We start from the raw sequence: 124,793 nt of genomic DNA, 5'->3' as shown, positions 1-124,793 counted from the left end.
CTCTCCAGGTACTCCAGCTTTACTCAAAGGTGTAAATGTGAGTGTCTGCCCAGGATGTATGCCGCCTCTCGCCCTGTGGCAGCTGAGATAGGCTCCATCAACCCTGCAGCCCTGAACTGGATAAGCAGAAGAAAATCAATGGATAGACGGTGCTTTATTGAGACATTTAAACCTAGAGTAAGTCATGAGAACATAACTGTTAGAGAGTGTTCTCATGAACAGAGAGAAAGTTTGTCTGTATCCCTCTCGCCAAATACACACAGAGTGGCGCAGGCAGCAGTCACTTCACTCCATTAAATGAGACCCGCTCATCGAGATGGTCCCCAGCAAAACACTCTCCAACTCTGAAGTGGTGCAGACAAAAAACTGTTGAGACAGAGAGATGAAAATAGAGAGATTTTACACATTCTTATTAATATATCCAAAATAAGCATTTAATGATTTCCTATTTTTCAGCCTGTGGGCACATCTACTCCATAGGAATCATTCACCATAAACAATTTCAGAGTTAAATGATAAGAGATATTGGTCTAACAGAGGCATAGGAATGGTACAAGTGCAGTAAATCTGGTGATTTTTAAAGTAATTCTTAAATTTATCAAGTATCAAAACAGTCTCAGCAGTCGGGTGATTAAGGAGACTGCAACCAAGATCATTTTGGTATTTTTAGCAGCTGATAAAGCACAATGTGGTGGGATTACCAGCTTTTAGTTCTAGGACCACAGACTTCTTCAAATCTAATCTTCATTTTATGTTAATAGCAGGCTTGCACAGTTTTATTGCATGGAACTTGGATTGTTGTAAACTCTCTCCACTACAGACAGACACACCTGCCAAAGCAGTCAGAGTCACCTTTGTGATTGTTCCTGCTGCAATGGTTTTCATTCTCCAGCGCCACTTTTTGCCATAATGAAACGGACACGTGGACAGACACAACCACAGAGTGAAAACATTACTAGCTACACTGTGTTAGGTAAATATTACATCTTCTTACCCTAGATGACAATACTTCCAATGAAAAGCTACAAATCCATTAATAAATGTAAAACTGTGAGATCTAAGCCAATGTCATGATGACCCTGACCCTAAGTTCATGGTAGTCAGTCATCGTTTTAAGTGACAGACATCAAGTAAAGTCAGGGTTAGGGTCACTAATGATGATTTCGATTCGAAAAGGTTAAAAGGATGTGGCGCTGGTGTGCCCTCTTCTTCAGGTGCCAACCCGGGGATTGGACCACACCTGCACATTTTCACAACAATCCAAGGTTACATTTAAATGCCTGTCAAAGTGCTCAAAACTCCCTCTGTTGTAGTCCTGCCAAAGGACATTTCCCAAACACAAGGAGAGATGCAGAAAGACTCACAAGGCGAAAACAATACCAGCAACACTTTCATAGCTAGTTAACAGAAAACCTGTTTGTGATTTTCCCATCAAAACCAGCATTAACAGACAGTTAGTCATAATCTGTCAGTCATCTCATTAGGCTGACTCTTTACACAGGTAAGAAAGATGCAATCAGCACAATCGTGATCACTTAAAGTAAAACACAGGGAAACGCTAATGGCCCACTGAATCCAGCAAAACTGTAGGTTGCCTCAAAATGGAAATGTAAAAAGATGTAAAAATGATTGTGAATCAACCACAGCTTGCTTTGTGAGGCTTCCCACCTAACATCAGCTTGCTGAGGTGGGAGAAAAGGTTAACTGTTTGGATTTTGCGGAGGAGCTGAATCGGAGCGTATTTGAGCTGGCGGTTCTCACACATTGACCGTGAGACTCAGGAAACTTCAGAGAGTACTTTTCATGCTCCCTCACATCACACATGAATGCAGGCTGTTCAGTAGGTTATATGTTATGTAATTGCTGAGTTGTGTGATGCTTAGTGCCACCTAGAGGTAATTTTAATAGACCAAGTTGCAGAAAAATACTTTAAATTAAGGCTAATTGGTCATTTTAAATAAGCGTGGCTGCAGTGTTTCATCCCTTTCTGCTTGTGAGAGAAGTGAAGAAAGCAAAAATGATGTTTACACTGATGTTTAAGTATTTCTTGAACCCATTCTTCATTAATTAATGAAGGTTGGCAACTGGCGTGACTGCTTATGTTTGTTGTTACAGTCTATCACAGCCGCATGTTTATGAGGTAAAGTCTGGAGCCAATGACTCAACTCACAAGTTCCAGTCAGGTCTGTGCTGCCTTTCATAAGTCCCTAGAAACCAGTGACCCAGACTGGCTCAGGTGTCAGGTGGCATTCATCACCGGCTCCTCCCTCTCATTCATCCCCCCCCCCCCCAGGAGGCATATCCATGTCAGCCTGCTGCACAGGTACACCACTGTCACAGGATGACTGAGCTGCAGCAGACTGCTCTCCTGCTCTGTCCTTCCTTAAGGTAGACAGCAAGCTACACCATGTACTACATAATATTATTCTAACCTGCAGGTTTATACCAGCTTAGATTTGACTGTTTATGTGCAATCTGAATGTTTATACATCAACCTGCAACCTTGCATCAACCTGAACAACAGGTTGATACAAACTGCCCCAGGCAATCAGTTGTGTCTTTATCTTTTCCTTCCTTATATATTCTCCATTTTATTCACACACATCTGCAGAGGTGCAAACAGAAGAACATGAGAGCTTTCTTTCACCTCCTTGCTTCCAAGTCTCTTTTTAACATCGATTCAATGCCCTTCATTAAAAATTTATGGCTGCCAAAGCTTTAAGAATAAAACCTAATTCTTCTCTTTGAGTGTCAGTTTGTGTGTGTGTATGTGGTGTGTGTGCACGCCCGTGTGTGTGTGTGTGGTTGCCACATATCCAGCTCCACCCATAACTCTGCACCAGCACTGGTATCAGGAAATTCAAAGTGTGTGCAAACAGAGTCTGCACACAAAGCGAATCCAAATGAGCAAAAACACATAAATGAGCCATGCACTAAAGACATTTCAATTCAGCTGCTCACTAATGTCTCTCTATTGTATGTGTTTGTTGCTGTGAGGCTTGCGTGGCTCTTCTTTTGGCTTTACTTGGCATGAACTAGACTAGGCATTTAGGATTTTTACAGCCTGGGTGTGAAAATGTTCTCAAAATGAAGTGAGTTTCTGAGAGCTGCAAAAACAAGTCTGCTTAGGTCTCAAACCCATCTGTCACTACTTTCCTATTACAAAAGCAGATTTTCACTTTTGGACTTGGTTCCAGCAAAACTATTTTTAGAAGTATTTTTGCAGAAAGCTTCGGTAAGAACAAGGTGACCTGACATGCAACAAAGTTTCCCAGCAAGTATCAAACAGTGTGTTTGAAACATGTGATTCGGCATATAGATTCCATTTGTAGTCACCTCTATAATGATTTGTACTTGTTTTGCAGGCACAGGACCTGGGCACCTTGCAGTCACTGAGTTGACCATGAACTCTTCTGTATACCAAAGTACTCTAAAGATAAATGTGAGACATATATCTGACAGCTAAAGCTTTGCCAAAAGGTCGGTGACGGGACAATGATCCCAAGCACATCAACAAATCTTCAACAGAATGGCTGAAATAGAAAAGAATAAAGGTGGCACATTGATCCAGGCACATTCCAGACCTCAGCCTAATTGTTGCTGTGGCAAGACTTTAAGAGAGTTGTGCACAAACGAATGCCAAACTTAAATGAACTGTAGCAACAGAAAAAAGAGCAGGAAAATATCATCCACAGTGAAATGAGAGACAGGAACCACTTATTTCAAGTTGTTTCAAGTTATTGTTGAGAAAAAGCGGTTCTACAAGCTACTCTGTCATAGCATGCACTTACCGTCTCACATGAATGCATAGAATCCTAAGAAAACTTTCTTTCTCATGGGAGAGTTTATTCAAAATGCCAAACCATTACTTCCATTTTCAGCTCATTTAGTTGAACTTAGTTTGTCCTCACAGCACGTTTGACCACACAAATACTGACTTATTCATTAGGATGATTTTTTTTAGGGGGGGTCAACATTTGGTAGCTTCTTTTCTCATTTTTTAAATGTATTTTTTTATTTATGGAAATTATTGCTTTCACTTTTGTATAAGTCCACTTTGCACCAACTTGCACAAGTGCATGCTTTAACATGTCACATGACATGCCTCTAGCCTGCAGGGTGCAAAGCAGAGGGGGTGTTGCAGGGCCACGCCCGTGCTTGAGTCCATGATCGGCTCTGCACTTTGGTCTTTGTTTATTCTGTGAAGTCTTATATCGACAGCGCAGCTTGACACATACTTGACATCAAGCGTGCGAACTGCAACAACATTTGGTGTCAGTTAATTTAAACGTAATCAAACTTCATACGTCTTACTTTTAATCTGCACTTTAACCTACCATGGAAAGCACTGATTTATGAAATGCAGATCAAACGAAATTCAGATCAGATTAAATTACACTGATTTCCTAATTGCATATCCTAATCGTTGCTCCAAACATTGTACTTGTGTACTTTTATAACACTATTTCAGTGTGATGCAGGTTCTAACTAGAAAATGAAATCTAGTCACAAAGACAATTTTCTTCATGTTCATCATTTCTAGTAATAACTCGGAGAGCTGAGAACAATAGTCAGCCAGCAGACACACCCTGAACTCTGACAATTATCAACATTGCTCATCGCCACTTTTAATCCTTTATCGTGTTGACCGAAAACTTTCCCTTGGCACACACAGGGATGCACACTCACTCACATACACTGGAACACTGAAGATGGGACAAGATGAGACAGCCCCTCAGACAGTAAAAAAAAAAAGCAAACCAAAAACAATTAACATTCTCCTGTTAGAGGGAGTCAGTCAGAAGGTATGAGCTGTTTGTACATGCTGTGTTGGCACGCCAAGCAGAGATGGTTGTGTCTGTAAAACCCTTGAAACCAACCATACATGGGTGTGGTCCTGGGTGTGGAGTATGTCCTCCACTGGGCGCTTCCCAGAGCTTGCCCGAAGGTGTTACAGGGCGTTGAATATATTAATATTAATCTGAAAAGTTGCAACGGCTCAAGGATGAGTCAAGCTTTACTCAGTTAATTTTTGTTACTTGAAATACCCTCTTCTTTTGAGTTATGTAAAAAAAAAAAATAGCAATCACGGATCTGATAAAGCCAGTTTATATAAGCTCTGCACTGCATTTAACACCAAGTAGTTGCATTTGAAATAATGCATTAAGTGTAAAACTAAAATCGTCACCTTCTCTTGGCTGCTGTCCTTACGGGTTGGCTCACTGGACCATCTCCCTCCATTTCACCCTACCCCTAGCATCCTCTTCTTTCACACCAACCCTCTGCATGTCCTCCTTCATTGCATCCATGAATCGTCTCTGTGGTCTATTCTGTACAAGTCCAAACCATTGAGCTCAGCCGCCTGTCTTTTTGTCAGTAGAGACCACCATAGCAGGTCTCACTAACACCTTGTAAACCTTCCCTTTCACTCTAGCTGTTATCCTTCTGTCACCAATCAAGTGTAAACTAAACAGATATACAGACTGCATACAAAAATGGATGTAGCTTTACGATTGTTATGTCCTGATGATCACTGGAAATAAAGTCAATTAAAACAGTGTCCTCAGAATAAATGCTCACATATGTGTCTGGAGGCATTTTAAAGAGGTCTGCTGACTTCCAGAAAGACTTCCGTGTGTAGAATACATTTTTTCAAGCATAAAAGTTGACATTTTGGGTTTTGCTTGGTTATTTTTTTGAAAATGCCCTGCTGTTATCAGCCAATACTATCAGACTTGGTTAGCATAAACTGAACAGGTGTAGCATTCATAACTGCCACCTAGTACTAAGTAAGAAGACAGGTAAAAATACTACAGGATATAATTTGTGGACAGGCTGTACCTCACAGACCACAGTGTCAACTAAACTGAGTTGGTGAGCCAGCAGCACAGTAGCAATACAAGCTCTGGAGATTTGGTCTCAGGACTTGTCAGAATTTCTTTTAACTGATTGTTACTAAAAGTGGATAAACTCTGTTAGTTAATTCACTCAAGACGCAGAAAGTATTTATGTATTAGAATCATCAACACTGGTAGACGACCTGCTTCCAAAAGAAAACAAGTTTGCTGTTGGTGCACTGCAAATGCATATTTAATAGCTCAGCATGCACACAGAAAATGTGAGGCTTTACCTGTCTTCCACAAACAAATCCACCAATTTCCACTGAAATTAAATTCTATAAAATTATATTAAAAAAATAATAAGGGTTGGGCTGCCCAGCCCTTATTTTATTTGATAATTTTATGCAATAGGCAGCTGCTTTGAGTTTAAACACGTGTGCCCAACCCTTAAACTCAAAGCAGACTCATCACTTACATAAGGATGAATGGAAACATAGAAGAGCATCTGTCTCCTTTCCTGTTAGATGGCCCCCCTTACTCACTTTCAAATTTCTAACTTTGGCATTTGTGGCCCTTGATGTTTACCAGAGATTGTTTTCTGTAAAATTAACCATGCCGTAAATATCTCAAATATTTCAATGTTTCAGTTAAAAAACAAACAACCAACATTTTAAATAATGGAATTCAGCAGCAAAATACAGCTGATATTTAGGCTCATCATACTGTGGAAAATACATGTTGCATTGCCCCAGGACCTAAAGGTGAATGTTGGGTTGTGGAGAGGTTAAAAGAGCAGCAATGCAGGGAAGGAGCAACACTGACAGTGAAAGGGACAGATAGGAAACTCTGAGAAATTGGAAGGTTGAAATATGAAGTTTATGAAGTGAGAGTTGGGATTCTTTTCAGCTTGAATGTTCTGAACTAGATGAGGTCCCACCAGGAGAATAAAGATCAGTGGAGTTGTTATGGTTTTAAAAATGACAACATGAATAAGTTTCTCAGGTCAGACTAATTACTGAAAACGAAGTGTCTGCTCTTTGAACTTATTCAGATCTAAGCATCTTTATTCTTTTTTTAATGTTTGAGCTGTACTGACTCATTTTCTAGGATTACACCTTTTTTAACATGCTTCTACATATTTTGGCTACCGTAGAAACTTTATATGCAAGCCTTGTCCTGTCTCCAGAAATATGGAATGAAAGGAGATAGGAGAAGGTGGAAATTCTCACCACACCTCAGAAACATGCCCTAAAATGATTTCACTGATTCACCCAGAGGACAAAAAAGGATCAAACGCTCACACAAAACAAATGTGGAGAATTTAGTGGCTGACTTACAGAATCTTACATGCCTTTCTTTTTTAAGAAAATTACGATGGTCACGCACACCTGGGGTTCTATGATTTATCATTATCAGTCAGGACTTCTTTTCTCTCTTTTCCTTTATCCTCAACCACAGAGGTGAGGCTGAGGACAGTGTTTCCTGAGCCTGGTTCTGTAGATGGTGTTCCTTTTTTTTAATATTGCCACTATTGTTGGGCGACTGTGGCTCAGGGGGTTGGGAAGTGTATCTGTAACCGGAAGGTCACCGGTTCGATCCCCGGGCTCTCTGCCCTGGTCGTTGTGTCCTTGGGCAAGACACTTTACCCTGCCACCTACTGGTGTGGGCAAGAGGGGCCGATGGCGTGATATGGCAGCCTCGTTTCTGTCACCCTGCCCCAGGGCAGCTGTGGCTACAACCGTAGCTGCCTCCACCAGTGTGTGAATGTGAGAGTGAATGAATAGTGGCATTGTGAAGCGCTTTGGGTGCCTTGAAAAGCGCTATATAAATCCAATCCATTATTAAAGAAAATCTAGTTTTAGATTATATTATTGATAGATTACTGTTCTTGTGAATTAGACCTGCACAAATAAAGTTAATTCACACTAAATAAGTGAGAAATTAGCTTTCAGGGCTGAAAAGGGTTAGCGTTAAAGATAGGGGAAGGGTAGTGCAGGAATGTCGTTTTGGCAAATCTGTGTTTATGTGCAGGCAAAGGCCTGCTCTTGAATGTCATTCGCCAAAGGGAATAACAAAGTTAAGGTGGGACTTCTTTCTTTTTTTTCCCAGAGAAAATGTTAGACCAGTTTATTACCTTTGAGTCACCCACAGAAAGGCAAGCACACATAAGCCCTGGGAGTTGTAAGACCATCCTGGTGTGTCATTGGTTCCCAAAAATTCTTTTCCACTCTATCATCAGCACCAAGTCTGCAATTAGACTTGAGCTAATGGAAAACAAGTCTTTGTAATAAATCATACCAGCAAACAAACACTACTGTTCGCAATCGCTTGCACTTTCCCTCCTGTTTGCTCGTACATAACTCACAATCCCACTCATTTCCAAACACATACATGCTACATTCCGCAAAGGTTGCTGAGTTTATAAGTTAGTGTAGGGAGACTCTCCTCAGGCTGTAGGGTGCCGGTCCATATCACCAGTATTTATGCTTGCAGACAGCCTTAGGTCAAAGTCATTAGGATGTTCTTTCCTATGAGTGAGCTCCTTATGCACAAAGACATATTTCTGAAACATGATTGTTGTGGCTCAAAAACCGCAAACCCACTAAGTGGCTCTCTCTTCATTGTTGGTATTTCTGGTTTTGAAGAGTTTTTTGCTCATCATTTCTTTCTCATACTAAATTTTCCTTAATGCATAAGATTTGTGCTGCTGGCTAGGCCTCCCTTTAAACGACTGTGATCTGGACAACCTTAATTTAATCAGGGGAAACTGAATCTGAGGAAAGAGCACTTTTATTTTAGTGTCTTGTGACTAGATTACAGAAACACACACATATATATGAAGTCTATAAAGTGACACTGTGTCGTTACATTAGCACAAAAGCAATGCAAAGGCATTAAGAAAAACAAGAGCATTCAGTATGTAAAACATCTTTAAACAGAAATTTTAAATGTTTCAAGGTAACACAAAACCTGTGGTGACCCAGGACAGTTGTTAGGCCTGCTTCATGTGTCAGGTACAAAATTATTAAATACAATTTCCAAAATAATGAATTTAAAGTAAAGCAGTTTAGCCAGATGAATAGACAATAGAATAGAAAGCCTTTGCTGCTATTAGATTACACAGAAAACAATTAAATCAGGCGTGCTACACTTGATTGCATTAAAACACACAGTAACTTTGCACAAATTCTATGTAAAAATTAGATAAGTTTATAAACTAAGAAATATATGCAAAAAGTCTCAAAAAACAAAATAGGCATCTGCAGAGCTACAAAAACATATTATAGTGTTTATTCTATTAAAAAAAAGGGAGAGGAATGCTTTAACACTCTTGATTAGTTTATAAATTAAAGTCTATGATTTAAGAAATTTCTTTGCAGTTATTCACAATTTTCCACTTTGCTAACACATTTAAAGCCAAGGCAGGTCACACCGCCTACTTTTGAACAAAGACTGTACATTAGTGAAGAAGAAAAAAACGTGAGCAATGAGAGCAATTTGTATCTCTGCTGAAACTCCACAGCAAAGAGTTCAAAAGGCTTAAGCTGAGCTGGTGAGTCATTTTGAAAGAAAAGAAACTTACAAAACCAAAGTAAGCAGCTTTGTGGAGCACTGGCGATTGTGCAGATAGACTGGGACTCAAAGTGACCTGTAATTCACTGTGAATGCATCTTTAAAATGGGGAAATGTGGGTATCGCTTGAAAAATAAAATATTAGTATATTACCAATAACAGCAAATAAGTGACTTGTTGGGAAAAGAAGTACATTAATTGGAAGGTGGTCCGACTGTGATTATGGACATCCCAAATTTAGTGTTACTGTCGTTACTGAGTGGCTGCTAAACCTGTTTTTCCAGTGAGTCCCACCCATTGCCTGCAGGCAGTTGTGTGAGCAATGTTAAAGTGTGTGTGAGAAAGAGAGAGTTTCTTCTCAGTTGAGGACGCAGACTGAAAGCAGATGGGAGGGGCATGGAAAGACTTAAAGACACCTGTGGAGAAGAGGAGTGAGCGATACCTCGGCAGCTGTTTTAATTTAAATTTCAAAAGATGCATCACCTGGTGTACTGGATGTATTATCTGTACTTTAAGCAGTTTGTCTTTAAGGCCTTTGATTATTACAGCCATTACTTTACTAGTTTCTGCTTAATACTACAGATGTTGTTAAACTAGGAATGTAACTAAAAGCAGTTGTTTTTATATCCTAGGCACATCTGTCAAGGGAAAACCATACTTAAAAAAATAAAAATCTAAGCACTGATCGCATTAGTATATAATCTAGTCATTTTACTGAATCATGTATGTTGAGCATATTGTATATACAATACTTTTTTTTTTCAAATAATTAGTGTGTACATTTGAGCTATCCTGGCAAATACAAGCATTTCCTTCTTCTGCTTTATAATTGTGAGGATGCAATCGACTTCATTCCTTAACTAGAACTGCCACCATGAGTAATCCATCAACTTGACACTAACTAACAAGTTGTAAGTTTCAAGTTTCCAATTTGGGATGATCTCTAACTTGCTCTCATAATCAGTCACTTTAAAAATAACCCCACTTTACTAAAGCACACACATAACCTGACTTTTCAGAAACATCGTTATTTTAAAAAAGAAAGAACTGCATCACTTTCCAAATGCTGATCGCCTTCTGTTCAAATGCTATCTTCTGATCCGCTTTCTTAAACTGTGCTTTTAAAACTGTCTCTGTTTGCCAAATGCTCCTCTCAGACTCTGATTTCCATAACATAGCCATGCTTTCCAAAAACGAGCTGTCTTTATTGAAGCAAAAATAAAAATGTCATAATGTTTCAAAACGTCCTGCATTTGCGAGGTGTTCAAACCTGTGGACCTTAGGGTCACACACACACACACACACACACACACACACACACACACACACACACACACACACACACACACACACACACACACACACACAGTCTCCAGCTGAGTAGACAGGGGAGTGGCAGAAAGAGAGATAGAGAAAGAAAAAAGTTTTTGGCTGACAGACAGAGAGGTGTGGTCACAAGGCTCCAAAAGCGGTCCCGTCCTGCTCTCGGTTTGCAGTCTGCACCGGAGGGACCAGGGCGGACAGAGTGGAGAGAGAGAGAGAGAGAGAGAGGGCGGCAACCTGTCAGGTTGTTTCCGTCCACTTAGTTTCGTCCAGTAACTTCTGTGGAGCCGCCGAGGCTGCAGTTCTCTGGTCACCATGTCAGCGTACGGGTCTCAGCAGGCCCTGAACATGCTCCGCAGGGCCAACTCCAGGGGAGAGTTGACTGGAGAATCCACCTACCAGTACGCACGGAGCGACGGCTTCCACGGAGGGGGTAACGGATACGACCAGTACGGACACGACGGACACAAAACCTTCACCTATTCAAAGTCCGTGAAGGGAGGTGGGATGGCTAGCGGAATGGCGAGCAGCATGAGAGCCGGAACCACGAGAGGAATGACGTGGCGTGGGGCCAGCATGGGAGGGGGGGCGATGAGCGGCGCCGGCGGGGGCGCGATCAGCGGAATGGGGTATGAATTTAAACTCTATCTTCCACAAGTTTTGCGTTTCTTTTTGCACCTGTGGCCAATGTGTGAACTGCAGCGCACGATAGATTATTAACCGTGACAGCCTGTGTTGTTTTTTTGGGCCCTGCAAACACTAAAAACACCCGATACTCACTGGCCTTTAAAAAAGCGAACAAAGCAATTCAATGCACATCAGCCCGCAAGAGTATAATTACAGGGAAATGTTCTTGTTCTGCAAAGTAACAGCATTTCCACTTGTTTTGTAACACTGAAGTAAAGCTGGTGGTAATTGTGTATAAAACAAAATAAAGTGATGTTTAACTCAGATTGGTTTGCAGAGTCACGTCAGTGACATAACTGATCATACGCACTGATAATGCGCAGTGATACACGTCGTGATGCTGACATACAGCTGTTGTCTTTGGCACGTCTTTTCAATTGTTCCTCAGCTTCTGCTCTGCACAGGAGCAAACCTCCCCGGGGAGAAACGAGATTTACAGTCCGCGTTAAATTGCCGCCTCCCTCTGCTGCTTCACAGACCCACGGACACGCGTGTCGCTTTAACACATGCGACTCTATCAGCAGCACAAGGATTGTGTTTCTGACCCCGCACTTTGAGGAACGGGCAGATTTATTTAATTCGCAAACATAAGTTGTGAGTCAGAGCAACTTCGTTTATGGCTTTGATAGTTTTATATCAGGGAGTGATGTTTGAGATAAGGTACTCATGTAAGCCCTGTGATTAAGGGAAAAGTGCCTGGGGCAGCTTATGGCAAATATAAGTACATTTATTACATTGTTTATTATAGCTGGTAGCACTTTTTTCTGGATGGTAAGTAAAACAAGAAATACAAGTGTAGAGATGACAGAGATATTACAGGTGTTATTTGGAAACAGTGCTCTCATTCATAGCTAGTTAAATAAGCCAATGTCAGCTTAGATTTTTAGGGCAATAGTTATGATATGTGTGATAACACAAGTATATCAAAACTGGTCAATAAAATTGATAATAGAGATACATAGAGTGGGTCTTTATGCATATTTTAGAATGAGGTCAACATTGTAGTTTGTATGTGTGTCTGTGAAAACCAGAGCAGGTTTCAGGAAAAGTGTATTTTGTAGAAATTTGGATGCTTATCTGAGTTTCAGCTCAGACTGTACAAAACATTTTGCTCATATACAGCCAGCATAAATAGTTTAGTACCTCAGAATTGAAAACACGTACTATAAGCAGCAGTGATAGCTGGTTATCTGGGGTGATAGCTTTTTCTGTCTCTATATCTCCTTGTTTCTAGGAAACAGAGAGATCTCTATCATAACAACACTTATTTTTCTAAATTTTTAGATTTGTGGCTGCTGCCACAGCTCGTGTGTTTGAGCCCATATACCAAAGGCCCCACTAAAGATCTGTGTTCAAGTCTGCTCCAGACTTTTCCCCTCACTTTCCTGCGTGCCTGCAGTGCTTTCCTATCAAATTAAACCTAAAACAATATTAAAAGAAAATTGTAATGTTTATAATAGCAGTGAAAAGAGTTTCTTTGGCACATTGTGTATGAATGTTGACTATACATACCAGCTGTTGAGCCCGTACTGATGTAATCCGTTGCAGTGTATTTTTTTAGCTAATGTATTTGAAAAATCTAGCCATAACCATGACCATATCTTTTCAGTTTGTGGATTATGATGATATATGCAAAAGGAGACACTGCTTTGTTTTAGGGGAACACACGGTGAAAAAAACTGGGAACCGCTGCGGTAACTGGGAATATTTTGGTAATAGTTAAAGCTGAAGATCTTAATGTTAATGAGTTTACTTCGCTGCCCTCCACAGTGGCTCTACACTTACTTCTATCAACCAGAAGGCCGCTATCCTGCAGAGCCAGTGCAACGAGTACCTGCAGAAAGCCGAGTACTACATTCAAGCTGTGAGTTGTGTTTTCTTTTCTTATTTGTGTTACTTATTGTGCTTTTACTGCTAGAAGTGCAGATAAAAGTCAGTTAGCCCAGTCAGGAGGGTTTTTATTTCACATGAAGAGTGTAGTGTTGTAGCCTGTCCTCTGAGGCAAAAAGAAACAGAAAGAATGACAGAAACGTTGTGCGGCTGTAATTGGAGTAGCTGGATGTGTAGGCTTTTGGTGTACGGTCAGAATCTGTGAGAGACACCAGATAGATAATGTTTCATTTTTGTTTAACTCCCTGTTGGATGTGATTTTTAGAACTGGCCCCTTGAGCAGTATTGCAACTGTCAGTCCACTTTAAATTTACACCCTTCCTTAGTTTAGCTGTTAAGCAACCTATCATGAATTATTTATGTTACTGTGAAGTTCATCGCAAGTGCAAAACTCACCTTAAAATTTGTGGGCGTGTGATTTATCGTCTTGTTGACTACTTATATCGGCAGACTATCACAACCGCTTTGTCCTTGTCATAAATCATCTTCTTCCGTGGGTTGTAAAAGTTGTTTTTCTGAAGTTTTGACATTTTTTGGCACTTCTAAATGGAAATAATTCAATCTAAAGCACAACAAGGACAAAAGACATCTATACTCCAAATGTGCCCATTCAGTTTTCTGGATTTGTACACCTCCTTGTGTCTGTGTATTGCAGGGTGGAAACCCGAGTGAGGCCGAGTACTTCATGGGGATGGCCAAAGAGGCCATTCAAAATCTGAAGAGCTGCGGGGCCGACCTGAGGCAGATGGGACAGCCTAATGAGAACGTAATGAGAAGGTAAGGAAGGCCAGATTTCTCTCTCTGTCTTAATCATCTCAGTTTTCTTTTACTAGAACAGTGCCCATCCGAGGTCAGTGTTACCCATGATTTTGACACTGAAATGTAACTGTCTCTTGAATGCGTCACATGCAGGTAATTAAGTAATTCAGTTGCTGTTCAAAAGGATAGTGAATGTATCTCAAGCTTTAAACTTAGTCCAAATTTCCTCAGGCAGTCAGTAATTAATCTCCCATTTTTAAAGCAGATGGGATGAATGTTTGTTGACCGGACAGATGGATGGACAAACAGAGATTTCATGAATTTTTATAAAAATATATTCTTTGTATAGCATATGCTGTTCATTCCAAGTCTCATCTTTTTCTGTTTTCTAATCCATAGTGTGGAGATGTACAATAGCCAGCTGAAGGGGGTCCACATGGCCATCTCAGGCACCACGCAGAGAAGGAAGAGCACCAAGGGGGGCTCCGTTGGCTGGGAGGAACCCGGAAGGAGCTATCATGATGCTATGGGCTGGATTGCACAGCAAAAGGCGTGTATAGACACACCCAACTTAATACCTAACGTGCACCTGCAGCTGCTTTTGAAGATCAGTCTTCTGACATTCATGAGCCCTTTAAGGAATCCTGGGTTAAGGTGTCTTGGTAAAGCTTGAGGGGCATTACTACAGTGTGCATTAAACTGTGCATTACCTGCAGTAGATGGTGGTCAAGCACCCGAACTTGGGGGAGTCGAGAAGAATATACTTTATTAGCTAAGAAATCTACTAAAAATCAATATTCGGTGAAATTTAGGCAACATTTACATTTCAAAAGATTTGTTGGAGGCTTGTTTTTTTCTTTTACATTTTTGACAGGGTTTTTTGCGCATTTATTTCAGTCTTAAATACCCTAAAATTGTTGCATTTTGATCACCTGATTTCGGTTAACACCAGCCTTCATTTTTTCAGATTAAGAGAAGTTGATGTAATTTGTCACATTAGTAAGTCAGAGACGTTTGTTACACACAACAGATAATCAGCTCATTTCATATCATAGCACATTTAAACACAACAGAAGTTAAAATGCTCCACAGTATATTTCATATATTATAGTTCTTTAAACACACTAAAAATGTGAACAACTACATTAAAATAATTAAAATTGTTAAACAGTTCAAGAAAAAGTATTTTTTATGTTTAACTGGAGAAACAGAGCCTTTACACAAAAGAAATCTTTGTGAAATAAACCTAAAGTGAAAGAAAGACCTACTTCTTCAACAACAAAAGTGACATTAATGCCCACTAACTAGATGGTTAAGTGCCGTGTCACTTTATGACAGTGTAATAAAAGGTGTCGGTAAACCAAATGACAGATCTCGCTGAACCATGATCGCTATGATAACACAACATTCACAGCATTTAACACAGAGCATAGAGAAGAATGCTCTGCTATGTTGGTGTAGACACAGTATTAAGGGTGGTTGTGGTTAAGTACAAATAGAAGCTAAAAGGAGCTATTGTTTTACACTCAGTGCTAAATCATTTCTTTCTGAGTGGATTGCTGATCTTTGACCCCAAGTGGTGCATGAATTTACCAGCAAATTGCTGGTTTAACTTGTATCTCTGCCGCCACCTGCTGGTGACATGAAGTGCCTGTGTCTGAAGTCTTCTCTAAAACTCGATCTACTCCGTGCAGCGTCTGATTGAAACAGCTTCATGGGGAGACGATCCTGCAGCCATCGAGCAGCAGCTCATGAGCCACCAGAGGTTTCACAGCTCCATCCAGAGGAGCGTCGAGTTCGATCGAGCCAGAGATGACCTGGTGGGTTCAGTCAGCAGGTTCAGTATCAATGCTGTGATGATGAGACGATGCTGAGATTCACTGTTGCTTCAAACAGAAGCGCCGTTGATCTATTGTTTGGGATATTTAAAGTCACAAAACTAAACCAGTGTTAAAGAAGATCACAGGGTAAAGAGATAAATAACCTAAACAAATAAAAATGATCCGCTATTGGTCAGATAGCGATTTGTTATTATTAGTATCTGTTTTGATTATTAGCATTTGCAAATATTGACACATCACTTTATTTTGAAACACATAATTTGACTCATTCTCTTCCCCCAGATGAAGACAGGAGACAAAGCCAATCTTAAGGCTCTGGATCAGGAATGGGACAATCTCCAGGTGAAGAAACTAAATATTATCTCTGTGTAGTGTATTTCCCTGTTAATCGCTAGAGATTTGTATTAAATTGATTCACTTTAACCCTGTTTAACCCTGCTAGAAAAAGTCCCATGATCGGACCCAGCAGCTGCGAGAGTTCCAGCAGATCATTCAGGAAATATCCAAAGAGATCATGTGGGTGAATGAGAAGGAGGAAGAGGAACTGATGTTTGACTGGGGAGACAAGAACATCGACCAGTATATCCCCAGAAAGCAGGAGAGCTACTCGGTTAGTCAAACATCGGATCACAAGGGAACAAATATAGAGCTGGATTCAGTAGATGCTGCAAAAAATCCACTTTTTAATTTCCAATTTTACGAGCTTCATTTTAGGCAATAAACATTCTTGGCAATTCCTTGAGCCTAAATGGCGCTGATGTCTTTTATGTAGTAATCTGCATCTCATAAGGGAGCAATCATCTGTGGTAGATTGGATTTTGGCAGCTGCGATTAGTCATCCACTTACAGCGAAGCCACAGAACTTCCCTCTTGCTGCATCCTGATGTTTTTCCTGTGTCCCTGTGAATATCCACCTCTTCTTATATAACAGAAACTGATGAGTGCCCTGGAGGTAAAAGAAAAGGATCTGAATAGGCTGAAGGCCAAAGTGGACAACCTCCTGAAGAATGACCACCCTGCATCGGACAAGATCGAGGTCTGGAGCGATCAGAAGTAGAAATCTCAGTCCAAAAACAACTAGTTATAAACCTGCAAGTAAAAGCTTGGCTTTTTTTCCAGTGTTTGTGTGCTTGTGCATTCTCTTCAGGCTTATAGTGACACCCTGCAGACTCAGTGGAGCTGGCTCCTTCAAATAACAAAATGCATCGACACTCACCTGAAGGAGAATTTAGCGTACAGCCAGGTAACTTAAAGCTACTCTAATAAACATGAACCTGCAGGAGTCAGTCACACTGACGGACACTGTGAATAAGAGTGCATGTAAAAGATGCACCATGACACCTCTGATTTCTTGTTGCTACATTAGCATTTTGATTCGCTTTCAGCTTTTCAGTTGTTATGTACACATAAAAATTGCTTGTTTACTTATCATAATGAGACTGGGAAACTACAATTAACTTCATGCTAGATTTCACTCAGTATTTCACAAATTGGGCTTGTTTTCTCCTGAAACTCACATCACATATGCTTACACACGTGTGCATTTAGTTTTTCAAGGAGGCCAACGAGACGTACAGTGCTCTGCAGAAGGAACACGAGACGGTTCGTAAGAATTTCATCTGCGACAAGAACACTTCTCTGGAGACCCTGCAGGAGCTCCTCAGAAACCTGGAGGTACGACAGCGTCATTACAGCAGTAACTCATCAGCTAGGCATCAGGAGCTTGATCGCGTGTGTTTAGACGTTTAGCATAGCGAGATAAAACTGATTAGACTGAACATACAGTAGATCTTTGATGTAGGATGAGTAGGGATGGGTATCGTTTAGGTTTTATCCGATACCGGTGCCAAATCGGTACTTTTGAAACGGTGCCGGTGCTCAAACGGTGCTCAAACCGGTGCTTAAAGAATGGAGAACACAAAATTGGTCCAAAAACCTCTCATGCTCAGCTGGTTTTTGTAAAAAGATAACAATGTTAGCCTTTTCTGCAGCTATAGGGCATATATGGTATCACTCTTGGCTGGAAGCAGTGCTTAATCAATGGAAAAAACACAAACTTTGTCCTAAACCTCTCATGTTTAACTGTTTTCCACTTTTTCTTTGGTCATTTTAGCCTTTTTGTCCAGGGTGAAGGGAGCATCTGCCATCAAACAAGAAGACAGCCGCATGTAGCTATGATGATATTTGCTAGTTCAGCTTACATGCATTAATGTAATAACGTGGTTAGCCTACTCAACGTAAATTACACACGAACAACATTTAGCTACTCACGCAGAGAAGAACGGCTGCTGCTGCATCATCATCCGTCATCATTTCTGCTACACTGGCAGGGCTAGGGGCCAGGACTCTCCTCTTCGGGGTTTTGGGGGATGTTGCATAACAGGCAACCCACCCGCAGTAGATGCGCTCGGTGTGAGGTCTCGCAGCAAGCTATCAAATACGGCGCATTTCTGGGCTATGCGTCGCCAGGTGTTTCATCAGATTCGAGGTGTTACCTTCTTTGACAGTATCACAGTATCACCTTAAAGCACTTGTTGCAGGCTGCTGAGTTTGCATATTTTGCTGTGAAGTACAACCAGACTTTTGACCGCTTCGCCTTGGACATTTTTAATCTGTAGCTCTGCTCTAAAAGAACGTACGTACCTGGGCCCGCCTACTATCCTCGGAAACGTAAAATGATTGGCTAGAAGTGTATCACAGCTCAGGAAAAAAAAGCACCGAAATAAAGCACCGAAATGTGCGCTGCTTTTCGGTCTGGTTACTACCGTTTATGTCAGAACCGGTGCCATCATGGTACCGGACACCGGTACCCATCCCTAAGGATGAGCTTTTGAAAATTTCATGTCTCAGGCACTACAGTAAACAACAACACAAATCCTGAAATATATAAAGTCAGTGGATTATTTAGCCAGATAATTCAGTTCAGTTCATTTTTATTTCAAACATTTCAAACATTCACAATCATTACAAAATATCATTCCATCATTTGTTTGAAAAGGAGTAGGCTGAAGTATTTACTTATTTGTCCCTACCCCCTCAAGTTTTACCTCTCATTCATTTAATTTTTTTTTGTCTTAAATAACAAACAACATATGAAACATATGAAGTAAAACAAAACAAAACAAAACATACATAAATCAAAAACAAGAAATTAGCAAGCCCCACCACAGTATAGTTTCTTACATATGAAAAATACAGAATGTGTATATTTGCAGATACACGAGTTATGGAAAAACAAACAAACCAAAACAAAACCCCCAAAAAGGAACCACAACACCATTACCAGCATCTCCATAATTCATCAGGAGAGGTTGCTCGGAATAAACTGAATGTAAAAAAAGTTTTCTTTGAATTTAACGTTTTACTTATTGTACTTATGTTATAAAATCACATAGAACATTTACACATAATTAAAAAATGGGCAGGATTTTGGACAAATTAGTTTTGAGTGTACCACCTAATAGTGAAGCAACTCCAATACCATTGGATAATACCTTCGAATGACCAAATGTTTCTTTTACTCATTCTGGACCAGAACCCCAGTTTTTACAGTCCAGGAGAAACATGCATCTTAGCCCTCAAACTTTTGCCAAACAATAGAAAGTACTATTTTGGTTGTTGGCATCTTGTTACAGACATGCTCGAATTCAGCCCATTCTTTTAAAAGAAACATTATTTGTACTGTAAAGGCAGACTGCATACCTAGTAGTTATGGCATTAGTTACAAAAATGGAAACAGAACTCTCAAAAAAAACCAAACCAGTTCTGGATTGCAGGTCATATGTTTCATACAGGACAGGCCATTCTGTGCGACTTCATTATTTACAGAGAGACAAAAATGTTGGCGAATTAGAAAAGTAAAGCAGTTGTTAATGGCTAAACAGTGGCAGGTTGACTGAAACCTTTTTTGTCTTCAGAGGGAAAAGGAGAAGATTGTGGAAAATAGGAGGCAGGTTAAACACCTGGTCAGCAAGTCCAAGGAGATCGTGAGACTGAAACCCAGAAACCCTGAAGAGAAGAACACCAGCGGCGTCATTGTCAAGGCTCTGTGCGACTTCAAGCAGGACCAGGTCAGTTTTCAGATGTCAAAGTTAAACACATATTGGTATTTTTATTTTTTACTTTACGTTGCACCGACATTCTCTCTTTCTTTTATTCTAACTTGTGTTTCATGTGTTTTATGTGTTTTATGTGACCTTTGGGCTCACAGAAGGTGATCCTTAAGGGCAATGAGGCTATCCTAAAGGACAACAACCAGCGCAGTAAGTGGCTGGTGACTGGCCCGGGGGGTCTGGATATGTTGGTGCCCTCTGTGTGCCTGATTGTACCGCCACCTAATCCAATCAGCATCAGTCTCGCCAACAAGTAAGAAACAAAAAATGCTTTGATTTGGACATTTACTGTTAAAGGTGATTGTATAACTCTTGCTCTGGCTGGAAAGATAATCCTGAAACCTTTAAATTTCACCTCTGTGTCGTGCAAAGAAACGAGCAGTACTACGAAGCAATCCTGTCAATCTGGAGCCAGCTTTATATCAACGTCAAGAGTCTCATCTCCTGGCAGTACTGCGTCATGGATATCCAACGCATCAACTCCCTCACCATCTCCATGGTAAGGACCGACGAGGTGTTGGAAGTCGGCCTCTGCTGTCTGTAAAAAAAATATTTAGTCATACGTCAAAGTCAAACTTTTGCTCTCTTGCAAGGTATCAAAGGAGAAAACAAATGGTCATAATAAAAGTTGTGACATGGTGTTAATTAACGTTTAATTATTTGGTTTTAAAGGTGGGTTTTTGCTTTTACAGTTTGTTCTAAGCCAACAGCTGTAGTCTTCCATTTAATATGGGCTTAAAAAGTGTGTAAACGTCTCTCATTCTGAGCCACCTCCAGATGCTGGGAAACAGCTCCCATAGTTGCACACTTTGGAGTGCTGCATAACTCTGTGGCATTCAAACAGACATTTAAGCATCTCTCGAAACCCGCTGCTTCAAACCAAAGTCCCTTTTGCAACTTTTCACTGCTCCAGTTTGTACTTTGTGTTAAAAAAACACACACAATCATTTTACTGCACTGTTATTCTTATAACACTTGATGATTTATTGGTGGAAAATTAATTTATAAACATAGCCTTAGAACTTAGAAACTATGTTTCTTACAAGTGTGGTGAGTATCGTCAACATAAAGAAGGTACCAAAGATTTAAAATAGCATGTCACATTTGACCTCTGACCTCTCCTTCTCGGTGAAAAGATCTGTTTGGGTCCAAATTAAACTTAATGTTTCTGTGTCTGTTCAGTTGGCCAAGATGCGCCCAGAGGAGTACCGGAAAATGATCAAGAGCATGGAGACTCACTATGATGAGTTTATAGTGAACAGTGTAAATTCCCAGATGTTTGCTGATGAGGACAAGAGGAGCATAGAGAACCAGGTCAATGATGCCCAGACCCACTATGAACAGCTAGTGGTGCAGATACCTACTTACAGTAAGTGTTTGTAGTAATGATCACCTCGCAAGTACACGTTCTGTTTATTCTGTACATTTCTATTCAGTCTCATATATCAGATGGACCTCTTGCGCTCATTTTCAGCTCCATATGTTTATTCTTGCACTTCTTGGCTTTTGTTTTTTTAGCCGGATGTCTCTTAGACTTGTATATAAACATTGCTCAAATTCAATATTTTTAGTACGTATTTCAGTATATTACAGTAAAGTACAGTATACAGTATGCATTTGAGTCTGTGTGCTTCATAATGGAATAATTGAATTGAATAAGTGAATCTAGGGAACTTTTGAAAAGACTTTTATCTATTTTTTAAAAATCGTTTTGTCCACAGTTGTCCAGCAGGAACAATTACAGCAAACATCTGGGCAACAACACCAGCTGATTATATTACAGCAGCAGCAAGTACAAGCTGCTGCTGCAGAAGACGCAAGGAGGCTTGAAGAAGAGGCCAGGATGCGCCAAGAAGAGGCCTGGAGGCTTGAAGAAGAGGCCAGGATGCGCCAAGAGGAGGCCAGGAGGCTTGAAGAAGAAAGACGGAGAGCAGAGCTCAGAAGACAGGCCGAGAAGAAAGCGGAGGCAAAGAAAGAGGTGGTGAAGAAGGAAGTGATAAAAGTGACCAAGACGGACGCAGGAAAGAGGAAGGTATCCACATCATCATCATCATCATCTCACAGCTTATTAGAGCTGCACTCGCTCAGATTGAGGCTGGAGGCCGCTGAAGACATGCTGAGTCAGCACATCCATGTCTGCTTCGGAGACAACGGCGTGCAGGACTGTAGCCTCAAGATCTCTCAGTTAGAGGTGAAAGCATAAAATATAAGAATAACAGAAATGCATGTAGAATGAAAACAAAAACGACCCTGTATTTATCGCGACACATATATGTGCATCTTTCAGACTGTGCAGCGTGATGTGGACTCGATGCGTGCTGAGTACTTACTTTTGAAGGAGCGCATTCTAAACGAGCTGGAAAGCGTGAATGATTCAGACAAAGCTCAGTTCCTCCGCAGCGAGATTGGAGTGATTAACCAAAGACTGGGCAGCCTGGAGAGCAGCTCATCAGCTTATGTTCAGCGGTACATAACACAAGGCAAAACCTCAAAACGATGGCGTAAAGCTTAGTGTGTTCTTCTGATTAATTTAAAAGCACAGTTAATAACTGTGCACTGTAAGATCAATTATTATCTGCAAAAAAATATACTTTTACATACAGATAATCTACATTATGACAAACACACATATGCCTTGCATATTTGCATATTTGATTATTCCATATGCTTGTTTTAGGCTACGAGCTCTAAGGGACATGCTGGAGAGTGTGGCACGAGCCGAGGACATTGTGAAAGTTTATGAAGCAAGAATGACAGAAAAGGAGACCACTTCTCTGTCTCCTGAGGAAGTGGAGGAATATATGTCAACTCTGAAGGTATTTTTGCAAGATAATGGTGTTTTCCTACTCTTTGATAATAGCAGACAAATCATTTGTGAATACTGCCCTATTTTTCTTATATCCTTTGTGCTGTGACATATGCTTTAATTCCACTTATCAGGCTGATTTTTATTATACGGTGGATGCAGTCGTATGATTGATGTTGTGTCGTGTGTCGATGTGCAGAACATCAAAGCAGAGCTGGATCAGAAGAAAGGTATTCTAAATGCTATGGAGGCAGAGTTGTCCAAGGCGAGCCACTGGAACGGCCAGGTGGGCGGATCCTCCCACAGGTGTGACCTGATGCTAACAAAATACACAGAAGATGTGAACATGCTGTCAGACCGCTGGAGACGAATCCAATTACAGCTCGATACGAGGTATGCTGCTCTGTCAGTTTTTAATAATAACTGACTGTTAATGTGAAATTGAAGACTTTACAGTCATGCAGTAAATAACTCATTCCATATTCAACCATATGTATATGAGGCTGCTTGTACACATGTGAATCTATTTTTAAAACATCTTATTCACATACACATATGTCAATTTGTGATTGGCAGAAAATGATCGAGCAAAGCACAAAACATTTGTTGCTTCGGTATTTTAAATGTAATAAAAAAACAATATTAATCTGTAAACTTGGCATGACAGCGTTTGAGTAAAAGTGACATAACTCACTTATGCTGGTCGTCTCTTCCACTTGCTCAGAATGCAGGACCTTCGATCATATCTGCCTCAGCTGCAACACTACAAGCAAACCAGCACTTCCATTCTTGAATGGATTGAAGCCACTCGCAGAAAACAGGTGGCTCTACAGGCCACCAAAATAGAAAATGTTCAAGCACTGGAAGACCTCATTAACAACCAGAAGGTAATATGCTGAACTTTTGCTATTATTAGAGCTACTTCCAATAATTTTCTGTGAAGGCATCAGATACCTGACATCTGTACTTTGTGGGTTTCTCTAGGCTCTGAATGCAGAAATCAAGGTGAGGAGGGAGACAGTAGATAGTGTGCTGAAGGACAATGAAGCCTGTGTGAACGCTATCAAGGTAAGTAGGTCAATAATCGAGTGCATTTGGCCTCAGATTCATTAAAAGATCAACTTCCTCTATTTATTTATTCATTTTTATTTTTAACAGGACTATGAAACAGACCTTGCAGCTTACACCTCTGGTTTAGAAACTTTGCTCAACATCCCAGTGAAGAGGACAATGCTGAAGTCGCCGTCAGTGGATCTCAATCATGAAGTAATGCAACTGTAGTAAAAACATTAGACATGTAGTAAACCATTAGTACATGACATGTTTTTTCTTGTAGGTTAGAGTTGATTTTTCTGATGTTTTATTAAAATTAAATTTGTCTCTGTTCCAGGCTACCCAACTGCAGACTCGATATATGGAGTTGCTTACCCTTTCTGACGACTACTACAGATTCCTAGGAGATTTGCTCAGAAACATGGAGGAGCTCAAGGTACGGATCTCCAATGCTGAACATCCAAAAATATCTTGTTGGATGTAATCATGGTTTTCTTTCTTTTTTCTTCTTCTTTTTCTTTCTTTCTGTTTATGACATCTTGTCATCAAACTGCCCAGGGATTATGAATGAGAATTTGGGGTAAATCTGTCACCTAATCTTTGATATAACGTTAAAGTTAAAGGAACTCCTTTATACCTTCCAGCAAACCATTGTTGTTAATAACATCACCTGCAGTCAGCATTGTGTTGCTCCCATTTACATGCGTCTTTTGCTCATGAACTCGGTGTATTAATATCCATCAGCTAACAGAGTATTAAGACACACATTGCATGCAATGCGATGTTACTGACTGTCCAAGAACTGACAGACTACAGATGCTATATACATGAGTTTCAGTATAAAGAGAGTAAAGTTCACTTAGATATGACCAATGCCAAGGACATATGTTGCGACTAAGTTGCAGCTAGTCATAATAAGCAACCTACTATCCACTATGTTGGATATTAGTATCCTATGGAAAGCAAATTTTTTTCTCACATAGGACTATAGACTGGTAGCCTACTCCCAGGCAGACCATTTGGTAAGGAAAAATGTGTATTCCCATTCAAGTACTAACCAGGCACAATGCTACTTAGCTTCTGAGATCAGATGGTATCAATCTAGAGAAAAATATATCTTTCACAGCTGGACATTGTGCTAAAGGTGCAGTTTAGTGTTAGTAAGTTATGGTTGCAAACTAAGATAATAACAGTGTAGCTATGGATGACTGTAGTAATCTGTTAGTGAACAAAGCAATTACAGGGAGGTTTTGTTGAGATAAACCACATACCTCATTTGTGACTAATTTCACTTTGTAAGTACAAGCAACCTCCATGGACAGATTATTAGTTATTTAAGAACCGTTTTGTAGTCTCAAGATGAGTCTTTTCATTGTCACTAACTCACAACCACACGTCTTATGATTGATAACCTGTTAGCCAAGTGTGTGGTTTCATATGGATAACCTTCTATAGTATGATCAAGATTTTTAAAAAAGCAGTTTTTTGTTCAATAAGACCTAAAATACAGAAAAGTTGGTGGAAAACGCAAGAGACATGAGATAACTATAGTTTTTTTAAATTCAATTAATTATAATGGCAAATGAAACTCTACAATAACACAGAAAAACCCAACGATCCGATGAGATGACAACATCTCGCCCCCTCCCCCACTCCCCATAAACAAGCATTTGGTGACAGTGGGAAGGAAAAACTCCCTTTTAACAGGAAGGCATAGGTATCTGTCAGAACTGGTTGGGGGTTTTGGATTTGCCTCAAACTGAATGGAATGTTTCTTCATGGCAACACGATATGAATGTGGTGTTAATAGGGTTGTGCTAAGCAAATGTTATGCTGGATACTTGTTAACCACAACACAAGTGGGTAAAAAATAATAATGAAAGTTTAATTTATCATTTTTAAAAACACATTTGTATTCATCTTTTCTTTGTCTTTCCTTCAGATTCGTAACACAAGGATTGACCTGTTAGAAGAAGAACTTCGCCTTCTGAGAGACGATATGAGAGACCGCAACGCCAAGAACAAATCACTGGAAGATGCTCTTGCTCAGTACCAACGGGAGCTGAACCAGTCAAAAGAACAGTTGCTGTCAATGGAGGAGGTGAAACAAACTGCATCGTTGCAGTGCAGTGCCACCAAGGAGAACCTAGATAACACACAGAGCCAGCTGGCAGGCCTCAGAGATCAGGTGGAACGTCTCAACTACTTGCTGGATGAAGAAAAGAGGAAGAGGAAGCTAGCAGAAGAGCGCTACACTCAGCAGCAAGAAGAGTATGAAGCAGTGCTGAGAAAGAGGCAGAACGAGCTGGAGACAGTCAGTTGGTCCAAGGTGGAGGTGGAGAAGACTTTGTCAAATAAAGAGCTTGAGATTGAACAGCTCCGGCGACAGCTTGCTGACGAGACAGCAAGGTTCATGGAGCTGCAGAAGGAGATATCAAAGGTAAGGAGCCAATACAGTACGGAGATCAATAACTTAAAGCTCAGCTACGAATCTCAGATCCACGTCAGCCATGCAGACATGCAAAGGCTGGCAGCTGAGAGGGACGAGGATACAGTGGAGCTCCAGCTGCAGTATGACAGGATGGAGGCAGAGAGGAGGAATCTCGAGGAGGAGCTACGGAGACTCCGAATATCTATCAGCCAGGTTGAGGAACAAAGGAAGGCAGCAGATGAGGAAGCTCACACTCAGCGGGCTGTAATCATCGAGGAAGGCCGCAAGAGAAGAGAATTGGAAAGTCAGGTGGAACTGTTGATGAGGCAGAGAGACGAGCAAAGTAGCCAGTATAGAGCAGAGCTGGCTGAGGTTAGGAAGGACCTGCAGGAGACGAGTGACCGACTGGCTTATGTCACACACAGTCTAGAGGAGGAGACCCGCAGAAGACAAACTGCGGAAGAAGGTCAGGGTGTGCTTGAACAGACTCTGTCCCAGCTGCAAGTGAAGCTAACTAATTCATCAGTGGCTGTAACCCAGGGGCGGGAGTACAAGGAGGAGCTTCAGAAACTGCGATTGGAGCTGGAGAGAGAAAGCAGGGAGCGAAGCAGAGTTGAGCAAAATATGAGAAGCTTACAGGGACGCATCAAGGACCTCCAAGCTGTAAGAGATGGACTTGAGAGCCAGGTGGAGAATTTGCGGCAAGCTAACCAAGAAGAAGTAGCCAGAAGAAGGCAGATCGAGTCAGAGCTAGAGAAGACCAATATGACCCTGGCAGAACACAGCAGCACTATCGTTGCACTACGCCAAAGCCAAGAACAAGCCAGCAATTCTGAAAAGAGAGGTGAAGAAGAGCGTCTTCAGTTGCAGGAGGAGCTAGAGAAAAGCTTGAGACAGAACAAGACCTCTGCAGAGCACATCACACAGCTGAGCTCTGACCTGAAAGCCCTTCAGCAGCAGCTGCTTGAGGAGCAGCTCAAAGTCAAAGAGGCAAACCTCAGGAATGAAGGTCTTTATAAATCTATAGAGGAGAAAAGCAAGATACTGAATGCGAACTCAGTTGAGCTTCAAAGGCTGAAGGAGCTGACAGAAGCTCAGACCAAAGAGAGGCTGAGACTGGATGAGGAGCTAAGGACAACACGACATGAGAAAGATGAACTCTTGAGGGCCAAACAGGGAAGTGATGATGAGCTCTCCTCGCAGATTACTGCGCTGGAGCTGCAGCTACAGGCCAGTGAGCGCAGTAATTTAGACTACCGCAACCTGGTCTCCGAGCTCTCCTCTGAGAGGGAGAAACTCAAAGTGGAGACTGAGAAAATACAAACGCAGGCCACCGAGGTACATGGAAGTTTGGTGCTTAGTCCTGGACTGTTCTCGTCTTTCCAAATCAGAGTCTTCACCACTTGAAGCATTCAAGTAGCAACTGTAGCTCTAGCTAGTCTGAAGCAAACCCTTTCCTTGCATGCTGGAGTGCCTCTTGTAGATGCAACTCTGATTTGAACACATACTGTCTGTATGTGTTTGAATAAACTTGCATGTGTATAAACTCGCATGCAAACATAATCTGTGCCTCTCTACCTGACAGCCTTCCTATTCCACTGTCTCCCTGTACACACTGTGGAAAGATGGGGAGTTAAGGGTTAGAGTTAGTGCAGTTCGCTTGCTTTTTTGGGGTCACTTTATTTGCCCAGAATGATCAGCACCATCACTGCCGCTGGTTTCCTGGTCTACTAGATTCTGATCATTGTTTCTTATATTTTTAGTACATCTTAATGGGCTTAAAGACACCTTTTGCAATCTTGTAAAACAGCACTGGCATGACTTCAGAAATTTACAGTTTCCAAAAATGCTTATGACAACTCCTCTTGCAAACTAAAATCAGGTGATCACGATTGGCCCACATCTATTGGTTTTATGTATCTGTGCTGTTTTGCAAATCAGTCTTGCTTTCTGGTCGTTAAATAGAATTAGCCATTTTTTGTTATATCACTAGTATAGCAAACCAAATGGCAGAACAGGCACAGACTTGCTTTTTATATTTCAACTTTTAACACTATTGCCAGCTGTTTTTCTTTTACAAAAATGTAAAAAGGTTTGAGTTGTAACGACAACAAAAAACTTTTTTGAGAAAATGCTTTTATTGTTTCTAAATAAGCTGTGCACCCAAATATTCTTTCCGCAGAAAGAATTCTTGCACTGTGAAAGATTGAAAAGAGCAAGAATGTGCACTGTCCTCAATAACCACTGATTGTATACAAAAAATGAAAAAGAAATAAATGAGGTTCCTCATCTATACTGTTAATATATGAGTATTTTTGAGTTGAGTAACTTCTCGTCTCTTTTCTCTCTCTTTATTTCCTGCAGATAAGAGCCACCATGCAATCCCTTCAGTCCCAGTATAATGAAATTGTAACCGAGAGAGACACTCTGTTGCTGAAATTGCAGTTGTCAGAAAAGGACAAAGACCACATCTTAAGACTAGAGGAGGAACTCAGCCGCATTAAACTGTCCTTAGAATCTGAGTATCGCAATAAGCAGCGTCTACAGGAGGAGAACGAAAGAGTGAAGAGGGATTTAAGTCACTGGAAGGACCAGTGTGATAGCAAACATGGCCTGATTAGGCAGTATGAGACAGACAAGGATATTTCGGAGAGGGAAAAGAAATCTTTGAAAAGTGAGATAGAAAGGCTGATGAGAGAGTTACGTGAGCTTGAAGAGTCATATAAAATTAAACTGTCAGCCACCCAGAAAGAATTACATGAGGTCACCATTGTCAGAAAGAACATAGAAACTGAACTGAAGACTGCCAGAGAACCCCCAACCTTGGATCCTTCCACTCTGATTTTTGATGGAGTCCGTAAGACAGTGACAGCAGACCAGTTGCTCAATTGTGGTGTTTTGGATAAACAAACATGTAACCAGCTGGTGAAGGGACATAGGACTGTCCCTGAAGTGTCTGTTGACAAAAAAGTCAATTTAAAAGGTACAGGCCCAATAGCCGGGGTGGTAGTTGAAGGTCTAAAAGGTCCAGGCTCCATTTCTGGACCTCAGTTTGCAAAACTGACTTTCACTGAAGCCAAGAATGAAAATCTCCTCCCAGCAGATGCCATCAATTTGCTTCTGGATGCTCAAGCCGCTACAGGACACATCATTGACCCCAGAACTAATCAAAAGTTGACAGTTGAAGAAGCATGTAATCATGGTGTGATTGATGATAAGGACAGAGAGAGGTTGCTAGCAGCAGAAGCTGCAGCTGTAGGATATAATGGACCTGGGACAAATAAACCTCTTTCAGTATTTCAGGCCATGAAGATGGGACTAATTGACAGAAACACAACACTGCGTCTTTTACAAGCTCAGGAGTCTGTGGGGGGCATTCTAGATCCAGTACTCAGTGTGTTCCTTCCCAAAGACACAGCCATTGAGCGTGGCCTAATTGATGACAACTTATGCCGTGCTTTGAGTCAAAGACCTGAGCTCTACCTGGACCCAGAAAACGAGGACGGTGTAAGTTATATGTCAATGAAGAGAAGATGTAAGGTAGAACCACACACGGGCCTTCTTCTTCTTCCTGTCACTGAGAAGATAGATCCCTCCAAACTTATTTTTGATGGTGTTCGAAAACCTGTCACAGCCAAGCAGCTGCTGGATTGCAGTGTCCTGGACAAGCCAACATTTAAAGATCTAGAAAAGGGGAAGAAAACCATCCCAGAAGTGTCTGTTGATAAAAATGTCAATCTGAAGGGGACTGGGCCAATTGCTGGGGTGGTAGCTGGGAAGCAAGGCAAAATGTCCTTGTCAGAAGCCAAGAGACAAATGTTGCTACCTGAGGATACTGCAGATTTGCTACTGGAAGCGCAGGCTGCAACTGGTCATATAATTGACCCTCAAACAAATCAGAAGTTGACTGTAGAAGAGGCATGCACCAGAGGAGTAGTGGATATAAGAGATAGAGACAAATTATTGGCAGCTGAGGCCGCTGCTGTTGGCTACAAGGATCCTAAAGTTGCCAAGCCTCTCTCAGTGTTTGAGGCCATGAAGAAAGGATTGATTGACAATAAGACTGCACTGCGTCTACTGCAGGCCCAAGAATCAGTGGGAGGAATTCTAGATCCCAATCTCAGTGTGTTCCTGCCTAAAGACACAGCTATTAAGCACAACCTTTTAGATGAAAACCTTCGTCATGCTCTGAAACAAGATCCTGAATGTTACATTGACCCGGAAACTGAGCATGATGCCAGCTATGAGACTTTGAAAAAAAGATGCAAGATAGAGCCTCATACTGGTCTGCTACTTTTGCCAGTCTCAGAGAAACTAGATCCTACTAAACTGGTCTTTGATGGTGTACGTAAACCAGTAACAGCAAAGGACTTGCTTGATTGTGGGGTGCTGGACAAACCAACATTTAACCAACTACTGAAGGGGGAGAAGACTGTCCCAGAGGTGTCTGCAGACAAGAAGATCTCTCTAAAGGGGACAGGAGTGATTGCTGGTGTGGTGGCTGGACCTTTAGGGAAACTGTCTTTATCAGAGGCCAAGAAACAGATGCTCATGCCCTTAGACAGTGTAGATTTACTACTGGAGGCCCAGGCAGCGACAGGTCACATCATTGATCCCATATCCAATCAGAAGCTGACAGTAGAAGAGGCATGTGCAAGAGGAGTGGTGGACAGTAGTGATCGAGACAAACTCTTGGCAGCAGAGGCTGCTGCTGTTGGCTACAGAGACCCTTACACAACCAAGCCTCTTTCAGTGTTTGAGGCGATGAAGAAGGGAATAATTGACAAAAAAACAGGACTACGTCTGCTGCAGGCCCAGGAATCTGCAGGTGGGATTCTAGATCCAAACCTTAGCGTGTTCCTTCCGAGAGACACAGCTATAAAGCGTAACCTTGTGGATCAGGAACTCTGTCGTGCATTAAATCAGAACCCCGATTGTTACCTTGATCCAGACACAGAACGTGATGCCAGCTATGGGGCTTTAAAGAGAAGATGCAAATCAGAGCCTCACACAGGCCTGATACTTTTACCAGTCACTGAGAGGAAGGACCCTTCCAAACTCATGTTTGATGGTGTCCGCAAACCAATCTCAGCACAGCAGTTGCTTGATTGTGGGGTTCTTGACAGGGAAACATTTAACCAGCTAGTAAAAGGACAGAAGACTGTCCCTGAGGTCTCCGTGGATAAAAAGATCTTTCTAAAAGGGACTGGTTCAATTGCTGGTGTAATAGCTGGGCCTTCAGGGAAGATTTCTTTAGCAGAAGCCAAGAAACAGATGATCATGCCCCCAGATAGTGCAGATTTACTTCTGGAAGCCCAGGCTGCTACAGGTTACATTATTGAGCCTACATCAAATCAGAAGTTGACAGTAGAGGAGGCATGTGCAAGGGGAGTAGTGGACAGTAAAGATCGAGAGAAACTCTTGGCAGCAGAGGCTGCTGCTGTTGGCTACAGAGACCCTTACACAACCAAGCCTCTTTCAGTGTTTGAGGCGATGAAGAAGGGAATAATTGACAAAAAAAACAGGACTACGTCTGCTGCAAGCCCAGGAATCTGCAGGTGGGATTCTAGATCCAAACCTTAGCGTGTTCCTTCCGGAGACACAGCTATAAAGCGTAACCTTGTGGATCAGGATCTGTCGTGCATTAAATCAGAACCCCGATTGTTACCTTGATCCAGACACAGAACGTGATGCAGCTATGGGGCTTTAAAGAGAAGATGCAAATCAGAGCCTCACACAGGCCTGATACTTTTACCAGTCACTGAGAGGAAGGACCCTTCCAAACTCATGTTTGATGGTGTCCAAACCAATCTCAGCACAGCAGTTGCTTGATTGTGGGGTTCTTGACAGGGAAACATTTAACCAGCTAGTAAAAGGACAGAAGACTGTCCCTGAGGTCTCCGTGAAGCAAAACAGATGATCATGTCCCCCAGATAGTGCAGATTTACTTCTGGAAGCCCAGCTGCTACAAGGTTACATTATTGAGCCTACATCAAATCAGAAGTTGACAGTAGAGGAGGCATGTGCAAGGGGAGTAGTGGACAGTAAAGATCGAGAGAAACTCTTGGCAGCAGAGGCTGCTGCTGTTGGCTACAGAGACCCTTACACAACCAAGCCTCTTTCAGTGTTTGAGGCGATGAAGAAGGGAATAATTGACAAAAAAACAGGACTACGTCTGCTGCAAGCCCAGGAATCTGCAGGTGGCATTCTAGATCCAGCCCTTAGCGTGTTTCTACCTAGAGACACAGCTATAAAGCGTAATCTTCTGGATCAAGATCTGCTTCGTGCATTAAACCTGAACCCCGATTGTTACCTTGATCCAGACACAGAACGTGATGTCAGCTATGGGGCTTTAAAGAGAAGATGCAAATCAGAGCCTCACACAGGCCTGATACTTTTACCAGTCACTGAGAGGAAGGACCCTTCCAAACTAATGTTTGATGGTGTTCGCAAACCAGTCTCAGCACAGCAGTTGCTTGATTGTGGGGTCCTGGACAAATCAACATTTGACCAACTACTGAAGGGAAAGAAAACAGTCCCAGAAGTCTCTGTGGATAAGAAAGTCTTTCTAAAAGGGACTGGATCCATTGCTGGTGTGGCAGTTGGGCCTTCAAGGAAAATGTCCTTTACAGAGGCAAAGAAAATGAAAATTCTGTCATCTGATAGTGCTGACATGCTACTGGAAGCTCAGGCTGCCACAGGTCACATCATTGACCTCAGAACTAACCAGAAACTAACAGTCAAAGAAGCATGTGCCAGAGGAGTAGTGGATAAAGAGGATGAATCAAAATTGTTTGCAGCGGAAGCTGCTGCTATAGGCTACAAAGACCTTACTACTGGCAAACTTCTGTCAGCTGGCCAGGCCATGAAGAAGGGATTAATTGACAAGGACACAGCTCTGCGTGTGCTTCAAGCTCAAGAGTCTGTAGGGGGTATATTGGACCCTGACCTCAGTATATTCCTACCCAAAAACATTGCACTAAATAGGAATCTCATAGATCAGGATCTATACCATGCCTTAAGTCAGGGTCCTGACTGTTATCTGGACCCAGACACCAAGCAAGGAACTCCTTATGTATCCCTGAAGAAAAAATGTAAAGCTGATCCAAGCACAGGTCTTTTGCTTCTCCCTGAACCTAAAAAGCCAGCAACTGTCCAGGGGCTTAGAGGCCAGGTGTCTGTTGTGGATCTAGTGGATGCAAACTTGCTGCAGCGGTCTGATATTGACAAGTTGAATCAAGGTAGCTTGACTAGCCAAGAGGTTGAAGAGCGTCTACGCTCCTATCTGAGAGGTTCCACCTGCATAGCAGGAGTTTATGATCAGGCCAGTGATAAAGTACTGACAATTTATCAGGCAATGAAAGATGGACTGTTGAAATCTGGGACCACTCTTGAACTGCTTGAAGCTCAGGCTGCCTCAGGTTTTATAGTTGATCCTGTGAACAATCTCTATCTAACTGTTAGTGAAGCCTACAATAGAAGACTGTTTGGGCCAGAGTTTAAAGATAACCTGCTAGCGGCAGAAAGGGCTGTGACTGGTTACAGACTGCCTGGTACAGACAAGACTATCTCTCTCTTTCAGGCCATTGAGAAAGGTCTAGTGGAGAAAGGCCATGGCATTCGTCTACTAGAGGCCCAAATTGCCAGTGGTGGTATCATTGATCCGGAACACAGTCATCGTATTGATGTGAATGTAGCCTACAAAAGAGGCTACCTGGATGACGGAATGATTAAGATCCTCTCTGATCAGAATGCTGATACTAAAGGTTTCTTTGACCCTAACACGGAAGAAAACCTAACCTACACGGAGCTTAAGAACCGCTGTATCCCAGATAAGAAGACCGGCCTCATGCTTTTGCCTATAATCGACAAGAAAAGTCAAGAGTCAACACAGAAGAACACTCTGAGGAAGAGGAGAGTATTGATCGTGGACCCAGACACCAATAAAGAGATGACAGTCCGAGAAGCATATGACAAAGGGCTTATTGACTACGAGACCTTCCTGGAGCTGTCCGACCAAGAGTGTGAATGGGAAGAGGTCACTATTACTGCTCCAGATGGTTCTGTAAAGTTTCTTATTAATGACAAGAAAACTGGAAGACAGTATGACATTACAGAACTGCTTGAAAAGCGATTAATTGATGAATCAGTTGTAGCTCAGTATCGTGCACGAGCCATCACCATTAATGAATTCGCTGATATCATCACCAGAAAGACCAAACATAGCTCATCGTTTGGACAACCAGCTGCCTTGGGCACATCTTCAGTGAAATCATCATCATCATCATCAACAACTTCAAGAACACCTTTGGGAATATCTTCAGTAACATCATCATCAACAACTACAAAAACATCTTCATCATCAAATTTAAGAACATCAGAAGGCTCAGTTCCCTCTTTGTCGACATCATCCTCACGATCATCCTCACTGGTGTCAAGACCCTTATCTCCCACTCTCGCTAAAATGACCACAACAAAGACGACCACTGTCACAGAGCGAAGCGCCAGCAGTGTTTCGCAAGATTCACCTGATTTCCATAAACACATGTCCAGTGTATCTTTCACTCTGTCCTCTCCTGTTGAAATAGTGGGTGAACAAGAACCTATTGGTGCCATTTTTGACACAGACAACGTAGAGAAGATATCTGTCACAGAGGCGTTAAATCGTGATCTAGTGGATTCCATCACTACCCAGAGACTGCTTGAGGCCCAGGCGTGCACTGGAGGAATTGTTGATCCTGCAAGTGGCAGAAGGGTCAGCATCCAAGAGGCATGTCGTATGGGCATAATAACTGAAGACATGGCCACTAAACTTAAGCCTGCTCAAAAAGCCTATATTGGCTTTGAAGATGTAAAAATGAAGAGAAAAATGTCAGTTCCTGAGGCAGTTAAGGAGATGTGGCTGCCATATGAAGCAGGACAGAGATTCATGGAGTTCCAAGTTGTAACAGGAGGTCTGTATGACCCAGAAATGGGTGGTAGAAGAACCATAGAAGATGCCTTGAAAATGGGTTGGCTGGATGGGAGAGCAGGCCAGAAGCTCCAAGATACGAAATACCACACAAAGAACCTAACATGCCCCAAAAGTAAACTTAAAATCTCTTACAAAGAGGCTCTGGATAACTGCCTGACAGAGGAAAGCACTGGCGTTAAAATGCTCCAGGCGTCGTCTGTGTCTTCGAGAGGCATCAGTAGTCCATACAATGTTGCCTCTGCCCCAGGATCCACCACAGGCTCCCGGAGTGGCTCACGACGAAGCTCCCGCAGGAACAGTTTAGACTTAGGCTCTCCCATATCCTCATCAGTCAGTCGCTACAGTATTTCCAGCTTCAACTCCTTCCAAACCAAAAGCTAAATTGATAAAAGAAAAGCAGAGTTTGTACTTTTCTTGCACACAAATCAGAATTTGTCAAAACTATTTTCAGTGTTTTGGAAAAAAGTTGTGGAAAAAATGAGTGTTCTGTGTGAGGAGAAAATTTATATTTAGCAGTCTGAATTGTTAAATGTTCGCATATTTTTAGAGTAAGCTTTGGTGTTGATGTGCTTAAAAATCTATAGTTCAAATTATACAGAAAAACTGCAAGATGTTTGTTTGTTTGTTTGTTTTTTAATGGACAAAAGTATTAATGGTTTCTAAAATAAGGTGTGTGGATTAATAATATAGTTCATGTCATTTAATTTTTTTTTCAAAAATTAATGAAAATATCACTTTGTATGCTTTGCATTTGAAAAATGATAGAATAGGGTTTACAGTTATTTGACATGTTGTGTGTTTGGTTTACAGGGAGGGATTTATAGTTGGGTTGCATTGGCTTAACTGCTGTTTTTCATCATTTTCATAAAGTCATCTTTTATTCATTCATTCATTGGTTTCTTGCCCAGTAGTGCTTCCACTTTTGTAACGTTTTTTTTTTCAGTATCTTAAAATAAAAACTTGAGTTTTTTGCTCATTCCTGACTGTTCTTATTTGTGTTCATCTAAAATACCCTTTGTTGCTGCCATGTAAGATATGTTTGTTCATTTTATTTGGTTATTTGGTTTTTGTTTGATTTTCAATTCGCAGCACAATACATTTGTGCTGTGGTAATTTCATCTATATAAAATGCTAAATGAAAGATTAAAAATTATAGATATTTGTATTTTATTGCTTCAGCCTTGGCATTATCACAAGTAATCAAATGCATTTTTCAGATTAAGGTTTGATTTGAAAGAAATAAAACTGAGCAACTGGTGTTAGGGCACCCAAAACAGTTAACACAGGCAATAACATGGTAGATGCATAAAGTAGAATAGTATGATAGAATCTGACAAAACAAAATAGCTCGAAAAGGCAAAAATGTCTCAGAAAAGTTCAATAAAATAAAATGAATATAGGAAGTCTAAAAAGTAGCAATCTAAATAGTATTCTAAGTGGGTTATGAAAGCTGTGACACACCTTTCCCTTAAAGAAAGAAGCTTGTTGATTTTTCTTTATTAGTTATTTGTTTATAAATAATGTAGTATAAATAACCTGCAAGATAAAGATCAAGAAATGCAAGGCAAGCAGAGTTGAAAGTGCAATCGTATATGAGGCGTAGCATGGTAATCTATATTTTCAAAATAAAAATATTTTTCATATTTGGAACGTTGCTACGGAATTTATTTTGATAGTATCACCCGGAAGGGTTTTCATAACAACATTGTATGGCATCCGGAGGAGGTTGTCAATTTATCTGTAGATTTTTTATCTGTTTAAATTGTTCTTATCACTGGTTGTGATGGCCACTTTAATACTTTTTAGTAGTCTCTCAGAGAATTTTTACTTTAGAGTAGTTATGCTTTTAGCTGGTTATCTGTTCCTAAGCTAACACTAGCTTGTTTGCTGACGTTATGTAGCAAACAGCTGTGGGGCAGCTGTCTGAGGGTCGCGGGAGCCCGAAACGCTTTGAAACGTCAAGGCAGGAGTCTTTGTGTTCACTGTGTTTGTGTTCCAGCAAACTGCAGGGAGTCGTAATTAACTTTTTTAGTCAGCCAAATTAAAAACATTTTTCTGTTTTCCCCCAAGCTGCACGTCTGGACGAGAAACTTTGTCTTATGTCCATGCAGGCTAAAACAGGCTAATACTTAAAGTTTGCTTTTCTTTAGTTTGAAATGCACATGTTTAACTGTCCAGGCGGCACCATGGCTGACGACCCACAGAGAAATTTTCGCTCTGCATACTACGAGAAAGTGGGTTTCAGAGGAGTGGAGGAGAAGAAGTCCCTGGAGATACTACTCAAAGACAATCCTCTGGGTGGGTAACGGAAAAATTATCGCTCGTGCTAGCATAGGTAGCATAAGTGTAAAGTCTCTTGCTAGCTAAGCGTCCGCACTACCATGACAATAACAATATACCTGTAAGCCAATGCTATGCTATAATATAATCTTACGAACACTTTATTAAAGACACCTGTTCAGCTACTATTACCGCAAATATCTCATAAGCCAATCACGTGATAGCAACTGAATGCATTTAGGCATGTAAACATAATCAAGATTACCTGCCGAAGTTCAAACTGAGTCTTGCAAAATGAAGAAAGGTGGTTTAAGTGATTTTTGAATGCGGCATGGTTGTTTGCATCATCTGATTTGTCATCATCGGAGTGGCACAGGCCACTCAGGGGTTTGCAGAGAAAATATGCACTGTGCAGCAGTTCTCTTGGTGAAAATGCCTTGTTGATGGCAGAAGTCAGAGGAGGATTGCCAGGCTGCTTGAGCTGATAGGGAGGCAACAGTAGCTTAAAGAACCACCCATTGGAACTAGTTATGCAGAAGTGCCAATATGAATGCACGGCATGTAAAACTTAGGAGCAGATTGGCTTCAGCAGCAGAAGGTGCCACTCCTGTCAATTGATAACAGAAAACGGAGACTCTAATCGTCATGGGCTGATTGGAATTGAACAGTAGAAAACATTGTCTAATCTGATAAGTCTTGATTTCTGCTGCAGCATTCAAATGGTAGACGGATGAATGGTTAAAATATGGTGCACATAACATGAAAGCATGCATCTTGCCATGTGTCAGTGGCTCAGGCTGGTGGTTGGTTGTTGATGGTGGTTGATGGTGTGTAATGGCTTGAGATATATGTTCTTCGCACACTTTGGGTCCCTTACTAACAACTGAGGAACGTTTAAATGAAGGGCACCTTCTTGGTCATGTTGCAGGTTTCCAAGGAGGAAAAACATTCCAGTGTTAACATTTTCCTCTTTTACTGCCACAGATCTCAAACTTGAATGAATAATTGAGCAGGATTGTTTTCCTGAGTCATACACTGTAAAATGGAGTACATCTTTCTCCTTCTCCCTCTCCCTTATCTTTCCAGCTTGGCTTCTCGTGTCTTTTGTATAGTCTCGCTTATTCTCTAACCCTAAGAGAGTCTCCCAGACTTGTTCTCTAAAAACCTAAAGAAGAATTATGGATTTGGTCCCTTAACGAAACTGACAACTCCTGGGCCTGGGAGAGCCCAATTGTCCTGTGGAGACGTTTGCTGCCGGGTACTCGATGGTTGGTTGCATCATGTGTCTGACGACGCTCTCGATGGAGGACATTGAACGACATCTACCAATTTGGAACCACAATAGCAGAGTTCTGGCTGATTGGAGCTGGCTCGGGCCTGGCTTATTGAAGAACAAGAAGCGGCTACAGCTGTTCAAAATCCCACAAGGCTGGTTGTAAAATTGGAAGCTGTTTGTTTCGCTAACCAAAACAACTACCATCTTTATCTCATGCGGCACCCCCTGGCGCCAGCTGGATGCTCAAGGCAAAAGCTGATGGAAATAAAAAAATTCTCCCTTAGATAACAAGACTGTGTTGTGACTGCCTCCCCCCTCATTCAAGACCACCTGTGTCGACCTAAGATTGCTGACTTTTGCCTAACTGACTGAAGGGACACTTTCTCTTGGCTGAACACGGAACACACACACGCACATGCACACATATGCATGTACAATGACACATTTTTCATGGTTTTTTTTTGGTCTGGAAAAAGCCAGACCAAAAAAATAAATAAATGTATTTTTATATATATATTTTTTCAATTTCCCTTTTTTTAAACTTCATACCTGAAGAGTTTTGCTCTCTTACAGATTTAGAAAAGCTAAGCACCTTCAGTCAGAGGTTCCCCCTTCCTTCCATGTACAGGATTCATGTGTGGAAGGTACTGCTGGGTAAGAATCACATGCGATCAGGTGTTCACCCTGTCACCCTCTTCAGTTGTGCAGATTTGACTAGATGGGTAGAAACAAAAAATACAGGAGAGAATCACTTAGCTATTGTACTGCACTAGTCTTTAAAGATTTTTTTTAAAAACTATATTTAAAATATTCATTTTCAGTAATTGTGATTTGCAGTATAGACATATGCAGCCATATGCAAGGCTAAGAGCTGCATGTAAACACATGTTTCGTTTACTTCTATTTCTCTTGTTTGGAACTTATTTATGCTAAATAGGTTAATCTGTCCAACACAACTGAACACTGCACTCCTTTTTTAAAATTAACTCAGTTTTGTTAAATGTGTATGTATACATTTCTTAACTAGAAGTCATCTGTGCCTGCAGGCATCCTACCTCCACACAGTGACTCTCATGCTCTGGTTGGGGGCTACAGGAAGGAGCAGTATCAGGATATCCTGGAAGCTCTGGAAGTGATGAGATACATCAACTCCTCCACACCCTCCACCCATGTTTACTTGCGGATGTTCCAACTGGAGAGCCAGACCCTCCCGCGATGCTCTGAGACTTCACCCCCGGTAAAAAATAAAGTATATCAGTCCATAATAAGCGAAAAGGATGTAAATTTGTGTTTTGTCACATATTTCTTTCTTGTAACAGTGAAGAAATAATTCTCACACTGTTCGAAAGCCTGTTTGTTTCCCCTTAAATGGTGCCACATTTGTAAAGAAAATGCATTTGTGGGTTGAGCAGCAGAATTTAAGATCAAACAAAAGATCATAGCAACAAAAAGTACATCAAGCAAGAATTCACAAGACAAAATAAGCAATTGAAATTATAATGTCATGCTTATAACATCTAAAAATTGGAAAATAAAAAAATGTGATGATATCAAACTACAGAAACAAAAGTCTGGATAGTGACTAAAACAACTGCCCAAGAACAGTCACAGGTATCACAGATGGTTTATTTAACTGTTTTTTTTTTGTTTGTTTTTTGTTTGGGTGTGTGGGGAGATGTTAACACGCGGCGTCTTGGTTTTGCAGTGAACAGGGCCAATCTACAGGGGTGGCATGGTGTGGTATGTGCCACCCTAAAATAATCTTTTGCCACCCTAGTTTTGCTTATGACAATGCTGTTGATTAAAATAAGCTAGCATTAACAATTTGAACTTAGCTACAGTTAACATTGAATCTAAATTCTAAAACTGAATTTATCCCCTCTGGTAACTTTTTCCTACTAGGTTTTTATGGGGAGCTTTTTGTGTGTAATTTTTAGATCGGTTGTGTTAATACAGTATGTCAATGAAAAAATAGCTGTAAATTCAGACATGTGAGATTGAAAATAATGATACTAACCAAGGCATTGTCAATAGTATTACACACATTGTGTGTCACACACATTCCCTGAGTAGATACCCCTAAAACCTATGCCTATTTTTATCTTCTTCTCCTGTCCTTAAACAAACTGAATGTAAGTCTACATGCTGCCAATGGAGAGATGCCAAAGTGTGTTTTGTTAATCTTGTAACAGTGACAATAAAGATTCTGTTCTATTCAATGAAAGTGTTGTTGTATAGCTGTTTGATCGTTAAGAAACAATGACCACATAAAAAGTACAGATTTTATTTTAAGTGTTTTTCTCTGGGTCTGTGTTGTTGATATGTTTTCTTTTGTTTTTTTCTTCTTCACCAGGATGAAGAGAATGAAGACTTCCTCTCCATCAGCCGAGCCATGGAAGAGATTGTAGATGATCCTGTTGACTGCTACTGGCTCGTCAAGTGTTTTGTCAACCAGTACCATACAAAGTTTGGAGACTCAGTACCTCACCTTGTAAGTGTTTAATGTTTAGTTTTCATCATTTCACACACTGTACACCATCCCGAGATGTGCCAAGTTTCCAGCTACTAGCTCTTTGTGAAGCACCTTTTTGGTGCAAAAATACTATAAGCCTGTCAAACTGTTTGACATTGTTAATAGATTAACTAAAAGAACGGGAATAAATTGGCGTTAGTGCAGCTTTTTTAGATACGTTTTGTGATAAAGGTACATATGCAGACACTGCGTCGCTCACAGACACACCACAAGAAGATTGTTGAAAAACGACAAAGCAAAAACGATAACAACATAAGCCTCATTAAATGGTTACATGAAGGTGTTCAGTAGTCAAATGAAGTAACCCAGGCGTTAGCTATCTAAGTGAGCCCATTCAAAGTAAAGGGACAGTCTTGGTAACATATGGCCAGGTGTGCTGTCAGCACAGCAGCATATTTTACAAAACATAGTTTAAATTGGAAAAATATGAAGAGCTTTAATGCACAATGCAGGTGATACAATAAATCTAAATCCCTAATCCTGCTTCATAGTACAGGCCTCAGATGTTGACCAGAAAAAAGACAATGGTTAGAAAACATTCTTCAATTAAACGAAATCATTTTCTGGATAGTTTTGGTCACAGAAAGGATAAATTGCAGTAAGAATTGAGGACAAATGATGAGAACTAGGTGATGAAAGTGTGTTTATGTAATTTCTTTTCCTGTACGTCAGTTTTTAATGAGCAGTGTGAATAAAAGACTGCTCATCTTTGTGAAGTTTAATAATGTTGGAGATAATGCTGCACTGATAATGTTGTTATAAATAACCCTCGCAGCTGTGTGCATACAGACAGCTGTTCTGCTGAGTCTAATGAGTTTTTTTAAAGGCTGCTTACTTTCTATTTAAGGCGAACTGTCAAAGTAGAGCTGAGGCCCATGCACGTGTGCTCCGTTTCACACAGTTGAGGATTTTAAAACAGTGACAGCTGTACTTACATGCAGTGTTGGGGAGTAACAGAATACATGTAACGCCTTTACGTATTTAAAATACAAAATATGAGTAACTGTATTCCGTTACAGTTACCGTTTAAAAAGGTGATATTCAGAATACAGTTGAAATAAAGGGATTACACGGCGGTCTTTTCCTGTTTCATATGTTGGGCTATATCCTCTCTATTTTTGGTAATTCCACGCTGGTGGAAACTCAAACAAAACACCCATTAAGAGGCTCTAATGCCTGTGTCTCAATCTCGCGGCTCACGTCTACTTGCAGCCCACATAATGACGTGATGAAATATTGTTAAAAATTATTGTTCAAAAAATTATTCAATATGAAGGCAATAGACAGAGTGTTGCAGGCATAGGCCTAAAGAATGTAGCCTCATGGGCAGTGTAGCCCAGTTGTAAGTAAGCTATTAAGAGTCGACTGTAGACTCGCCTCTCTCTGTCTCTCAATAGCAAAGTTGGCCTAGACAACAAAGTAAAGCTAGTTTTCGGCTACGAGCCCGACACGAACCCGACGTATTAGCCAGAGGTCCCTTTACTACGGTTCGGAGCTGTGGACCTGTTTTATATCCGCGCGATTAGTTTTCTATACGAGATCGCTGCAAAAAGTGCAGCCTTACCTAATGTCCACCTACTGTTACTCATTTATATTAAGATTTAAACATCTAGTTGTTATTGGTATGGCGAGTAACCTTCAGTAATAGTAATAAATCACACAGCAATAGTACATTCATGTAGTTGTAAAAAGCATGATAATATATTAAGTAATCCAAAGTATTCAGAATATATTACTCTCATTGAGTAACGTAATGGAATACGTTACAAAATACATTTTGGGGCATGTATTCTGTAATCATGTAATCTGTAGTGGAATACATACACCTTCCCAACACTGCTTATATGTTTATAAATTTGTGAATCTACATATTTTGATGTATTTTTGACAGAACGCTGAGACACTGAGTGAGAGTGTATCTTGGTGTAACTTCAATTTGTACAATCTGTATAATGCATAATGGTAAAGTTCTCATGATCCAACAATCTGAATCACAAAGATCTTAAAATAAAGACTTTGTTATTTTCCTCCTGGGGTAGCCAAAGAGCCTGGAGCATTATCTGAGTCAGGAGGAACCTCGACTGCTAAACCATCTGAAGAACAGCGGAGCCCTGCATCAGCTACCCTACAACCTCTGGTTCAGATGCTGCTTTGCTGGCTGCTTGCCTGAATCCAGTCTGCAAAGGTCAGTTAACTGTTCACTCCAGAAGCTGCTCATTTCACCATCTTTGGATTGAGCCAACAAAACAAGGGTAGCTGCATTCTCATAAGCTAAAGGGCATTCTTGCATTTCTTTAGCATGGAGTCATGGCAGCATGGCAGAAAACCTTTATATAGGGTTCCACATTGTGTCTTACTCAGAAGGCTGCCAGCCATCTTTTCTTCATCAACCAAAGTCACAATTTACAAAGAATGGCATGGCTCAACAAGCCGTGTAGCAACAGCTGACTCTACCCAAAAGTCCATCTACAGGAACTGTTGAGTTTGTCGATTTCAGTGTTAATGAATAAGCAAAAATTGTCAGCATAAAGGTGCATGAAAGCTGCACTTTGTCCGGATTGTCTTAACTGTTTGTCAAAGCGCTCTGTTACTGTGTCATAGAGGTCACCTGAAGGCCAATTCATGGTTTCCACATTCTCAAGGGTTTGTGGAGTGTAGCCGAAAATTTACTTCCAGCATAAAATGGATTTTTGTGTTGAGGACAGATTACACAGATTTTGGAGGTACTTTCTTATTTATATACAATTTATTTACAGACCCAGAGAATAATGAAACACATCGAACAAATTCCATAGCTCTTGGCTCACCTTGGGAATATCCTACAGCCTTAATTAGTAAATGTGAAGTGACAGCCAGTCTTTTTAAAGCATGTGAAGTATTAAAAAAAAATTCTAGTAATTGTATTAAATTTATGTTTATCAAACTTTAACTTTAAGTGTGCTCTAGGACGTGCTGGGTAGTATGTTGGCTCTTTTATTGGTCTGATTGTGGTCTTCCCTTGTCTTTAGGGTGTGGGACAAGGTGATCAGTGGCTCGTGTAAGATCCTGGTATTTGTGGCCCTGGAGATCCTGCTCAGCTACAAAATTATTTTGATGGGCATCAACCGGCCAGAGGGCATGGTCAAATTCTTGTGCAATGTAAGTATAAGAGACAACTGTGTCTCACAGTATGGGTCCAACAATACCTGGATTCTGATAAACAATAAACACTCCAGCCTTGGTTTTTGAGTTAGTACAGTAAATCAGATGCAGATACAGCAGTTACAGTTGGCAGGATTTGTAGGCTTTTTTCTGATGATATAATTTTGGATGAAATAACATTAAGATAAAAAGAATGTACAGGCGATTAGTTGTTCCTAGTTAATATTGTGCTAGCCTAATTTGGCCTCAATTAACATGCCCAAAATCTGCAAATTCATTTTTGGATAATTAACCAACATGTTTTAAATACACAAGTGAGTTTGATTGATGTGCACTAATACAATTTAGTTTTTTTTTTTAATATCTTACTTCATAAATATGCAGTTCTGCAAGTGTGTGTTGCTAACTTCCAGCTCTGTGATCCATTATTTCTGTAAAACAAAACAAACAAACAAGCAAACTGTCCACTGGAGTCAATGGAGATGATCGGACTCTTACCAGTCGGGTGCTCTGATTCGACCCATTCAAGCAGACGTTGCAGGTTCTGGTTGTGACTGAATGACACTTAGAATGTATAGAATGAGTGAACACATTTTTTTTAATAAATCTTTTTCCTTGTGCTGTAGTTCAGATAGGTGAGAGACATCAACTGGTGCACTGCCAAAACACCTGCTGCAGTGTCAGAATGTAGATGTAAGACTAAACTGATAGCACTTGTTTGGGTCACTGGGTGTATTCAACTGAACGAGTCTCATGGTGAACTGGACGTCCTTGACCTAACAGGACAGATAGATGTACAGTTGGACCCCTACGTTGTAGCTTTTCAAATCCAGACACATATTCTCTCCTAGCATGTGCTTTGTATGATATTTCCCTTCAATCTCTCTTCCAGATACCGCAGGAGAACACAGATGCCATTGTCACTAAAGCCATTGATTTGTGGCATAAGTACTCCGGCACCCTGATCCATGCTATATAGCAACACGGAGCCAGACAAGGAAAATATCTGGAACCAGAAGTAATCTTCTTTCCTGAAATCCACCTGGACTCGCAATGCTTCACTAAGACACTGCGGCACTCGCCGTCCACGGGGCTTTGTCTCTGCGTAACTGAACTGAACTGAAAACTCATCATGGCTGCTTTTGATAAACCATGGGGACCCTTTTCATACTGTTGATTTTCCAGGTTTCCCCTGCGACTCTGGCAAACCATTCTGGTGAAAGAGACTTGAGTTGGTGGTGGGTTGGGGGAAAAAAACCAGACGAGGCTGTAACTTATTATTTTTTTAATAAGTTTCTTTCTTTAAGAAACTGCATACATCATAGAAGACTCACAATAAATTAATACCCACATGCAGGTCTTTCTGCTTTACAAAAGAACATTTGAAAATCCTTTTAATTTATGTACATCCTCTTAGAATTCTGAGAAGAGTTTTCTCAAAACATTTTTTAAACGCGTACAAGTGACAGTAATATTACTGACTCTTGCATACGCACACACTCAGATACACAATCATAACCCACGCAGCTTGTTCTCACCAATAACATGGTAAAAACCTCCAATTCATGGACCCAATCTTAAGTGTAAACCATTAAAAAGGGAGAGGAAAAAAAAGGCAAATCGTAAGGTGGCAGGATTGACACGTTTCGTACCAAAAAGGCTCATGTCAGACAATAAAAGGTGAAATGCAAACACAGTCCTTCTTGTAATTCAGCAGAGAGCTCAGTAACATTTTACTGTGTCTACAGATAATATTCTGTATCAAATAAACAAGGTTATTTGGCAACTTTGAAATCCCTGTAAACACGCCTGTAGGCACAGTGACACAGTGGGTTACTGAACTCTTGATACTCGTCACTCCAGAATTCTCCATTCAAGGTGACGGCTTTCACAACAGGTCAAGTTGCTTTGGTTTAAAATGGGAATCTGAAGTTTGAAAAGTGTTTGAACACTCGAACGCAGCCCACAACTAGATTGATGTAAAAGAGAGAATCTGACATTATTGCTCAGCGGATTGATGTGAAAGTGTTTGGAGACAGGAATTTCCTTTTGTTGTAGAGAGCACTCTTGGACTTTGATTAGAATTTTAGGGCAATTTGGCTTAAGCTTCAGCTGCCTGCAATAGTACACACTTGTGGAATGTTTTCATGCCTCTGGCAAAGAGAAATGATTACTGAGATGTCATACGTGGAGTAAAATCAAGCTAACACAAGCATACTCAAAGGAAAAATTCTGCCCGATGAAAATATGGTACAGGCATGAAAACAGTGAGAGTGAAATAAAGACCCTGTGTTTCATCTTTTACCGTCCCCATCCTGTAAAATTGGCACAGATTCTGTGTTGGACCTCCAGGAGCCTTGTTTAAAAAAAAAAGAAAAAAGAAGTGCTGCAAAGTAAAGATATCACCACCTCTTCATCATAAAAAAAATACAATTAAAAGCTTTTGAATATCAAGAAGTCACCAAAATCTCCACAGAGGGGAGACAGTCATTGATCCGTCCATCTCAGTGTTTTTCTCCCGTTTCCTGTAATGGCTCAAACTTGTGTGATGAAGCCAGTTCGAAGTTGATGTTGGAAATCTGTAGCAGTCTGAACACTTGAGACTTTAAGGGATTTTAAAAACATGGCTGAGGTCTCTGAGCCGACTTACGGCCTGTGAAACCTGTAGGAAGAAACCAGGAAGAGAAAATGAGCATGTTTGAAGAAATGTTCTTTATTCTGACACAATGAAATTATCTAAAAGGAGACAAAGCAGTCAGAACATCCTCATCTGACCTCCAGCATCAACGAGGCCTTTTCTTCCAGAGCACTGCTGCTCACTGGATATTTTCGCTTTCTCAGACCATTCTGTGTAAACTACAGAGATGATTGTGCAGGAAAATCCCTGAAAATCTGAACTACTCGTAGCAGCCTGTCTGGCACCAACCATTTAAAGTTATTTAAACTACTTCATTCATGAGCCTGGAAGTTCAATCTTCAACGTCCTTTGTCCAACGTATCCACTATCCCTCCTATAAAGATGTCAAAACCATCTCAGCTGCAGAGTAATTTGTCGATATCCTGCTAGGTAATCCTGCTAGGTAGACTAAAATTCAAAGCTAGGTTCTACCCCTAGGTGCAGATAACTAAAAAAGAATTTATATAAATGGCCGAAGGAAGACTCAAGGGATTTGGCTGATCGTACCCCGGGTTCAGATTGTAAGCGACGAGACTCATTCAGGATGTTTGATGGCTATGACAGCTGCAGCGAGGAGTCCACCAGTAGCGCTGGGTCAGATGACCGTGAGGATGAGGTGGCACCTTCCATCCCTGCCAGTCCGCCCATCAAGAACGTTGGACAAGTCTACACCTACCCTGATGGAAAGGCTGGAATGGCTTTTTACTCCAAAACCAAGAGTTTGTACAGTTTCCCCTGTTCTAGGGAGTTATTCTTCAAATTTGTAAGAAGCTAGCATCTTGGCAAGACTCCAGGCCAAACCAGCAACAAAAAAGGCCAACATGGTGAAGGCCCCTGTCAACTTTTTCAAGCATGGCCCCATGGGAAGCCTTGCCTCCAATTTTGTCTCCAAGAAACTCAGCTTGAGCTTTCCCTCTGATATGCTCGCTTCTAATCCTGTCCAGTCTGGCCACTCCCAAAGAAAACCTCAACATATTTAACTCTGACACCTCCAACTCAGCCTCCTGTCTTTTTTGTCAGCGCCACCATCTCCAAACCACACATCATAGCAGATCTCACAGTGTGTAAGAGCACAGCTCCCCCTCTTTTCTGCCATTGCTCTCGAAAACTGAGAGTAGGGGAGACAAAAGAAGAAGCCAAAAAACCCAAATGACGAATTAGAATTTTTCACTGAGCAAATATTTGACAGGATACCCTGAAAGGAAAACCTTCACTTCCAGTCAGCCTATATTTTTAATGGCAACACCAGATTTTAGCACCTGTGACTTCAGCATGATTCTACCAGTATGTTAACACCTCTGCTGGTTTACTTGCAAAGTAGGAGATATTGCATTTGCGTCAAAAAAACAAAAACAAAACAACAACTAGGAAAGTAATTTGAAGATTTCACACTTGGCTGCTCATAATTATGGGCTTAACAATCTGGAGGCAGCGCAGCATGGTACAGCTACAGCTGACAACGTGAGGCTTTAGCTGATAAAGGCTGAGGCAGCTATAAAAGTGTAATCACACTTCTTAAAACTACTGCTGTCCATAGCAGAACTCCACCATGACCTTTACTTTGGCACCTTCCCCAACACACCTCATTTAACAAAAAAGCAAAACAAAGAGTGCTTTGCAGTTTCGTAAGGCAGCTCATTAGCTGTTCTGTGCAACTTTTCCATACCTGGTCAAATGACGGCTCGACTCATGCACCTCCATCTCTGTGCTTTTAAACTCATTTAGTTCCTTTCTAATGGCAGCCTGAACAAAGAAACACACACTTAGATAAAGCACACTAGTACAGATTACTTGAATCCAGTCTTTGTGAGAAATGAACCTTATCTGTAGCTGTTAGCCGAGTCCACGGCTTGTCTGCTCTCCTGTCGTAGTCCTGAGCCTCGGCGACCTCCACGTAGTCACTGAAGCGGATGAGGATCTTCGCCTCTCTCAGCTCCTCGACTGTGGGTCTCTGGCTGAGCTGAAAGGTGGATGAACAGATGGGTGCTGTCCAATCAGCATTAAGTAACTTGTGCTCCTCAGTACAGTTAACTTTGTCTTTTGTACAGTTTTGTACAATTTTATAAAAAACTTCCCCTTTTTTTAATACCAGACCTTACATCCTTACATTCTTACGAACCAGGAGGGTAAGTGGCAGCCAGGTGCTGCTAATCAGGTGCACCCGATTAATTATCAGTAAGTGTAAGGATGTCTACAAACGCAGAAGTTTTTGTAGTTTGCTGGTCTGGACTTTCAGGTGTGTACAGACAAGGACAAAATGATTAGCCCCAACTTACAGATTTCAATTTTTTGATGTGCTTTACCTTTATAATTCTTAAAACACATAAAATCATTAAAACTGCGGGTTGCTGTCCAATTTACACACAGTATAAAAACTTCAGCCAGAGTTTGAGCTGTAACTTGGGAAAGCATCATGCATCAAACGAAATCAGTTTACATGAGAAAAAAATGTCTATGGTTACTAAGGAGCAGATAGACATACAATGTTATCACAGTGTCAAGAACTGGAGTGAGAAATTTATTGAAATTCAAAGCCACAGAGCACATAGCAAGCCTGGCAGAGGTAGGAAGTGAACGACTTTAAAGACTCTGGAAAGAAAACTAGTGAGAGATCTGCCTGATCCTCAGAACAACTGCCAACAAGTGACCAACTTAGCCAAGTGAGGAACTGTTGATACTTCAGTGCGTCTGGAACTGGGAGTCTAGTCAAGGAATCATGAGGAAAGAAGGATATATGAAGATTTTCAAAGAAAACCTCAAACAGCAGCAAAACTGGATCTGCACCAGTGCTTTGTTTTCCAACACAACAACCCAAAATACATGTCACTCCTGTGAAGATCTACCTCCAGAAGACTGAAATGAAAATTACTGACTGGCCTGCACAAAGCCCCGACTTGAATCTCATTGAAAATCTGTGTGGTGAACTGAAGACCAACAAATCTGGAGGAGCTTGAGAGATTCACCAAAGAAGAATGACCTGGGATTGCTCAGAAGATGTGTGAGACTTGTTGAAAACTACAACTCAGTTCAATTTTATTTATATTCACCAAATCACAACAAATGTTGCCTCAAGGTGCTTTACATTGTCGAGGAAAGACCCTACAATAATACAAAGAAAACAGAAAACCTCAACAATCATGCAGCCCCCTGTAAGCAAGTGCCTTGGCTACAGTGGGAAGGAAAAACTCCCTTTTAAGAGGAAGAAATCTCCAGCAGAAACAGGCTAAGGGAAGGAGTGGCCATCTGCCACAGCAGGTTGTGGTCAGGAGAGGAAGACATGACAAAGATGATTAAATGATTAAACACAGAGTGGTGTACAACCACGTAGTGAGTGAATGACTGTAGGCTGTTTTTAAAAGGATACACAGCTGATTGTTAGCATCAGCTAATAACTTTCAAATTCACCCCCAGCTCAGACGGTGAAATACTTAGATACATTGTAAAAAAACCCAGGAGCTACATCTCAGACTCTACAGGCCTCAATTAGCATGATAATGCTAAAATGTATGTCAGAAGAAAAAGCCTGAACGAGTATGGCTTGTTTGGAAGGATTGCTGGGAGAAAACCTCTCCTCTCTTTAAAAGAACTTGTGGAACAATGGAAGTAGAGATGTTTGGAGAAAAGCAAACACATCATATCAGCACACACCAACAGACCAGAACTTCAGTCCATGGCGGTCACACTAAAACAAACACACAGATTTATGTGCTCGATAATCAGAATGACTGTTGCTGTATGGTGGATCATCAGATATACTCTAATTTGACGTTTACTGTGTCAGGTGTTCTTTATTATTCAGTAACATGTGACTGCGATGGAGACGATCTAAGACACACACAAAAACTACTTCTCAAAGGGGTGCAGTCTGAAGAGCGGTAGGTTAGTCTCCAAGGCAACCATGTTCATATTTCTAGTTGGGGTTATGAACCATCTCAGCACTGATTGATCAAAGACACGCTGTCCACATCTTCTTTGCCTTTACCTTTCTCGACAGATGCCTCTTGATCTCCCTCTTCTCCTCCTGCTCCTCCAGATCATTTCGAGCTGCAGGAAACCGCACAGAAAGCACACACACTCACACACAAATCATTTTTATCTGTAGTTTTTTTTTCTCTTTTTCCTTCATGTTATGCAAAGTGACTTACGTTTCAGAATGTTCCTCTGTTCTAGCTCCTCTGCTGTCGGCCTTTGACTCAACCGTCTGAATAAAGGGAAGGAAAGCATCTATTTTAGGAAAGCTATTTTTATATGATTTTAATGTTTATTCGTGCAAGCTTTCAGATCATGCTTATTGCTCTCGACATATGCAAAAAGAGATTTTACTCTTGTGGACAGAAAAGCTGGCTGTGCACGGGAAGTCTTTTTTTTTTCTTATGAAGCAGTATTTTGTGAATTTATTGAGTAGGTACTGACTCAGAGGCACTGGAATAGCAGGATGACAGATAGTGACTGAGAACAGGAGGATAAGAAGCAGAAAAGTTGCCAAAAACCCTCCAAAAAAAAAAAAGAAAAAAAAAAAAAGAGGTGGACAGTGCAGAGGCTCAAAACATCAGCCAGAGGAAGATAAAGATAAAGATGATTCCTCCAGAGCCAGCTAACAAAACAATACCAACTAATGTTAAGATGTTCATTAAGTAATACAAGCAGTTGCACACTACAAGTTGTCCTAATATTATAAAAACCTATTAAGTGGGACCAAAGAGCACAATGAATATGTAGGGTAATGCCCCCGGCCATATATTACAGCGAGTGGTTATAGAAGATGGATATTTACTGCAGTAATGATGTAGCTAAGTACTGTGTGTGTGCTTTAGATTTTAGATAAATTTTAGTACATTTCATACATTTCTGTATATAAAATGTGGACTTGCCACTATGATATCAAACAATATTAGAGTAGAATTTTGCAACAGCATGGATTGCGATAGAAATATAACCAAGATGAACTATTTTTTGCGACTGAAATTAGCTACACGGGCTGTAAACATGGTTAGTTTTGCTAGCGAGGCAACCTCTGGTCGTGAAGGAAAAATGCTTGTTCCCAACTGGTTGGTGAAGGTTGATGTCAGTCACTGAGAAAATGACTTCTAACACAGACATACAGACCAATCAGTGAGCTCCTGGCCACCACCTGTCGTTAGAGGAAAATGTGTAGTCTCCAGCCGGCTGGTAAAAGCCTCTTTATGATTACTTTGGTCACCAGCATATTGCTGCAGTCATAGTTTGAATGGAAGTGACGGACTTGTCTATAAAGACTGACAAGCTGCTCTTTGAGCCGCAGTGGAGCTGAGAAAACACACACTGGAAATGAAAACTCCTCCAAAGCAAAGTGTTTGGCACAACCTGATTCTGCTAGCTAAAGCTGTTGTACAGGACAGGGTAAAAAACAAGAAGAACTACAGGCAACCCTGGATATTTCCTAGCTACCAAAGTAATCACTCAGTTTTCTCACAGGTTTTTGCAACCGGAAGAAACAGGAAGCACTACTAACGACTCAGGGAATACTCGCATTTCCCAAAAAACGGTGGTTGTGTCACGTGTGATGTGATATGATGGACAACTCTTGAGCAGTGGGCATTTTTATTAGAAACCTCATTAAAAGTTTGGCACTTTAAAATAGGACTAGATGTGACCTCAAGTGGCCATTCATGGAACTGTAGCCTTTAGCATTTCTGCACTGGCTTAAGTTGCCACTTGGTACAGTAAGAATGATTCAAATGTTGTGTGATGATTTTGACAACATTTTGTGTCTGTACACATCTAATGTAGCCTGCACTCACCTTTACAGTCACGACACTATTCTCTTTTTTCCGTTTTATTTCGTTTTACACTCCCTGCTTTAATCTTTCCATCTCTGCTTTGCGTCATCCCTTCTTCTATCATCTGCTCCTTGCAGCAGCCAGGTCGCCTCTATCACAGCTCGCATGGGTTGAAACACTTTGCAGGTGACTCGATGTGCATGTGATGAGCGATGTGGGCGTGTGTACCGCTCCTCCGAGTGGCTCGGTGTCACATCAGCATGTGTGCTCTTAAGTCGGAAGCTCACCTCGTCAGTTTGGTGGCCGTCTGTTGCCGGGATTCGAGCCGCTCCTGGTCTGAATGCAGTGGCAGGATGTTCTTCTCCTCCAGCTCTCTTTTGGATGGACGGTTGCTCAGCTTGATGGCCAGAGAGTCTTTTCGTAAGACCTTCATGGCCAGTGTGCCTTTATTGAACATATTGGCAGAGGAAATCGTATCAAAGTTAAGCAGATTGAGGCTGTCGCAGCCTCCCAGTAAGAGGCACACAGTATAGATCTTCTTCTGCAGTAAATATTTTTGTAATTCTCATTAATGTACACGTCTCTGTCCTCTTTATTGTTTTTCAGGGTTTCAATGTAACCTTGAAGACCATGGTGGGTGTAAGCCAAATTTTAATAAAGACAAAAAGATGCTTACTTGTAAACAGTGTATCATCCTCATCCTCTTCTTCGTCTTCCTCCTCCTCCTCATCTTCCTCCTCGTCTTCCTCTTCCTCCTCTTCCTCATCCTTGTACATGCCCGGCAGGTCCTCGTAGTCTGCCTCGTTAGGGAGGTTCTCTTTGTCATCGTCGCACTCGATCATCACCGTGGGAACGGCGTGCATCATGGAGCTGCAGTTTCAGAATGAAATGGTAAACGTGTCACACAAACATATTCACACATACACGTTCACTGCTGTGTGAAGTGAGGGTTATGGTTATGTCTGAAGGCCTCTACCATTATGGCATAGACAGCCTCAATGACTACAGACCTGTAGCCCTCTGTAGTCCTGAAGTACTTAGAGCAGATAGTGTCTCAGCACATCAAAGACTGCTACCCCCTGCTTTGACCCCCACCAGTTTGCTTACAGAGCAAATCCACATAGGATGTCATCACCATCACCCTTCACAGAGCGCTGAGCCATCTGGAGAACAGGAAGAGCTACGCAAAGATGCACTACAGCTCAGCATTCAACACCATAATGACAGACATTTTCATCCCCAAACTGGACCACCTTCAGATCCCCTATTGGAACCTGCACGATGGTTGGGCTCATCTCTGATATAGATGAGACGGCGTACAGGGTGGAGGTAGAAAACCTGTCCACTGGTGCTCAGAAAAGAACCTGAAGCTGAACATCCTTAAAACAAAAGAACTCCTAATGGGCTTCAGGAAGCACAGACCGGTCCACTCCCCTCTTATTATAAAAGGAGAATGGGTGGAATCTGAGAAAGAATAACCTGAGGCTGATGCTGGTCTTCCTCCACTCCTGAGTGGAGGGCGCGCTTTGGATTTTTGGAACGCAGGAGCCACTACTGAGAACAGAAAGGCTGCGCAGAGGTTAATTAACACTGCCCAAAAAAAATTATTGGCTGCCCTGTCCCTCCCCCATCATCCGATCCTTCCCTCCTGCCCCTGGAAGATCGGGTGATGGTCTCTTGGGATGGGATCACAGGTGACCCCGTGGACCCTGCTCACCACCTGTTTGACCAGTTGCCCTCTGGTCAGTGCCTCAGGTCAATCAGGTCACACACCTGTTTGACCTGAGGCACCTGTTAAAAAACATTCTCCCCCGACACCCCACCCCTGCCCACCCACCTCACCGATCTGAGCCATGGTCTGAGTAACCCTGATCACTCAGTCCACTCACACACCGACTCTAATTCAGTAGACAGACTAAATAGTGATACTTAAACAGACAGTGCAAAGACAAGTCTTTTCTTTGCACTACCTCCAAGCACTTTGCTCTCCAATGTGTGCCTCTCTATTGTTTTGTATGTATTCCTCTAGACCAGGGGTAGGCAACCTTTTTGATGACGAGTGCCATCTAAAGTTTCCTCAGAAGTCAATGTGCCATATAATTGCATTAGCAATAAATTTAATAACGATCTATATTAACAGTTGCTGTGCTGAGCGGAGAGCTCCTGAAGCATTTGAAGTGTCGGAACGTGGAAATTTCAACATCGCTTGAAAAAACTGACAGCTAGCAACGTCCCTCTCACCAGTAGGCTAAGTGATTTTTAGCCAATTACAAGTTGAATCTGGTAGTCGGGGTTGTTAGCTAAGATGCCGTCATTAAGAAGTGGTACAACTAATGTGTCTATGCGAGCTAATTTGCGATGTGCACCGCTGGCCCGGCCATTTATTTTTTAATGCACCCTCTCAGATTAATTCACTGCGTGTCGTGCCCAGGGCTGGACTGGGACAAAAAAATCGGCCCGGGCATTTTGACTACAGACCGGCCCACCAGGTATTATAAGAAAAGCCATAAAGCCTTTGAATGAAAACAAACGCTGTTGTGACAGTGATGTTCACTGTCTTGTTGGTATGTGTATGATTTCTATACGTTGTACATCAGATAAAAACTTTGGTTGTAAGATTCAGATAATTATTTTTTAAAAGCGAGACATTTTAAATGAGAATAAGAAAGAAAAGTATGTCTTTGTGCCCCCTCTCCCTGTTAATGTCCTACCTGGCCCCCCTGGCAAAACTTTGCTAGACCCGCCCCTGCACAGTTACCAGCTGTCAGCTATGTAGAAAAAGGATCCTGGTGTTATTTGTCTCTCAGAAACAGTTCATAGCTTCCCTTCAACTCATTCATGTCACCTAAAAGGTAAACCTGTTTCTCCATCACCTGTTCAGCTCTGATGATTCAGTAAGGACATCTCCTGGTTTCCCTCTCATCACATAACCAAACCATATCATGACCAGCAGCTTTACAGCTGTGGCTCCAGCAAAAATCAGCTGATACTAGAAATTAATATTAAATACATTCTAACAACAGCTGATCAAGCTTAAACGCGCTGTTGTTTAGCGCGACATCCGCTGGTTTCCTCTTTCTGGCGCAAAGTGGGCGATAAACAAAGGAGAGACGGGACTTGCGTCAGCTGATCATTGATCAGTTTCAGGATTGAATGAGAGAAGAAGAGTCAGCTGATAGCGTAAAGGCGCAGGATAACTCCAGCTTTGTGTCTTTTTCATCCTAGCTGAAGTACGGGACAAACTGTGTTCCTTTTCAGCTCAATACGAAACGCGTAATATTTTCTCTGAATACGGGACGATTCCGTTTTTTACAGGACGGTTGGAAACTCTACTAACTAACCTTATGAATTAAATAAAGTAAAATCATAGCACCGACCCAGCTGTGTAGAAACTCCGTCATGTAAAGAGCTACACCTACTTTGAAGAAAAACAATTTTTCACTGTGGACTACAGGCAACTATGGAAAGACCAGAACTCAATCTAATCTTTTCTGAATGTGAATCCTTAAAATGCCCATTCAGGTGGGAGCAGATCATACACACTATTCTGGAGTCAGACACTCCATCCAAATCCAGAAAGACCCTTGAAAGCCAAACAGATGTTTCAATTTGTTTTTGTAAAACGGATAGCTCTGCCTTACTAAAAAAAACAAAAAACACACCACCTATGGTTGTGTATGTGCTGCGCAGCCATATTCTTCCTAGACAACTGTCAAAAAAATAGGAATATTTCCCTATAAATTACACATTTGTGAATCTTAAAATGGCGTTGTGCTTTCCGTGGATGACTTTTGTGAGTTGGTGTGAAGGATTCCAACTCAGATCGTGATTCTATAGCAAAAGATCATCATAGTCACTGTAGGAGCTCTTAAAACATTCACCTTACACGTCTCAGAGTATCACAACCTAGCCTGGATAAATGGGAGGTCATCTGGCTTCTGGGTCAGTTGGATCTGCTTGGATCCCTGTGATGTAAATTTCTTCATCAGACAGTGAGCGAGGGTCCGTGTGGACATCAGCTTGCCTGTCTGTTTTTACATTACAACACACTACCTGTGTGCCTGGGCAGCGGACTTTAAAGAAGTATATAAGGAATGACAGCTGTCCATGTTCAGAACAGAGTAGCATCCGAGCTTTCAACTTGGTGCCAAGTCAACATACAGAGCCATCTGCTTTGGGAATAAGGGGGCCGACACTCTTCCCTACTTTTTGTGGCACGGGGGTTGGTGCTTAGCAAAGTTGCCCAGGGCTGGATTTAGTACAGAGGGGACTGGTTGATTAATCAATTGGTCTTTCTCAGTTTTGTAAAACTACTATATAATCAAACAATATTTTTTTTAATCATTTTTGTAATTTTTTGTTTAGTCCAAAATATGATTGTCCCAGCTTCTTTATGTTACAGGCTCGTTCTAAACGATCAATTTAATGAGCCTTTTGACTTTTCGCTGATATTTTCTTGACTTTCTGGCCTCTGCGGTGTGATCCTCACCTCTCAAACCTCTGCATGGTGAGGGCCAGGGTTTTGTTCAGCTCCTCTATGATTCGGCTGGGCGGGTGGAGAGGAACAGGCAGGGTCCCGTACTGCAGTGAGTGTGCACCCATTGGAGCATGGCTGGGAGGGGCGGGGCACTTCTGGAAGGCGATAGAAGAGGGCTCCATGCTCCCTGCAGGTACGGAGATCATGAGCTTCTTCGGAGGTAGAGGAGGAGACAACTTAGCCGACATGCATGGCAACTTCACGGGGGCGCCGTCTGCACGAGGAGGTGGACGTGGGAGGATTAGGCACACGCGCACTAATGCGGTTGTGAGCACGCATGGAGACACACTCACCTGTAATGTGATTGGGTAGCCTGTTGAAAGGCTTGGGTGGCAGAGCGGGAGGTTGTTTGTGTAGCGTTGGAGGTCTGCAGAGGGTTGATTCAGCACCATCAGCCTGATATACGATAGACTTCTTTGTGGGCGGAGCCTGACTGGATTTCTGGGTGTGGTCCTGTTGAGCATCACTAGGCATTTGAAACTCCAGGGAGCCTGGGGGAAACAACAAAGGAGTCAGAGACCACTGTGAATCAAATACCTAAAGAGGTTTCAGTGGTTCTGAGGCTGTGCTGCCTACCTACAGCTGCTCCTGCTGCTCCCTCCATCAGCTCACTACCTTCAGACTCCGACAGGCTGGAGCCAAGCACCGAGGAACGACCATTCTCTATCTTCACCTCCTCCCGGATGGTCAGAGATGCACCATCTGCACAGAAAGATGCACATTGGTGTTCAAAAGTAGGTAAAAAATGAAAAAACAGAGCAAAGGATCTCCTTATGTAGCATTTTTTTCAAATTTTGCTTAGAGAAAATATGAATCACGTAACAGTGTAGTTTTCAAAGATAGATAGGGAGAAACACCCAGGTAGAGCAGCTGGATGTGAGGGAATGGTGGTAAGGATCAGACAGGCACACATATTCCTAAGCTCAGTCTTGTCATGATAAAGCTGACTGGTGTGCTGTAAGTAAACTTGTCACTGGATTTACTGACACTTAAAAAATGAGTTACAACTGTGCACAAGCTTGCGTGAGTCTTTGGTGCGCTGCAGCACTTAAACAGCACCACCCCACTGATGACAGAACAATGTGAGAGACTCAAACCAATCAAAGTGCAAGAGAAAAGGCATGAATCACAACTGAGAAGCTGCAACCGGAAAAATCTTACTTTACATTTGAATTTGAATCTAAAATCAAAATCAGGCCGCAAACAAAGAGAACAACTAATACTACAACACTGGCCACTTTCTTTCTCACCTTCGCTGTGTGGAGCCTCACCTTTCTCATAGACCTCCTTTAGGAGTCCCTTCTTGATGAGCTCCTCTCTGCTCTGGCGAGTGGACATCTTCCTCTCCAACACTGAGGGAGCACAGAGGAGGAGACGTCAGAAACGACTAGAACAGGAAGAAAGCTGCTGCGCTGGATGCTAACAGAGTTATCAGGATCGAGGAACGAGTCAGCTGTTTCTTTGGACTTGTTGCTGCTTCCAGCACTGCTGCTGTGTGCCAAGGAAATATCATGTGACTGACCCTCTGAGCTGTGCGCACAAACATAACACTACCAGTTCACTGATCCTCTGACAGAGATGCCTACTCGCCTCCTCACTCCTAAACATTTCCCGTAAATAACACTTTTTCATTTTCTAGCATATCCAGCATGAGCTGTGAAAACGTATCTTTTCCAATGCCATTTTGATTGGTAGGGTTTGAGACAATATCAGTAAAGTGTTAGGGTGGGGGAGTTAATAAAAGCAATATTACAATACTACAAGTCTTTTTTTTTTTTTTAAACCCTGACATACACTATATCTAATGAAGTCATTTAATGGCGTTTGTAATGCGTTTTTCTGTGTTGCTTTCTAACAGCTCAGTTTGGTAAACTGATATCTACACATCACCCACACACATAGTAATGCAGGATTATTGTCTAACTGATGCATTTTGTCTTATATAGCCTTTATGGAGCAAAAGTCTTGAACTACCCCGTGGAAAAGAGAAGCAACAATTTATTAAAACGCGCACAAACACACATGAAAATACAGTATTTAAGGCAAAAACTGAGTTTGTAAAATTGTAACGACCTTGAATGTCAGTATTTGGTAAAACCACCTTTATTCTTCAACAAGAGCTGAACTCTCTTAGGGCAGCTTTCTAGTGACTTCTCTTCTAGGAGTAACTCTTGAAGCTCTTTTCTGAGTGGTTTCTGTCATATTTCAGGCTGTATATCACAAAATCACTGGGTTTTCATTAGTTAGCGAGCGAGCGTGGTCTCTGCCTATTCAGCTAACCATGAAAACCCCCCCAAAACAATTCTAATGGTCGTCAAACCACATCTTTATTTATGTATACACTGAGGTGTCAACACTCATTGTTAAGGGTACAGAGGCGCTGGTCTAATGTTGTCTTTATGGGAAAAAGCCTCGAGAAGTCTTCAAAAATAGTTCTTCAGGCTTTTTAAAGGACATTCAAAGCTCTTCTTTGGATGTTGCCCCCCCTTCTGTTCCGTTTCTGTTCCCACGTTGTTTGAGTCCAGGCTGTGGGGAGACCAATCCATGACTGACAGTTCCATACAGGTATGCTTTTACTGGATTGGCAGTGTGTTTGGGTTCGCTGTCATGCTGAAAATGAAGCTGTTGTAAAACAAATGCTCTCCATTCCAATGTTTCTTTGAGAATCACCTTGTTGATGCAATAATACTATTTTATGTCTGTCAAACTTTGTGTGATCTTTGATATGTTTCATAGATTCAGCTAAAGAAAGTGGAGAAAAAGTGCCCAGGGATACAATGTAAAACTGGTTCCGTATATGTTGCCCCAGTGTCAATGTATTGTAGTCATAACTGTCTGTGTTTCCTACAGTAAACCCTATTCAACCCCACAGCTATATTTTTACTTGAAGCACGAAAATCTGGATAATCCAATGCACCTTGACTGCATGACAGCAGGGTGCAGCAAAAGCACACGGTACACGCAACGTGTAGCACCTGTGCGCACGTACACATGCTATAAAACGTATACTGTTCATTATCTGGGTGCAGAGAAGGCAGGAAGGTTTTCAGCAGGGTAAAAAAAAAGTGTAACTGCTATGACAGCTGGGGGAACAGCTTGGCTGCAGGAAGCCTCTCTTCACCCCTCTGCTGCGTGTTTGCGTCGCTCAGTGAGAGCAGGATGTAAAATGATTCAGCCAGCTGAGAAACAACAACAACAGCGGCTATTTCGGCATCCAAATCCAACACTTTCCTTCGCTTCACAGCTTAGTACTCGCTGAATATTGTAGCCCCGAGCCAGACATATGAAACTACTTTCAAATTTGCTCACTGCTTTGAATGAAGTGTTAATTCACTGTTAAAGAGACAACACGTCGGCTGGCGAACTCCATTTGAAGCTCACTTGTTGCTACGGCCAACATTAATGATCAATTCTTCCACAGCTGCTGTGTTGGCATCTCTGAACAGCAGTGGAATTAACAGCTTTCAGCGACAGCATTTAAAAAAAGTCAAGTATAAGTTCATTGTGTAAGAACACGAATACACTGATGTCTGGAATAGCAGTTTGGCTGATCCCAATGTTTATTGCATTTATGCATTTCATCACACCACCTGAGAAAAAGCACAAATTCAGTCATTCTGATTTATGAGGCTGGATCCCAAATATACAAGGGCACCAAAACTGAAAGAATACAAATCAGTTACTATGTTTCCGCTGTGCTGACTATTCTTTATCTGTAGAAAAGTCTTTATGATGAAGACGGAGCCTGTAACAGCTCACGAATTTGACTAAACAAGTGGGAGGTGACGTTTACCTTCTTGCTTCCAGCTGTTAGCAGAAGTCTTTCTTCTGAGTTTATTACATACCTGCAGAATCAGAAAGCAGCAGGATCCTCTATTGAGTGGATACACATGTGAGAGAGCAGCCTCATTAATGACTGACAGCGATGCCACTAATGAGGATCTAACAGCAAATGGAGTTTTGCACTTTTCTTGACATGGATGGGCTGTCACACAGGTCAGCCCATCCACGTCACAGGTCAAAGCTATAAGTTTGAACATCCTAGGTGACTTCCTTCGTGAGTTATCACATTCACAAGATTTTCAATAAACTTGACCTCTGACTTGAGGTCAAGGTCACTGAACTTCAAACTCCAGAGTTTTAGTGGATGCACCTATGGTATCAATTTGAAAATTAATTATTCTTCACTTGGATTTTAGAGCTAAATATAGATGCTGCATTCATGGTCTAATGGAAATGTCCAGGATTCCAATCCAGCTACAAACCTTTGCATTCGCATTATGTATACTTCCAAAATTGAATTCAGTGGACAAATGAAGGTTGATATTACTTGTTCCTGCTTAATATCTACATACAGCCATTCTTTGCTTATATGACGTATCAGACTATAATGACTGGACTCATGAAATCTCCCTGTGCATAGCCAGACACAACCATGCACAGTAGACTTTTGATGCTAACATTTTAAAGGACAGCGTCTCTCAAGGCTGTTGCTAGGTGTCAGAGATGGGAGTGAGGCAGAGAGGACAGAAAGGCGCAGAGCTGGCTGCCGACCTGCAGATGTGCTGTTTACAGAGTTTTGGTTCTCACCTGCAGACGTCTGCTTAAACTTCTCACTCTTCTTCTTCCTCCACTTCCAGGGTTTGAACAGACGACCCAGGGTGGCGAATTTGCTCCGCCGCCGGATGGGGGGCGTGTGCGTACCCGGTACCAGCGAATCAGAGCGCATCGCTGCCAACCTCTCCACTTCCTCAGCTGAAAAGACAACATTAACAAGCAGATAAACAAAATGCATAAAAACATTGTTTTTGTGGTTTTGACTCACTTAATTTTGCGCTTTTTATTCCAACGCTTAGCACAACAACGTATTTGTTCGGATATTTGGCGTTATGACGACTGACAGTTGGCATCTGGGTGACTGATATAGTCTGAGTTCTTTTTTAGGAAGAGTGTAGCACAAATTTGAAAACCTGATGCCTTTTCTCAGATAAACATCGCCATAAAAGGAAGACCTTCGGGTAATGACCCAAAAATTGTTTTTTCAAGAAATCATTCTGGATAATGATCTGATTAATGACCATTTTATTAAAGCCTCAGCCAGGTGGGCACAAAGTAAATGAGCTATTATTCTATAGCTTATTAACTGATAATGGGACCCTTTTAACCCACAGTTAAGTAGAACAGATGATCGCTGCTCTCTGCTTCAAATGTCAGAGGACATTTTCTGCCAGGGGGGTTTTGCATAATCAAGTCAGGTAAAGCTTATTTGGATCGCTTTCAATCACAGCTAATGTGTCAGGTGGCCACAGCAGCAGAAACCTTATGTAAGAAGGAGGAGAGAAAAACTTGGACAGAGAGGAGTTAGCCAGCTACAACACAGACCAAAGGGGGGGGGGGGGGGGGGGGGGGGTTTCAGTGGTGAGAATCTGATAGAATTATAACCTCTTCAACTGTGAGCCTTCCCTTTCCCATGTTTTCCATTAACCCTCTTCCTCTGAGCTACAATTCCCCCCACCCCACAGGGACTTTCCTCAAAGTAATCATGCTGGAGGCCACTCTATACAGCATGCTCCGATTTTCCATTTGAAATTACACCTTTCCCATTACACACACACACACACACACACACACACACACACACACACAACATCCTCTACAAAACAAGGGCAGAGCCAGCAGCAATAAAGGGGGGGAAGGAAGGCAACATTTCAGCAGGCAGCAGAGGATGTAAACCTGCACACACACGACAGAAGCATGCAGTGCAAACAGATACTTGTCAGACAGATGAATGGAAAGATGGAAATGAATCCAAACACATGGAATGTTTCGAATTTGGGTGAAGTAAACTTAATTCAACTGGGAATGTTGTACAAGTAATTGAGGAATGACAGGGAAAATCTGGCAGTAAAACATAGGAATGTTTTGCAAAATCATGTGCGGCTCAGAGTCAAAGATGCTTGTTTTCCACATCAAAAGCAGACAGATGTGGAGGTTCTGGACGCCTCCTAGGTGAGGTGTTTCAGGCATGGCCAAATGGAGGCAGACTGAGGAGAGATTACATCTGTCAGCTGGCCTGGGAAAGCCTGACTGCTCCCCAGAATGAGGTGGCTAAGGAGAGAGATGTTTGGACATGTGTGTTTAGATTGCTGTCCCTGTGATGTGGACCCCGATAAGCAGGAGACAATGGATGATGGATGGATAAAAGACTGTTGTATATTATCACTGCCTTCAGTTCTATTACAAAAATACAGTACGACTTGACCATCAGTCTACCTTTAAGTCAAAATCTTTGAAGCTGTGTTTTTGCCAGTGATTTCTCCTCTATTTGAAACATTATCAGCAGTTGATGGACAAACCAGCCATGTGTAAACTGGTAGGCAGCTGCAGACGGGAGGCGATGACATCCTTCGGGAGGCCTTGTTGGAAGAGAGATGTCAGTTCAAATCTGCACCAACACTGTACCTGCCATTGAGAGTTCCTTCAACAACATCCAGTCAGCCCCCCCTCATCCTCCCCTCCCTAACCCCTCAGTAGACACTCTGAGTCTGTGTAGCATCCCTGTGTGAACGTCAGAGCTCACGGAAACCTCCCTTGCACAAAGGCTCTCTCAATGAAGCGTCTCCAGCACCTAAAGCAGTAAAATTAGTGTTTCCAGGACAACAGTGACATCATTCGACTGCAAAAAACCCCCAAAACTATGCAGATTTTGAGGTGATGACATACTGTGTTTGTCTCATCTTTTGTCTCCTTACACAAAAGGTGTCTTCTCCCTCCTGGTGTAGTCCAACCCCCCCTCGCCACAAGCAGTGGAGCGAGAGCAGCAGTGAGTCAGAGGGCTCAGACTCACACTGCAGGGAGACATTCTTTCAGTCTGACCTGGGGTCTGTTATCTCACTGATGCCTCAAAACACTGACTCACTGAACAACAAGCTCGAAAACAACTTGGTTCAGCCAAAACAACGATGCTGGAAGGCCTGTGTTACGACTGAATTTCTTAGCTGATTCATAGTTTTAGTTTTTGTTTCTCTCTCTTTTTTTTTTAAATGGCCTTGCTACTGGGCATCAAGCAAAATAAGACTCGCCACCCCCCCAAACTGCAGTTCCTCTGATGGCCACTTGAGGCTGTCTCCAAAAGAGTGTCAGTCCCGCAGACCATATAAAAGATGTGAGTAGCTGTTGTGATGCCATCCACTGGTTTCTTGACAGTGGATGGCATTAACATTTTCACCATCACTAACTTAGCCAATGAGCAAATGTTTTTGAAACTAACGGCTTGTTAATCACAAGGCATGAAATTCACTGACCAGCAGTAGCCACTGTCATCTTTTTATACAGTCTATGCTGGCACCAGCTGTTGCATCAATTGACTTGACTTGTGTTGATTTGTGGAGGAAAAACAAGAACGCCAACAGTCTGAAACATCTTCAAGTAAACAATAAATGAAGAGGAAATGTTACTGTCACTGCAAACCAGTTTCTTCATTACTGAGTTTACTGAAAAATGACGTTTTTGATCATCTGTTGAAGATCCTCTGTCAAGAAAACTCCAAACGAGTTCTGGTTATCTCTTCTCAAACAAATCGTGCCAGTAAAACCAGGTTTTGAAAGGGCTGCTCACTAAATCCCCGGTGGCTGATTAAGCAATTTAAATCAAGTGGCTGAGTTTTATTAAAGAACAAAGCCTCCACTGATCCACACGCTAAGGTTTTCAAATAAAACCACAAGCTGATTAAATGAACAGATTCTATGATTAGCTATTGATCTCTGTTATTTAAGCCAGAGCAACTATTGACGTTGTGTGTGTTTGAGATGAACTGCTGCAGTGATGGCTCCATAAATTGATTTCTGTATTGACAGAAAATTCATCAGCATCAGTGCAGATAATAATCCACCGACAGTCTGAACTTGAAGTGATAGTTATAACAGTTAATAAGGGAAAAGACTAAACCATACGATGATGTTTGGTTTGTGGAATCCAGTAAGACAAAACCAGAAAATTTCCCAGCTCTCTATATTAACTGAAACTATAGCGATCCGTGCGTGGAATGCCCTGAACTTCTGCTTTCACGATGCAAACAGGGAAGCAAAACAAAAACTGGACTTGAAATCATGCGCTTACAGTGAAGCTCCAGCCACACCACAGCCCCGTGACAGCGAAGAAGACTCAGCAGAGGCTTTCAAACAGCATCAGCTATTGTTAACCTCACTGTAAAGTAAAACAGATTCAATACAGGGATCTGATCTGAGCGCTGACCCCGACCCCCACCAGCAGGCAGGGAGCGATGAGCACAATCATTTAAAAAGCAGGAGTACTCCTCCTCCTGCTCTCAAAGCAACCTGAAGCGTCTCACCGTCCAGCGGCTCGGCTCCTCGGCAGTTGCTGCAGATGTGTTTGATCTCCTTGCAGTGGATCATGAACGGCGTGTTGTTGTTGTTGTTCGCGGCGGGCTCATGATGATGCTGAAGCTGATGCTTCTCGGAGCTGTTACGGGACTTCATCCTGGTCAGGCAGAAAGCTCTCCTTCTCTTCCTCAGCTCCCCCTCTTCGGACGCCGGGGTTGAGGATGTGCCGTGGGTCTTAGGTCCGGACCACGAGCACATCACGTCTCCTCCACAGCCCGCCATGTTTGAGCTGGACTGCAGGAATAGACCCTCTCGCCCTCTGCTCCGCTAGAGGGGATTTCAAACGGTTTGCTGCTCTGTCCACCCCCTGCAAGTCAACCAACATACGACGCTGTTTCCCCTCAGTTCCTACAAAATAAAAGCCCACAAGCTGTGCTCTTCTTTTTCAGATCTGCAACCAAGCTGGTACCTTCACAACCATGTCACCAGGTTACACGCGTCCCCGGCCACAAATCTTTCGGTGAACCCCAGCCAGCTAGTTTCTACGATCCCCCCCCTCTCTCTCATCAGACACATAAAGGAATGTGTACACAGGATGAAGAGTACTGACTGTATCCTACTGAAAAAAGTAACCCTCACAACACACCTTCACTCGCTTCTTCTGCTGGGAGCTGCAGCAGGTCGTCCTCTAGGGAGGGCAGCTTTTGGCACCTTCAAAGTCTTGTGATATGAATCCACTGTGATAGTGAGCTGCTGCTACTATGTTTTACCTCCCACTTAGCTTGAACATCTGAACGTCTCAAAAACTAACTGCAGTGTTTTCATCCTAAATTTGTTGAATAAAAAAATGCCAATTTTCTGGCAAAGTACTGGAAGTACTCAGCCCACACTAGCCTCAGCAGTGTGAGAAAGAGGCAGGAAAAATGAATGACTCCTGGATGAACCAACTGCGCATGGGCCCCTGGACATGCCTACTGGATAATCCGGCCCAGGCCACTTCTTACACTTTATTTAAACAGCTGTAGCATCTAAACTTGTACTTGTTTTTGCCACAAGTTTGGGTCTTGTGGAATCTTATATTAGTCCATGTTTTATCCTTTGAATCGCCTCTTGCATTTGCCATTAAATTGGGAAGGGAGACACAACAGTGTCAGAATGAGGCTCTCTGTGTTGTTGTACTTGTTTTTGCCACAAGTTTGGGTCTTGTCTATTGTCAGGCTAACAGAGAAAAAAAAAACTCCATTATGCCCTGACCATGCACTCCACCTGTATCATTTCCTACTCTTCCTAGGATAATCTCTCTCTAATCTTAACCAAACTGGAGCTTTCATGCAAAATATTACAGAAATCCCTGTTTACAACACGTACACTACAAAAAGCAATAAATCACTGAATGCAATTCATGGTCTCTGCAGAAAAATTGAATAGTGACATCAAATAGGCGTTACTGTAAGTTGTCATCTTTATGTGGAATATGTATTTGGTGACAACAAAAATATTGCTCCACTTCAACCTAGAAAGACCAAGAAAAATAATCAGCCACATCGCCCCCTATTAACTAAAAAAAACAAACAAACAAACAAACAAAAAAGAGTAGAGGGTGTAGTAGAAGGTGAGGTGGAGGTGAGCTGCAACGGAGCTTGCAAGTTAAAGCTGGTTAAATAGCACTCCCTATATGGTATTTGTCAAATGGACGAGTAGAAGATTTGGAAGAGGAAAAAACGCATATCTACAGGCTGAAATGTTTGTGGCTCCACTGACTGATACTCAGTGTTCCATTTACTGTACCCACCAATGAACCATTATATGAAAATTCAAAATACAAGATGATTGTTAAAGCACATGATTAGCTTGTGTGGACAAAAAAAGAAACAGCATTGACAGCATGCTTGCAAATGTCCATTGCTGGCTTACATAGCGTAATATGTATTAGTTTACTACTGATAAAAGAAGCCAGACTTTTAGCAAATAGGATTAAAGATCCAGGTAAAAATAACTTAATACATTCTGAGAAACCTAATGCAAAATACATCTAAAGCTGCTTTTTTGTTGCAGCTAATGAATTTCAAACAAAACTGATTGGTGGCGGAAAAATGACAAGGTACTCTGCATTTAAAAAAAACCCACAATGTAAGCTTAGATGTGCTTTATTAACAAGAAAGCCTATAATCCTCTAGGCATCGTTAGTCTGGATATCATTCGTTTTTCATTATTTTATTTTGAAGGTCCACTTCCTTTCTGGGTTCCACCTATTTTTCCAGCCTTAGCTTTAACTAGCTCCAGCCCCCATCTCCGCAGCCAATCACAGTCTGCACGCGGATCAATGACGCGCATTCGAGTCGCCGCTTTAGCCAATATGGTTGAAGCACGGACATTAACGATGTAGTATTTTAAACCAAAGAAGGAAAACCTGGAAAACCAAGGGAATGACTTTTTACATTCAGAAGCAAAGCCACGTAGTCTGCCTGAGTGTGACACGAACAGCTGTCCCTTTTATGTGTTTGAATATACGCTTACTGGCCACTTTATTAGGCCAGGACCTTTGCCTCCTTTTCAGCTACAGGCTGTAGGGTGGCTGTAGCTCAGGTGGCAGAGCAGGTCAGCCACTAATCAGAAGGTCGGTGGTTCGATCCCAGGCTGCCTCCTGGCTATTGACAGGAGGCCCAAATATCTTGGGCAAGATACTAACCCCATGTTTGCCTACTGGTGGTGGTCAGAGTGCCCGGTGGCGCCAGTGTCCGGCAGCCTCGCCTCTGTCAGTGCGCCCCAGGGCAACTGTGGCTACAATGTAGCTTGCCATCGCCTGTGTGTGAATGGGTGAATGACTGAATGTAGTGTGAAGCGCTTTGGGGTCCTTAGGGGCTAGAAAAGCGCTATACAAATGCAGGCCATTTACCATTTTCCATTCAGAACGGCCTCTAAGAGTGCTGGAAACATTCATCTGAGATTTCTGTTCATGTTGACATGACAGCATCATACAGTTGCTGCAGATTTGTCAGCTGTTATGCATGTAAGCCACCTTGCGCTTCATCACCTCCCAAAGATATTGGATTGAGCGTCTAGTGCCTGTGGAGGCCACTGGAGTACAGTGAACTTATTGTTATTTGTCATGTTAAGATCAATCAATCAATCAATCAATCTTTATTGATTTAAACCAGTTTCAAATGATCTGAGCTTTGTCACATGGCATGTTATCCTGCTGGAAGGAGCCATTAGAAGATCAGTGAGCTGTGGTCATAAAGTGATGGAGATGGTTACTCAGGTCTGAATATTGCAACATAAATCAAAACTCATCAGACCAGGCAACATTTTTCCAACCTGCTACATTCAAATTTTGGTGAACAAGTGCAAACTGTAGCCTCAAAATCGAATATATAGATATAATATAGTGCTATATTATCCCAATAGATCATTTCACCATACCAGTGCAGGGTACATACCAGTTCTACCATTCCCACCATCACCTGATTATTGCATGTCTGATCATTGGGGTTCCCTCTCTAATGTTGTAAGGTTGTTACTTTACAATATAACGGTCCTTTAGTCAGTGTTAATTTGTAAATAACACTGAATTTGAAGTGGTATGAAACAAAAATAAATCCACAGTTTTACTGGAAGCGACTAACTCTTCCAGGTTGCAGATTGAAATCTTGAAATGTTCTTGAGGTTCACAGCTGCATAGCTGTGTGTGAGTGTGTGTGTGGGTGGGTGGCTGATCAGTAAAAACAACAAGAAAAAATGACACACATAACAGATCCAAGATTTAAAAGATGAAAACAAAAGTTAAATTTGGAAAGCCTTTTAAAAATAAGCATGAAGAGAGAAATTTGCATATTCTCTGTGGAGGCCAAGCAAGGGTCACAGCCTGTAGCTGCGACTCTCTGCCAGCAGGTGGCGCTCATTTACAACAAATAGGTAAAATACATTAATCCATCTTTCTGAAACAGTGACAGACTGAGCTGCAGGGTGCTGGCTGGTTAGGAGGAGTCACTGTCTAATCATCTGCTATCAACCTCATATTGCAACAGTCATCTGTGATGCACAGGAATACACTAGTAGGCCTTGGATGTGCGTTTGTGTTTGACTGACTAGACCTGTATTTATACAGTCAATCATTTCAGGCTATTTATTGTGTGAATTGTGTGCGGATGCTTACGTATTTATGTAACACTAAGATTAACAAAGCATATGCTCCATTTTCCTTGCTGCAAACGATGAGTCATGGAGGATTTCAAAATCAAAGTACAAGGCTGTGTATTACAAGATGAAAGGCGCACTGTTAATTGAACAAGCCTTGCATCTGGAGTGATCCCGCCTCCTTCAGTATCAGACCTACAGCTCTCACACTTAGCTGAGAGTAAAAACAAGGGCGTAAAATAAAAGAAATGTCCTTTAAGAAGACTTAGAGCAATGAAGTGGTCGGATGAAGTGGATGAGGCTCAATTTAGCAGGGATACAAGTGAGGACCACCATGACTCCTTAAGTGTCACACAGGTGTCTCCACAAGCTTATTCTGATGACTTGCCTGATTTAATATCTCTCTTCGGGTGCTGCTGCTTCCTCCAGTGAGGAGGAGATGGGATATAAGAGCAGCGGTGGGTGAGGACGATCAATAAATCTATGCCCCCAACTAACTTACACATACGCTAAGACTAAATATGGCTGGAAGGCGAGGTGGGTTCACTGTGCACTGGCAGAGCTCAGACTGTAGGTATGATTCACATTACTGGTTTATACTTGCACATTTAATGTATTCAGATATAATGTATCAGCAGTGGGACTACTCATTATGCATTGAGTCATATTATCATTTATAGTGCCCTCAAAAAGAAAAGAAAAAACATAAAAAGTGTTGCTCTATGCAGTAGTCTAAGCAGCAACATTAGTTTCCCTTATAAATGACATGCTTTTGGCAGAGTGTGTCATCTCTACAAACCATTTATTGTCACATTTGCAGATGTTGTAGTAGTGGTTCTATTATGCTTGTATTTATTTTCTTTTTTACTGTCATGTATACACTCTACAACAAACTCCAGATTGATAAACTGCTATATGAGTCCAAGCATACAATACACGGAGCTTAAACTTAGCTTAGCAGTTCCACTTTGAAGGTCTACTTGTTGGCAGGAGACGAATGATTAAGTGCATAGATTAAAAACCAAAATGTGGGACTTCTTTTCTGAAACGTTTCCACTGTAAACAACAACATGAAGGCGAGTTACTGTGGAACAACACTCTTGTGGAGCACTTTAACCTGTACATAACTTCCTATTTTAATCACCAGGCCTGTGGTGCTTTTTCACATTCTTTATTCCGTATTTAGTGGTGATTCGGACACAATTCTCCTGCAGATACAACTTTTGGTTATGTATGGGTGACACATGTTGAACGCGAATGCGAATTGAGAATGTAACACGATGAAATGACCACAATCTATATGAAAAAATACAGATGTTAATGATCACTGTAAAGTTTGTTTGAGATTGTCCTGTCCGCTAAAGAGGAGATAGGGTACATACAGACACATAAATACATACTCTACGATCATTACTGTATGATGTTAAGGCTAGTTATGCACTACTATGAAGTTGCAGGCCTTAAAATAGACACATTTGTAAAAAAAATAATTTAATAAAAAATAACTGTCACAGCAAAGCAACAGAAACTTAATGTGTTTTATCTTCTAAGTTTCACGATCGAAGTTTTTAAAATTGGGATGCTTCCAAAACTCACACTTGTGATATTTACGAGCACTCAAGTGCCTAGAAATGTCATCTAGTCCCATTGAATACAACAGTAATGTTAGTGTGGACATTTATCAAACACACACTCAGGAGCTAAAAGGAAGAACACAACAAGAAGGAGGAAGAATCTCCAAAAAGTTGATTCTGTTCATCTGGACGTAGCGTTTTTTGGGAGAAACATTTCGTCACTCATCCAAGTGACTTCTTCAGTCTCAGCTGACTGCAGGTTTCCCCAAATCTTATAAACAGTACATTTGCATAATGACTGAAACCAGCCCACTGAAGGAACAACGGGCTGGGAGGTCAGTTGCTTCATCATTAATTATACAAATTCTTATGACCATTGATCAACAACCACTGACCAAAACCCACTGATCAAAGACCACTGATCAATGGCCATGAGTACCATTCACAGAGAGTTGGGGAATGGCTGCAATCTCAGCATTGTAAGATGGCGAAAGATGTACCCTTAGGCCCCCTCCTCGATTCAGAGATGGTCTTTCCCTTTTCGCATGAATGGCCTCCTTGACTCCACGCTCAAACCAGCGATCCTCCCTGTCCAGGATGTGTACATCCTCATCCTTGAAAGAGTGTCCACTGGCCTGTAGGTGTAAATAGACTGCAGAGTTCTGGCCTGACGAGGTGGCTCTTCTGTGTTGTGCCATCCGCTTCGCCAGAGGTTGTTTGGTTTCCCTGATGTATAAATCCTGGCAATCCTCCTGGCACTTAACAGCGTACACTATGTTACTCTGTTTGTGTCGGGGGACCCGATGCTTGGGGTGGACCAGTTTTTGGCGCAACGTGTTTTGGGGTTTAAAAGCCACATGTACTGGGAAACCTGCAGTCAGCTCAGACTGAAGAAGTCACTTAGATGAGTGACGAAACGTTTTTCCCACAAAATGCTACATCCAGATGAACAGAATCAACTTTTTGGAGATTTACTTCCCTGGATGATTGAGAATGCATCAAGAAGGAGGAAGAATCTTTAATAAAGCCATTACATAGGATAGAAGGTAAAAAAAAAACCCCCATAAGATCCTTATCTTAGAAAATCTGTAAAAATAGATATTTGTTAAAATGTTTGATAAAAACATGATTTATAATATTGACAATACCACTGTAATCCCTGGGTGTCTATGAATTTTATTTTAATTTTTTACTTTACCTACAATACCATTAGATATCAGAAATGTATATCAGTGATTAACAGTTGTAAATGATGAATGTGTAGGTGTAGAGAGCCCCACTTTGAGTCATTATCAGCCCAGTATTCCAATAGCACGTTTAGCTAGAAGCTTATTGATCAGTAGAGGAAAAAGAAATTCCATTTATGGTAGCACAGCTAAAACTGTTGCTCATTGACAAAGTGATGTATTTGGCTAGTTGATTGATAAAATGTCAGCCTTTGTGAGTTTGACTACAATCTTGACATGTCCTGCCCTAAACATCAGTATCAATGTCAACACTAAGAGGTGACTACATAATGTTGGTGTTCTAGGCAGACTTGCAAAGACCAATCAGTGTCTGTGGACAAAAGAGCACAGACACAGAACAGACGAAGAAGTCTGAGGCATCTAAGTCAGAACCAAATGTTGATAAAGTTTGTTAAAATGTTAAAAAAATTTATTCCTCCTATTTTTTGGCCTTTTTCTGGCTTTATTTGATAGGGACAGGAAAGGGGCAAGACCAGGGAAGACAGGCAGCAAAGGGCTGCAGGTTGCCTGCTCATCCCAGAGAGCTAAACCAACACCTTTGTATTCCTCCTTACAGAGTTCAGTTTAATCTTAAGGTGTACAGCACTGGTCTGAGACCTCTGCAACTCCTATATTGCATTCTTTTATTCTATCCCTTTTCTCCTTCTGGGTAAAAAAAAAAAAAGTCAATTTGAGAGAAAACTGAATGAGTTACCAAATAGTGGCTGTAGTCTCTCTGCAGAGGGTGTACATCACTCCACACATAAAAAAAACCCCCATTTCCTTCCATGTATTTTTGAAGAGTTTAGTCATAGATCTCTTATGCTTTTTATGACTAGTCGTATCTAAATTGTAGTCTATTATTATATTACAATCTCTTCCACATATAATATTCCTTCATATACTGTTGCTATGGTTTCAATACATTTTCATCAGTTCTACCTTCTTTATCTTTGATTTCTTTTAACAGTTCAAAATTCTCTGCACTGGCTATTAATATTGCCACTCCTCATTTCCTCCTCATGTGAGCTATTAAAAGTGTTTCTTGTGTTTGTGTTTCTCCAAATTTCTTAAGCTTCTTGTGTTCCACATGTCCGGTGTGCGCGTTGAATCTGGAGATCTGAATCGATTGAAATTTCCTCTTTGAGTCATTTATCCACAAACACTGTGACCAAGTCACTCTTTGATTCTGTTTCCTCTTGGATTCAGTAAATCTGTAGGTTGCTCTGCCTAGATCTCAACTCCAATCATCTAGTTTGTCCAGTATTGATTCCTGATCCTTTATTAATTCTTGCAATTCAAAACTCCATGACTCTTTTTCCTTGGTGCGTGTCAGGGCAGTTCAGGCAGGCTGTCGCTTATTTGGGTGGTTTGGCCATCTTAAGACTGTTTTCATCTCCTGTCAATGTTAGCCATGTTAGCTTCTAGCATTGGTCTGCTCTGTTCCTTTGTGTTATCTGTTACTTTACTTTGTGAGTTTGAGGTTCTTTTCTTTTTCTTCATTGCGTCTCCTCCAGATTTCACAATTTTGAGTAATTTAATAACCAGTTCTCGAGTTTCACCAGAATTTCTTGTTGGTGTATAGGAGATCGTACATGGTCCCTCGCTGTCCCACCAGAAAAAAATCCAGTATTCTGTTTTAAACAGGATGGGCACTATGGTCTGTGGATACAAAGGAAATGCCACTAAAAACAATGCAACATTTGGGAAGCACTTCAGAAAGCATTGGGTGAAATGACAGCTAGAATGCCAAAGGTTTCTAAGAGTGTGGCCATCCACAAATGGCCTGCTCTTTGACAAAAAACTGACATTTTTCAAATGATTTCTATCCTTGTCTTCACTATATTTTGATTTTTTGATCTATAGAAGACATACAGTTTCTTAAAAAAATGTGACTTTTTTTATGGTAAGCACAAATTTCTGAGCATATGGCAGCATCTCAAGTCTAAATTTATCAGTGACAAACAACTATTATATCAACCATTTATGGAGCTTCTACCATAATACAGGGGCATGAATAGTGATATTAATACTGAATTCATCATCAAAAATTTCAGCATCTTTATGTATGCTGATGGGTGGGCAGCAAAGAAAGAATTTCATTGCACAAAGAAATGCCTTTTCTGTTGTGACACATGACAATAAACACTTCTTGAATCTAGATGCACACCTGCCAACAGCCTGACTGCTGTGGCTCTTGCTGAAGTGTGAGTAAGGACTGATTGTCTCTGTGTCCAAAGTTAACAGCCTATATTGCTACCAATTCAATTTCAACCATATTAGATGATTATGCGCTCCACAAATTATATCTAGCCCTAACATTCAGTGCCAGTATATGAAGTAGTGTTCGTTTTATGTAGTGTTCAATCCACCCCAGAAAGGCTGGGACCTTTCTGCGCGGAGTTCGCATGTTCTTGTTGTGTCTCTAGCTTTCTCCTGCAGTCCAGAGATGTAGATTAGGTTAAACGGTGATTCTAATTCACTGCATATGTGAATGTTGCCTGTCTCTTCATGTTAGCCCTGCAGAATATGGCTAGCTGGCTGATGGATGGATGGAGTGAAGATATTCTTTCCCTAATCTTAAGCATACTAGAGTTGCAATGCAAAACTATTAAAGAATAGTTATTTTGTGATTGGAGGGTTTCAAAAAGTTTGGAGTAAGTTAATCAGAACTACTTATATGAAACTACAACTATCATTCTCATCTGTACTGATTTTATATTTTCATGGGATGATGGCACCATCATCCCATGAAAATTTATTTAAAACCAGAGGTGGGGAGAGAAGCAGTAAGACCCCGGCACCCCAAAGAGCGCACATTATTGACAACAGGCACGACAGTGATTAAGTCAGTAACAGGATTAAAAAATGGGGAGCTGGGAGGGAAGTGGGTTGCAAAGCAGCCTGCAGGGTGCAGCAACCATTTTAAACAGTACACGTTATTTTAGCAAGCCAATTGGATTCACAGACAAATATCAACCGAATCATTAACTGATATAGGCTGGAACTAAGATCAGCTGATTTCATGTGATTGCAGTGTGATGCTACATGATTATTGAGAAGGCAAAAATAAAATACAAGATCTGCTTAGAACAGAATGATGTCCAGTCTGAATGCTGCATTTAGTTGCTGCTAAAGCCTCAGTCACATTTGAATAAGAATAGCCTCTTTGAACTAAGAACATGTGTTTTCTGGGTGATTGCACTGAATGTGTTTACTGTTGGTGACCAATTAGATGGCCTGCCATACAGCAACCTTAGCTTCTGAGCGACCACTTTAAGTCTCAAGGCGATTGCTCAGGTCTCCTAGTAGGAGGCAATATATCTCCCAACAATTTTTCTCCAGTTGGTTTAGAAATAATTTTATTTTTTCCTCCTAGTGTTATTGGTGTCAATGTTGAAGCTACAGCAGTAAACACATATAGCCTAGTAGCCGTTTCTATGAGTGCCATAGATCCATCACCCATCCACTGATCCATCCATTTTCATAGTTTTCATCGGTTAGTAACTAATCATTGGAACAGCCTGGTTGACCAGAAAATGAAAACATACACCTTTTGGAAATAACTTTTTTTCTTTCACCAAAGAAAATTGACTTAAAGACACATGAGACATGTCCTTATTTATCTCATAACATAGTCTGTTATAAAATGGCTATTAGAATTATTAATCTCTCCAAATGAGGTGGAATTACGCTCCCTGCAGTGTGGGGTAACTTTGTTTATCTGCATCCTGAAAAATGGAAAAACATGCACATTAGTACTTTAATCATCCAGCTTATCCCCAAATAAAAATGCTTACAGAGCCATCTAATTAGATACAATATTTTTTTTTATTATTATTATTATTATGCCTGCAATGTCTTTTCCCTCCACAACCCTACCCCTTTATCTCGTTTCATTCCATACTCTGCCTTGTTTGTCAGAATGTAAATTCCCTGAACCGCATAAAAAAGAAACACAAGTAACAGAACTGCAGCAGGGATTAAGGGGTGGGTGGACAGTAATTTAGTTTGAGGTCTCAGAAAGGGGCTCGCGGAGGGCACGGGGGTTTATCAGGTTACAGCTTACTGCGCTGTAGACAGCAACAGACTTCATGTCTCAATGTCTCTGACGAGTCACAAGAATCTAGAGTGTTTTCAGTTATAGGAAACGCTCACAAACATACCACCACACCCTGTACGTGTTTGTGTGAATTCACACACATGCTGTACATGAGAGGTGGTACAAGCAGCACATACTTTGACCACAGGTGTCACATCACAGGAGGCAGCCTGTGGCCTTCACAGCTGTCACATCATTGGCCATCAGTGTGGCGCTGAGCTCTTTACATCTGTCTTACTGTAAATCAGCATGCCCAACAGCATCTATTTTATGATGGTAGCAGTCTAAGCATTATTACTCATGAGCTGCCAGAATCCCCACTCTTCAGCTCAGTATAAAGCCATCAGTCAGGACTACAGGAGCACAAAACAGACCATATCCAGGATAGAAGCTTCCTCATCTCTGTGCCTTTGTGCTGTGATGGAGATCCACATGTGCATTTATTGAATCAGTCTCACCTTGACCTGCCTGAGCTGTGATTCACATCTCCTTGGTGCTGAGTTTGCCTGACAACTCTAATGAGATTCCAGCACACTCAGACTCTGAAGCTTGGTAACTAGCTTGTCAAACACTAGAAGGGTGTAAAAATAAATCAAAGAATTACTGAGCTTCATTATTGGTGCCGCTGTGGCTCTGGATTTTTCCATGCGCAAGTCATACTTTTGACTATGGTTTGTTTCTACCTTTGTGTTTATCTTTAGATCCAACATTGGTTGTTCAAAGCCTCAGAGATGCGAAATCCATTAAAATATTCATGAAAACCATTTGTTTAAGTGTCCTTGCCTGTTCATTTTTTTTTTGCTAAATAGAAAGATCATCCACTGGAAAAAAAAGATTATTGATCAGATGTCCAGAGGTCATGTGTCTGGGTCTCTGTACTAACTGCCAAACAGCAATGCAAAGATCAATAGCAGCACTTTTGCTGCTGGCCTGCTGCTCATGGGTCACACTTTTAAACTACTGCTGTTAACTAACAAGTCAAGTATTCAGAGTTCACTTCACCAAAATTCCACAAAACATATCTTTTATATCATATAGCTTTCATACTTATGACACTAAGCATGCCTAATTTCAGTGTTCATGAGTTTGAACCTTGCCAAGCCTTTTCGGTTTGGAGCTTTGTCTCTGTGTATCTGCTCAGGTGTCCTCCCACATCAAAAGCCTTGCATACTGGGTTAATTATCAGGTTATTACATTTATTAAAATGATCAGTTTATAAAGTCTTAAGCTGTCTGGAGAACTGCCTAAAGCTCATTACAACAACGTATGCAGAAGAGCACTTCTGAATACACAGTACATCAAACCTTGTAACAGATGGACTACAGCGGCAGAAGACCACGTCTTCCCTTGTCAGCTAAGAAGTGGACTCTGAGGCTATACACCAAAAGGCTCTGTACAACATAAGATTGTTGCCTGATCTGATGAGTCTGATGTTGTAAGCAAAGAATTGCTTACAACAGTTCTTTCACGCAAAGAGTTGAGTGAAAACAGCATGAAAGAATGGATCAATCCTGTTCAATCAACGGGTCAGGACTAAATACACACACCTTTGACAGCAACTGCAAGGCATGGACATGACAATAATGAGAGAGGAAAAAAAGTAAAAAGGGCGAAAAAGCTCACATTAAAAAGAAAGTAGGATGTAAACTCATAGAAAGCACATGAAAAAGGAAAATACTCAAAATGCTACTAAAAACCAGGGTTACAACAGTATTCATAGGTGTCAAACTCTGGCCCGCGGGCCAAATTTGGCCCGCAGCCTAATTACATTTGGCCTGCGAAGCCATACCAAATGACTATTAGAGCTGGCCTACTGGTATTATACAGCTAACATATATATAGTTTAGTATTAAGCTTTGCTTGTTCCATATTCAGTTTTTCAGCAAAACGTGTTTGAGTCCATAAGAAAAAATTCATTCTTATATCTGGAGCAATAAATATATTTCAATAAATATTAATGTTAGCCCGCGACTTTGTTCCAGATTTGAATTTTGGCCCACTGTGTATTTGAGTTTGACTGTGTATAGATGATGACATGTGGGATGTTTCGGTGTCTTCAGGTATTCCCAGATTCATTGGGACAGCAATGACATTTATTGCAGGATCTCTTGCTCTTCAGGTCACTGAAAACAGTTCTTTATCTCGTCTTTACTGGCTCAATATTTGGGCCCATTCCCAAGATACACTGTGAATTTAGGATGATTAGATGCCTCCCTGATGCTACCGCTTAAGAACCGAAACATCTCAAGCACTTTTAGTACTAGGAGAACCAACCCCGAATGAGTCAGTTGTGCTCTATACAGCCTTTATGATTTATGACATACTGGAAAACTAATAACCTTCCCTTCTCTCTACTGACCTCACTGTCTAGTCCTGATGAGCCAAGATATCACCTTCTTATCCCATCTGGGCTTCTTGTCTCTATCAGGCAAAAAAGTATTTATCATCCTCTGGCCTTCCATGGTGCTTCTGCCGCTAATTTGGGCCTCGAACTGAGGCTATTTGATCCTGACAGAAATTTAGTATGCAAAATTCATGTGCTGTTCTGCCACGGAAACAGTAAGGTGGAGGCCTCCATTTCATAGTCAAAAATAGACTTTCTTTGTCATTTAGTCTCCATCTATTCACATCCACTTTCCAGGTAGTTCATCTGTCCACCCACTCTGATTAAGACGTCTGCTGGATGCGGCGCAGCAGAGGTATCGCCTTGTCAAGTGTGAGGGTGACAGACAAAAAAACTCTGGTTATTTGTGGGTGACAGAACTTTTTTATAAGCGTTCCAAGCTGAGGGGATGGGGAGGCTTAATGCATAGTGCTTTGTAGATAATTAGGTGCGCAGCAGGAACACTGGTCAGTTCACTGCTTTCCACAGGTTCACAACGCCGCTCCTCAGGTGAGTCAGGTGGAGCAAAGATAGTTTCCAGAGGGTAAACCATACAACATTGACAAAATTATTAGCAAGCACTCAACAGAACAAAACACTGTGATACGACATTTGGCCAGGCAATGTTAAACAAAATGTTAATACAATGCAATTTAATGCATTTTTTATGGGTAAATGAATGGAAGAATGATAGAAAGCTATTAGGGACATAATGGCTTACAGTGACCCAGATAAGTGGCAGAAAATTTATGGATGGATGGTTTAACCAATAAAAATAATATTCAGTGTATTTTAATTAACTTGTGTTTTTTGCTGAATTTGACACTTTGCCCTTATGAGATAAAATACTTTTAAGCTAAAGTGGCTGCAGCCACAGATGTTTTTGCGGTGTGTCAATAAATATGAAATTGAGATGAGTCAGTGAATAAATGATAAACAGTTCAGTGTTTCTACAAATTTCTAGGTTCTGCAGATACCCTAATCAGCTTCAATACAAAAAAAAAAAAACTCCAATTGAATGATCTGAGAATTAGATTTGACACTGTCAAGTTCATATTCAAGGTTCAAGGTTCTTTATTTGTCACATGCATAGTTATACAAGTATAACACACAGTGAAATGTAGCCTGACACGCTCCTCGACATGTGCAAAAATTGGGGGGGGGGTGTAGAGGAAGAACATTATATATATATATATATATATATATATAGTATATACACTGGGTGAATGTGCAGTAGTAGCAGGTTCAGGTTGATTATAAGGTATATATTGCCCAAAATTATGAAAATCAAGTGGTATCTAATGCTGTCTGTCTGTAAAGGTTCTCAGTCATCCAGGTCATCGTAGTCTATGGAGCTTGGAAAGAAAAGCGAAGTCCAGAAGCTTTTCTTTCCAAGCTCCTTAGACTATCTAATGCTGTCTGTCACACTGGGGAAAACAGTGGTTAGAGATGTCAATGTGACCAGTCACAGCCGGCTGCCATCTTCAAAGTGACTTTTGTGCAACAATTGTCATATTGTCATAAAACAGCAATAAGATGAAGTCAGTCTGCTATTGGGTTGCTATCAGTCTGTGATCAATAGATCCAGTCCGTGTACAGACACAGAAATGAAGATAATTTCAGAAACTTCTTCTGAAATAGTTGCTGCTAAATGACAACTTAACTGCTAAATGACAGCTTGGCAATCTTTTATAAATGAATGTAACCAGTTGTCAGTCAGATGAGTCGAGTCCCTGATTGCAAAGAGACACATCCCACAAGAGCAAGGATAGAACTTGAAGAGTATTCGTGATTCTGATTCCATTATCACTTATCAGGTTGATTCATTATTGATTTTCTTATCAATTGTCATTGGGTTCTCATTGGCTCTGCTTTGAGAGTCACCACCATCACTAAGCAGCATATCAAAGACATTACATTCATGGAAATGAATTGCATGCTGTGTGGTCAAATGTTTGTGCATGTTGGAGGTATTTCCCGTGTTTGTTGTGATCAGTGTTGGGATCCTTGCTCAAAAAAAGTAATGCATTACACTTTACTTGCTACTCTTCTTTAAAATAATGCAGTGCCTTCCTTATTCACTCGCTTAGATGAAGCAGAAGTAATTTGTCACACAGCTGATTATGTTACTCTCTTGTTTCTCTGTAAAATGACCTGAAACACATTGTCTCATAATTATCAGTTAACAATATAAACATGAGGCCACAGCCCCACACACCAACACAAATTCTGTTGTTATGATGACGAGGACACACATATACACAAAGCAAAAATGAAAACCAGCCCACGGAGACTCTAAAGTGATCGCCACAGTGATTCTACTTTAGAAACATGAATAGATATAAACAGAGGCTGCAGCCTGAATGCTTATCAGTTTGTTACCTATTGAAGTTCAGGGTCTGGCTGCTGGGTCGGGGTCAGCATGCACTCTGTTCTAACATTACTGTGGGTCCTTGGCTAGCTTTACGTTAGCATGCTCTTTGTGCTTATGCTTGCAAAGAGCCAATGTACTCTTAGCAGCACATTGCAGTTGTTTCTGTTCGGGATGCAGTACACACTTCACCACAGTGCTTTTGTCCTTTTGTGTAATAGAAATAAAAGTAATATCCATATCCACACTGTAGGCTGCACCACTATTTTCCTCTTCCGGCACACAAACTAAAATCAGCAGATGGTGGTGCAAGTGCAAAGGGAACTGATAAGCGGAATGGATAAGCAGTCAGACTAACAATTCCAAGGAATTGAACTACTGGGAACCGGTTCTGGTAGACAACCAGTTCCCTACAGATGAGTTGTTCTCATCAGTGCAGATCAGATGATTGCGACATGTTAGCAATCTGGCTGCATTTATAAATGAGACGACAATTATTTGCAAACCTTTACCAATCTGTCTGAAAGTAACTCTAAGTGTGAGTTAGAGGCAGGTTGTCTCCCCACCAGGTGACCTGTGCAAACAGCTTGCAATCTGAATTCATCCAGGTGGTCGCTGCGATTGCTTGCAAATAGCTGCAGAATTTGAAAAGATTCACTGCTACGAATGGGCAACTGCCAGATTGTCATAAATGCAAGGAGGCTGCTGGTCATTTTTTACTCTAGTGTGACTGAGGAGTAATTACAGGGAACACTTTTCTTTCTTTCTTTTTTTAAATAACTTGATTTGATTGATATTTTTTGTTGTATTTGTACATTATTTTTGTGTTATTTTATTACTTCTGCTTTGGTCTATAGAACTGATTTTCACTTCATAGCACTAAATAAGTAGTTCAGTTTGCCAAGGCTTCAAGTTAGGAGTGAAAATCTTTAAAGTTCAACAAAGGGAACTATATTTACGTAGCTGTCATCACCTGCACTAATTCAGTTCTCTGAACTGGACCACTCAACCTTGTTGGTACCATTTGAGCCATTTGAAGCATTTAAACTAATTAAAATTATAACTAATATTATGGCTTGCTTTGTGATACAGGCTGCCCCTTCTTCTATCTATCATCTGTCACTTAGCACTAATTAATATTTATGTGTGCCTGTGTGATATCATTTACCAAGTTTTCTAACATTAACTGATAACTTAGCACTGCTCCCAAATATGGAAACTTCTGGCTCTAAAGATCTGGCAGGGATCTAAAACCAACATCAATGCAATCAAAGAGAAAAACACACACTGTCACAAACACAAACTGGCTACAACCATCCTTTATATACAGTCTACAGTTTAAAACATTTTTTCCAGGCTGCAGGAAACTGCCACATGTAACCATCAGACTCAGCCTTCTAAAAGCTAAGAGATTTTTTGCTTGCACCCCTTTTTATGTATATCAGTGTAAAAACACTTGGTTAATAGATGGAATATGCATGTAAAGAAACTGCAAACAACCTTTCATATAACGTTGATGAAGGCAAGAGAATGGGGTAGAATGGAGAAGATGTGTGACTTTGTTAATTTTAATTAGTTAGAAAAATTGTCATTTTGGCTCACAAGGTAGAATCTGATCTCTTATAACCTTGTCCCTTCACTCAAGGTTTAAATTTGGAAACTCCAAAAGTTAAAGGCTTTCTTGTGACAACACAAGCTACTGATTTGGTCTCTGCTGGTTTTTCTTTCTCCATCTGTCTAGAAATGTGCTGGCATTAGCACAGCACCAAACGCTGGGAACGGTGCTAAATAACATGCGATATGATGAGGAAGGACAAAGGAAGTCTGCCTGTACAAAGGCAACACAAAGTTCAATGGATTTTCCATCTTCTTACACTTTTTTTTAATCATTTTCTTTCTCGATGCCATTGACTGTTCAAAAGCCTCCACACACACCCCTTCTCTTCCTCTTCCCTTTGACTGGACTCACTGTGTGTGTATTAATACAAAGTGACAGAACAGCAGAGCCCAAAGAGGAGTGTGTGTGCTGTTGTTTGTGTGTGTGTGTGTGTGTGTGTGTACATCACTGTAAATGTGTAAATGTGTGGCTTGGCATATCACAGGGATATGAGTCACCACTCTCTCTTCCTGTATGCTGCTCATCTGTTTTAATAGGTGGCCTTCACCCATACAGACAACATACTTGCAGGGGGAAAAAAACACCTACTTGAGGCTCTGGTTTCCTTTTGCGATTTGGTTGTGTATTTTCCTTAAAGTGCCCAGGGATGAACCACAAAGAGCCGCACTTAAAACTACCACAGGGGGGCAAAAATATCAAAGAGAAAGCCACAGGCAGTCTGTACAACAAGGCGGGGTAGACAACCACTGAGGCATTACTGAATTCACAGTAATGAATTCACAACATGTCACAGTCATTTACAAGAAATGGAACAGGATATTACAAAATTTAAGTAAAGAAAGTAAATGCACTGTGATGCACTGTTTGCTTTCTGTCAGAACCATTACGTTGGGTTTTTGTTTTTTGTTTTTTTTAAAAACTGAGCTACAGCAGCTCGACTGTTGAATCAGACCACACAGGCCAGCCTTCACTCCCCGCCTGCATCAGTAAGCCTCGGTCGCCCATCACCCTGTTGTTGGTTCATCACTGTTGCTTCCTTGGACCACTTTTGAAGACAACATGTTAACTTATTCCCGAAAATGACATGTTGATGTAACTACCGGCTCATCGATCACACAGCGAGACAGACTTTTTTTTTCCTCTAATGGGAAGCAAAATTTACAAAATTAACATCATGTTGTATTCAGTAAGACGTAAAACTAATATCTGAGACCATAAAATCATCATGAAAGTGTTTTCTGATGTCACAAACAAGGAAGATGAAGGACTGTTTTCCACAGACTTCTTAACAATCCTGTGTATTCTTCAACCCCCTCTTTGGCTGCTGGGAAGAATGTAGGTTTAAGGCAGTTTATTCCAACGAAACACACAAACTACCAGTCATTTTGTTGTTTAAAATCCTGTAAAATGACGCTGCTTCAAGGGTTTATCCCTATGACTCAATTTCCAAACAATATCTTCATAATGAAAATAAAATAAAGCCTGAAAATGCTGCACTGATTTCTGTCTCAGGCTAAAGGCACTCGGCTATAATTAAAGCCACATCCACCACATTATAATCTGCAGGCCACACTGAATGTCACTGGTTGCAGTAACCCACAAACTGTCGTGATCCGTGGTTCATCTGCAGAATATAAACAGTGTGAGAAACATTTTTGTACACGCTTTACTTTATAAGCTCACAACGCAGCCACATTACACGATATTTTGAGCTACTTCTGCTTCATGTCAGCTCCTCTTTTGGTACAATGCAACGGGTATCACTGGCACCGTCACTGACATGTGGGTGATGAATGAAACAAGTTCAGACAAGGCATGTATGGGTTGTCAGAAAGCATCGTCCACAACAACAATCATCAAAAAGTAAGCTACATCTGGAATTCATACTATAAACTAAAGCTGGGCAGAAAGGAAGCTTTTTTTAAACTAAAAAAATCCGTGACAATCTAAACTGCTATTGGAAATTTTTTTTTTTTTTTTTTGTACTATACTTTATGAAACACAGCGAGTTGCACCAGATATACAACTCTGTGAATGCTTTTTACCCATTTAATTTTTTTTCCTTGCTGTTTTCAATTAAGTAAAACAAAAAAACATTGCCTCCTCCCAGAAAATTAAAAAAGAAAGATACATTTACCTATAAATATTCTCCAATGCCAACTAATATGCCAGGCCAATAAACAGGAGACACACACACACACACAAATCCAACATGGCAAAATGAGAACACACTCAGGGTCAACATCGAGCTCAGTCTGATGTGTGCAGTGGTACTTCTGGCTTCATGACTTTCACCTCTGCCAGGCGTCAGCCAATGAAATCACATTACAGAAATTACCTGATTAGGGTGGTGGCTACTTGTCCAGCAGAGCTGTGCAATACCGTAAATATTTGGTATGATCCAATACTAAGTAAATACAGGGCCCGTATTGCTAGTAGCAATATTGATGTTGATACGTTCAACTTATAAAGGCAGCTTAGGTAGAGGAGAACAGTGTGTCATGACTTATGAGATGAATCATCATCAATTTGCAAATTCATTTTAATGATCACCAAAACACTGTTTTTTTACTTTCCACAATAATTAGTTGACACAACAAAACACCTTTTCATGTATTTTGAAACTGGTTTTTTTTTTTTTGGAAGATTGTGCAATCTAAATGTGCCTGTCTCTAAAGACTCTGGGTCATCTTCTGTTGTTTAAATGTGCTATAGGCTATAAATAAAATAGACCTGACAGTCAACCCAACAAGGTTCAAACATTTTTCATAGTGCATGTTAGGACATTTTTTTAATTTTCAAAAAAACGAATTAATTTAACACAATTCAGTGGGCTACATACTGAACTGAATCAAAGCATTGATCCAATCATGCTAGTGTCTAGTATCCAATACCAATATCAGCACTGGTATCAAAACTGTTGATAGTTGGATCGATCGAGCCATCTCTACTTTCCAGTCTGGCAGTGAAATGAAGGGCAAGTGGAGCACTGAGGCTAGTTATCACTCTTTTGTACATTAATGACGTTAATAAAAGGCAGCTAACTTGGTTCATGCTAACTGCTAACTAAAGCCCTGTTAGCTTGCCCTGGGAATGTTGTTTAAATGATGATTATGCTAGCATAAGATACCCTCCAAACTGCAGGCATAACCATCTTCACTGAAGCAACATATGTGAGTCCTGCCTAAAAATGCAACTATTTTTATGAGCGTGCTACGAGTGCCGTCAGCAATAAGACTGCTATAATTTGTATAAGAAACAACTTTCAGAGTGTAAAAAACACTGTCTGTAGCCACAGATGCTAATGGGCAAGATTAAGCTTTGAATGCACAACTCTTGCATGTGTGTTAAATGTCCAGTGACACAGGCCCAGAAACCAGCTGGTGTACAGACAGTGTTTTTTAAACTCTGAAAGTTGTTTCTTATACAAACTGGATCAATTTGAAATCAATCACACTTGCTTGTGATTGCTTTGGTCACTAGCAGATTGTTGTGGTTGCATGTAATTATAATGGAAAACACCTTGCCTCAGCACTGCAACCAACACGTTTCAAATGAAACAGTTTTTACTCTAAAGACAAATGGTCTCTATTTCTTGTTTGAGTCACACTTTTCACAGTTTCCCTACCACTGAGAGAATAGTTAGTGTTTGCAGTCAAGTCAGTGCCTTCTGTGCTGAAGAAAACTGTGACAATCTAATAATCACAAGACACTTTTTGGTGCAAAACCATATACCGCTTTTCCTTTTATTTTGCCTTTATGCATCGCTCAGGTGAAGTGTTTATATGCCAGTGTACTCCACAATCAATCATTAACTTTCTTTCTATAGTCCTGTAAGCTGCTGGATCCCAAGCTACAGCTGGATTTTTATCAAATAACTACCCATATAAATGTTAGGGAAATCTGTTTGTTTTGTGTGTCTGAAAGAAAGAAAATATTGGCTCATGTACTGGACTTTTTTAAATCACCAAATACAGATATGAGTATCAATTTCGAAATAAAAAGTTCTATATGTTGGGCTCGAATCATGAGTAACAACTTAGATCTGTGTCCGTCGCCTTCTTTGGCTCAAGATTTCGCTCCCGGCACAATAACCAGCTTGTCTGAGGTGAATGGACCGAACCACGTGCCAGCAGAGGAAGAGTGAAAGGTTTTGTGCACTGGGTGGAAGGCAGCAAGGCGGTGGAACACTCCTCTGCATTTAAAGCTCTTCCACTTCCTCCCTGTGCTTTTGTATTCTACCCAGGTAGGTTCAGCAGTCTGCTTCTCAAGGCCTCTTTAATGTATGCAGATAGCAGCGTTTATGTATGTGTGTGAGACAGAAGCAGAGAGAATAAGAGCAACAAAAGGGTATTACTCAGAGAGAGGGGAGGTGGTTTATTTGTGCACTGTTCTTACTATATTCAATGGACAACAGCCAACTCTGGTTCTTTCTCACCGTGCCAGTCTTTATGGTGCCATAATAGAAAGGCTTCATCCTCCTAGCCTGTCCTCTTGTCAGATCCTTCCTGCTCCTGCACCCCCTCGCATTTAAGCCCTCTCTGTCTCAGCCGTTCATTCAGATCTGTATTAGAACTCCATCTCTCTGCTTGAAAGACAGTATGGTAATGCTCTGGTCTTGGTCTTTGTGAGAAATACTAAGCTCTCACTGAGTTGACCTGGATTTCAATTGCTGAAGAAAGGTGATGCTGAACAGAATCTCGACTGGCCCGAGGCAACGGAAACCACAAGAAAAACTAAAATTTGAAATTGATCAGATCAGTCCATGGTTACCTCATTTATTACGAATGACTAGTATTACGACTTTAAAGCTGGTAAAGACATTGAAACAATTAGCGGTTTAAGATGTGTAAGAAGAAGAAAGGAGAATATTTGATTGAAATTCATCAGGCAGACACAAACACAGCTCCATTCGGTGCTTAGGTTGCTAGTGTAAGAAGACAAATGTTTGCCAACACATTAGCCATTACAACATCCAAAGGCGATAATTCATCACAGCTGTTTGCCTGCCAAATTGGTTTGGAGTTCCATGATTTCTTATGTCCACAAAGATTGATACAGCTTTCGTTTCCCTACCCGAGAAAGCAACTAAACAGATGATTTGTCACTACCTCCAAGTGTTTTCCAGTCTAGCACAGCTTCAGTATTTGCAGAATCACACCGTTTGTCATTAGATTGTAAAAATCCTTTTCAAGCACCTGCATCAGAAAATTCATATTCATATGAATGTGTTATGACCTGCTGTGGTGAAGTTTGATTAGGCTTGGGCACAAATAATATGATCAGGGTTAGGAAGCACCGAAACAAAACACAGCTTAGTTTGAGCAGAAAAATGATATAAAGGTTTGGAACAACAGCTGTTAAGATTATAACTCGTGAGCCCTTAAAGTGATACATCAGTTCAATGATCTTATCACATATGAACCAAAATGGAATGCATATATTCTAAGAAAATATGCACAGAACAAGGGAAGATAATGCTTTCTCTAAATGTATAAAACAGAGGTAACTGAGTAATCAGATTACTCACAACAAGTCACTATAAATGCCATCAACCTGCATGTATGAACAGATGCAAGAAACAGTGGAAACCAATAATCACTGTTTTCTGAAAGCTTCTTTGCAACGCCCCTTGAACCCAGCTTCTCCATTTTGTGCTATTCATAGCATACCTAACTTACTCTCATAATGTATTGTCCTCTGTTCTGTAAAGATAAAGGGCATCTCTTTTCCCATAGACACGGGTGCTGATGCCGAGCCACTTCTGTCTTGGTGTCTTTTGAGAACCAGCCTATTTAAACAGCTTCACGCAGTAAAAGGTCAGGTAGTTTTTGTGGTGCAAAAGAAAAACTAAACACACCGTGTCAGTGGAAAATGCCACTCATATGACATATAACTGTTTGTTTCTAACTTTAAAGCTACTGATGTAGAAAGTTCAGGGAGACTTCAGAATACATGTTTTGTGGTTTAAAGTGGTCAAAATACTTTCCCAAAACTGCCTTTGATTCAAACAAAACCATATCAACAATGCCCTTAGGTACTACAAGGGACAGGACCTCATTAATGGGTTTTGCAGTGATGAGCATCTCAACCTGGATGTTTAATGGATGTGGCTGAAGAGGGTCAGGCTACAGAGAACAACAGCAAGCTGTCTGGCAGCAGCCACTGTGATAACCTCTTGTTTACTAATCCCGGTACTCACATAGCACAGCCTCCCACACACGCATGTGGACCAGACAGGCATGCACGTGAAAGCAAACATACACACACACACACACACACACACACACACGCAGACGTATGTGTGTACTCTGAAGTTGGCTTGAATATTTGTCACACGTGCATGGAGGCACACATCAAAGAAAATGAGTGGGTTAGATTTATGCAAAACACACAGCAGCCTAAACACAAAAACATGAAGTAAAATTGGGGGAGAATTAAATGAGTAAGTGGGCAGATGGTTTCAGTGGTGACAGGAAAAGAAAATGAGATTAAACCAAAGTAATGGGGGAAGAGACAATGAAAAGGGGGAAGAGCATATGGAATTTTCCAGCAGAACGGGTGAAGAAAAATTGTGCTCTCCCGACATAGCTGGCAGTGCCCGCTGGATTCTTGATGATGCCACGCCAGTCTCATGCAGCTGCAGCCTGCCCAACTCTGTTTTCAGCTAACAGCCAGGAGCAGCACTGTTAGCAAGACATGGCAGCCCCCCTCCTCCTTCACATTCAAGCCATGGCCCAATAGAAGGCTCCAGGATATATTTAAAACAGAAAAATAGTGTTATTTATAAAGTTGGAGAGTCAGTTAATCTGGCTCAGAGGAGGTGCTGCTTTTAATAGGAAACAAAATGGAGAGGAAGATGGTTGAGGGCAGAGAGAGGGCAGCTGTGAGAGATTATGAGTAGGTGGGTCTGAACAGCATGAGTCATAAAGGTCTAAGCAGGCTAAAAGGGGGCACATTACAGGGCGAGTTTTTGAGTAATTCCTGATCTCATTAAGATTTATTATGTAAGTCTGGCTTCTTGGCATACATTTCTCACATGTGCTGCAGGCAAAAACCAGATGTTACTGTACACCTTTGGATGAAAGCTGTGCTTCCTACTAAGAGCTCCATGTTTGATAAGATCACTCAGGCAAAGCAGAACAACAACTGGGCAGGAGGGTAATTTTCCACAGTTCTTTCCTCCAAAATGGAAAATATAGGGTTGAATCTAGAGCCTAGTCTACCAGGCTATACCAGGCACACAATGTGACTGGGATTTGTCACATCGGCAAATTCTGGGGGAGGGTCGACCACAGGCAATCCGCATGCAATATCCCATTGTATATATATATATAGAGAGAGATACTTAAAAAAACGACCGATTATAAATGTTATGCGGGTTAACATCAGTGGAGACTTGCACATTCCTTGCATTTGGCATTGGTGGCATTTCAGCACCGAGGGGCAGTGGACAGCTCCGCACTGATGTGTCATTAAGCCTCTCTCATGGGGGAGCACAAGGCAGAAAGTGTCGAGAGAAGGAGCGCATATCTGCCCGTATACTCGCATCGACATGCTGTTAATCAAGCTTTCGTTGCGGCGTTATCATCGTGACCATGGCAACAAGGGAAACAACTTATCTCGCCCGTTTTCTCTCCAGACAAACTGAGCTTGAGCATCCGCGCTTAGCACAGCAGGGCGGACTATCCATTCCTTCACCCTTCACCAACAATAGCAGCCCAAGTTCGCACAGCAGCTCACCGCAGCGGACAATCGAGGCGGAGTCCGGCAGGAGAGGCGGCGATCAATCCTTCTACAGGGCTAATTGTTATCTCCTGCTATACAGTACATCGCCCATGCTTAGGTGGGGAATTCTCCCCATTTCCCGGTGCATGAGTCACAGTGTGGTTACCGGCCACCCAGTGTGAAAGCCGAGCACTGTGGGTGCCGCGAAGGCTGCACAATGAAAGCCCAAAGTCATGCTGCTGCAGCGTGGGAACTGTCACTGGGCGATGAAGCAGTTTCTCTCACAGTGAGAACAGATTCACTACACTACACTATCCCTCCCCCGTGGGAGGAGACGACACGAATACACCCGGACACGAAGCGTAGAGGATCCGCGGCTCTGGCGAGCAGCCCTACCTGTCTCCAGGTGGAGAGAGATCCTCGCCTCGTTGATGTAAGGCGTGTCGCTCTTGGAGCGGACCCTCCGGATCGGTCTGCGGTCTACCTCCTCTTCCGGGGCCGCCGCCATGTTCCGCCAGCCGGGCAGCGTCCACTGGCGACCGGCGCGACTGCGAGAGATTCGGCGCCGCAGCAGCCACTCGTGCACCCGCGCGGGCAGGCGGTGTAGGAGGGGGGGCTATTGCAACGGTGCTGGAGGGGAGGAGGGGGGGGAAGAGAGAGACAGAGAGGGAGAGAAAGATTGGATCCTTGATGAGCTACTGTTCCAGTAAGTGAGCGCCACCTGCTCAAGTTCCGACTCCACCTTGGCCAATGAAAAGCAATAGACTGCACTGTCCTCAAACACATAATTTTAACGGTCACATGTTGTCTGGAGTTATCGACTCTTACAATAAAAGACGAGAAATTCAACAACAAAAACGTTGGTCACAGATTGCAAATGACATTCCCATAATAGAAAAATCCATTGTTACGATCCTCGTGTGTGTCTCATTGATGTGTCATCAATTATAAAGTGCTGAGAAATGTTTGGATACTGCTATGACCAATTATGGAACCACTCTTTATGCTAGAGCCTTATTACAAGGCAGTGCTGGCCCAGTAATATAATATGAAAATGACTGGTGACTTGTCCAAGGTGTACCCTGGGCAGGTGGATGGAAAGAAGCATACAGCAGACCTTATGCACGTTTGACAAGTTGAACAGGCTGCTGTCATGCTGACGAAGCCAGGCTTTTTCGAATGACCAATTTTAATAGAAAAATAATTGTCAATGATGTAGAAAAACAAAACCACCTGGTTTCAGCTTTTCAAATAGAATTTGCAATATATGTACATATAGTAGTACATATAGTAAATGTGCTGCATTTGCATTAAAAGCAAAAACAAAATAAATAAAATCTTTACATCAGCTTGGATTATGGGATGCATGGACTGTATATGACTAATATATCATTATCCAATAAACCAGTCTTTTAACTCTACAAAATACAGTAGTAGTACAATGGAGAGAGACATCAGCAGAAGGGATTTAACTAATCTGCTTTGCCTCTTTTTATTTGTGTTATGAACAGTGTTGGTCAAGTTACTTGAGGAAAATAATCAGTAACTAATTACTGATTACTTCCCCAAAAACAGTAATCCAGTTACTTTACTGATTACTTATTTTCAAAAGTAATTAATTACTTAGTTACTTAGTTACTTTTTAAAAACATGATTTACAACCTGAAGAGGTGATAAAGCACAGATCTTTCAGCCCAATTCTACTTTTTCTGCATAATCCATCATACAAAATGTAATCAAATGGAAAAGTCTCTTTTTTTTAAACTTGTTTTATCAGTTTTAATCTTTTAACTTTATGCATCAAGCAAAAATTTAATTATATGCAACATTCTCTGACTTGAATAAATTAGTTTAACATTTAAACCTATTTTCTGCACATTCCAGCACATAAAATAAAATATGTTTTGTGTTTACACTCACTCTTTCAAATAGATGCAAGTAAAACACAGCAGAAAATAAATAAAGTCAAAGACTCAGCGGTCCTGTTGCTCTATTTTCACCTGTAAAGCAGGAGTAGGGTAGGCGGAGGTTTACTCTGGTGCAGGTGTGCCGCGGTCAGTTGAAGAATCCGCGAGTTTCTCTGTGAGTTTCCCATTACATCATTGGGCTTGCTCAGAAGTTTAGGGTTTTTTTTCGTTGTAAAAAGTTTTCTTCCCACGCACAACAGACTCTAATGTTTTTGTCCCTTTTTATGGAATCAAACTCAAAGTAAGGTCAGTACTTCCACGCTTTAAACGCTGCACGCTCATACTCTCTCCCACAATCGATATGTGATCCATTGTTGATCTGCACACAGCTGTTGTCACTAACAGCGCACTCGCTTACGTCACTGTCGTGAGACATTCTCGCAAAAAAATCACGGTTTTAGTAACGCAGTAACGCAGCGTTCCTACGGGAAAGTAACGGTAATCTAATTACCGATTTTGCAATAGTAATCCCTTACTTTACTCGTTGCTTGAAAAAAGTAATCAGATTACAGTAACGCGTTACTGCCCATCTCTGGTTATGAATGATATTAATTGACTGCTATAACACTGCAGTTCCATCCATCCATCCATAATCACACAGGATTCATAATGTTAACTATTATTGTATATCACTGCTTTGGTATTCTGCTTAATATTCTTATAATTCTACTAATTCATTGGTGACCTCTAGTGGAGATGACTGTAAACAGATTCACTGAGTTCACAATCACTATACCAACAATAAGGTGTTTAAATGTAGTTCTTTTAAAGCACAAACTGAGTACAACTTAGTCCACTCTTTTTTAGGGCCATACTGATGTGTGGATAACAGTTGACAGGGCCTACAGTATGTGGTACTTATACATGCTACACAGTTTTTGAGGGACACACTCACCAGCCACTTTGTTAGATTCACCTGTTCAGTTGCTTGTTAATGCAAATATCTCTTTAGCCAATCACATGGCACTAACTAAATGCATTTAGACATATAGACAGGGTCAAGATGACTTGTTACAGTTCAGAATAGGGAAGAAATGTGATTGAATTGACTTTGAACACAGCATGATTGTTGGCACCAGGCAGGTCTGTTTGTTTCAGAAACTGCAGGTCTGCTGGGATTTTCCTGCATAAACATCTCTAGTGTTTACACAAAACAGTTTAAAAGAGAAAAAAAAACATCCAGAGAGCAGCAGTTCTCTAGGTTCAAATTCCTTCTTGATGCCAGAGGTCTGAACAGAATCAAATGTTTGATCATGTGGAGATTATAAACTGAAGTACAGCACCAGAGGTTACATTTTCTACCCACAGTAAAACATCTCTTGAAGCCAAATACAAACAAACAAACAAAAATATTTGTTCAAATTGGTACACATTACACTTTTGTGTTTAGATTTCATCACATCTCATTGTAAGTGCATGAATGCATTAATATGGAGTTAGCCAGTAACATGTATAACAGTTTTCCCTTTTCTTGGAAGGCTTTCTACAGGATTTTGGAATGTGTCTGTGGGAATTTTTGCCCATTTATCCAGAAAAACATTTGTGAGATGAAACTCTGAGGCTGGTTCCCAGGGGCCGTTCCAGGTCATCCCAAAGGTGTTTGATGGTGTTGAAGCTGAGATTCTGTGCGGGCCAGTCAACTTCCACCACATTAAACCCATCCTTTATGCACCTTGCTTTGTGCACTGGGGCACAGTCAGCTTTATCTCTGCAAAATAGGAAGCATGGAATTATACAAAATGTCTTGGTTAGACAAGAGATTTCCCTCACTGCAAATAAGGGGCCGGAGACTACTCTAGAAATAATCATATAACTTTATTAAATGATTAGGCAGTGTAGCTGAATACCTTTGTCCAGTGTGTGAACACCCGTTCAATGCAAAAACAAGTGTAGTACAAATGCTCCCTCTGCTGGACAAGTGGATTAAATGGGTTGCTGTTAACCTCGCTGAGTTCCCTGACAGGTTCATGTCCTCACAGCGAAGCCAATCCAGTGCAGTTGCTGAGCCGAAGTAGAGGAAAAGACGCCTTCCCACTTCCTTAAAGCCCCAGCTAATTGTCCAAGCTCCGGTCTGCCAGGTAGTTAGTGTTGCGAAACCGTGTGTCTGACAGACAAACCCAGTTCATCGATGAACACAGACAAAGACGTGCTATGCTGGCCTCACAAGCTAATGTTATGCTAGCTGTTGTTTCCTTGGTTACCAGCGCTAGCTTCTATGTCGTTAGCTTAGCCACCTAGCATACATGGTCAGCTATCAGTCTGTGCTCGAGTACACACCTTGATCGGTTAGTTAGGATAAACAATACCGTATCATTTGTTTCGCAACCTAAGTAAGTAGTATTGTGAATAATGAGCAGTGTTAAGGCAGCAGGAGGTGCATGTTTGTGTTGTGATAAATATGACCTTTGACTTAAGCAAAGCTACAATGACCTTTCAGCTAACAAAAGTGACAGCAGTGAAAAATGGTTCAGATACAACTAATGCTCAACCAATAAAAACGAGACAGTATAACACCACAGACGACAAACTTTTTAGTTTGCATGGGCAGTATAAACATATTCATAATGCATGTGTATTTTATACAGTTTCCAGTGACTAAAAACAAGTAAATTTCTTAGTTTATTATTATAGGTAAAATAACATTAAATACATGGTTTCTTCTAAATATGTGGATTTTCGGATATCATTTCTTAGCGCTCATATTCTATGTCAATGTCACACTTTTTTTTTAGTAGCACAGATAATTCTACCTTAAAATGCAGTGATAGTGTCCATAAAGGAAAATGTTCCTGTTAACGTAACATCATTTATATTTGGCCATAATTACTTCCATGGTAACAGCACGTCTGCACCAAAAATACTGCGCATGTTTCTTGAAGTGACATCACTAAGAGTAAATAGTGTGGTATGAGGAAAAAGTACACAGATGGTGGTGAGTTTACACTTTGCCTTACAGCATTTTTCTTTTTTGTTAAATATTCCTTCTGTAATCTACTCTGTTTAGCGTGATGGTCAAATAACACAGGGAAAATGTTTTTTAATTATACGGTTACTGTGGTTGTGTGGTAGATCGAGTGATTACAGTGAACAGAACAAATGTGTTCATAGCTAAGAGTATGGGTATGAGCTTTGTAAGACTTGACACATGTATGCTATGAAATACAAATTTCTGTGTTTGTCTTTGATGATAAATAGTACAATTTTAATCAAGACAGTCAATAGTTTCTATGGACTGACCCAGATAAAGCATCACTTTAACAGTACCTTTGTTTCAAAGGCATTTCAGGATTGATCAATAAATCCATTAGACTGGAGCACAAAATAACGTCTGCTGCGCGAGACAAAACTTTCATATGTTTGTTTTAACAAACTCAATTTGTTAAACTTTGGCTTACTAGTTGAAGGAGTATCAGATATAAAGCCATAGAGTCAGCTATAAATAGTGACAGGGTCTTGTCTTTCTTCCCCAGTTGCAATAACCTAATGATTGTGCGCCAGTTTACCTGCAGAGCTGTTTTATTTGCTCACTTGAGAAAACCTGGGGGCAGACAAGCCATGGCTAGACCAAGCTCAGGTAAAATTGATTATTTACAGTCTCTGCCACAAATCTGTTAGCAACAACTGTCGTAGCATTTCACTGCCTCGCTGTGTTTATGTGCAGATCTGGCAGCATTCAGGGAGATTTTCTCCAAAGCCAAGAATATCGCCATCATCACTGGAGCAGGGGTGAGTGCGGAGAGCGGAGTTCCTACTTTCAGAGGAGCGGGAGGCTACTGGAGAAAATGGGAAGCACAGGTATACACCTACAGCTGTTGGTCCAGTACAACCAGCTCTCGTGCTTTGTTTTGAGTTTTTAAAAATATTTCAGAGAGAATCATAGGTCATGATAAAAATCTAATTGCACAATTCAAAACTGTTAGGAACTGGCCTCGCCTGAGGCCTTTGCCAGAAATCCCTCACGTGTTTGGGAGTTCTACCACTACCGGCGTGAGGTCATGCTCACAAAAGATCCCAATCCCGCTCACCTGGCCATCGCTGAGTGTGAGGAGCGTCTGAGCAAACAAGGGCGCAAGGTCACCGTCATCACGCAGAACATCGACGAGCTCCACCACCGAGCTGGATCCAAAAACATCCTGGAGATCCACGGTGAGCAAAGATGTCTGATGCGGGCAAACAAACGTTTCTGTATGATAATTGTTGGTTCATATTTTGTTTTTGTTTTTTTGTTGAAATACAGGAAGTCTGTTTAAAACACGTTGCATGACCTGTGGCCATGAAGCAGCCAACTACAAGAGCCCCATTTGCGCTGCCCTCGAGGGCAAAGGGTAAGAGCGTCATCCGGTGCGGTTTGGTATATTGGACTGTGTTTTCCCAACAGTGTGAAAATGTGTTATAAGAGATATCGATCGCAGTCATTTGCGCCCCAAATGCCAGAGAAAGCGGGCTGTTTCAGTCAGTCAAATGTCAGTGAGCTAAATAACGCCTGATGACACGGTGAAAAAGGAAAATATGTGACACAAATCAAATGTCACTTTAGAAGCCGCCGTGCCACTTACCTGACATTTAAAATGGACGATGTTGATAGCTGACAAATATTCCTGTGGTGAATTCAGTCTCAGCTGCAGAGTGGATGAAGTCACGCGCTGAAATTCAGAATGAATAGCAGAACCGATCATGTCATGTTGAAACGTATCTGTACTGACTGTGCTGTTAGCGATTCAGATTAATTTAATTTTCTTTCCTATTGCTACTGCTCAAGGTGTGGAGACATACTGGTGTGCTTTATCACAGCACTGCAAATGGTCAATGAAAAAAAACAACAACTAAAGAACTGAAAATATCATTTTGAGTTTAGATGTTTTTCTAGTCAAAAGTATGAAAATTGTTTTAAAAAATATTGTCAGAAATTCTTGAGCCATCCTTATTTCTTCACATTTTGTTTCCAAGGAGCCAGACTTTCTTGTAACTTTATAAACTGCTCTTGAGAAATACTTCTCTGGGCTTTCTGGAGGTCTTTCTGTCATTGTCAGTCCAGTTCATGTACTTGACCAATTTCAGAGGAATGTTTTGTTTGTTCAGCCACTTAACACTGACCTTTTAATCATTCGAGCATAAAAAAATGGCTAACTCAATGGATGAACCTGTGTCGTGTCTACACATAAACAAGTTTAATTTGTATCTTTGGGCAATTTGTTGCTAGCAGCCTGCTGCAAAAACACATAATTTGTCCACTTTTCCGTAGTCGATTCTAAAGGAAATGCGAGCACAGTTTGACAAGGATAAAAGTTGTATTTTTACAGCAAAAAAATAAAAATCCCAAAAAGCTAATATCTGAAAACTTGAATCTAAATCAAATAAACAACAAATCCCACTAAGATTAAGAGGCTGTGGAATGCTTTCGTGCTCACAGAAACGCTCATAACAAGCAACCAGCTTTAAGCCAACATATTAGAACCACTCATCCAACGACATCAACGACACAGCCCTGCAATCACTTGGGTCACATGCATCCTAAAAAATAGACAAAGAATGGTCAAACAGATTCACATGGAAGAAGGCACAAGTGTGTGAGGTTGTTGAGTTTTACCAGGATTTCAATTACATATCAGTAAAAGCGTACTTTATGGTCCTGCGATTGTCTGTCTCTCTGCTTATACGTCTCTATTCGGACAAGGGGGAAGAGCAGTTTATGCTCGCCTCAAAAAGGTTCGCATGCAGCTCTCCAAGATCCTGATTCTTAGTCGTTGTAAGCAGCCAACTCAGAGGCAACTCCTCCAGAAAGGAAAAGTGACCTGTTCCATGATTAAAATCAATGATCTGATTAGAAGTAGGGGTGTAACAGATCACAGAACTCCTGCTTCTAATCAGATCATGGATTTTAATCATGGAGCAGGTCACTTTTTCTTATCATCAAAATATAACTTTGCTTTTGATAAAAAAAAAAAAAAGAATTTAAGATAAGATAACTCTTTATCACCATTGCACAGTCATACCTTGTACAATAGTACAACGAAATTGGAAACTGTCCCACGTTGGCACTGGGCACAACTAAACACAACACCAAACAAATTTAAAGTGGATTTTCTATTCGGACACTCCATGGCCACAGTCTCAGTGGTGCAATCACTGTAGGTCTTTGAGTCTTTACTGCAGTACATCTGTGAGGGCAGTGCTATACCTGAAAGTCAGTGTACCTGAGGCTCAGGTTCAGTTCAATTTTATTTATATAATGCCAAATGGGGGTGTGGCTGTAGCTCAGGAGGTAGAGTAGACCATCTACTGATTGAAAGGTTGGTCGTTCAATGATGTCAAATATCCTTGGGCAAGATACTAACCCCAAATTGCTCTCCGATGCATCCATCAGAGTGTGAATGTGTGTGAACGTTATCTAGTAAGCACTAAAAGCATAGGAGAAAGTGCCTATGTGAATGGGTGTAAATGGATAATTGTGGGATATCTAGAAGAGTAGAATCAGTATATAAGAATCAGTCCATTTACCATTTAAATAACAACAACAGTCACCAAACGTACAATAACCATTGTCTCACTTGGCAACAGTGGGAAGGAAATAACTCCCTTTTAACTGGAAGAAACTTCTGGCAGAACCAGACTGAGTGAGGAGCAGGAATCTGCCCTGACTAGTTGGGGTGATGGGAGGAAGACAGGATAAAGACAGGTCGCCAAAGACAAATTATGAGTCACACAAAGCTACTTTAGCAATATTCAGTAAGAATGTGAAGTGAAAACTGAGCATAGACTCTTCATTTCTTTATCTGTGCCTAAAATTTTTTTTTCTTTGAATTAAGGTTATAGCCCCAATTTTCCAATTTTCTCCAAAGTCTGTTGAGAGTTTTTTTTTTTTTTTCAACTTGCTGGAATTAGTTTTTTCAAGTGAATGGGTAACAGTTACACCTGTAGCCCTGTGTCTGACCATGTCTGAGAAATATTAGGTGCATTTAGAAGTGGTTCACTTGGTAGTGGCAACTAACATCTCAAAGGCAACCTAACTGTCTCCTCAGAGCTCCGGACCCGGACACACGAGATGCCGAGATCCCAGTCCAGAATTTGCCCAGGTAAAACACACTTACACTCTCTCTTTTAACACACAATTCTTTTCAAATAAATTTATTTGTTTTGACAAAGTGCGTGTGTGTGTCTGTGTGTGGGTGTGTATTTCAGGTGTGAGCAGACAGGCTGTCACGGTCTCCTTAGACCAGCTGTGGTTTGGTTTGGAGAGACTCTGGATGCTGACATCCTCACCCGTGCAGAGAAAGTGTTGGACAGCTGTGACCTCTGCCTCGTGGTACGTGTGTTTGTTTGTGTGTGTGTGTGTGTGTGTGTGTGTGTGGGGGGGGGGGGTCACAGGACAGGTAGAGAATTTATAGAGGTGCTATAGGACCAGAGATTTCACACTGCATCTTTCCAGGTACAGCAGAGCTTCACAACCTACCTCAACAACACAAAAAGCTGCTTTGTTTTTGGCGATGTTGGCAGGATATTCAAATTTTAAAAGTTACATTTATTACAGCATGTAATTGCAGCCTGCTTAATTGACAGCACTCCAGTTTGTAGTAATCAGCAGAACCTTTCTCTCTGTTTCGTGGGTATCTCGCTTTGCAGGTCGGTACTTCGTCTGTCGTGTATCCTGCAGCCATGTTTGCTCCTCAGGTGGCAGTCAGAGGCGTCCCAGTGGCCGAGTTCAACATGGAAAACACTCCTGCCACCATGCGCTTCAAGCACGTGTCATTTACTTTTGCACAATGACACACTTTTTAATTTCATTGCACTCTGTAGATAATTCTTTTTTTTCTCACCAGGTTCCACTTCCACGGCCCCTGTGGGACCACCTTACCCCCCGCACTGGCGCGCCATGAGACTGAACAAGAATGAAAAAAAAACACGACTCCTGGAATGTTGGCTTCACAGAGACCGGGTTGTCTTAAACCAGAAAGGTTTACTGGTAGTGCCAAGAAAATTGGTTTCTGTGTGACGAGCAACAGGCGTGAAGGATGTGAAGACGAGGCCAACAAATTATCTGTCACACAGATAACACGTTTAAGAATTTGACTATATTATCAATATGTGCACACAGCTGTAAGAGTTTGCTGATTGAGTGGCTTCTGGTTTCTAATCATTAGGCTGTGATGAGAGTAACTGATTTAATTGTCATCAGGTTGCAGCAGATATTGTAGTAATGCCAAATCACCCCTATTTGATGTCAGCAATGATTTGTGAGTTTGTTTGTTGTTGGGGGTTTTTTGGGTAAAAATGAGTTGCTGAAAAAGAAAATGAAGACAGTGGAAAGCAATGATAAATGATTAAATACCATAACCAACGTCATCACTCATTGGGCAACGAAAGGCTTTTGATTGCCTGACAATAGGGGGCAGTGTTTAGCTACCTCAGCTAAAGCCTGGTGGTTGGTCTCCAACGTGGAAAAAAAACGACTCCTAAAGGATTTTTGAGCTTTGCCTGGGATATGTGGGGCTTGCGTATGTTGATGCTGTGTGAATTTAGAGACTGTGAGGAATGGTGTGCATAATACCTTCCAGCGGCTACGAGTGTGCTCCTGTTAAAGCCGGGACAAAGGGGACTGTGTGTTACCTCAAGCAGTCGTGGGGACACACAATGCACATGCGAGTGCTCATGAATGATTTGTCGCATGTATGTTAATATTTTCACACTATCAGAACAGCTTGTGGAAATTTGAATGATTCAAATATTGAAGTGTCTCACCAAAGCTTCCTGTGTGGATCTAACATACTGCACGAGTTTCAAGTAATGCAGCAGTATGAGTCGGGAAAGATCAGAGAGTTTATACCACCGCAGTGTAATGGGTGATGTTCTGCTTTCTGAAAACATCTCAAAGATGAGATTGTGCCTGACACTTGGCTGCTTGGCCACAGCTAGCACAACCTCTCTCCATTATCATCACTGAAGCATAAATACACAGTGTACACTAGTGGAGTCCAGTTTGAATTTCTGTGTGTTATTACTGTGTCACACCTGATCTTTGCAAGATCTGAATATCATCAGCAAGCATTTGAAAGAAGTGAAATTATAAACATCAAGAACTTATTGATGTACATATTTATGTTCTATTATCAAAAATATCAACAAAAATAATATAATATGTACTCATTACAGCGATTTGGAATATATATATATATATATATATATATATACACATATATATATATATATATATATATATATATATATGTGTTACAGGCAAAATAAGTCAAAAATAACAGCAGCAATAACTGAATTATAAATTTGTCACAAGTTCCCAAAAATGCTACACTGACTCCATAGAATACGCCCCACTCTAATGTGGATCATGAAAAATGTAGACCACACACACACAAACAGTCAAACTGGAAATGAACATCAACATCCAGTTTGTATGAAAATGTACAGTTCTGTGTAAAAGTCCTGTGCTATCTGCCATGTCTTTATATTTTGCTAGGAAAATGAAAAATGGGTGCAGCAAATTATTGAAATGTGCACAAAAATAAAGTGTATACGCTTGTTCATTTTTAACAACCTTTGAAGGTTAAACACAGTGTGAGCTCTCTTAGACAAGGTAATGATAAATGGAACTATATGGTGCTTTTCTACTCTGGTTGAGCAGAATAGAAAAGCCTTCTTCACACAAGCATTTGTTTCTCGTGTAAATAAAATGCAAAAATGTGGAGGGAAGGGACAGTGTGATTGACATGTGGATAAAATGTCTTTCTCCTCACCTCAAGCCTCAGCTCCTGAACTGAAGTCAAAGCTTTCACACAAAAATGTGCATAAACAAGATGATTTATTGCTGATGTTTTTGCAGGTACTTACCGTCATTATATTAGACATGCGACCATACCATCTCTCTCTGACAATGAGCCAGATAAACAACAACTGGTTATAAGCTAAGCTCCGGCTTATGTGTCTTAAAAATCCCACTTTCTCTCTGATAAACGGTTTAGTTTCTTTGTCACACCATATGAGATTTTATTCACTAAATGCGTGACTCCAACAATGTTAGATCCCATTCAAAGAACGTTTCCCTAATGCCCGCTAACAGTAGCAAAAGCAGCAGTGCTTATCAACAGTAAAGCTCAGCATATTCTCAACAACAACATTCTCAGAAATCCTGGAGTACTATTGGTCAAAATACTTATACTGTTATAGTACCATAAGTGCTTCCATGCACTGAACGCCTCAGGAGTAGAAATAACAAAAAAACATTTTGCACTAAATACACTGGTCTCTCACTAGTTTTTTTCTAACTCAGACTGCTGAAGCTTCAAGTTAGTTTCTCACGTTTTCACGTCTCCTGTTACTTACTAACTTACTAACTAAAATGCAAGCATGTCTTTTCAGATTTCAGAGGTAGCTTTTGTGCAATCGACACATAACCAGTAATAACCAGAGATTATCAGTTGTGGTTCTTAATTACCATTACAATGGTGGATTTTGACAATAAATTCATGAGCATCTGCATGAGCAACCATATACAATATCCGGCCATACTTGTTTTCCCTGTTGTAAGTTGAACATGCACAGAATTTTAAAATCCCCGAGTGTCTTGATGGAAGAGTATGCAAAACCAGTTTCAGAATTCAGATTGGCACCTACAATTTGCTGCTAAAACTGCTAATGAATTAAACACCACCATAATCTTCTGCCACTTCAAGACTGACCAGGTATGTACAACAAATAATTCCCCAAAAATCAAAGTTCCCATACTTGGAACATGGTGCCAGTGAAATAATTTCATACAGCTATTTCAATGTCCAAGTTCAGCTCTTGAAAATATGACAGCGATCTAAGTACTTAAATTTAATTTGATATCTTGCAACACCGTCATATGCTATTAATAAACATTGCATGGGTAATTTGCATTCTGTGAAGGCCCCCTTAATACTGAACACTGTATGCAGCCTTTTCAGGGAAGTGTTGCGTAAGACAGTGTACATCCACATTCTACAACTGCACAAGTTTGTAGTAAGAGTTGGGTGCTAAACTAGTCTCCTTGCAAACAAGTCATTGCTGTCAGTGAAAACATTTCCTGCATAGTGAAATATAAAATAAAACAAAAGAATTGCAAAGCTTTTGAACAACTAAACTGTGATCAAGCAAGCATGGAGCAAATTTTGCTTCCAAAAGTATAGCAGTTGTTTTTATTTTCACTTTCAGAGCTATGAAAAGAAGAGGTGACATTGCATTCGTGATATCTGGTTTCAAGAGCCAAAATTACAGACGCTTGAAAACAGTGCAAAACAAATGGATAACTTGATGGTGGCTTCATCAAACGTTAACTACAGTCTATATATTTTACACATCTGACAATTCTTTGGAATTGGGTTATATTCAGTACACTCATTTCTATGCTACTCCCATTTAATTTAAGTGGCACATAATCTGTGCAAACAAATAAAAAATCTGCAAAAGGCCATAGAACTGAACTGAACTCGTGACAGTTCTAGATGTTGAGAATAGAAATGTGGTTTATACCAAGATTACAGAGCATGTCTGTTGTTCACAATCTGATAGAAGCAGAATAAGAGTACAGAAAGACAAAATATAAAATAAGGACTATCAACATAGAATATGGAACTTTTTCAAGCAAGCACTGAGGACTCAAAATCCCAGTATTAAAAATGACAATTCAAGAATTACTTTAACTCAGGGGGAATCATGGCTAGACAATGAGCCTGGACTCATACTGTAGGTAAACAGGAGACCTTTCATGTGCTATAAGTTAAAAGTCACTTATCCCACGTGGTGATATCAACCTTTAAAGTTTTTACAAAAAGCATGTTTTCAGGTTTTCTCCAGTGAGTTTTTTGGAAAGTAGATCAAATCTAATGTACTAATGCTTTTTATGTGTTCACATTTTAGACAACAAATGCATGGATTTTGCTATTAAAACCTAAATGTCTAAGAAATTTTGATTTTGGCTTTAGACTGTGACACCTGGCGTAGGTGTAAAACTGTTTTGGTCGCAGTTTTTCTTTCTTTTTTTCTTTTTTCTTTTTTTTACAGAACTGAAATGTGTTTTTCAGCCCTGAAAAATTTCTGTGACTGTCTCGCTTGAACATTTAGTTAGTTCAAAATTGCTGGCAAAAGTAAGGCAGTTTGAAAAAGTGCCAAATATCAACTCACCCCATATATTAGAAGAACTGTAACTCAGACAGTTCATAGTAGGGAGGTAAAAATTTACATGGCTTAATTATGAATATTAAAGTTATTTTTCCCAAACCCAGGTGATTCTGGGAGCATCAAGTGGAAATTTCTCTCAGATTTGACTGGTTTTGCTAGCTATCATTTACATTGGATTCCTATTAGGAAGAGTAGTCAAGGCTGTATTAACATGAGTATGAAGTCCTATAAACAGTAACACTTCTGAAACTGAACAATCTGTATTGGCACTACTGTTATTATTTTAGGACAGGCTATAAAAATATAAACCTTTTCTCGTTCAACAATCTCAGGATTTCAGGTGCCAGAAAAGTCTGGAACCTCCTGCTGTTTATGTGCCTGACATTTCCCTTTCCTGCCCACAAAGAATCCAACATCCTAGACTGCTATTATGTCAGCATAAACACAAACTGTGCATGATCCAATCCCTGCTCTGTCAGCAGGCGTTATTAATATTTGGCTAATCTGATTTTCATATTAGCTCCAAGAAATCTCATCTCACCAATTCATTCCATCTTCCTCTGCTTTTACTCGGGTACCTTTCGCGGTGCTGTTTTCTCTCCCCCCTCTCATTGTACATCTGCCATGTGTGTGGTGTTTGAGACGCCATGCCTCCCTCCCTCCCTCTACAGCTACGCCTCCATCACCTGCTCATTAGAGAGAGGATGATGGTCCGACGGTCCCCCATGACTCTGCTCCAAAAATAACAGAGCCAATTTCCCGGCTGTTAGGCGGCGATTTCACACCAATCTCAGTTGTACTGCCCAGCGAGGCCTGTCAAGGAGAAAGAGAGGCAATGAAAGCTGACGAAAAAAGGTGGAATAGAAGAGGATGGGAAAGAATATAGGTCAGACCTACAGTATCTGAAAATACAAGCTCTATATCGTATAAACATACTGCCCTCATCAGTCAAAAGATGTTTTCACAAACTTAGATACATTTTTTGGAACAAAATGTAGTTTTTATACATTTTGTACAATATGTGTTCATTTTATTTTTCACTTTTGACTGAGCCGAGCGAACAGCTCTCTCCTTCTGCCAGTCCCTATGTCACAATTGAAGTCCTTCAGTATTAATTTAGCACAGTTTACAGTGTCATCGTGGTTGTAATTCTAATATACATTGCTAAAAAAACATCAAAGGAACACTTTTTAATCAGAATATAGCATTCATATTGATCTGGTCAGTTAAGTAGCACAGGGGTTGCTTTGATGTTAATGGAATGAACAACAGGTGCACTAGAGGTACAATAGTGATCAGTCGCCAAGGAGTGATGTTATAGGTGGAGGCTGCTGACATTTAACCCCCCACAACCTTTTCTGATTAGATTTTCACTGGTTTTGCATTTGGCTGGGGTCAGTGTCACTGTTGGTAGCGCAAAGTGATACCTATAGAGTCCAACTCCTCCAGGATGGCACATCAATATGTGCCATTCGGTCTGGAGAAGCCGTGGACGACACCATTCAGCATGTCCGGTCAGTGGTGGGTCAGTGATGGTGGAGGAATATCCGTGGACGGATGCACAGATGCACAGGCTTGGCGTCAGCATCCTGACTTTCATTGGGTATTGGGATGAAACACGTTGTCAGACACCACGCTGCTGCAGTGGATCCTGGGTTCTTCTCGGGTGACAATACTTGGCCTCGTGTGGTAATGTGCAGGTATTTCCTGAAGGATGAAGGAACTGATACCATTAACTGGCTCACACACTTGCCTGACATAAATCCAATAGAACACCTCTGGGAAATTATGTTTTGGTCCATCCAATGCTCCTCAAACTGTCCAGGAGCTCAGTGATGCCCTGGTTTAGATCTGGGAGAAGATCCTCAAGGACACCATCTGTCATCTCATTTGGAGACATTATGAGACATTCCTCCTGATCTGATGTGTTTTCAAAGTGCTGCTTTAAATTTTTTGATCAATGTATTAAGTAGATTAATATTTTCCTTCCTTTCCTTTTTATCAAATATCATTTAGTTCAATGGATTCCCAGAGTCGAATGAATAATTACGAATGAGCACCTGCTTGACTGCTTGTACAAGCTTCATTGAGCCCCTGAAAACTTCAAAATCCCACTCAGAATTTTTCAAACTCACACAAATAAAATTTCAAGCCCTCAGAGAAACTTACAGAATTCTACTCTAATTGTCCTAATTACTTATTATGTCCATCTGTACTGTGAAGTTCCTTCATTTTCCAACTTTACACTTCTATAAAAAAACAGCTCTAGAGTTGCTTTGCCCCAATGAAACAGCAATTACAATAATAGCTGTGTATGACAATGTGCATTTCCTCTTGAAGCGAGATTGGATTTATATTTTGTTGCTGCTCAGTGTGGAGATCTCTACGGTACACTTCAACACAAACAACTCTGAATGTTATTTTTCAGTATCAAAGACACAGAAAGCAGCATATATACTGAGCAGGTTTGTTAAAAAATATAACTATTAAAAGTAACCATCGGATTAGACACTTATTTTCAGAAGTACTCACAGTGCTGTCTTTACCTCTTCTAGCTTACACACAACTTCATACTACAGTGCTGCATACAGGCAAGCACAAAACCCCTCCCCTTACTAGTTCCTCAACAGTAAATTTAAACAGTAGCAGAGCAAAGCTGGTGAAATATCTGAAAGACTGACGCCCTGCTTCCAGGACAGAAAAAACTGCATTTTAGAGCTAACACAACTTTGGCAGATAGACTGCACAGTAACACGAAGCCCCCATGGTATCAAAAATGCTATAAGTATTACGAAATTCTAGTATTGTGACAGCCCTAGCCTCTACTGCTGTTTTACAGCTTCCTTTGCGCTCAGTTTCAAGATTGTATAATGATGAATAGAAAAGCACCATTACATCATACACTGGTTTCCTGAGATCAAAAAGCTTCAGATCTGACAAGTTTCATGTCTACATCTGCAGCTTCACCGTAGCCCTCAAACTTGTAATCCAGGAGCTCAGCGATGGCGATGAAAAACAGCTGTTCTCACTGGAAGTGTTTATCAGCTGATGAGCGTAACTGGGATTATTTTGAGGTATTTATTTTTGACATTGTGCAACTTGAATTTGTCCTACAGGACCAGACTGTCTGGAGACTGTGCTGAATAAAACAAAGTTGTTGGTTTTTTTAAACTCAAGTGCTTTGTCTTACATTTATACATGTTATACTTGCAGACTGCAGTAGCTGGGGGATCAATCCACCAACCTCCTGACTGGGAAACAACCCACCCTAGCTCCAGAATCACAGCCATCCCAAGCAGGCCTTCAGCCCCTGAAAGAGAAAACTTAAAATCCTACTCAGACCTTTTTAAAATTACCATGTATTTTAAATCACATTGAAATGTTCAATAATTTTCCAACTTTACACTTTTATATAAAAAACAAAAAACAAAAAACCCCAAATCGTCTCCCGTAGTTGCATTTAAGAGGAAAAGACCCCTTTTGTACCATTTGATACACATGATCCTTTCTGCTACAAAGTTGGGCAACATGAGAGTGCATGAGAAGAGGCTCGCGTTGGAGCCAACTTTGAGTAGCCACTGGCAGTTTTTGACTCTTTTAGCTTCTTTTCAGCTTCAATGGTTCACTGCTTGCATGTGCGTGTCTTCTCAAAAGCAGAGCGCAGAGCAGCGCACCAAAGCAGCAATCTCATCATGATGGGTTTGGCTCGGCATCAGCTGGCTTTGCATAGAATATCTCAGCCATTCGTTTTCATTTAGTGTTTGTGACCTGACTTTTCTTTCTTGTGTACACATTTCTGATTGTAACTGGAACCAAGATGTAGCTGCTGGTGCAACATCCAGTTTAAGTTCCAAAACTTTTCATCTGTTTTGTATCTTCTTTGCTTTTCTCCATGTTATAAACCTTTGCCCTGCGAAAGGTTACAGCACCTTCTGGGAGATGTCAGCAGGGCACTCTGGGACGTGGCTGCAGTTCTGAGGGTTGATTAATAAGAAAGCACTGCGTGAATGTGCCACAGGTGTGGTCTTTTCAGCAGAAACCAGTGGAAGGATATCAGGTAGGCAGAAGAAAATAGAGTGTTAAAAATGTATGATAGTGTTTATTGGTCGGACATTGATCTCAATCACCAAGAGTACTACAAGCAAAATCTCAATTCTGTGATGTTTGCTGTTTCTGTTGTTGCTCTAACACCACGGTGTGTGTGCTAATCTCAAAACCCTTATCTGTAGGAAAATGGACTGAGCTTATTGACTCTCAGATATAACAAGTAAACACAGCATTCCTACCACAGTGCTAGAGCTCCTAGCTCCTGAGATGGAAGAGTTGAAATAAAAACACAGATTGCACTAGGATTATCTCTTTTTTCCACAAACAAAGACTTATACCCCTGGAATAATTTGAAAGATGCTATAATCCTATAAAAAGACTAGAGTTATGGACTTTAAACCCTCTGAACACTTCCCCCTACACACACACACACACACACACACACCAGAGCGACTTCCTTCAACAAATAACACAGGTTGCTCAACTAGAGCGAGCGTTACAACAAAGACACGAATCACACTGTCCTCTCCTCTTGAGCCAAAGTCAGAGCGAGGTTACGGTAAATATCCGTCAATGTCAGCGTGTCGCCAGCAACCACGTCAGTATGGTTTCGTCCCTACCGCTGCAGCCCCTCTCGACACAGGTTTTATGAGCTATGTGCCCACATGTGACCTCTAATCACAGGGGCTTGTGTTAGTCTGTGTGGCTGAAGGATGGAAACAGTGCAGCAACTCAACTTTATTTTGTCCAAACATTTGAAAATATTTAACGATTATTTGTTCAGAATTATCGCCTCCAGCCGTGTGTTTGCCTTTCTGTATTTCTGTAGCCGCTAGGGTCATTAAAAGTAGAGAATAGTAGATGCCAAGTAACAGTGGAGCACGGATTAGGCTGTGGAAATCTGTATATATAAAATAATATTTAAAAAGCAAATGATTGCACAAGGCGGTTTTGTCCTGTTTTGATTGATGGAGATGTTCATATTCCCACATCCCCAAGGATGTAGCTTAATGCCAGCCCCTTGGCTTACCTAATAGACTAACTTGATTAAATGTACAGTGTGTGTGTGTGTTTGAATAATTTGTCTCCCCACAACTTCTCTTTCAGCGGACAGAAATTCCAATTAGAGAATCTTTCCTCTTTTCCCCCCTTCTTCGCAAACTGGAGCATCATATTTTATTCATTGGTTTGGCAAACTGTGAAAATGAATTAACTTTGAGCCACGATTCCGCAGATGCCCAGCCCTCTATCCACTGACATACCTGCAAACTCTCTGAGCCATCGATTTTTAATTCACACTCAGGAAAACGTATACTTTATTCATTCTGAGGAAAAAAACAGCCAGAGGATCTGCAGTAGGATATATACAGAGTGTGTATGGAACGTGGATTTATTCTTAGAGTTTTCTCCTCATGAAGACCTCAGGTGGATGTGCGCAGAAAGGAAGGAACGTGTGAGAGATATGTGGTTGTTTAACATTTTAAAAAACTTTAGAGCTGCAGTGTTATGCAAGATGTATCCTCAAAGCTAAAAATGAGTGCGTTGGCTTCCGTATGGCTGCATTGATATGTTGATAGGCAAACATGTCTGTACATGTAATGGAAATCAGGTTTTTGCGCGCGGAAAACTTTTTTTTTTTGCACACATCTCCTTTTTATTTACATCCCAACATTGTTAGAACTGGGTTTGAACATCAAAGTTTTTCAAGCTTTGAAGAATTTAAAAACGGAACATTTTGAGACCAGAGGAGTGGAGCCAAGACCAAGTTTAAGAATTTAGAGATTTCTTTCATATTAATTTCAAACTGGGAGTAGTTAAACCATTACTTCGAAAACCAGCTGTCTTTGCTAATTATAGGCCAAACTCTAACCTTCCATTTATCTCAAAAATTCTTAAAAGAGTCGTTATAAAACAGCTAAGTGATTGGCTGCTGTCAGAGATTTACAGTTAACAAACAGTCAGGTGAATAATCAACACTGAGACACTTGTGTAGGTTAACGTGCTGCACGGGTGAAAAGCTCAGAGCGAATCACCACGAACTGCAGTATTCGTTTATTTTTATAGGTTACATCGTCAAGATGCAAATATAATCACATTTCCTGTTACGCAGGTCCTGACGCTGTCTGTGTGTAAGCTGTGTGTGTGTGTGTGTGTGTGTGTATCACAAAGTATGTGTGTTGCAAGTCAATTTCTAAGAATAATATAATGCAAGTCAACTTCTGCGGATATGTATTTCTGTACTGGTCTCTTGTCAGTGTCACAGGGTCAGCTTCCTGTTTCTACAGAAAACTGTGTCTGGTGAAATATGCATAACATAACTTTTGAAGCATAAGCAAATAAAACAATAAAAACTCCCTAACAGCTGAAGTGGAACGGTTTATCTGAAGAATTTTAGTCAGGTTTCAGAACTCATCACAGTACAGTAACACTGTAAGTGAAGGTTACAAATGATCTTCTTGTGGTGGCCTCTGACAGTGACATCTGACTCTGACATCTCTGTGATTGTTCTCCTAGATGCTTCCCTTGGGCAGCATCATTAGAAGGCATACATTTTCACTACTATGCAGACGATACCCAACTTTATCTATCCTTGAAGCCAGATAAGACACAATAATTCAGGAGACAGACACAGTCTCTGCTTTCTGGATGAGGCTTCAAATGTTCCTTTTTGATGAAACTTAGAGGTGGTACAGTGGCCTTGAATCCTACCTTAGTTATGGTGCAAGAGGCCTAGACTGCTAAAGAAAGAAAGCATGAGACAAGGCTAATCAAAAGGTATTGGCTGAAGCATTTGCTTATTACGCCAACCCTTTTCACAAAATATCTTTTTGTATGCAGCTCCTGTACACAGGGCTTGAAGAAAATAATAAAACAAAGCAAAAACCAAACAAACAAACAAACAAACAAAAAAAAAACAAAGAAAAAAAAAAACTTTCCACCTTAGATAAGTAACTACATCAAAGCAAAAGAATCAAGAGGTTGTTTTTTTTTTTCTTTCTCCTTTTTGCTCTTTTCATTCTTGATTTATATATTTTTCTAATACTCTATTTTTAAACATATTTTTAAACAAGGAAAATGAACTACACCTTTTTAAATCACTGTCATAACTATTCCACAGGTTAACTCCTCTAACAGAAACACATCTCTGCTTTATATTTGTCCTTATCTTGTTTTTCTTAAAGAAATCTGTTCCCCTTAAGTCATATTGACTCTCTCTGACTTTGAACAGCTTCTGAGTACTGGGGCAAAGCAAGTTATTTTGTGCTTTATACATTATCTGTGCCATTTTATATTCAACTAAATCATAAAATTTCAGGGTATTCAGATTAATAAACAAAATGTTAGTTGGTTCTATATAGTTTGATTGGTTTATAATTCTTATAGCTCTTTTTTGTAACTTGAAAATATGAAGAGTGTTCGTTTTATATGCATTACCCCATATCTCCAGACAGTAAGTCATATATGGAAGCAACAGAGTACAATAAAGTGTGTATAATGTTTTTTTGTTCAGGACATGCTTTGTTTTATAGAGATGCATTGACTCACCTTTGTTCACCCACTATGTGTTTATACACCACTGTGCATTTAATCATTAGTTATTATTAATCTCTTCCTCTCTTACACACCATATCTTTGTCTTGTCTTCCTTTACTCAACCCCCAACCAGTCGCAGCAGATGGTCCTGGTTCTGCCGGAGGTTTATTCCTGTTAAAAGGGAGTTTTTCCCTCCTATTGTCACCAAAGAGCTTGCTAATAGTGGGTCATCTGACTGTTGGGGTTTTCTCTGTATTATTGTAGGGTCTTTACCTTACAATATAAAGTACCTCGAGGCAAATTTGTTACTAATATAAATAAAATTTAACTGAACTGAACAGAACTAAATGGAAAAGCTGCAGGTGACAAGCTAACAGTAAATGGTTTGTTTAATAGCAAACATGTAGCTATAGTACTATACCAATCATCCTTAGCATTATTTGGTTTCTGTCATTTCCACTACTGGTGTATCATGTTATTGTGTCCCCAGAAACACTTCTGTTGTGTTTTGTGAGGTTGATCTTGACCTCTTAAGATCACCATACAGTACATTTCATGTATTTCAATGAGATCAGGTTGAATCTGGGAGGTTTTTCAAGCTGTCGTGACCTGTATTTTCTTATAAAATCCTTCAGCACATCTATCCATGGAGACATTTAAAGCATTATTTGCTTGGGGTTAGTATTACCAGGGGACTTTATGTAATTTAAAAATGCACCTCCTTCATCTGTGTTTGATGTTTGCACAGAATGAACAAAGTCCGTTTTACATGGATTTACTGATATTATCTCCAGATACGATGACAAATAATGACTGGAATGTGTCTGGCTGCTGGACACTATTAATGTGCTATTAATATTGAGCCTGTTGAAAGACACCAAACTGTTCCTTAAATGCTGCCAATTATGTCATCCAACTTATCATCCTCTCTTGGTGAATTTGAGCTTGCTGTGAATATAAATGGGTGTCCATGCTATGTAACAAAAGGAGCCTTATAATTTCCCTATACCAGGCTACTTTGTTGCTGTGAAAAGAAGAGGAAACAACTAGCAAAGCAGATATCTCTACACTATGGAGTCACTCTAATAGGCTTGTTTTGGTGTTTCAGCCTAAGGAGGGCATTCTTAACTTTCATCCAGACCTCTCTGAATCTCATACTGAGAGTTCTAGAAAAAGGTTACCAAATACATGTTCAACATGGATATTTTTCCTCCTTAATATGTCATGGAGTAATAGAGGACTAGTTGACGTAACTGAGGTCTGAAAACGGGAACTATTTATAAAAATGGCTGTAATGCCTAAGCTACTAATTTTTCTTAAACCCCTTGAGTTAAAACTCAAAATTGGTGCTCAAATCACATCTTGATTGTGGTTTGTGGTTTACCGAGTTAAAATTCCAAAAACAGTGTAGTTCTACTAAGGTATATGTTAACAACTTGCACATATAAAACATATTCCCACAGGAGAGAATCTATTGGTAGCTGCTTCAGTTGCTCCTCTCCAAGTTGAGAGAAATCTGTCTCGGTTCCCACCCACTTCCCATCACCAGTGGTTATTTTTCCTGTTGTAGCTTGAAGTTGCCACAGTGTCAGCCACAGTCTATCTGGTCTGCGCATCTGTCATGGTACCTGGGCCTGTGACCCAGTGTTTTGAGTCAGTAGATGTCCTAGTTTTGTTTATTATGAATTCTGCGGTTGGTTAATGTTTATATAGTTTGATTCATTCCTTTGGTAGATTTAGTCTTGTTGTTATTCCTTGTATTGAATAATTCCTCCCTCAGTGTTCCCCATACTCTTGTGTCTAGTTTCCTGTGTTAGTTATTGGTGTGTCTTTGTGAAGTCAGTTTCACCCTCTCTCTCTCCGTCCCTCGCTCTAGCTTGATGTCTCTGTCCTTCAGCTCTGCCTGTCTGTCTGCCCAGTGGTCTGTCTGTCTGGTTTCTCTCGCCCTCTCTGTCCCTCGCTTTTGCTTCTTCCTAGTCTTGTCTCTGTCTCTTCTCTCTGTACCCTGTATTTAGTCAGTGTGCATCATGTTCAGCTTTGCTTTCCCTGTCTTGTCAGTTAGATTATGTACAGCCGTGTTCCCTGGGTGTTTCCTCTCTGCTCTGATTCCATATTGTTTGTGTCTCCCTCCGTCCAGTGTCGCAATCTCTGTCTTGTGTCCTGTTTGTTCAAAGCCTTCAGTGTTTGAATACATGTGATCTTGGCAGTTTCTTCAGTAATAAAGCTATTGTTAAATTCAGTCTAGCCTGAGTCCTTCATTTGGGCCCAGTCTGCCTGCTCCACACAGCATCATATCATGACAGAAGATTGTGACGTCGTGAAAGGAAAGAGGAAAAAAACCCCTCTAGATCCAGACATGTCAACAAAGGTGAAGTGTCTGAAGATACTGATGCACAGGACATGTGAGACCTCACTCTGCTTCAGTCCTTCGCCCTGTTCATTGGGTTTCCATGTACAGTTACACAAGCTCTGTGGTGAGTAATCCCGTAACTTTTCCTAGACTCTTCCCTCCATCTGAACAATTTGAGATCAAGCCTGAGTGCTCCGTTTCCAAAGACATTATTTCTAGTGACTCTTCTGTTATAGTGTCTGCCAGTGTTTATGGAAGGTGTTTAACGACCCATCGTCATTCCAAATCAATCTTTAGTTTCAATGTTAGTAAATCTTTTGTTTCTGAGCTGTTTGATTAATGATCTTCAATTTCTGTTCCTGAAATATGCAATATTGCTGAACTAATAATGCAAGTAAACATATTCTTGAATTAGCTAATATGAAGGAGATGTTTAGTGTTTCGGTGCCGACTTGTTCTAAAACCATAACCTACTCTCAGGTGGCCTCTTTAAAGACTCCACTCACAAGTCTGCTTGTTTCTGAAATCTGTAAATCTGCAAATTCTGGTAATGATTTGGACATTTCTGTTCCCTAGAGGAGGGGTCCAAGTTTTCTATTCTGCTGTCAAGTTAACTAGCAACGAGTCCTCTGTTTCCAAACATGATTATTGTAAGCCTGTCCATTTTTCTCCAAGAGAGTAAGTGCTGTGATTTGTTTCTGAGACAGACAGTTTTAAGTGTATGTTTACTTTTGATCAACCGCATCAAGCAATTTAAATAAAAAAAAAATAGTAAGTAAAATTTATTTATATAGCACATTTCACAGATAAAAATCACAAAGTGCTTTACAGTAAGATCAGACATACAAGTTAAAATTAATTAAATTAGTTAAAAGCCCGTTTGTATAAAAATGTCTTCAGCTGCTTTTTAAAGGAGTCAGTAGAGTCTAGACAGCGTAAAGACAACGGCAGAGAGTTCCACAGCCTAGGTGCCAGTGCCTGAAAAGCCCGATCCCCACGTGTTTTAAATCTAGTACGTGGGACCACCAGTAGCCTCTGACCTGAAGACCTAAGTGCTCGGGATTAAGCATTAGGTTTCAGCAGGTCAGAGATATACTGGGGAGCTTCACCATGCAGAGCTCTAAAAGTTACAACTAAAATTTTAAAATGAACCCTAAAATTTACAGGCAACCAATGAAGAGAAGCCAAAACTGGAGTAATGTGTGACCTCTTGTTTGTACCAGTTAAAAGTCTTGCCGCTGCATTCTGTACAGACTGAAGGCGATCCAGAGCTGATTTGTTAAGGGAATTTAGGGAATTTCAACCAGGTAACACTGAGACTACTTATCACAAACCTCATTCTGATTGTGTTTTTCAGTCAGCTCGGTCAGTTTCAAACAATAAACTAGCCCCCTCGGAGATTGTTTATTGTACTGCTGTGAAAGTCTTTCCAAAGACACCTTACTTTGCACTGCCTTCACCCACTGGAACTGTTTTTAGTACTTCTAAGCAAAGACTTCCGAAACTGTGTTTGCACCACATTCTGTCCTCTCCAAGACTGTCCACTTATCACAACCTGCTCCACTTAAGTTCATTCTCAAGTTACCCCTGAGCCTTCTCCTATGCCTGTTCCTGCTTCCAGGGTGGCTAGGGGTCAGCCCATCCCTGTCCCTGTTGCCAGGGCAGCTAAAGCTCCGTTGGTTCCTGCACACGTACCTGTTCCGACCGTGACCCAGCCAACTTCTGCACCTGTACCTATTCCTCGGGTAGGAGTGACTGGTACCCGGTGTGCTCCAGTACCCATTCCAGTTCCCAGGGTGAGGCCAGCGAAGACACAGTCAACCGCCGCACTTGTACCAGTTCCTTGGGTGAGGTCTCCGTGCCTTAAACAACAAAACAAAGCAAAAAACCCCAAAACACTTGTAGGGTGTTGTTTATTGACCAAGTCTCAGAACATGGTTGTGGTCTGACCTGATGATGTTTGAAAAGATCCACAGTCAGATGTCAGAGGCCAGACTCAATAAATCAGACTATCACATAAATGAAGTAAATACCACAGGTAGTCAGGAATTTTAACATAGAGTAAGTTTACAAATGTCGGAACTATTTTCTTCTTCTCTAATTTTTATCTCCCAAAATGCTGTTTTCGAGTGTTCTTTTGCAGAAATTCGACTCTTGGTATACTAAAGACCCTAATTTCTCTCGAGTGCATTTGGTGTACTGTATAACATTTAAAACTTTACAAACATTTCAGGCATCTTTTGAAATACACTGCTCTCCAAGCATGTCAGCGGTTGATTACAGGGTCGGGTGCTGAGTAATCTTCTCTCACTGTACTGGTTGAACCTTTTCTGCTTTTTACATATAATATATACATTGTCCTTTTTAAAAACAAAAAACAAAACAACACTCCCTTTCTTTGCTGTTTTGCTACAGTGTGCGTATTCGTATTTACAATATGTCTTCATGAATGCATTTGCGTACAAACATAGATAGATCTATGTTTCTATCTGTGTTCGGTAGGGTTTAACTGAATTAAGATGACTGAGGCTGGTGCTCTTCCCAATCGCCCCAGATTGGGCTTTCGGAGTCAAAATCCTCCAGGGAAGCACTAATCCCTGACTGTCGGGAGCAATTTTTATTCCGTAAGCAAAGCTTTCTCGCTCTATCTCACTCTTGCTTGCTCTCTCTCTTGCTTCATTGCTCTATTTATAGCCCTCCTAAGCTGCTCTGTGTTGTACTGTTTACATTTAGAGCCCCGACTCTTTAGATTTAGAGCACCCCCGCCTCCTTTTGCTTGCGGTCTTCCCTTGGTTCTTCAGCTGAAGAAATAAAAGCAAGAAAATCTCTACTGACTAGCATTCTCCCAAAAAAGTAGGGGATGAGATGGACAGAGAGATTATGAGAAAGCGTGCTAGACAGATAGAAGTTGAGAGAGGAGAAGGAAAGACAAAGACGAGGAAGATGTGAAGTGACAAGCAGATCTGAATGTGTATTCAAGGTGGTTAGGCAAGCTGTCTGTGTTTGAGTAGACGGATTGTTATAGAAAGGAGGAAGAGGCTATGTTTTGAAGGAGAAGGGAGGCAGAGATTGTTTATGTGTTTATGGAGCGACAGGATATATAAAAAAAACGACGACAAGTGATTGCATCTTTTATGTTTTCCAGCAATTGGAGAGTTTTATAGGAATAGTTTCAACAATTTTTAAAATTCTCATTTGCTTTTGGACTAACAAAGATTGATACCAAACACTGATTACATTTGCAGGATCTGTCATGGAGTACATTAATATAGCTATCCTGTTTTTGTTCAGAGGTAACAAATATCCCATTCCCTTTGGTCTTCTAACTACCAGTGTCCAGGAACTCCCCGAAAAAATAAGGGTTCCTCCAGGTCTTTGCGGGAATCCATGTTCTTATCAAAGATACAGTCATGGTCAGAGGTTTACATAGAGCGGGACTCGAGTAGAGCCACTACTCCTCCACATTGAAAGGAGGTGGTTAGGGTGTTTCAGGCATCTGACAAGAATGTCTCTTGGGCAGCATCTGGGTAAGGTGTTCTAGGCATACCCTACCAGGATAAGGACTTATCTAGAACACACTGGAGAAATTAGCTTTCTCAGCTGACTTGGAAACACCTTGGTGTCTCCCCAGAGGAGCTGGAGGACATGGCTGAGAGAGGGAGGCCTTGGTTTTTGTGCTCTGGGTGTTGATGGATGCACGGATGGATAGAATTATTGTAAACATGCATCTTTTGTTATTTTAAAAAACAAGATTAGGCAAACCTGTTTGAATTTAGGGTGTGGTGATTAGCACTGTTGCTCACAGCACAGAGGTCCTGACCTCGATTTCACCACCTGGCCGGGCCTTTCTGTGTGGGGTTTGTATGTTCTCCCCGTGTTTGGATGGGTTCTCTCCAGTTAATCTCTCTTCCTCCCACAGTCTAAAGACATGCAATTAATGGGGTTAGGTTAATTGGCAATTCTAAATAACCCATATGTGTGAGTGGCCCATGGTTGTCTGTCTATATGTGTCCAGGGTGTACCCTACCTCTTGCCCCATGGTAGTTGGGATAGGCTCCAGGCCCCCTGCGACCCTGACAAGGATAAGTGGAAGAGAATGGATGTTTGAATTTTTATTTAGATTTTTCTCTAATACACACGGGATCAAAAGCATATATACAGGAGCATGCTGATGGCTACTGAAAGTGTCTGGCTGAGGTGCAACTTCATAATGATATGAATGATGATTAGACATGTGATGTTTAAATCGGACTTAGCACTACTCCTGCACAAGATAATGTCCACACAGTAATACCAAAAGATACATGTGATGGAAACAAGGAAATCAATGACGTTGATGATGATGTAGTATAAATAAAATTGAATTGACCTGAATTGAAATTAACTGAATTAAATGTCTGTTCCTGATATTTGCCTGTTCACAGATGCTGAACAAAGAATGAACTTTAATGGTCCATCTATCATAGGATTTTTTTTTTCTGTTAAACAAATATCTGTACTTTTTAATCTTACATTTTCAAAACAGGCTTGTTACTTTTGGTTCAAGGCATTTAATGGGAACCATTATGTCACGTCACTGTGGGCCTTCAAACATCAAGCCGTTTTGAGCCCAAAGAGTAACACATTAAAGACCGTCCTGTTTGAATATTAATCATCAGCAGATGTCGCATAAATAGAGTGTCGAAGTCAGGGGTTGCAGATGTGATACTTTAGCATCTAGCTAGCCCTACAGAAGATGAGCAGGCATAGATGGAGTAATAATTTTTAAGTTGCCGGTAATTTTCAATGCAGTGTATCTATCAGCTCAACAAACATCAGAAAACACACGAACTGTTTATGTGGAGTTTGTCTCACAGTGTATTGCTAACAAAAGGCCCAGCTGCTGTATTTCACAGGGAGAGAAGTGAAAGAGAGCTAACTTCACTCAGAGATGGAGAAAGATAAGAAAGAAAGACAGGAAGAAGAGAGGTGATATTCAAATGTTCAGTTGTATTTGATACACTGGGTCTGCACATGTGACATGTGATATGTTTTTTTTTTATATTGTGAAACCTGCTGCAAAAGAAACTGAGGCAGACTAACGGTGTTATTTAAAGGTTGCATGAAAATACTGCAGGATAAACAAACAAAAAAAAAACAGTGTGTGACTGGTACACAGTGGCTGTGGTGCTCATGGTTTGGTTCAGAGTCGGGTTACATCAAGTTGTCAAAGGAGCTTGCAAAGAAAAGCGTCTGGACTTCTTTAAGTTACTTGAAGACGTTTCACCTCTCATCCGAGAAGCTTCTTCGGTTCTAAGGTCAAATGGTGGAGAGTCCCAGATATAAACCTAGTGGGAGTTTCCCCCCACAGAGGGACAAAGGACCCCCTGATGATCCTTTAATCGCCTGAGCCAAGGTGTGAAACTGGGTGTGGGTCCCAATCAGCCAGAGTTTCGGGTGTGTTCATTGTGAAACCTGGCCCCACCTTATCATGCGAATTCCTGAGGTCAGATGGCCCAGGATGTGAGTGGGCGTTAAGGCGTCTGGGGAGGGATCTCAAAACTTGATTATAGATGGCAGAGAGTTGGTGTCGTAAACCCCCGCCTCTGTTCAAAGATGGTCGCTCACAGTGGACATAGATGGCTTCTTTCACTCCTCTTTCAAACCATCTGTCCTCTCTGTCCAAAATGTGAACATTGGCATCCTCGAAGGAGTGTCCTTTATCCTTAAGATGCAGATGGACTGCTGAGTCTTGTCCTGTGGAGGTGGCTCTTCTGTGTTGTCCCATGCGCTTGTGAAGTGGCTGTTTGGTCTCTCCAATGTAGAGGTCTGAGCATTCCTCGCTGCACTGTACAGCATACACCACATTGTTAAGTCTGTGTTTTGGCGTTTTGTCTTTCGGGTGAACCAGTTTCTGTCTGAGCGTGTTGCTGGGTCTGAAATGCACCGGGATGTCGTGCTTGGAGAAAACTCTCCTGAGTTTTTCTGATACACCGGCTACACAGGGGATGACAATGTTGTTGCGTCTGTCCTTCTTATCCTCCCTCGCTGGTGTCTGGTCTTCTTTTCTGTGCCTCTTTGCTGACTTTAAGAACGCCCATTTAGGATAGCCGCACGTTTTGAGTGCTTCCTTTACATGTGTGTGTTCCTTCTTTTTTCCTTCAGGTTTAGAGGGAACATGTTCTGCCCGGTGGTGTAGGGTCCTAATTACTCCAAGTTTGTGTTCCAAAGGGTGATGGGAGTCAAAGAGGAGGTACTGGTCCGTGTGTGTGGGCTTCCGGTAAACTTCGATGTTGAGTTTGCCATTCTCTTCAATGTGCACAGCGCAGTCCAGGAAAGGCAAACAGTTGTCCTTTGTGTCTTCCCTGGTGAACCTGATGTTTTTATCCACAACGTTAATGTTCGCAGTGAAGGATTCCACTTCTTGTGTCTTGATTTTGACCCAGGGTTTGAGATCCCTTCCCAGACGCCTTAACGCCCACTCACATCCTGGGCCATCTGATCTCAGGAATTCGCATGATAAGGTGGGGCCAGGTTTCACAATGAGCTCACCCGAAACTCTGGCTGATTGGGACCCACACCCAGTTTCACACCTTGGCTCAGGCGATTAGAGGATCATCAGGGGGTCCTTTTGTCCCTCTGTGGGGGGTCACTCCCACTAGGTTTATATCTGGGACTCTCCACCATTTGACCTTAGAACTGAAGAAGCTTCTCGGATGAGAGGTGAAACGTCTTCAAGTAACTTAAAGAAGTCCAGACGCTTTTCTTTGCAAGCTCCTTTGACTACGATGACCTGGATGACTGAGAACCTTCACAGACACGTTACATCAAGTTACATTCACTGAATTCCACCTTCTTACCAGCTGTATACTGTCTAGTATGAAGACACCATAAACAGTGTACTGCCAATGTAAAGGATGGAAATCAGCCAGGAAAACTCATGAAACATCTGCTGACATCTGGTTGAATTCAGTTGTGTACATCCACAGAGAGCAGCAGGTCAGCTGATCACACCATGTGTGAAAATCTACTGAGCTCTCAATAGAAAATATTCCCACACTGAACCATTACATGTGATTTAAGTGTCCCCCACCTGCTGAATCCGACTTTAACCTCTTCCCTACTCATTTTCCTGTTTAGAGGCAATGTCACCCTCTACAATGTAGGCAACAGAAAATAGAGCTATCTATAAAAATGTCCTTCTTTTTCTGACCACCTGTTTGAGCACTAAGGGTTTAGTCAGTGGCCTTTAAACCTCACCCACACACCAGTTAGCGACTGGTTGACAAAACCTCCCTCAAAACAATAGGTTCACCTACTGGTCTTTTAAGGACTTTCAAGCACATTGAATGATAATTCTGAAGATTAACTCTAGATATATCAATTTGAGTTCATCTCAAATGTTTGATAATTCTTGTCATTGGAAGCCTTCAAATAATACTTTTCCCCCGTTCTAGCAATTTTACTGTTACCTTGTGAAAAAATATGTGCATTAAAAAAACAAATATAAAATTATGACATATATTTGACATATGTTTAGTCTAGGTAGGAATTTAACCACCAGACATTTTACATAAAACTTATATACATTTCTCATTGAAATTTGGGTTATTCTAAAAAAAGACCCTAAACATGTATTTTGCACTGTTGCACAAGAAACACTTCCTTTATCGGTTGTGATCTACTGGATGAGAGTGGCTATGTTCAATAGTTTTTGTTGTTGTGGTCAACAAACCCCACAAAAACACCAAAATGACAAATGTGTACACTGACCTCCCAAATCTGTCTATATGGCTCTGAGCTGATAGCTTTAGTTCTTTATAAAGCTCTACTCAGACAGTCAAACACCAATTTGTGGAATATGAGCAGAGTAATCAACATTCATACTCTATTAAAGTATCTGGGGCAGCAAGATTGTACATGTGAGACTAACTTAAATACGCTTCAGTGTGTGGTCACTGAAATAAAGGGAACCAGTGCAATAAGTAGCGCTTCAATGTATTTTTTATATTCCCCTGTGACACAAAGCACTGAGATCATCAGGCTTTAGTTGTTGTTAGAATTTCTTTGATGCTCTTGGTCTCTCCCTGAAATTTGCTAACAATAAAATAAACATAGTATATATTTAGATACATTACTGCCAAAAAATACTTCCCTAAGGACATCCAGATTGAATGCAAAGGCTCCAGAAGCCTTTGCATTCAATCTTGTGGAGGTCAGCTTGCCCCCCACAGCTAAGAAGTAGCAGTTTAAGGCAGCAGCTAACATTTAGCTCATTATGTAAATGCTAATCATCAGTTGTAGCACCGACCCCAGGGCTTTAGAGATGCTCAGACACAAATAAGGCTGGCAAACAACACGCTGCATTAACAATTCTCGTGCACAAACAAACTGATTTATGGATTGCAAGGATTCGCTGTGCTAATCTGTCAGTTTTGTTCCCCACACACAGAAAAGCAGCGGTGATGTAAACCAGTTATGTCATTTAATATGATGGAGCAGCCTCGTCCTCTGTGCATTTTACACTCAGCTGAGGCACGCTTCCACTTGTGTTTCTTGCCCAGTGTCAATAACGTAATCAGATGTGGTGCTCGCAGCTGCTCTACCTGTGAGGTTGTAAGTGTGTGTGTGTCTGTTCAGAGAACGGGCAAAAGGACATGATGCAGTATTTGGGCATGGAAATGGCTCTGTTAGCTCCAGTGCGATAGACTTGAGTGAAGCTGCTTTTCTGTGAAGACGTTGTGCTCACATTAGCTAAACTGTTTGAGAACTGCAGAGGTGAGGATATAATTTTGTCTTTGCAAGAGGTTTTAAATTAAATATTTTTATGTAGCGTTTTGTAAAACAGAGCGAGAAAACATAAATACAGCCAGCATGAAAAGCTAAAATAGATCTGCAGTTCCTTTAGTAGCCACTTTAGTCGACACCGGCTGCCAAAGTGAGTGAGTCCTTGCAGACTCACATATTAAAATGAAGTGGAAAGTCGTTTCAGTTACACGTGAAAATTTGTTTGTTGCTTGACCTAAACTGGTTCTCATGAGCATGTTTGTTTTGTTGGAAAGTTTTTAATGTGATTGTCTGAAGAACAATATCAGAATAAGAATCATCTTTATTTGGCCAAGTTTCTGTAAACAAACAAGGAATTTCACCTTGTGCATGCAAAAAAAAACCAATCCAAAAAAAAAAGAAAATAAATAAAAGTAAGAAAAAATAAGTTACAGAAAGTCTTAAGATACTATTCAAACTTTAAGTGCAAAACTGAGTAGTCAATGTACATATGGGCATTTGACCTGAATGATAACAGTGGGTTGTTTTCATTTTGGTAGATGTGTGTGTCTGTGTGTTGCACCATTATCAACAAGCTTGCTAGTCTTAGCTGGTGTCCCCACATTCTTGTCCATATATGGTCACGTCTGACTCTAAAAACCAACACAGCGCCAACCAAAATGCAAACATTAAGGCTCAAAATTGAGTTCCAGAAGCAGTGCATGACATCATGAGGTCCATGTCCATCTTTTAAATACAGTCTTTGTAGAAAAACAGATTTTAAATAAGTCATGGACTGGCTGACTTCTAAGCTAACTCTTGTGGTCTGATGACCACAAATGTACTAATACATTGTACATAAATTAAATCTGGTGGTTGCAAGCCTAAAATGTGTCAGCACAGGTTAAATGTATTAAAGGTTAAATGTCTCAGCACCTCTTTACAGCAGCAGTGTATCCGAGGCTCCACAGTTCTACTCAGCTGCCTGTGTAGCACGCACTCATTAGTTCCTCCTCTGCCAGCTGAG

General features: G+C 41.0%; 4 protein-coding genes and 1 long non-coding RNA gene across 13 annotated transcripts; 4 read left to right on the top strand and 1 right to left on the bottom strand.

The window, feature by feature from the left end:
* The first annotated feature begins 10,872 nt into the window (after positions 1-10,872).
* Positions 10,873-36,265, top strand: dspb (desmoplakin b). 2 transcript variants are annotated; one of them, XM_026147239.1, is made up of 25 exons: positions 10,873-11,365; positions 13,194-13,287; positions 13,969-14,090; positions 14,472-14,622; positions 15,767-15,892; positions 16,196-16,255; positions 16,356-16,523; positions 16,845-16,949; positions 17,061-17,156; positions 17,462-17,587; positions 19,831-19,983; positions 20,124-20,278; positions 20,398-20,524; positions 21,208-21,394; positions 21,747-22,216; positions 22,313-22,491; positions 22,703-22,841; positions 23,031-23,224; positions 23,556-23,718; positions 23,816-23,899; positions 23,990-24,097; positions 24,222-24,320; positions 25,827-27,653; positions 28,680-31,605; positions 32,249-36,265. In XM_026147239.1, exons 1-25 carry the CDS (start codon positions 11,052-11,054, stop codon positions 35,668-35,670), a joined length of 11,595 nt encoding a protein of 3,864 aa, XP_026003024.1. In that variant the 5' UTR covers positions 10,873-11,051; the 3' UTR covers positions 35,671-36,265. The 2 variants fall into 2 exon arrangements, with proteins under 2 accessions (XP_026003024.1, XP_026003025.1); XM_026147240.1 differs by having other exon boundaries at positions 10,878-11,365; positions 25,827-26,324.
* A 677-nt stretch (positions 36,266-36,942) lies between these two features.
* Positions 36,943-46,211, top strand: tbc1d7 (TBC1 domain family, member 7). 2 transcript variants are annotated; one of them, XM_026147250.1, is made up of 8 exons: positions 36,943-37,014; positions 37,468-37,587; positions 39,419-39,499; positions 39,892-40,082; positions 41,199-41,336; positions 43,418-43,563; positions 44,387-44,516; positions 45,412-46,211. In XM_026147250.1, the coding sequence occupies exons 1-8, from the start codon at positions 36,999-37,001 to the stop codon at positions 45,496-45,498; spliced, it is 909 nt and encodes a 302-aa protein (XP_026003035.1). In that variant the 5' UTR covers positions 36,943-36,998; the 3' UTR covers positions 45,499-46,211. The 2 variants fall into 2 exon arrangements, with proteins under 2 accessions (XP_026003035.1, XP_026003034.1); XM_026147249.1 differs by lacking the exon at positions 36,943-37,014 and having other exon boundaries at positions 37,021-37,587.
* A 673-nt stretch (positions 46,212-46,884) lies between these two features.
* Positions 46,885-91,486, bottom strand: phactr1 (phosphatase and actin regulator 1). 3 transcript variants are annotated; one of them, XM_026147242.1, is made up of 13 exons: positions 65,843-67,370; positions 62,083-62,247; positions 58,764-58,844; positions 58,069-58,194; positions 57,786-57,983; positions 57,445-57,706; positions 53,632-53,825; positions 53,243-53,399; positions 51,342-51,397; positions 51,179-51,240; positions 49,016-49,156; positions 48,863-48,939; positions 46,885-47,181 (listed from the first exon to the last, which is right to left on the bottom strand). In XM_026147242.1, exons 1-13 carry the CDS (start codon positions 66,114-66,116, stop codon positions 47,166-47,168), a joined length of 1,809 nt encoding a protein of 602 aa, XP_026003027.1. In that variant the 5' UTR covers positions 66,117-67,370; the 3' UTR covers positions 46,885-47,165. The 3 variants fall into 3 exon arrangements, with proteins under 3 accessions (XP_026003027.1, XP_026003028.1, XP_026003026.1); XM_026147243.1 differs by lacking the exon at positions 65,843-67,370 and adding an exon at positions 91,370-91,486 and having other exon boundaries at positions 46,885-48,939; XM_026147241.1 differs by having other exon boundaries at positions 46,885-48,939.
* On the top strand, positions 53,406-62,182 carry LOC113009125 (uncharacterized). The gene is made up of 3 exons (XR_003270119.1): positions 53,406-53,588; positions 53,741-53,846; positions 62,133-62,182. It is a non-coding gene; the product is annotated as an uncharacterized LOC113009125 (long non-coding RNA).
* Positions 91,466-101,902, top strand: sirt5 (sirtuin 5). 5 transcript variants are annotated; one of them, XM_026147244.1, is made up of 9 exons: positions 91,466-91,679; positions 96,411-96,514; positions 96,602-96,735; positions 96,861-97,086; positions 97,178-97,265; positions 99,960-100,013; positions 100,120-100,243; positions 100,561-100,676; positions 100,758-101,902. In XM_026147244.1, the coding sequence occupies exons 1-9, from the start codon at positions 91,480-91,482 to the stop codon at positions 100,828-100,830; spliced, it is 1,119 nt and encodes a 372-aa protein (XP_026003029.1). In that variant the 5' UTR covers positions 91,466-91,479; the 3' UTR covers positions 100,831-101,902. The 5 variants fall into 5 exon arrangements, with proteins under 5 accessions (XP_026003029.1, XP_026003030.1, XP_026003031.1 ...); XM_026147246.1 differs by lacking the exon at positions 91,466-91,679 and adding an exon at positions 94,871-95,018; XM_026147247.1 differs by lacking the exon at positions 91,466-91,679 and adding an exon at positions 95,025-95,270.
* The last annotated feature ends 22,891 nt before the right edge of the window (positions 101,903-124,793 follow it).

The sequence above is a fragment of the Astatotilapia calliptera genome, chromosome 17, assembly GCF_900246225.1.
Source record: "Astatotilapia calliptera chromosome 17, fAstCal1.2, whole genome shotgun sequence".
NCBI classification, from domain to species: Eukaryota; Metazoa; Chordata; class Actinopteri; order Cichliformes; family Cichlidae; genus Astatotilapia; species Astatotilapia calliptera.
This window is presented reverse-complemented; position numbering and strand designations above follow the sequence as displayed.

What these genes read in the sequence shown, in the direction of transcription:
- tbc1d7 (XM_026147249.1), top strand. Translation starts at nt 37,446, where the DNA reads ATGCACATGTTTAACTGTCCAGGCGGCACCATGGCTGACGACCCACAG. An exon ending in GCTCTGAGACTTCACCCCCG is followed by an intron (nt 40,083 to 41,198) that starts GTAAAAAATAAA and finishes CTTCTTCACCAG; the next exon opens with GATGAAGAGAATGAAGACTT. An exon ending in TGGTCAAATTCTTGTGCAAT is followed by an intron (nt 44,517 to 45,411) that starts GTAAGTATAAGA and finishes TCTCTCTTCCAG; the next exon opens with ATACCGCAGGAGAACACAGA.
- dspb (XM_026147239.1), top strand. Translation starts at nt 11,052, where the DNA reads ATGTCAGCGTACGGGTCTCAGCAGGCCCTGAACATGCTCCGCAGGGCC. An exon ending in AGAATTTAGCGTACAGCCAG is followed by an intron (nt 17,157 to 17,461) that starts GTAACTTAAAGC and finishes GTGTGCATTTAG; the next exon opens with TTTTTCAAGGAGGCCAACGA. An exon ending in TCAAGATCTCTCAGTTAGAG is followed by an intron (nt 22,217 to 22,312) that starts GTGAAAGCATAA and finishes TGCATCTTTCAG; the next exon opens with ACTGTGCAGCGTGATGTGGA.
- phactr1 (XM_026147241.1), bottom strand. Translation starts at nt 66,116, where the DNA reads ATGGCGGGCTGTGGAGGAGACGTGATGTGCTCGTGGTCCGGACCTAAG. An exon ending in GTTTAAGCAGACGTCTGCAG is followed by an intron (nt 58,845 to 62,082) that starts GTGAGAACCAAA and finishes GTGCTCCCTCAG; the next exon opens with TGTTGGAGAGGAAGATGTCC. An exon ending in ACAGAGGAACATTCTGAAAC is followed by an intron (nt 51,241 to 51,341) that starts GTAAGTCACTTT and finishes GGTTTCCTGCAG; the next exon opens with CTCGAAATGATCTGGAGGAG.
- sirt5 (XM_026147244.1), top strand. Translation starts at nt 91,480, where the DNA reads ATGTTCCGCCAGCCGGGCAGCGTCCACTGGCGACCGGCGCGACTGCGA. An exon ending in AAACATCCTGGAGATCCACG is followed by an intron (nt 97,087 to 97,177) that starts GTGAGCAAAGAT and finishes GTTGAAATACAG; the next exon opens with GAAGTCTGTTTAAAACACGT. An exon ending in CCAGTCCAGAATTTGCCCAG is followed by an intron (nt 100,014 to 100,119) that starts GTAAAACACACT and finishes TGTGTATTTCAG; the next exon opens with GTGTGAGCAGACAGGCTGTC.